The sequence below is a fragment of the Lissotriton helveticus genome, chromosome 7, assembly GCF_964261635.1.
Source record: "Lissotriton helveticus chromosome 7, aLisHel1.1, whole genome shotgun sequence".
Taxonomy (NCBI): Eukaryota; Metazoa; Chordata; class Amphibia; order Caudata; family Salamandridae; genus Lissotriton; species Lissotriton helveticus.
In genome coordinates this window covers 1816385216-1816529394 of record NC_136068.1, presented here as the reverse complement: position 1 = coordinate 1816529394, position 144179 = coordinate 1816385216, and the positions used below count along the sequence as shown (strand labels likewise).

The 144179-nt window shown below is 44.4% G+C and overlaps 1 protein-coding gene across 1 annotated transcript; it reads left to right on the top strand.

Annotated features, from left to right (window-relative positions):
- Window positions 1-27854: 27854 nt before the first annotated feature.
- On the top strand, window positions 27855-126633 carry LOC144769726 (uncharacterized). The gene is made up of 4 exons (XM_078653907.1): window positions 27855-28206; window positions 33137-33298; window positions 49837-49983; window positions 126280-126633. Exons 1-4 carry the CDS (start codon window positions 27855-27857, stop codon window positions 126414-126416), a joined length of 798 nt encoding a protein of 265 aa, XP_078510033.1. The 3' UTR covers window positions 126417-126633.
- Window positions 126634-144179: the final 17546 nt, after the last annotated feature.

Sequence of the window (144179 nt, the reverse complement as noted above, 5' to 3'; positions counted from 1 at the left end):
GGTTTTGCCCTAGGAGCCCTGCATCAGCGACAGGGGGCGCAACACAAAACTGTGAGGAACAGAGTCCTGGTAGATGTGAACTGGCGACACACGGATTGACAAGCAAAATTGAGTGGGAGCTTGAACTTCCCAGGCGCCGCTGATCGCGGCCGCGGGCGGTTGCCACAGTGGGCATGGTGTCAAAGAAAAAGCGATTCGAGGTGCTGTGCCTGGATGAGTCGGAGCAACACACTGAAGTCGAGGATGGTGAAGTTGGGAGATGGAGACTGGGCGGCCTGGGGATCCTACACTGGGAGAAATTATGCAGTCCATCATAGCTTCGAGAGAGGCACTAGAAAAGAGGATCTCACCTAACCCTGGGCGTAGTATGCGTAGTGGGGCTACGCGAAGCTATGCAAAGTGGGCAATAAACTACGCCCACCTATGCGCTTCGCGTAGCCCCACTACGCGCCGCCTGCCCCCCTCCCCTCCATACCTAATTTTTGAAAATATTGAAATAAATGTAAATAAAAAGGCACTTACCTTGTGCGCTGCGTCCCGGGGGCTCCCGCTCCCCCTTCACGCCACCGTCGCCGCCATCTTGGATACCAATGCGCATGCGCAGCCGCCCGCACATGCGCATTTCTCACGACAAAAAAGCACATGGGCGGGCTGCCGCTCATGCACATTGGTATCCAAGACGGCGGCGACGGCGGCGGGAACGAGCAGAGGGAGCCCCGTGACGCAGCGCACAAGGTAAGTGCCTTTTTATTTACTTTTATTTCAATATTTTCCAAAATGATGTATGGAGGGGAGGGCGGGAGGGAGGCGGGTGGCAGGCAACTTCGCTACGCCCACGGGGTGGGCGTAGTGTTGCCTGCTACGCCTACTTTGCAAAGGGCGAAGTAGGCAACATTACGCCCACTCCGTGGGCGTAGCGAAGTCCTTCGCCCAGGGTTAATATCACCCTACTGAAGGATGACCACCGGAAGCTCAAGGAGAGAGAAACATGTAACACATGGAGTCAAAGTGCTGGAGGTAAGAGCGGAGGACAGTGAAGGGCAATCTCCGCATAGTGGGAATCCCGGAGCGTGAGGAGGGGGCAGATGCGGTCCGGTACTTGGAAATATGGCTGAAAACAGAGGTAGCACCAGAGGGTCTCTCCCTATTTTATGCACTGGAGCGGGCACACAGGGTCCCGGCTCGCCCGTCTTAACCTGGAGCTCCACCTCGACCAATGGTGGTGAGACTGTTAAACTACCGCGACAGGGACTTTATACTTCAGAGGGCTCGAGAACAACAGGATCTGCAGATAGGGAACAGCAAGGTGCTGATATTCCCGGACTACACCAGGGAAGTCCAGTGCCAAAGGTCGTCCTTTCTAGCTGTGAAACGAAAGCTGCGTCAGCTCCGTCTCCCCTACGCTATGCAAATTCCGGCTCGTCTTTGGGTGACGGCAGAAGAGTAAACACTTCTTTCTTACACCGCAGGCAGCATGGGACTGGCTGGAGGGTCGCGGTGGTGCGGCTGCGCACACCCCTCGGATGGCCTCACCATGAGAACGGCTGAAGGGCATGCCACCGAAGCGGAGGCCCACCTCCCCAGTGGATCTGCGTCAGGAGCGAGGCAGTGCAGTCCAGGCAGTGGCGGCCATCAGCCGGGGCGTGGTTAGTCCGGCTAGTAATGATACAGATGTTGAAAAGTGCGGAACAGAGAGCCTGAGATCTGGTAGCACCCAAGGGCTCACGGACGTGGAAATGCCGGACGTCACCCCGCAGACAGCAGATGGGATGTTTGGTTGATGGGGATGCAGAGGGTACGCGGGAAAGCTGGTATGATGTCTGTTGCACTTGCTGGGCTCAGGGGCCAGTTTGAGATAAAGCAGCACGGTGGGAGATTACCCACCAAAAAAGCCTGGCTGTATATGTTCCTAAGAAGGGTGGGGTCGGGGGTGGTTCTGGGAGCATTGTGCATGAGTCACACGTTACCTCCTAGTTACGGTTATTTGTATGAATATCTTGGTTTGGATGAGGACCTGTTATTGTGTGACTGTCCTGGGGTGTGGGAGTTGGGTAAAGTTTGAAAGTTGGGTGGGATGGGGCAGGGTCATACATGTCGCTAGGGGGATTTTAGAAGAGAGCATGCACGAGTTGGATCCATGGGCACCTCCATAGGACTTAAAGTTATGTCTTGGAATGTAAGCGGGATGCACACTATGTGTCGGCGACACAAGGTACATGCCTACCTTGTACGGAGAAGAGTGCAAATTGCACTGTTACAGGAAAACTCACTTAACGAAGGCAGAGGTGATGGCATTACAGCGCCGTTAGAGGGGACAGGTGTTCTACACTACCTACTCGGCCTACGCCAGGGGGACCTTAATTTGTGTGCGGGCGGGGGTACCATTCCAATGTGTTAGTCAGGTGATTGATACAGATGGCAGATTTACGGTGGTCACGGGGCGACTTCTTTGCACAGCTATCACAGAAATTGGCGGGGGAGTTAACAGGGCCTGTACTTCTGGGGGGACTTTAATTGCGTGATCTGGACCGCTACCACCTTCGACTTCCGGACGCCCCTACTCATAGGGTTGCAGAGGCCAGACGGGACTGGCAACAACGTTGGGCACTTACAGACACCTAGAGGGCCCATCACCCTGGGGACCGAGACTACTCTTATTTTTCAGCTGTCCACGATTTCGACTGGGCGCTGTATTGTGTTCCCCCGATGTCCACGTGATGATCACGATGAGCGAGTACCTGGTTAGGACAACCTCTGATCATAACCCTCTCTTGGTGGCCCTGAATTGGGTTTGACTTAGAACAGTAATCCCTATTTGGCGTCTCCGAACGGAAGTATTGGAAGACCAGGTCTTCCGGACCACCATAAGCACTGCCATAGAGGACTATTTTCAGCAAAACATCAACACATCCTCTAGTCTGCATAATGAGTGGGACGCATTCAAGGTAGTAATACGCGGGCGGTGCATTGGGGAAGCTGTGGGAGTTCGTAGAACACTATTGAGTGAGGTACAACAGGCAGAACGGCGGCTCAGGGAGAGAGAAAGGCAGAGGCCTGGACGAGTAAATACTCAAGAAGACTTGTTGAGGGCGAAGGAAGAGTTGGCAATGCAAGTGGAGAGGCTGAGATGCTTTGATTACAGGGCATACACGATGTGAGTGCATGCAAAAAGAGACAAGTCTGGGGCGCTACTAGCTTGGTTGGCAAATCCAGCACGCAGAGGTACACCGATTCTTGAACTACGGGAAGAAGGGGGGACAATACACTTTGGCCAGCAGCCCATTAACATGCAGTTCTTGGATTACTAAACCACCTTATATTGTAGCAGGTTGGATCCCAAAGTATTGGAGGAAGAGGATTTTCTAGATATAGTTCTACCTCAGATTGAGGCGGAAGATGCGGAGAGCCTGGGCCGGCCAGTGGAATTGGTCGAGGTCAAAGGAGCTATAAAGCGCATGGCCAAGAACAAAATGCCGAGTACGGATGGGTTACCATCTGAGTTCTATGTAACATATATAGATCTACTGGCCCCACAATTGGTGACCCTCTAAAATTGGTAAAAAAAAGAATGGATATCTGCCTAGCTCGACAAGGGTGGCAGTGATCGTACCTCTCCTTAAACCGGGCAAGCCGGAGTGGGACCGCACAACGTACCGCCCACTGGCAATGTTAAACATTGACTATAAGATTTTGAGCAGTATCTTGGCCAGTCGTCTGATGGTACACAAGACAACTCTGGTACATGGGGACCAGTCTGGGTTCATTCCTACCCGGAACACGGCCATGAACATCCGGAGACTGCGTCAATTGCTGCACGAGATGACGGCAGAGGGAGACGATGCGTGTGTACTATCGATAGACATTAAAAAAGCTTTTGATAGCTTAGAGTGGTCATATCTGTTCAGGGTTCTGAGGGCCTTTGGCTTAGGTGAGGGGTTTGTGGCCTGGACAAAGATTCTGTCTACTCACTTGACGACTAGGGTTCGAACGGGGGAGGCAATTTCTGCGGCTTGTGATGTAGGCAGAGGGACGAGACAGGGCTGCCCGCTGTCTCCCCTCCTGTTCGCCCCGGCAATGGAGCCTCTGGCAGCTCGTGGATGGACGGGGAGACACTACACGGGGTTGGAGGGGATGGGCCAGATGCACTACGTTGCTCTTTATGCTGATGATTTGTTAATGTTCCTTGCCAATGCTCGGGAATTACTAGAGAGGCTGGGGCGAGTGGCAGGGCTCAAAGTCAATTGGGCTAAGACCTGTTGATTTCCGGTATGAGGAGATAGAGGTGAACGTTCTGCGGTGCTGCAGGTGCGCTGGGAAGGCAGATGCTTGCCCTATTTGGGGTCCGAATTTATCATGAAGCTGCTGATTTATTTGAGGGAAACGTAGGCCAAGCCCTGCAAACTACCAAGAGTAATCTTGATTTCTGAGGGTCTCTCCCTTTATGTCTTGCGGTACACAGTCAAAATATCGAGTTGAAAGTTTCGACCTACCAAAATATCGTGTTTAAAATTTCGAAGGTACAGAATATCGATGTCAAAAATATCGTAGGACAGAATATCGACCCTGAGGTAAGTAATATCGAATTCTTTTATATCGATGTAAGTAATATCGAAGTTAGTAACATTGATAGCATATATATCGATGTAACTAATTTCGATGTTATTAATATCGATATTTGTATTATTTTTTAGATTTTTATTATGTATGTGTTATATGTTTTTGTAAAGTATTTAAATTAATTTATATTATATGTGTATTATTTTTATATATTAATACATTTATTTTTAAGTAAATTATATGTTTTAGTACCGGAGCGGGTTGTGGGTTTATAGGGGAATAGGGTGGGAAGTAATTTAATTGTAATAATTAATTGGTAATTAATTATTTTAATTGATAAATTAATTATTTATTTGGTAATGAATGTTAATTTTTATTAAATGTTATTTTTTAGTACCAGTGCGGGTTGTGGGTTTATAGGGGAATAGGGTGGGAAGTAATTTAATTGTAATTATTAGTTGGCAATTAATTATTTTATTTGATAAATTAACTATTTAATTGATAATTAATGTTAATTTTTATTGAATGTTATGTTTCCGTACCAGAGTGGGTTGTGGGTTTATAGGGGAATAGGGTGGGAAGTAATTTAATTGTAATTAATTAATTTTTAGATTTAATTATTAATTGGCAATTCATTATTTTAATTGATAAATTAATTATTTAATTGGTAATTAATGTTAATTATTATTAAATGTTATGTTTTAGTACAAGAGTGGGTTGTGGGTTGATAGGGGAATAGGGTGGGAAGTAATTTAATAGTAATTATTAATTGGCAAATAATTATTTTATTTGATAAATTAATTATTTAATTGGCTATTAATGTTAATTTTTATTAAATGTTATGTTTTAGCACTAGAGTGGGTTGTGGGTTTATAGGGGAATAGTGTGGGAAGTAATTTAATTGTAAATAATTAATTTTTTATTTAATTCTTAATTGGCAATTAATTATTTTAATTGATAAATTATTTAATTAATTGGTAATTAATGTTAATTATTATTAAATGTTATGTTTTAGTACCAGAGTGGGTTGTGGGTTTATAGGTGAATAGGGTGGGAAGTAATTTATTTGTAAATAATTACAATTTTTTATGTGTAATATATTTTGTAAATATTTATTAATTGGCATTCCCTACTGTTGAACCCTTTGGAGTTGGAATAGTAATTTTTCTCCCTACGCTATCCAACGCTTTCCCTACTGTTGCACCCTCTGGTGTTGGAATAGTAATTTTTACCCATACGCTATCCAACGCTTTCCCTACTGTTCCACTCACTGGAGTTGGAATAGTAATTTTTACCCATACGCTATCCTACGCTTTCCCTACTGTTCCACTCATTGGAGTGGGAATAGTAATTTTTACCCACCCGTTATCCAATGTTTTCCCTAATGTTGCACTCATTGGAGTGGGAATAGTCATTTTTACATACCCGCTATCCAACGCTTTCACTACTGTTCCACTCACTGGATTTGGAATAGTAATTTTTACCCACCCGCTATCCAACGTTTTCTCTACTGTTGCACTCTCTGGAGTGGGAATAGTAATTTTTACTTTTACGCTATCCAAAGCTTTCCCTAATGTTGCACTCTCTGGAGTGGGAATAGTAATTTTTCCCCCTACGCTATCCAATGTTTTCCCTACTGTTGCACCCTCTGGAGTTGGAATAGTAATTTTCCCACCTACGCTATCCAACGCTTTCAATACTGTTGCACCCTTTGGAGTTGGAATATAATTTTTTACCCATACGCTATCTAATGCTTTCCCTACTTTTCCACTCACTGGAGTTGGAATAGTAATTTTTACCCTTACGCTATCCAACGCTTTCCCTAATGTTGCACTCTCTGGAGTGGAAATAGTAATTTTTCCCCCTACGCTATCCAATGTTTTCCCTACTGTTGCACCCTCTGGAGTTGGAATAGTAATTTTCCCACCTACGCTATCCAACGCTTTCAATACTGTTGCACCCTTTGGAGTTGGAATATTATTTTTTACCCATACGCTATCCAATGCTTTCCCTACTGTTCCACTCACTGGAGTTGGAATAGTAATTTTTACCCTTACGCTATCCAACACTTTCCCTAATGTTGCACTCATTGGATTGGGGATAGTAATTTTTCTCCCTACGCTATCCAACACTTTCCCTACTGTTGCACTCTCTGGAGTGGGAATAGTAATTTTTCCCCCTACGCTATCCAACGTTTTCCCTACTGTTGCACCCTCTGGAGTTGGAATAGTAATTAGCCAATCTACGCTATCCAACGCTTTCCATACTGTTGCACCCTTTGGAGTTGGCATAGTTATTTTTACTCTTACGCTATCCAACGTTTTCCCTAATGTTGCACTCATTGGAGTGGGAATAGTCATTTGTACATACCCGCTATCCAACGCTTTCCCTACTGTTCCACTCACTGGAGTTGGAATAGTAATTTTTACCCACCCGCTATCCAACGTTTTCCCTACTGTTGCACTCTCTGGAGTGGGAATAGTAATTTTTACTCTTACGCTATCCAACGCTTTCCCTAATGTTGCACTCATTGGAGTGGGATTAGTCATATTTACATACCCGCTATCCAATGCTTTCCCTACTGTTGCACTCTCTGGAGTGGGAATAGTAATTTTTACTCTTACGCTATCCAACCCTTTATCTACTGTTGCACCCTCTGGAGTTTGAATAGTAATTTTTACCCTTATGCTATTCAATATTATTTATATTTATTTATGTATTTAAGATGTTACATAATGTTGTATTTAGTTAATTTTAAAAATATTGAAAGTATATTTAATTGTTGTTATTTATTAAATATAATTATTTATTATTATTTATGTTATTATTTTATGAGTGTTGATGTATTTTTACATTGTAGTATTTGTTAATATTTTATAATTATTTAAAAAATAATGTATATATTATAATTATTTAAGTATATATTATATATTTAATTATTAATTTTAATTAAATGCTTAATAGTAAATATGTATCATTTATTCATTTTAAACATTATAACACATTTTAACATAAGTTTAAAATAAATATAAGTACTATTTACTTAATTTTACCTTTGTTTTAAAAAACGATATTTTTAATTACGATATTTTTAACATCGTTATTTTTGTTTCGATATTTTTGTACTTACCATGTTGTAGATAGGGTGTCGATATTCCAACGTCGATATTTTGTCTGTCGATATTTTCAGCCTCAATATTCTGTCAGAGATTCATGGCTTGCGGGACGAGTTGCATTGCTAAAAATGATAACCCTGCCTCGTCTGCTTTATTACTTTGTTACGCTACCACTTTGGATGCCTAGGAAATACTTTGCCCAACTAAACTCAATGGTCACAAGTTTTTTGTGGGGATCAGGGAGGTGTAGAGTGACTCTGAATACCATGACGCACCCTAGACAGGAAGGGGGCTTTGCAGTACCTGATTTTGAGGCTTATTATCATGTGGCCCAGTTCCAATGGTTCGCGCAGCGGATGGCAGGGAAGCTGGGAATAGAGGTGGATCAGAGAGGTAGGGACCTGAGGTTTCGCCATCTGACTAGGATTCTGCTCCAACTCCCGGTGCGTGAGAGAGAGGTGCCCAGAGATTTATGGGTTCTGCGGCAATGCTGGAATAGGGCCCTGCGACGGAATAAAGCGGGCCCTGCGTATGTGCCTGAGATTCCAGTGTGGCTCTGTGAGGAGTTGCCACACGGGGGGGATTGGCAGAGGTTGCGGGAATGGGAGGAGATGGGGATCTCCTCCATTGGGGATCTATACGAGGATGGTGCCCTCTTACCATTTCGAAAGACATGAACTGCCTGCTCAGCATTTTCTGTTACATTCGGCATTGACGGCTGATGTGCGTAAACACTGGAAAAAAGGACTGGAGTAACCACAGGTCTTCCTCCCTTGCCAATACGTGGTCATATCCACGGGTAAGATCAAGGTGGTTACGTGCCTATATAGGCGATTGACACAGGGATTGAGGACTCCCTTAGAGGGACTGCGCATTAAATGGGAAGCGGACCTGGGGACACCTATAAAGGCAAAGCCCTGGGAGATGTTGCTTGAGCGAGCATGGAAATGCGCCCGGAATGCGAGGTTCCAGCTAATACAATTCTATGTGTTTCATCGGGCGTACCTCACTCCCAGCAAAATCCACAACTTCTTTGGCTCCCACACTGCCTGCCCATGATGCAGACTGGAGAATGCAGCGTTCATGCACATGTTCTGGGATTGCCCATTGCTCTGGGGTTTCTGGGGGGAGGTCCTGACCAGGCTGAAGGAGGTGACAGAAAGGGAGCTGCAGCTCACTCCAGGTGTCTGCCTGTTACACAGGTTCCCCCAGACTGCCCGCAACAAAACCACCAGTAAATTCCTGGACTTGGGTTTGGTCCTAGCTAAAAGGGAAATTACTATCCATTGGAAGGCGGTCACAGGTCCCAACACTGCGTGATGGCTGCGGGAGTTTATAAAGTGGGCAGACTGTGAGGGGACTCTCCGGCTTCAGATGGCTCAGAGAACTGACAATGCTAGATTATGGGACAAGGCGCGAGCCTGGGTGGCGATGGTGGATCTTCTTAAAAACCCAATGGATGACGATGACTGATCTCTCCGGAGGTGGGGGACTCCCTTCACTACATGGGAACACAAAAGCAGGCAACACGGTGGGATGGTAGGTGGGGGACGACTAACGCAGGTGCATCCTCCTAGATGGGACAAGGACTACCGCCATAGGGAATCCAATGAAGCGATAGGAATGTATACTGTACAACAAGTGTGCTGTTAGGGAGAGCGACATGTCTGAGGGGAGGAGGGAGGCGGGGCTACCGGGGGGACCGGGGTAGGGGGGAATAGTTTGGGAGGGGGGAGTTGTAGTTGACTGGTAAGGCGGAGTGGTGAAGACAATGTACAAATATTCCTGGGGTAGAATGGTTCGGCCCCTCAGGACTATGGCACAAGGCGGATGGGTCATGACTCCTGCACTGATGAACAATTCTCCTTGTGTAGAAGGGTATGAAAGCATGGCCGATCTCGCTTGATGCAGGACTATGATTTGTTGTAATCCTACGGGGCTACATGATTACGCAATTATATATGTTACCTGCAAGACCATGAGATTGTTATATATGTGAGAAATGTGGAAAACTGAATAAACTTTGTTTAAAAAAAAATAATTATGATGAAGGCTTTTAAATAATTCAGTAAAGATTTTCATGTCATAAATGGACTCAATTCAATTTGCGGACACAGGATGGCACATAATTTAAACAATTATTGCTAAATTATTATCTATTCATTATTTAGAGAATAGGCAACTGTATATTATGGCAAGGGCACACAACACTCACCATAATTGGCGCCACCCATCATGTTTTCGTCTTGATAGCTCTTTTCTTTGTTTCTGTGCTGTTTGCAAATTGTTTTTTTTTTTATCCTGGCGGGCAGTGCAAGTTATGGTGTGCATTGCATGGCTAGCTTTAGTGCTGGGGGCTGGTGCCCCCCAACGATTGCCTCCACCATTGATTCCCTCACTACCACCCTTCAAGTCTCCATAATCACTCTCTCTCAAATGCATTTAATTTGTTATATTGAGACACTCATACCAGTGTAGAGTGTCAGAGCACTTTACATCAAACACACTACACAGAGACAATCAATCATATATGTGTGTAAATCAGTGTATAGGAAATGTTACATAAGACAGAGGACTTTAAGGTGTAGGAGACACATGCCATCCACACTGGTTTGTCTGTATAGTTTAATAGTGCTTGGCCTGGAGAAGTTCAAACTCAGAATTTAAAACGTAACAGCATGTTTGGAGGGGTTCTCTTTAATACTCAGAATTAATTTCTATCCAATTGAACTATTTTACCAACATTAGGATAATGAAAGACTGGGGAAACATATATATATATAATGCTCTTATCTGTATCTTGCAGTTTGCATGCTGTTCTTTTTATGGCAGTTAATAGCTCACTCTTTTATATCAGGATTTTAACTTATAAATTGAAGGTAACAAACGGATGTCAGACCAAAGAAGTAACCCACTTACCTATTTACATTATATGGAATTGTGAACTGCTTGGTACACGTTCTTTGTAGCAAGCATATTAACCTTCTGCACTACCTTACCATGAGTCAAAACTCCGCTGGACAAACCTGATCTCTCGCTAGGAAAATCATTCATCATGTCATCATATCATGACATTTTTATCGTTGCCTGAAAATTGCTGGAGGCCAGGAATGTGGTGCTTTTAGAACCATAATATACCTGCAAACATGACTTCCCCATCCGATGTCGGCGCCCAGTGCGGTTGCAGTGGTCGCACTGTCCTAGACCCTGGTGCATGAGTAACCATTACAGCTCATTTTAATAGTTTTGCACGTTCAAGCAGGATCCACAAATCAGAATTTAACTAGGATTCTTTTTTCAATGTAATTCAATGCTTTTTGATGATGTACTTACATTTAAACAACTGTGTAGGGATGTGTGTCACTACAACGCATGCTTTTACAATGCATGCCATTACGACGCAGGTTATACAATGCAAGTCGTTACAACGACTTGCAATGGGGGCGCTGGATAGTGAATAGTTTAATTTCCTATTCCAACTCCAATCCCCGTGGATAGTAGGGAATGTGTTGGATAGTAATTAAACTATTCCCTATCCTAGAACGCCCTCCAGCGCAATTCGTTGTAATAACTTGCGTTGTAAAAGTTGCGTCATAATGGTAGTGCGTTGTAAAAGTTGCGTTGTAAAGGATGTTTCCCCTGTGTAGCGGGTGGTTGGGTGCAGGGCCTTTACCTAACCTGTTCTTTCAGCCTTGTGCTTCCCAGGTTCTATATCCCTACGTGTCAGACAGTTTTGGTGTCTTTCTTGCTGGCCGTATTTCTTTTCACTGGATGAAAGGTCTGAATGATAACGGATTCACAAATTATTCCCAAAATGGTGTTTTGATCCAGAATCTAAACTTATGTCTTGCTTGTATCACAAACACTACTCAAGCGTTTTACACCAAACCAACAAAAGCATGTCTTCTGAGTAAAATTGTACTATCATGGCCTAGTTGGGTGTAGATGCGTTGAGTGGGTGGGCTGTAGGTACAAGCAACATTTCCTATCCCCGCAAAAATGCGAAAGCACATCATTTTTTTACCATTTCACCTTAGTGTTTTTGCACTGCATGGAAATGCACCAACATGGACATGGCAGCTCCTAGCTGAATGCATCAGGGAATTATAAGATTTGATGCAAGTCTGTTCACTGAGTCAAATGTTATATTCAAATCAAAATATTACTTTTCAGCTGAAAGTGTGGGTGAACCATAAATATCGACGAATAGGTAGATAAATAGACAGGCAGGCTGTCGGGCAGGCAGAAGAGACAGACAGACAGGTAAATAGATAGAGAGTGTGTCATTGTTGATGTCAAGTTGCAATTGATTGTGTACATCAACACTAATCTTATTAATCACAGTTCTGTTGATTCCCTACATGGCTACTGATAATAAAACGTACTTATAATAACAATGGCTCAATAGTAAAATTATGTATCATACAATTAATATCTGTCTGTAAGCCTTATATAATGTACCCGCACCATGTTTGAAAATCACTACAACTGCTGCTGATGTTATAAACAGTTACCTATGGTATTTTGCGTCCTTCTATTATACAGGATAAATAAATAAAGTTTGCTTTTTCCAGGATGCGCCATTGAGTGTCAAGTGTGCTATGATAGGACGAGCAAGTCCTGTTCCGGAGTCATGAAAACCTGCGACGAGGGGACCACGCATTGCCAGACGGACATCACTGAGATGATATTCTGTATGTAGCCAGGTGCTAACCTGGTGTGTCTCTCGAAAGATGCAGGAAAACACAGCCTTCAATGTTAAATCATGCTAAACCTAACTCTGCCTGGATATCCTCTCCCGTGATAAGTGTGCTATACAAATCAATATAACATAATATAACATAGCATAACCTCCGGGGTGGAGGAGCTGATCAAGAGAACCACCTTTGTTGGTTTAAAAAAAGCCTAGCAGTAGTTTGGGGCTCAATTCACAAAAATTATTCTTTGAGTCAATGTGCATTTATTGATTTCTGAACTACTCCTAACTTTCCTGGAGTAAGTCACACCTACTCACGTTCAGTGGTGGCTGGCATCTACCGGGAGGGGGCGGGGGCTTGGGCGCATGCAGGAAAAATAATATTTTTTTAAAAAACTTAACTGACACAACGTTTTTACTCTGGACCTCTTCTTTACAGAAACCGGATGCTGAAACTCCCTTTCACAATCATGGAGCTGCTCACAGGATTGGTAGGAGCTGCCTCACTTGGCGCTCCACAGCAAATTGGAGGCCTGCATTGTCTCTCAACCTAGCTGACTTAAGTCAGCTGGTTTGAGAGTTTTAAAGTGCGCATGTGTGGTTGGCCATCACAAGACGGCCAGCCCAAAAGACGTGAGCATTTAAAACAGTGCCATACCTTCTCCCTGCTGCGTGAGATACTACTGTCACTCCGCAGTGGCCCCGCCCCGTCCTGACGCTCAGGAGGGGGGTGAAAAATAAAATAGTAATTAATTACCATTTTATTTTTCATAGTTGTTTTTTTTTATGTGGGGCGTTGCGCCTCCACTCTAACGGAGGAGCTGCCCATACTCATTTGTATGAAATGAGTCTACAACCACAAGATCACACATGGCAGCAATCGAATTAACTCAGCTATATAGTAATCACAAAATCAGCACAGGATTTTTCGATGAATTGGTTGAAAGGGAGTCTAAAACTGTGGGGTGAATGGTCAGATGTATTTTATATTGCACCAAAATCGTTTTTATTATGTCCCATTGCACAACTTATTTTCAGCAGTAAATTGATTTATATATATTGAAGAGATGATCTATGATGTATTAATCAGGAATCAATAAATATAATTTCTTGCTGAATTATTGATATTTAAGCATGAGCTGTGAAATACTAACCCATATTCGAGTTATCTAGTTTACATTGAAGTGCTGTGCACGTCTCCATGAACTAATTAAAAATTGAATGAAATATTGGATGAAGTATTAAACAATATACCGCACATCCCTCCCCAAGACTCTATAGTGCCTTCTCTGTCTGCACCAAAGAGGGAAGGAAAAACTGAGGGGCATATTACCAACAACTAGCGATAATTATCGCTAGGTTGGCTTAGCGGCAATAATTTTATCGCCGTGTAGCGACGATTTTTATCGCTTAGGAGCCTTGATATTATCAAGGTTTATCTCCTAAGCGATAAAAAGCGGGCGAAATGCATGAATATCGCTGAAAAGTCAGCGATATTCATGCATTATCGAGCTAATGCGCTTAGCCATGTTATCCACCGCCCATTGGATAACATGGCTGAGAACTGCTCAGGGCAGGTGTTAGCTTTTGGAGATATTCGCGCTTAGCGCGAATATCTCCATACGTTGGTAATAGGAGATAGCGATGTTAGCGACTGTTTCCAGTCGCTAACATCTTGGCACGCCCACTTTGCATGTCATTAGTGATAAATATCACTGACATGCAAAGTGGGGCCCAAGATGGTCGCTATCTCCTACTAGCTGTCGCTAACTGGTGTTGGCGACAGCTAGGTAATAGGGAGATAATGTTATCTCCGCTTTCTTGGCTTTTAAAGCCAAAAAAGCGGAGATAAACCCCCTTGATAATATGCCCCTGAGTTTTTGAATTTCCCTCCAAGCGGAAGCAAACACCAAGTCCGCTCTCAGTGGGGGGAGCTTTAAAATGTGGCGAGCTGACTTTTTATCTCTTTCCCTGCCCGCACTGAAGTGGGCAGGGAAACAGATCAAAATATTGATCCTGCCGGTAGAGAAATGTATAATGCCCTTTTTTTTAAAGAAATGGCCCTGGAGCATGGTGTCCCCTGGGCCAAACAAGGCTCAGGGAGGGGGGCATAGAGTTGTCACCTTCGCTGTCATAAATGATGTTATAGAAAATTTCATGAGTGATGTTATATGTGAGGTTTTAAGCAGTGCATGGAGGGTCCACAGGTTATAGTTAGCACTGCAACTATAACTGCTGAAGTACTGTGTTTTCTTTAGTTTGAAATGTTAACATTGTCACCTAATCATTATGTTTTTTTAACCTTTGTTTTTTTTCTGTGACTAGATATATGTATATACGTGAAATGCAATAAACCAATAAATGGAAGAATATTGAACCATATATAATGCATTGTAACCCATTTAGAGGCTTTTCATGGTGCAACGTTGTTTCACGGGGTAACAAGGTCGAGGTGGTACATGGTGAAGGATTAAAAACCTTACGGGAAAGACATTTTGCAGAAACATTAACCGGTTTTAGGGAATGGGTGAAGAAATTAAGTCAAACAGTAATATATGAGGAAATATGTGGGGCAGTTTATCCTAGTTGTAAAATGAAGCAGCATTTTGTGATTGCGTACGAAGATGTGTCAATATTCAATATTGTATGAATTGAACAGTAAAATGGTTTCAAATACTTTATACATGGTTCAATATTCTTTCATTAATTAACTTATTATACTTCATAAATCCTGTCCTGATGTATTTTTACACCAAGCCAACCAAATCATGCATTCCGAGCCAGTTTGTACTTTCATGCCATGTTTGGTGTGGATTTGCTGAGGACTGCAGGCACAACAAATTTATTCCATGGGAGCAAATGTGAAAGCACATTCTGGCACATGAATCAAAGCTTTTTGCGATCGCAAACGGTGCGATTCGCAAAAATCGTCCGTTTGCGATCGCAAAATTAGTGTTTGCGATGCATCAATGGTCAAGGCCCTTGCAATTTGAAAATTTGCAATTAATTGTGAGTTCTCAAATTGCGATTGCATTTAAGGGATCGCATCTTGTAATTTCTGAAATGCAATGCAAGAACCACTTTAAAGTAGCGATTTCACTACTAGGGGTCACAAATTACCATGAAGTTGAACTAAATTGCATTTTTTCAAAGTTGTAGGTTACACACACACATGTCCTTGGGAAATGTGTGTGCGCAACATTTGTGCACAGGTCAATTTCAGGGGGTGCAACAGGGTGTCCTTTTGACACCTTGCACCTTGAAATTGCATGCACAGTTTGTGAGGACCTATTGCCCATAGGAATGAATGGGAAGCCATTCCTTATTTGCGAATCCAATTTGCGACTCGCAAATAAGTAATGTGTAGAAATCGCTATTTTTAAAGAGATTCCTACATGCATAGGCTTTTGCGAGTCCTTAATTGCGATTCCTTAAAAATCCTAATTAAGGACTCGCAAAATCCTAGCTTGATGCATGTGCCTGTATGTTTTTCATCACATCCACTTAACGTTTCCACCACTGCAAGGACCTGCATGAAAATTTGTTGCCCATCCCTTGGCTATAACTACCAAGGAAATTACGAGGTTTGCAGCAAATCTAACCAGGGGTCTAAAGTTCTAGGCAAATCAAAAAATTTCTTTGCAACGGAAAGTGGAACTGAACTATAAATATGTATATCTACATACATAGACATATTTAAATGTCTAATGAAATGTAATAGTATATTTAATCAAACATTCATTCATTCAAAATTTCTCATGAGTAAAATTTTAAACCGTTAGCACAGTCCTGGGTGAATAATATGGCAACAATTTAACAAAGCAATCAATACAACAGTACCAAAAACACATTTTTTGCGTGAAACATGGTTTTACAAGCAATGTATCTGTGAATTTGAGACTGATTAACCCCACAGATGCCAGTCCACGTAAAGGTCCCACCAACTATCCAGAAAAGTGTCTCTGTAACGGACTGGGGTAAAAAGTGTGTAGACAAAAATAGAAATTTTAGATGTGATCATTGAATCCACACGATAAGATAATATGGTTGTTAAAAATTTCTTTCCAGAAATTTTCTTGATATGGGCACTTGGAAACTGTTCAGACAGTTACAATACTAATATGCTTTGGCTTTGTTTGAAATTAGTTTATATAGATAACATTTAGCTATCCCTCTGATATGTGAAATATACAGTGAAGCCAAGAGAAAGTGCCTTGTCTCTGTCATTTTTAGCCTATATTGGCTTACTGATGATTAGCATGTATTATTAATTCAAACAAACATTCACCCATGCCCCTCCTTAATCTAACAAAAAAAGCATCCACACAATACACTCATATTTCTTAATGTAAGTATTAAAAATAGCATTTTTACAATGTATTCTGCCTAAAAAATTGCTTTGTGTTTCTGCATTTCTAAAACTCAGTACATCAAAATAAAGATTTAACCTTGTCAATCCCAAATGTAGATTTTGCAGAAAAAAAGCACATTTGACACCACGCAGAGAAATATCTTCTTAGATCAGAAACATAAAATATCCAAGCCAAGCACACAAAAAGGTCAGAGGTGACCACAGCCATACGACACAACAGCTTAATGTAACACGCACGTGAGAGTCCTTGTAAATCACTTCATCTTAGTTGCATGAATTTAAAAATACATTCATGGTCAACTCGATTCTTTCTAAGCTATGTGCGGGTGGGGTTGCTTGCTTTAAAAGCGGTTTAGCTGAGCCGAGTAGAACACGCAGACAGCAGAGGCGGGCCCAGTTCTTTAGTGTCCAATTCTGCGTTCCCGGAGAGAGTGCACCGGAGGTACCCCCGAGTTCTGTGTGTGCACAACAAGTACTGTGCTGTAAAAGTGTGCTCTAAACAAACACGTTTAAAGCTTAAGCATTATCTGCTAATCTATATTTCCCGTATATAAAAGTGAAAGGTTAGCAATTCTTTCGTCCAGCAGCAGGCCGTTCACGTTCAGCGCTGGTATATTAAATGGAGAATGTAAACAAGCATTTGCAATTCAATAGGTCTTGCACTTACGCAAGTTTCAGCTATTGACATTGCAAATAACAATGCCTTTTATTTTTGTTTTCGTTTTTAAAACATAAATAAAAGGCATTGTCATTTACAATGCCAATTGCTTAAACTCACGTAAATGACCTATTGCATTGCCAATGCTTGTTGTCTGTGTGTGTAAAAACTCCTGGTGAAATTAGACATACACCTCACCATAACTGACTAAAAGCACCTGCATCCAACTATGTATCCCAAAATACAACTATTATGGGGTGTAACACCCCAAACACCCCCCTGAAGCTGTCCCCCTGTAAAATATGCCAAAAATAAACAGAAATTGCAGTATTGAAATGGATTACCTTAAAGGGTTGTACAGTCATTGTATAGAAATGTATCTGTGTGTTTGCCTAGAATGTGAAAATGACATGAATAACAAACGTAGCGAACGATTTCAAAGTCAATTTTAAATTACTACCAGGTCTCAGACTTGACAAGAACCTACTCACTTAAAACTATTCCGCCAGGTCTTATCACACCTCAGCGCTTTTCTCACTCTCATCTCTTGGAAGTTTTATCTTCACTCCAAATGCCCCTGCAGTTTAGGTAAAGATCTGGGGCCTCATTTATGAGGCCTCGCGTCAGTTTTGCGCTGCTGATGCGTCACTTTTTGTGACGCATCGGCGGCGTAAAACATGCGCCTTGTTGCGCCATATTTAAAAAGTGACGCATCTAGGTAGATGCGTCACTTTTTAAACCCCTGCGCCACATTATACCTGCGTCAGGTATAATGTATGCAGAGGGGGCGTTCCCCCGTAAAAAACCTCGTCATAGTGATGCAGTGAAATCTATGAGATTTCACTGCGTCACTTTTAGGACGCTGTTGCGTCAAAATCTTGCGCCTGCCTCACAGCAGGCGTAAGACTGACGCAAGCCCTTTCGCATGGGGCTTTCCCCATGTGAAAGGAAGGATTGCTGGAGTTGCGTCACTTTTATGACACACTCCAGCAATGCGTCACTTTTGCGCCTACAGATACGTCAGAAATACTGACGTATCTGTAACTCCTTGCGACATGATGCGTCATATTATAAATATGACGCATCAATCATGTCGCAGGGAGAGCGCAGTGAAAAGTGACGCATCGCTGTTTTCACGCAGCGATGCGTCACTTTTCATAAATGAGGCCCCTGGTGCCCCAAGCTTTCTCTTACATACTTTCCCATTTCTGCACCCGGCTCTTGGGCATGTAGGCTATTTTAGCTTCCCCTCAATCACTGTCCTGCTACAACCTGTGGCTTAGGCATGTGTAAGGAAAACATGCTCTAAGGCCTCGCATGAGCACACCTGCAGAGCCCATCAATGTTATGTACAAGTAACAACAGCGCTTTTATAGACCGCTCCTGGTAGTGTCACTAGAAAACTATTTTATTCTCGCAGTTTGCAAACTCCTAACGACGTCAGAGCTCTAAAGGCCTTCTTCGCTTATATATTTTAAGCAACCTGATTACCTGGAACAAAGCTATGTATATTCATTAAAATGTCGGGTAAATGTGTTCCAGAAAGTTGCGATAAACAGATCTGCATTCTCAAAAATTGAAAAATTACAATGCAATGTGCTCTTGTATTCGATACCTGCGCACAGTGAGAACGCTTCAGTTTGTGAAACTATCAGGCGGAGAGAGAGAAAGAATGGGATAACTTCATACCATATAGATATATGCCTTTTATGGGGAAAGGGACCCTGATGCAAGCGAGGGGCGCCTCATCCTCTGGGTTGGTGTAGCGAAAGACAGTCATAATCGGTTATGAATGAAACAGCTGGTGCAGTTATCCCGGGTGCCATTTCACCTGCTGATCGAAAGACAGGCACGCCCTGCTTTGCTTACTTCAACCACTTGCAGTTGCTGCAGGTCTGAAATAAAAACAGTCCGCCTTTGCCACATAGGTAGACCCGGACTACGGAATTCCGTCTTCTGTTCTCCCCGCCACTCCACCACAGGCTGTCACACCTTGTAGAGAGCCACCAGGGCCCTCTATTACAATGTTGCAGTTTCATGCATCCACACACCTCTCGGGAGTGATCGATCCGAGGGGATAAATAAATGGCTGGAGACCAGGCCCGGACTGGCCGTTGCAGGCACCGGGCAATCCCCCGGTCGGCCGCGAGGGTGGGGGCCGGTTTTGGGCCCCACGGGGCCGGTTTTGTTACAGGGTCGTTTTTTGCAGCATAGCTGCAAAAACGGCACTGTAACAGAATCGGCCCAAAACCGGCCCTAGTAAAGAGCGCGGTCGCACCCCCCAACCCCCTGGGGGGAGGGGCGGCCGAGCACTTTGCCAGGGCCGGTTTCGGTTCCCAGTCCGGCCATGCTGGAGACCGCTCTGGGTCTTCCGGCCATGAGAAGGAAAGTGAGAATCTCATGTACATTATTTCAGCGCTGCTGCGGCTTAGTGATTTCCATTGGCGACGAGGCTGGTCGCACCCCACGCGTGTCCGCCTACTTGTCTGGCTCCTGCCGGGAGCGTGCGGTGCCCACCCGCGTTGTCCTGCGCCTTTCTACTGCTGATTGGTTTTCTTGCAGGGAGCTCACGGAGCCCACCCGCGCAGCTCCACACTGGCGGGCGTCTGCTGATCTCTGGTGCCCTGATGTCAGAGGCCTCTGCGGCCTCACCGCTTGCCCCGCTGCCAGCGCCTATCTGTTTGCATCCGCCCACGAGTTTCCCTGCCCAACGGGAGTGTGTTCAGCCGGCAGCGCTTGCTGAGAGCTGCCTACATCGTGGGGTAAGTGCCTGCTGCCCCGCCTGCACAGTGCGCACCCTGTGGACGTGTCTACTACCGCACCTGCTGCTTCAGGTACCGCGTCTCAGCCGGCTGGCCTGCCCCGATCCCTGCACCGGCTCCTCGACGACGAGGCCCCCGAGATTGGGCTGCCTCATCTACTGCCTGCTCCAGCCCCAGCACGTGTCATCCCAGACTTTTTTCCCTCAAACTGGGCTCATACAGGGAAACATTCTGTGCCACGGAGCTGTGAGGAAAGACTGTGCTGTTTGTCTGGGAGCACCTAAAGGTCAGACCACACCCCCTAGGGTCTCCTGCCTGCGGGGAGGACAGCAGGAGGAGAGGCAAATGGATAAGCAATTTAAAGGTAGGCAGTAAGAGAAAAAAGAACAAAAGGAGAAAGACAGGAAAAGGGGAGAAAATATTGTACATCAGAGCACACAGACGCCTGCCACACCCACACCTCTCTTCTACCACGGGACAGCGCCAAAGGGCAAATTGCCTCAGTGCACGCACATGTAGCCACAAGACAGTCAGTGGCACGTGGCCAAGCGCATGCACGCTCACCCAGCCACCAATTTTTGAGACCCAGGCCACACCCTCGTGTGTGTGCTCCAACGCAAGGCCACCATGAGCAACCCGCCGATAGCTGGCACTGCTGCCCAGCAGGATGGACAAATAATCCACGTGGGGGTGCCAATGCACCTTCCCCAGGGCACAGCCACACGGCGGTCGCACCTCTGCCCCCGCTCAGTGAAGCCTCAAACCCTGCCACAGCTGCGCCAAGATGGAAAACATGGGTCGGACGGCTCAACCACTACTTCAAGGGGACAAGGGAAACCGATGGCACCGTGAAACGGTCGCTCCTCATCTACTATGGAGGCGCAGAGATCTATGACCTCTTCGAGACGCTCCCCAACACGGGAAACGACGACGACTACGAGGCGGCGGTCGCCGCACTCAACAGGCACTTTGACCCCCAACTCAACCCCAATTTTGAGAAATTCAAGTTCAAAAGGGCGTGGCAGATGGACTAGGAATCTGTCGATATGTTCTATGCACGGCTACGCCGGCGAGCCGGCACGTGCCCATTCACCAACCAACAGGAGGAGATACGAGACAAAATCATCCTGGGTTGCATCTCCAAACTCCTGCGGAAGCTGATCCTTTGTCAACCGGGAATCTCGCTGGACGAGATCCTGGTCCTGGCCAGCTCCCACAAGCTGTCGGACGTCCGAGCGGAGGAAATGGAAGCTGCCCTGCACACACCAGTCGCCGCCTCACATGCGCCCAGGCACCCGCCGGTCAAAGAAGAGAGGGTGGAAGCAATCCAGAGATGCCCCACTGTGGCTCGCCAAGAGCCCAGGCGCCACCGGGTGGACTGTTTGGATACTGTGGAGAAGATCACCCTGCGATGGCTGTCTGCCGGGCTAAGGGGAAGACATGCTCCCACTGTGGCAAGCTCATTCACTATGCCAAGGTATGCCGCAGTGGGCAGTTCGGGCAAACGTCGTCAAGGCCCAGAAGCATGCCTCAAGGCATTCGCCAGATCTCTTTTGACGATCTGCCATCGACAGCGGAGGACCAGCCGCAGGAACGACGCCCGATATATGAAGATGAGGACGCGTAAGTGTGTGTGGTGTCGTACGTTAGCAGAACTGACCTATTGCCAAAGGCCACTGTAGCAGGGATTCTGCTCCTACACAGAACTGTGCATAGAGTCTTGGAACCTCAGTGAATTAGGGTGTGCCAAAACTCACCTTAGTACCCAATATCCCCTTACCAGACTAGCATCAGTATCTCATTGGTTCTTCCATACCATCAATGATTAGACAACCCAGAACATGGAACTTAAATTACCTCAGGCAATGTGGAACACATGAACACTCTTTTGTTATACTCTCATACCAGTCCAAAACAGGGAGTAAAAGAAGACACGAGCAAGTTTGAAATATTTATTTCTAATGCTGTGTTCTCATGCGCAGTATCTTAGCTAATACAAGCAGACATATTATAAGCAACACGATTATCAGCATAGTTACTATTCCATAAAATACAAGGGGAGAAAGCATGTTACAATGCTAAATGGAATTAGGTTTAAATATACCTATATTTCACCCTCCCTTGCTAGTAGGTTATTTTATACCTACAGAATGTCTCTTGAGATTACAAGGGCGGCCCCATACCTCTGGTACTTAGCAGAAATGGATCACATCAGATTCTGCACCAGCTCTCAGCATGCAAATGTTCTCCAAGTGTGTTTGATCATGCCTATGCAGTGCATTATTAAACGTGGCAAAATCAGAGGTGTCCACAGCTGCATATATATTATGTCTATAACGTGCGCTGATCAGTCCGAACAACAACCACTGTGTTGAAATAACCTTGAAGGCCTTGGCACTCACTGTTCAGACAAAGCTTACCAAGCTAGGCTGATAATATAGAAAAACATATTATTCTCATGTGAAGCAAAACACTCTTCTAGACTCTAAACATTTGATATAATGTGCCGTGTGCAAAAGGCAGCAGAAAGGAAAAATGGCGTTTAAACTTCTAATAAGCTCATGTCAACTTAACACAGTGTAAATGCAAAGCTCAGCCCCAGGACACCACCTCCCATGTGCTCTGTATCAGTCGCAGGCACCGCTGTACAAGCACTTATTGACACCGGTAAGTCTGTCAACGTGATGGACTCATAACAGTATGACCGCCTGTCACCTCGACCCCCGCTCGCACTGTCACCAGCCCGGATCTACACGTATGAAGGGACTGACCCGCTTCCTCTCCTTGGAGTCATCCAGGCCTCAGTCGAGAGTGGAAACTAGTCCACTGAGGCGAGGTTCCACATCGAGGGAAGAAAGGGGACTCTGCTCAGCTGCCACATGGCTGAGGACCTAGGACTTGTCTTCTTTGCCAACCAGATCCATGACTTCCATGCTGAAGCAATGCTGAAGGAATTCCCGGCTCTCTTTAAAGGACTGGGAAATCTCAAGGGCAAGAAATTCAAGCTTCACATTGACCCCTGGGTAAGACCAGTGGTCCTCAGGCATGGGCGGGTGCCGTTTAACCTTTGCCCGCAAGTGGAGGAGGAGCTGAAAAAGCTCAAAGATCTAGACGTGGTCAAAAAAGTCTCAGGCTCAACTCCATGGGTGTCCCAGCTGGTCGTGGCACCCAAACCCAAGCAACCTGGAGCCATCCGGCTCTGCGTCTACATGAGACTGCCTAATACTGCTGTAAAGAGAGAACGTCACATCACTCCCACAATGGACAACATTGTGGCGGTCATAAACGGAGCAAAGTGGTTGTCTAAGCTGGACCTGAATGCCGGCTACCGTCAGTTGGAACTGGAGCCCGAGAGCAGGTATATCACCACCTTCTTGACGCACGTTGGTCTCCGAGGATAGAAGAGGCTCAGCTTTGGAGTGTCGTCAGCCGCCGAAGTCTTCCAAAATGCCATCAGAATAGCAATGTCGGGGCTGCAAGGTGTGATCAACCTAGTGATGATATACTAGTTTTCTCAAACACACTGGAGGAACACCACAACCATTTCCGAGCCACTCTGAAGAGACTAGCAGACTGTGGGTTGACCCTGCACAAGTCCAAGTGCTCCTTTTATTAAGAGACAGTCGACTTCTTTGGATATACATTCACCCGAGAGGGGCTCCTAGTGGACCCCAAGAAGGCCTAGGCCATCCATGCAGCAAGCACACCAAGGAACCCCACTGAAGAGAGGAGTTTCCTCGGCAAGGCCACGTATTGTGGGCGCTTCATTACCAACCTGCTGCCATGTCAGAGCCACTCTGGGTCCTCACACGCCATGATCACAAATGGGCGTGGACGATAGCAGCCAACAAAACGTTCCAGGACATCAAAGCAGGACTGCTTAACAAGACAGTGATGGCCTAATTCCATCCAAGGCGACGCACGGAACTGGTTGTCGATGGCAGCCCAGTGGGCCTAGGAGCCTTCAGGAACACGGCCCAGAGGTCTGGAAACACGTCGCTTATGCCAGCAAGGCCCTCACTGACAAGGAGACCAGGTACGCTCAAATTGAGAGAGAGGCTTTGGCTATGAAATGGGCGTGTCAATATTTTCACCTGTATCTGTGCGGCCAGGAGTTCCACATTGTGACTGAACACAGACCGCTACTCCCATTGTTTTCAGGCTCATCCCGGCTGGCGCCCCTGAGGATCGAATGGTGGGCAGTGCAGTTACAGTCATACAACTTCAAGGTAATCTATCGTCCAGGGGCCCACAACCCAGCCGACTATCTGTCTCGTCACCCAGAGTCAATGATGCCATCAGACCCGTGGGCTGATGCCTGTAACACCAAAGCCATCCTCAATGTCGGATTTGGCCCTTCTGGCAGGTTCACCCCTGAACTTTTTGCCTTTTAATGTTACATAATTATAGTGATGTCTGGTCTTTGCGCATGTTGACACTGTGTCCCAGTGTAAAGTGCGTGTGCTCCCTGAGTGCGTGTGTAAGATTGGCCTGCCCCCCCATAGGAATGCATGGGGGATATGTGTGTCCATGATACTTCCTGATGTGTGGGGAGTGCAGGGTCGAGTTTGGTATGTGCGGACTCGTGTGATTATAAGCTGCACGATGATGTGCGTGGATTTATTGTGTCTAGTGTGGAAGTGCAACTTCTAGAAGTTGGCCTGTCTGTGCAGTGAATGTGAATTGACTGTCTGGCTTGTGATTGGCTGGAGCTGGCTGGTGTTCCTGGCTCCAGGAGTCAGGATGGGTCTGTCGCGGTGGTGAATGGAGAGATCTGCATGTTGATGGGAGGGAGGAGTGCACCTGAGACCTGAATAGGGCTGGGCCTTCCCTCCACAATGCTGGCTCCACCCCTTGTAGTGTGTCTGATGTCCCTGACCCATCCTGTGAATAGGCAGAGGGGCTGAGCTAAATAAAGTCCTCAAGAACCAGTTGCGTCTAGTTCGCCCCTTGCCTGCCCCTTTGACAACAAAGGAAATATGTGTATAAAAAGAGGCTGTGACCTCATGTAAAATGTTCTGGTTTCTAACTCGAATCTGCCAGGCGCGTGCTGCTGCTGGGGCTCAGGGAAAGGCTTGCCTCCCTGGGCCCTGCCCAGCCCCTGGATGGCCTGGAGAACTCTATGGGACCCCCTGCCTTGACTGGGATGATTGGGGTCTTTTCCTTGTCCTGGAACCTTTTTTTGACCTTCTTCCCAGCTCTCAGGACCTTTTGCAATATTGGAGCGCTGTATTTTACTTTAGCATTTCTAGCTTGGTGAGCGCTTTATGTTTCTCTCTGGGGAGCGCTGTGTCCTCTCCCTGCAGCGCTGGACTACGCACCACTGAGGGGATCCCCCTGCCTGGGGATACCCCCCTTCTCGTGCTCCTTGCGGGTGCCCACCACGCTTATTTAATTAAGTCTAGAGCGGGTGCCCACCCCGCTTATTTGTGTACCTTAGCGGGTGCCCACCCCGCTTCTACTTTTTGTTTTTACACAGAGGGAGCCTACCCCTCGCTATTGCCCCCGAAAAAGGGATCCCGGCGCCGCGGCAAAACCGGAAGTCCAGCGGCCGGGCGCCTGGAGTGGGGCGGGACTTCTGCTTGCTTCCAGGAAGTCCCGCCCACCGCCGAGCTGGGATTGGATGAAGTCCCGCGCCTAGAGAGAGGAGAGGAGAAGCTGCCCAGTGGAATGGAGGCGGCTGGTGGAGGCAACGCCTGTTCTTTGTCCCCTCCAGGGCTACCGTGGTGAAAAGGGAGCCCGGGTGCTGCAAGTGAAGCAGGGCACCGGCGAGGAGCGAAGCCGGCCCCCACCTCACTCAAGAGGAGACCCCGAGGAGAGAAGCCCCCCGATGCAGGAGCCCGGTAAGTGAGTGTTGGGCATGGGGGGGCACAGCCGCATTATTTCTTGAGCGGATCCCGCCTGATAGGGGGCCGCTCCAACAATAGGGGCATCTTCTGTATCAGGGGCCCGTGTTCCTTTAGAGCCTGTGCGTGGCTTCACCGATGGGGGCATGTCTTTCGAAAAAGGGGCCACAGTGGCCCAGGGCCGGTTCCAGGCCCCACCTGCGTGCCCCTCTGGGGCCATAATTTGTTTAAAGCCCCGTCGGCCTCCCATGTTTAACGGGGCCGAGGGGCCCATGTTTTATTGCCCCAGGCAAATTCAGTCTCCAACCTTTGGGGGCATTATGTATTTGAGGAGCCAGAGTGCTCCGGAGGGCACATGTATTGTTTTAGAGCCTAGAGGGCTCCAACGTTGGCGAAACTTGTCCTGAGGGGCTAGTGAGAGCCCCTGTCGCAGTTTTGCTGATTCCCAGCTGCCCAGCAAGTAGTGGGCAGCTGCACCATTTAGGTTTTTCTTTCTAGGGACATGTCTTTGGACTCAGGAGTGAGTCGCACTCCTTTGCCCCTACCTTGGCCTTCCACAGCTGCGCAGCACTTAGTGCCAGCTGCATCGTTTAGGCCCTGTTCTTGTCCTCAGCTTCCCAGCAAGTAGTGGGCAGCTGCAACATTTAGGTTTTGGCGCAGAGGTGCAACCTGGACCTTAATGTGATTTATGTGCTAATGCTTTGGGGTGTTAGGAAATGTACTGTTAGTAAGTTTTGCGCACCCTGTATTTGATGCCTCTAGATATGATTTCTGCATAGGTGGTTGTTTTACCTGTTTAGGTTTATGTTAGGCAGATTATACTTCCCTGTGTGATTTATGCCCCTAGAGTAAGGTTTTACTTAGGTGGTGAGGGTCTAATGTAGTTAGACTGATGGGATACTGTGTATGATGGATTTCATGGCACAGACTGTTGCAAGTGCAGTGATTATCCGTGTTTACTGACTGTATGTTCTATGACCTATTTTTACTTGGATGTTTTAGTTCACCTTTACCAAATTCACTTTATGATGATCCTGACAGTGGTCCACGTGGCCCTGTCAGGTGACCATAATCCCTTGTAAATATTGCCCGTGCCAGTTAGCACAATGTATATGGTGTGATTACTATCTGATGTGTTTTGATAATACAAAGGCTATTTTTGATATAACCTTGTGTGGAGTTCCTTTTGTGGGGGGCCTGGGATGTCGTTGCTGGTGGGTGCGTGCGCAAATGCTTTACATATTGCCTCCAGGATAAGCCTGACTGCTTGTGCCTAGCTACAAAGGGGGTGAGCAGGGGTTATCTTTGGCGTGTAACTCCCTTGCCCTGACTAGAGTGGTGGTTTCTGCCTGGCTTTGGCGCAAGCCTCAGCCAACCAGAAATCCCAGTACTAACACTTAACATGGTGTCACAAGGGGCGTGTCCCACAGACACGATGCTTGAAGAAATTGGCCGGGCCACCCAGGAAGACCACACTCTGTCCAGAGTGAGAGAAGCGCTGGAGAGCAATGGATTGGCCCACTTCATGGATGGAGCCGGCCCGAAGTCACCCACACCCGACAACAGCTCTGGCAAGTCTGCCATGAACTCAGTGTGGTGGTGCAAGGACACCTGATAGTGGTCCCGGAGAGGTTGCAGGAACGGATACTCACGCGGGCACACGTTGGCCATCAAGGAATGGCGAAGACAAAGGCCCGGTTGCGGGACAAGGTCAGTTTCCCAGTGATGGAGTCCATGATGAAGGTCCAGCACCTGCACCCGTGATCACTGAAGAACCGAGCAGGACGCCCTGGACACACATCAGCCTGGACTTTGGGAGCTTTCCAGATGGATGTCACATGCTGGTCATGGTTGACTCATTCTCAAAGTTCCCCATTGTCGAAGTAGTGTCGTCAACAGCATATCCCCAGGTGAAGAAGGTCCTGGACAAGTCTTTTGTAATGATGGGACTTCCGGAAGAGGTAAAGTCTGACAACGGACCCCCGTTCCAGGGCCGAGAGTTCCAGGAGTACCTTGAGAATAAGGCGATTCGCCATCGGAAGATTACCCCACTATGGCCACAAGTAAATGTGGAAGTGGAACGTCTGATGAGGACACTCAACCGAGGGCTGCGCATCGCTGTGGATGTAGGAGAAGATGCTGAAACAGCTCTTGACCAATTGCTTGGTGCATGTCGACAGCCCCTCACAGCACAACCAAGTGTGCTCCGGCTCTACTGTTCAAGTGGACCCCACAAGACAGTATTCCGTCGGACCCGACGTGGGTGCCCGTGGAGCGGGACGATGAAGTGGTCCAAACAAGGAGGGAGACAACAAACCGGAAGGCCAGCAAAGCCCGAAGGGCACAAGAACCTCATCTAAGAGTAGGAGACTGGGTAGTGATCAAAGACGGACACCCCAAACTGACACCCCAGGTGGGAGTTCCGGATGACTTGCGAGCAAGAAGTATGGAGCGTTCCACAATCCGTAACGAGGAATGTGTCCAGTTTCAAGAAGACGGCTGAGAGGGAGCTGGGCCAAGAAACATCCCACTACCAAGACACGCTTCCGAGCTTCTCCCCTCCTGCTTCACCCAGCATGGGGAGTACACCACCAAAGACACCCCGGCAAGTCAGCCAAGGTGGTGTTGACGCTGCCAGGTCGACTCATCAAAACACAGCAACTGAGTCATCCGAGAGTGTTCCGTCCAGTGCTCTGGCCAGTTCCAGTTCCCGAAGGCAGAAGTATGGTCTCCTGCCGAATCCTATGCCAAGTCAGAGACTGAAAGATTTTGTATATACGTCTCCACGAACTGGTCCGGAACCGAAAGAAAGGAGGGATGTTGAGAGCCACCGGGTCCCTCTATTACAATGTTGCCGTTTCATGCATCCACACACCCCTCGGGGCGGGCTTGACCCGAGGGGATAAATAAACGGCCAGAGACCGCTCGGTGTCTTCCAGCCATGAGAACAATAGTGAGTGTCTTGTGTACATTATTTCAGAGCTGCTGCGGCCTAGTGATTTCCGGGCCCCGCTGTGCTACACACCCCACCCCACCTCTGGCTCGTACCTGCAGCTCCTGGCTACTCCCACAGCCTCCGGTGGGGAGTCCGCCTCACCACCCATCACCCCCAGAGGAGGAGCTGGCTGAGGCCTCCTGTGCACACATGGCCTGTGCAGAGGCGGCCAGCTCCGGCTAGCAGCAGGACAGCTGGCCAGTGGGCAGGCCCCCTCCCCCCACAGCTTGATCACTCCTACAGCAGCAGAGCAGAGCCCGCTCCCCACCCCGGAGCTTCAGCTCGGTCTCCCTGGGTGACAGCAGTGTTTTTGCAGGCTGCTCTCAGTGAGTGCTCTTGCAGGATGGCGGAGGCTGAGCTGCACAGGGAGAGGCTGAAAGCCATCACAGTGAGTGCCTTCTTTGGTGCTGTGCCTACTGGATGCTGTGTCTTTGGGTGGGGCCGGGCATCTGGGAGTTGCCTCCTCCTGAGGGGGTGCAGGAGGCAGAAGAGCAACTGAGAAGTTTGCAGCAGCTCCTCTGCTGCTCCCTCCTGGCTGCTCCCCCTTACCAGTGGATTGAAGGGGAGGGCCAGAGCTGTTGGTATTCTGTGAGAATATGAAGGCTGTTGCATATTGCAAGCCATGCAGAAATGAAGACACATGACATCTGCTGTGGGCTGTCTGTGTTCTTTGAGGTTCCCTGTGAAAGCACGTGTCCTCTGTGCACTCCGAGCTCGAGGCAAGAGCAGCCTTTCAGAAGCAGCAGTGCAACGGTCCTTCCCACTTCTCCGCATGGTGACTGTCATCCGTGTTCACTGAAATTATAGTGCAAACCACAATAACGTTTTTATATGTTGGCCCTACTCAGTTCTGCAGGGTTTGCTCAATTCTCCGATGCATTATCAATCAAGCATGATTCTTTTTTAGTTAAGAGTAGTAAAGAAAATTGAACATGGGGAGTATAGAAAGTGCTAGCGCACTATGCGCGTGGACACTGTAATTATACTGGATGGCCAGGGAACTCTGCAGAACGCAATGCAAAGCAGCGCAATGTGCTTGTACAGCATACACGGGCATAGCTTCTGTCCGGGGGCGCATGCACATGCCCTGTCTCAGCAGGCACGACAAACGAAGACAGGGTGGGAACCAAACATGCTTCCTTCCCAAAAGAAAGCAAGGATTTAGAAGGCACACCAATAAGAAAAATGGGTGGAGCTTACACTCTCGATTCGCAAGCTAAACCGACAACAACAAATCTCGCCAGGGGCAGTCAGAGCATGCGCTGCATCGCTAGGCAAGACCTGAAAAAACAAATAGAGGTGGCAAGGTTTGGAATGCGAAGTAAAAGCTGCACAAACTAAGCTGCCAGACATGTATGAGGGTAGCAGGCACACTTTGTGAATCTTGCAGACGAATGCTGTTTTGGCCAAATAGTGGGGTGTAGAGTGTTTGGAAACATGGTGTAGTGAGGGCTGGGCCTTGTTGCGCACATTGCTATGTTAGCATAGGCTTACTAGAAGTTTAAACGCCATTTTACCTTTTTGCTGCTTTTGCACACCACACTGCATATAACTGTTGTTGTAAGTTAGGCTGTGTGAAATGCTTCACATGAGAATGGCTTGTTTTCAGCATCCCGAGGCTTACATCGTGACTCTAGTCTGCACACTGAGTGCTAAAGCCTCCATGGTTATCATAACAAGGTAGTTATTGTTCGGGCTCATCGGCTCACGTTTTAGCCATAACATACATGCAACTGCAGCCAACATGATTCTGGCACATTTAATATTGCACTGTAAGCATCATTTCAGGCACTTGGAAGAATCCCGTTTTTCCAGAGAGACAGAGAGCTTTTGCAGATCCTGATATGATCCATTCCTGCTGATCCTGGAGGTAGGGGGTCCCCCACACAAGCCTAAGAGACCTTCTATATTTTATAAAACATAGTACCTACCTAGGGAGGGTGATTTACTAGGCACTATAAGACCTGTTTTCACCATCATTGTAATATGATTTCTCCTTTTGTGTTTTATGGAATTGTAACAATGCTGATCATAATATTTCTAATCATATGTCTGCTTATGTTAGCAAAGATACTGCATCTTAGAGCATGTCGTTAAAATAAATATTTTAACCTTTCCCGTGTTTCTTTTTAATCCTGTTGTGTACTGGTATGAGAGTATAACAAAAGAGTGTTCTTGCTTCCCACCATTCCTGAGTGTAACCTAAGTCGCATGTTCTGGGTTGTCTGATCATTGGTTCATTTGCTATAGGACGAAGAGCTAATGTGACACTGATGCTAGCTGGTTAGGGTTTCTAGGTACTAAGGTGAGTTTTTTGGTACACCACAATTCACTGAGGTCCTGAGTCTCTGTGCACAGTTCTGTGTAGGAGCAGGATACCTGCAACAATGGCAGACGACCTGGGCGAGCAGTGGTGGCAGGAGGAGCAGGGGTCACTGGCGAGGAAGCATAATGTATTCAAAAAATGCTGTGGTGCGAGGCATGTGCAGTCAAGACAAAGTCGGGCTTCTCTCCCTGATGGTAATATTAGTCTGGAGATTGTGTTTACTCAATGAATGTCAGGTAAATAGATACTGCTTTCAAGAGTGCAGTAAATAGAAATAAAACAAGTAGGAGGCTAGCAACGGGAGGGGGGAACGGATGAAGCTGCAAAAAGAGCGGGTTTTGGGGGATGCAGCAGGTGCCCTCCGCATAAGTGGAAAACATATGGGGCTCCTGTGGAGTACAAGACTCCTCCAAGTCCCTATCGCAACACAATCCTGCACTCTGATGGATTCAGGGACATCATAAAGCAATACACACACAAACAGACAAACATAAACAATGACACTCACACATGCATTGGTGGAACTGATGTGCTTTTGAGGAAATATTACTGTTATCATTGCCAATGTGAAACAAGCCCAATCACCCTATAAGAAAGCCCAAAACCAAACCACTATCCTACCAAAAAAAGGACAAATGACCATCAACATTAAAAAATTGTGAAAAGAACAATAATGGTTAGAGCGGCCGCCTTTGAGGGTCGGGAATTATGTTTCAGCCTACACTACAATTCCTTTGGAGTACTGGACACAAGTAATAAAAGAAAATACAGTCGCCAAACACACAAATGGGAGGGGCAAATCCTGCATTAACAAGCAAGTACAGGCAGAAAGTTACGTAGGAAAGTAAGAAAAAAATAGTCCATCAAACAACATATCAACACTCACACCGTAATGATACCATACTTAGTCCCTGCTGCCTAGGAGGTACGGAGATGAAAATAGAGGGACAAAAAGGCAGGACTGACCAACAGCTAACAATTATTTTTAAAGGACACTAACACAAACAAATCAAAAGCAGGAAGATGGCTTTAAGCACAAAAGAGAAGTTAGAACAGGTCTCGAATGCTTGACCTAAAAACACCAAGGACTAATGAGGAGTGGGGGGAATCTTATGAGAGCGAGAGGTAGAGAGGGGGAGAGAGGGTAAGGGACAAGAAAAAAGGGGAGGATGAAGACAAAGAGAGAGAGAGAAGGAGTGAGAGACAAGAGAAGAGGCTGAGATAAAGAGACAGAAAGAGCAGGAAGAAAGATGGTGGAGAGAGAGAATGAGAGGGATGACAAAGGAGGAGAGTGAGTCAGAGAGAGACAGAAGAGGAAGGAGAGAATCGAAGAAAGAGAGAGCAATAAGACGTGGTACAGTGAGAGGGAGGCTGAGGTACCTCTGCGGGAGTGAGAGTGAGATAGAGAAGGGCAGGCAAGAGGTGCGGGTGAGAGAAAGACAAGCTGTGAGGGAGGAGAGAGTAGACAAAAAGGATTGGAGGCAGAAGAGAAGGAGTGAAGGAGGAGGAAGATGTGAGAGAATCATTGGTCCAGTTCTTTAGGGACAACAGTGGGCGCAAGCTGGTACACTCTATAACCGAGAAAGCGCCAGGGCACAATGTCAGCCACATTCTCTGCTCACTCAAAGGTCACTATGCGAGGCAACACTTTGTCCAAATTGGTTCCTTTTCAGCACATGCCCCCAAGGGCCACTCTACATGCCATGAGCCGTCTGCTGGGATGACGTAATGATGGGTAATGGACTACTAATGGTGTGTGTTGTCAGCTTCCGATTCTTATTACTCCCTTTTTTTGTATTTTCTTGAAGTTGGCCAAGAATCGATTTATAACATCTTCAAGAACTGTTCATCTACACAAGGGGAACACAAGAGCGCCGCCTACCAGTGGAGGACCCAGAATTTCACCTACCAGTTGGTTCAGAGTTTCTGCTCCTCTGATGCGTGCAACAAGAATGACTCAAACATAGAGAGTAAGTGTGAGCTTTGTGCTGACCCTTCACCCGGCCACCATCTTTGGCGCAGCCAGTATTAGTGAAACAGCTGGGATGGGCCCAGGGGCTGAGGGGCGCACTACCCACACTTATGGGTTTCTTCTCTTACCAACACAGGTAGGATCCTATTTTCCATTGCCTCATGGTCCAGGACCCCCTCTCTGTGTCATTTTCTCTCCTTACCACGGATCTTTGATTCTTGTTTGTCTGTCTGTAGTCACTGCTCTCCCTCTCTCTGGTTGTACTCCTAACCCTGTTTTAGGAAGTCTGAGGGTCTCTGTAGGTGTGCTCACAGCAAGCTGCAAGTCTCTACACATCCCTACCTGAGCACACCATGAGCACGCCTCTACACATTCCCACATGAATACGCCTGCATGCCTGTACACATCCCTGCATGAATACACAACCTGCAAGCCTCTACACATTCCTACATGAGTACACCACCTGCACACCTTTACACAGCCATACATGAGTGACCCGCCTGCATGCTTCCACACATCCCTACATGAATTCACCACCGGCATGCCTCTACACATCCCTACATAAATACACCACCTTCGCACCTCTACACATCGCTACATGAATACCACAGCACACACCTGTAGACATTCCTGCATGAGTACATCACCTGCATGCCTCTACACATCACTACATGAATACACCACCTGCATGCCTCTACACATCCCTACATCATACACCACCTGCATGCCTCTACACATCACTACATGAATACACCACCCGCACACCTATTCACATCCCTACATGAGTACACCACCTGCATGCCTGTATGCTTTCCCACATGAATACACCACCCACACGCTTTTACAAATCCCTACATGAATACACCACCTGCACGCCTCTACACATCACTACATGAATACACCACCCACACACCTATTCACATTCCTACATGAGTACACCACCTGCATGCCTTTATGCTTTCCTATGTGAATACACCACCTGCACACTGCTATACATCATCACTACATGAATACACCACCTGCCCGCCTCTACAGACCCCTAGATGAATACACCAGCACACACCTGTACACATTCCTGCATAAGTACAGCACCTGCATTCCTCTACACATCACTACATTAATGTATCACCTGCACACCGCTACACATCACTACATGAATATACCACCCACATGCCTCTCGACATGCCTACATTATTACCCCAGTACATGCCGGTATACTTTTTTTCTTGAGTACATCACCAGCATGCCTCTACACAACACTACATAAATACATCATTTGCAAGCCTCTACACAACACTACATAAATGCACCACCTGTAAGCCTTTACACACCATTACATGAACACAACACCTTCACACCTTTACACATCCCTACAGGAGTATACCACCTGCTTGCCTCTATATATCCTTAAATGAGTACACCACATCCACAGCTATATGAGTATACCCCCTGCACATCTCTACACAACCCTACATGAAAATACCACCTGCACACATCTACACATTACCACATGAATACACCACGTGAATGCCTCTACTCATTCTTGCATGAATACACTAATTCCATGCAAGCCTCTACACATCACTCCATGAATACGCAACCTGCACACCTCCACGCATCCCTCCATGAATACACCATCTGCAAGTTCCGACACATCACTACATGAATATACCACCTGCAAGTCTCCACACATCCCTGTGAGTACACAACCTGCACAACTCTACACATCCCTACATGAATACACCCCATGCACACCTCTACCTATTTCTACATGAATACATCAAGTGCGCACCTTTACACATCACTACATGAATACACCACCTGCAAATATCCACACATCTCTATGAGTACACAGCATGCACAACTCTACACATCCCTACATGAATAGACCACCTGTACACCTCTACATACGTCTATATGAATACATCAAAAACACACCTTTACGCAACCCTACATGAATCACCCATCTGTACACCTCTACTCATCCCTACATGAATACACCACCTGCGCACCTCTACTCATCCCTACATATATACTCAAGCGCACACCTGTACACTTTCCTACATGAGTACACCCTCTACACAACACTACATAAATACACCACCTGCATGTCTCTTTAGATCACTACATGAATACACCACATTCACGCCTTTATACATCCTTATATGAGTACACTGCCTGCATGGCTCCATATATCCCCATATGAGAACACCACCTCCATGCCTACATGAATACACCCCCTGCACATTTCTACACAACCCTACATGAATACACTACCTTGCCACACCTCTACACATTACCACATGAAAGCATCACTTGCATGTTTCTACTCATCCTTGCATGAATACACCAATTGCACGCTTCTACATGTCCCTACATGATGAATATACCACCTGCAGTCCTCTACACATCATTACATGAATACACCACCTGCACGCCTCCACACATCCCTAAATGAGTAAACTACCTGCATGTCTCTACATATCCCTACATGAATGTGCCATCTGCAAGCCTCTGTACATTACTGCATGAATACACCACCTGCAAGCCTCTACACATCCCTATGAGTACACAACTTGTGGAAGTGTATTATTAATAACCCACCGGTGCAGGGTCACCCTTTAGTCCACGGGTTCTTAACAAGTAAGGAGGAATCGACACTGGAGCGAAGTACAAAACATAGGTCATTTATCTAACATTCATGAATGGGGCTCCATCCAACAAGCACCACAGAGATACTCAAGGAGAGAGCGCGCCGAACGATGGTTACATGGGTTTTTATTTTAAAGACCACAAACAAGGGATGTCCAGAAGTAAATAGACCTTTAGGAAGAACATACAAATGAGGTAACAGCAAGAATTGATAGCCTTGGTGTCTTGTGCACTTGCTACGTCCTGAGGCTGAACAACAAGATATGCTATCTGAGTAAACTTAACTTGAGGATTAATCATTGTCTGAAAACCCTCGAGCAGACGCAAACTGTTCTATTACGCTGACTCTTCATGTGTACACAGCCTCCAATGCCCCAATCTAGATTCTTTACTCATGTTTATACAGATGCGATGTCAAGGATAGAGCCAGGCTGAAAGCAGGGCAAAGGTGAGAAATGGATGAGGCATAGCTTAATTAAAAATGGAGAAAATCAGATTTTAGATTTTAACAGTCCTTCTTTTTCAGCTATGCTGAATCCATTCTTAAAAAGTACATATATTGATCTTGAATGTTGATATTCATAAGTTCGTAAATTTCAGTGTGCATCGTCATTTCTCGATTCAATTCAATAACGTTAATCGGGGAGGTTTAATATGATTACATGTGGTTATGCAAGCTGTACATATTGTAGGAGCACATTGAATGAGGCAGCAGCAAGTGAGAAAGATGGCTCCCATCAATACTGTTCCCATTAATAATTTCCAACCCCAAGTGGAAATAAGTCCCGGTAACCAGGACCATGTTCCTTGGTCTTGATGTATTTCTGTAGCTATTTTATGTAATTAGAAAATGGAGTCATAGACAGAAGGGGCTTGGTCAGGCATGAACACGCAACAGCTACTACTGATGATGCGACATGCTGCACCCTGATCAGCGAGTACTACACCAAGCACCATACTGTTTTGAAGAGTTACAATCCTTGTAATTTGGAGCTCTTCTGTAATATTTCCTAGAGCCATTGCTGTCTGATTAGTCACTGCTTCTACCACTCCGGTCAGGCATCTAATCTTTCTACTATTTAGGGCAGCACTAACAAAAAAAAGTCCCAAATTAAAATCAACATAATGCTGTAATGCCGTATCAGTCTGATCTACCTCATCATTATTTCAAGTCCTTTTAAATCTATTCAAAGAAATGTCATTAAACAGTTTCTGATCTTTGTGATAAGAGGCAGGTGCTAAGGTCACAGCGGTAGGCAAAAAGGACACATAACAGATGCTGGACCAACTGACTGGTAGATGATAATAACTTTTGTTTCCACAAATGAAGTAAGTGTTATGGGGAGATAAAAAACTGCTATTGTTCGTTCCAGTGATATTCAATACTGTAGTACAGTCACTTTTTCCCATAGGAATACTGCCAATTCTGCTCACACAATGTTCTGCTCGGGCTCTGGTTACAGCGATAACAGGAGGCTCATTACACTTGGCTGTTCGAGTGTTGTGAAAAACATATCTTGTGGAGGGGAAACATCCTTTACAACGCAACCATTACATCGCACTACACTTACAATGCAGTCATTACATCGCAACATCCTTTACAATGCATGTCACTACAACGCAGGCATTACAACACATGACACTACATCGCATGACACTACATCGCATGTCACTACAATGCAGGCATTACAACGCATACCATTACAATGCATACCATTACAACGCATAGTACACCTACACTTTCCAAAACTTACCCTACTGTTGCATCCCCTGGAGTTGAAATAGTAATTTTTACCACTACACTATCAACTCTTACCCTACTGTTGCACCCCCTGGAGTTAGAATAGGAATTTTTATTCCTATACTATCCAATACTTACCTTAAAGGCAATGTAATGGTATGCGTTGTAATGGTACGCATTGTAAAGGTATAATGCAATGTAATGGAATGCGTTGTAAAGGTAGTTTCTAAAAATGCAATGTAGTGTCATGCGATGTAATGGAGTGCATTGTAAAGGATGTTGCGATGTAAAAACTGCGCTGTAAAGGCATGCGTTGTAAATGTATGCATTGTAATGTCATACATTCCTTGTGGAGGAATTCCCTCTGCAATACTCCTCCATTTCCCATACAGTTCCTTTTGCTTGTGGATCCCCTTCGTCATCGGGTAACACACCTGGTTTAGCTGGGCATTGAGTCTTCCTACATCAGCTTGAGTGATATTACTAGTTGCAAAGGCCCACAAAAGTGCAAACCAGGCTCTACAGTAGCCATTATGTGAAAATGGCAAGGGAATGAAAGGTGTTCCTCCCTTCTTCTGATGAGCTGGCATCATTCCAAATATCCAGCAGTTGGTAGTGTTTGTAGCATGATGAGTATGATGTAACATTTGGATGAAAGTGTTATTGAGGTAGAACATTGGATGTTTCTGTTTATTGTAGGGAAGAGTGAAGTAATAATGTTCCGGGACAGGACTAGTAGCGGGCAATAGGTTTCGAGCCAGAATCACTTTCTCCATTGTCCAAAAAACTGCTGCCAATATTATCAACAACATGATCAGAGTCACAATTCACAGCGTCTTGTTATTACTTCTCAACTTTGATCCCAATTTCTGCATTTCTCCTTCTTGGTATCGATACAACCACAGGTCGGAGAGAGATCCAGGCACCACTGAACAAGTATCACAATCCCCTCAGAACCTAGTTCAGCCGCTTCGGTGATCGTACTGTGTCCCAGCCGAACCGTTTCTCTAATTGAAACCAGTCCTCCGGTATGTCTATCTGCTCCTTCCCTTCCTTGGTCATAAATTGTACCTTGTTGCTGAAAGCATCGTTTGATCAGGAAATAAAGTGTCTTAGTTCAGGGCAGTACCACTTTTCTGAGTCTGTAAGATGTCTTTCAGATTGTTTTTGCCTTCTGGCTGGAGAACAGTTGCTGGGATTCACTTGCAGTGTACTGCATTTATCCAATGTTGTCTGTTGGTGACACGGACAGCAGTTCGAGTTGCAAGCAGGATCTGCTCCAAATTCTTTGAACATTGAATGATTTTTACTAAGACAAACTCTCCCGGTCGGAGACCATGAGCCGGACCCACTGACTTGTCTGGAATAGCTTCATACACCTGCTGATGAATCAGAGACAATTTTTCAGTCAAGTTTCTTAGGTAATTACACAAAACAGGGTACTGTATTTCTTTGATTACATTGGGCCTTGGGGGTCCCCATACATACATAGGCCTACCAAAGACTATCTTGAAGGGATAAAGTCCAATCTTGCTATGTGGGATGGCAAAAACAGATAACAATGCTGAGTCAAAGCATCTGAGTCAATTAAGGCCCGTTGTTGCTTCTATCTTTGGTAGTTTCAATTTTAATGTGGCATTGTATCTTTCTTTGAGACCTGCTCCCTGAGGATAATTAGCAGCATGCCATTTCTGTTTTACCCCTAAACCCTTCATTACGTACTCTATTATCTGGCCAGTGAAGTGGGGGCCGTTGTCACTCCTTAGGACTCTACAAATTCCAAAACGGGGGAAGAACTCCTTTAACAGACTTTAGCTGTTGTATTTAGTGGAATAACCTTCTACCCACTTACTAAAGGAACAAACCGCAACACATATTCCAAAATATTGCAGCACTCTAACTAAATATAATCAATTCGAAGTGCTTCAAAGGGAACCTGAGGTGGAGAAAATCCACCAGTAGGGGTTGATACTCCCTTCCGAGGATTGTGCTGTAGACAAATCATGCAATGGTTAACCAAATGTTCAGCTGTTTTCCGAATGTGCTGATTATCCCAAACCTGTTCTAGTTGGAAGATGGTGTTTTTGGCACTAACTTGAGCAGGTCCATGAGCCCTAGTCACAAAAGGTAATAAATAAGCGTAGGGCAACTTCATATCGTTTGACCTCCAACATCTCGCATCATCTAACTCTCCTTCATTTTGCCATTCTATCCTTTCTTGTTCAGTGGCTGACTGCTGTATTTCCTTAATCTCTGTATACATGGTTTCCCATCTTTCAGCTTGGGATTGTAGTACATATACTTTACTCAGGAGTGCACTTGCAGTATCTCATGTAACTTTGTGAGCAAAAGCATTTCCTTGTCCCACCTTGTCTGTAATTTTCTTGTGGGCACTACATATGATAATGGCTATACTGTTTGGCAATGTCAAGGCAATAGGAAGACTATTTACCAATTCACCATGCTGTATTTTAGAACCATGGAAGGTTAGGAATCCCTGTTCCTTCCAAAGCTTGCCAAAATTGTGTGCCACACCAAATGTATACTGACTATTCATATAAATATTTACTTATAATTCCTAACTGAGTTCGCAAGCCCTTAAAAGCGCAATGAGTTTGGCTGCTTAGGCAGATATCTGAGGAATTCAGACTGTTTCCACCACAGTTTGTAACGTGGTTATAGCATAGGATGCAGAGGTGGTGCCATCAGGTAGTTTCAAGCAGGAACCATCCACCCATAATTCTCCCTCAGGATCTGACAACAGTGTATACTTAAGATCTATTCTTCTCTTAGTTTGTGTTATTCTTTGAGGAAAATACAGTCAAGAAAATCTTCAGTTTGTTTAGCTGGCAAAGGTAACAATGTAGCTGGGTTCAATGTCAAACATCTCTTGAGTGTGATATGAGGAGCCAAGAGCATACGTTTGTATCCTGTAAGTCTAGCATTAGTCAGGTGTTGTGTCTTAGTCTGATTAAGGACTGCATCTACGGAATGTGGTACCATAACCATAAGCTTGTTACTCAACACTATCCCTTCAGATTGACATATAGAGATGGCGGTGGCAGCAACTGCCCTAAGACAACCTCGAAGTCCTCTGGCCACTGGATTTAATACAGCTTAGAAATAAGCACATGGAGGATGTTCACTACCATACGGTTGTGTCAAAACTGACAACGCACATCCTTCTCTCTCGTGTACATATAGTATGAAATGCTTAGCATAGTATGGAGTGCCTAACACTGGAGCAGAACAAAGAAATGCACAGACCTGCCGATATGCTTCATGACATTCAGATGTCCATGGTAGAAGAGAGGCAGTGTCTTTAGTAACAAGGGACAAAATAGGTTTGATGATAAGTGAGAAGTTCGGGATCCACTGTCTGCAGTAGGAAGTAATACCCTGACTTCTTTTTGAGTACTTAGAATAGAAATTCTTAGGATAGGTTGAATCCTGTCTTTAGTCTGCCTTCCTTAGACAAGAGGTGACCCAAATAAGTGACCTCACATTGACAATATTGCAACTTATTCTTAGGGACCTTATGTCCCTTAGCAGCAAGATGATGCAATAGGGAGAGAGTGGCCTATTTACATTGCTCAATGTGTCTGCGGCTAGCAAAATGTCATCAACATATTGCACAAGTATAATTCCTGTTGGCAAAAGAAGTTCATCCAACTGTTGTTTAAGTGCCTAACTGTAAATGCTAGGACTCTCTGTATAGCCTTGGGTAGCCCTACAAAATCAAAATGAGCGGCCCGTAATGAAAATCCAAATGGATCTCTGCTGTTTTCATGCATAGGAATTGAGGAAAAGGCATTTTTGAGGTCCATAATAGAAAATACAGTGGCTGTAGGTGGGATTAATGTCAAGAAGGTCGTAATATCAGAGACGCTAGGATATTGAAGAATCACTATTTTGTTGACTTCTCTTTAATCAATCACGAATCAGTAAATCTTATCCTCTGTTCCTTCACCCCGTTTTAAGGTAGGGAGGATGGGGCTATTGCTTACATTAGAGGAAACCTCCTCAACCACTCCTGTACGTATCATGTCATCAATGATAGCACATCCTCACCTTCCTTTGATATCTTATATTGCAAGGAAGCATCCTCCCGAACCTGTATATGCACTGTGGAAAATTCCATTCTTCTCACATCTGTGTCAGCAGTAGCCCAAACACATGAAGGGACAGGATAGTGGCCAATATATAGGGCCCTGACTGGTCTACAGGTATCTCAACTGGTCTGCCTTGTCCTACGCTGTCCTAGGCAAAATGTGTTCCCACAGTTTCCTCTGATTCTCAATCCTCCATAGAATATTGATTATTCCATTGATCAAAATAATTTCCTGACCTATTTCTCTCTGGAGCTTGAACCTGCTGTGACGGCTTCCGGGGAGCTGAAGTTCGCGACTACCATTCACTTGTCCCCTTCCAATCCCACCAGCAGCTAAAACAGGACATTCGGAACACCAATGTCCCTTCTCCTTACAAAAAGCACATTGATCCAGCCCTGGTGGAGTTTGTCTACACTGTGGCCCTGCTGGAGGTGGTTGTCTCAAGCTCGGACCATAATTTTGACCATGACCTCAACCTTGAGGTCCATAGGCCTGGACCATCATCACCTTAGTTTTCAATTCTTTTAGTTTTCCTTCTTTTCGTTCTTGCTCAGGGGTCACCTGATTCTGATAATACTGAGCCATATCTAATATAGCTTTCGGGGTTACTGAAGCCCATGTACTCTCAGAATGTTTTAAGCGAACAGATATTTCAGGAAGTACATTTCCTACAAATCTATCTACAAATAAATGTGCACCCGTAGGTGTAGATGTATCTTGAGCACTAAAATCATGGAACACTTCCTCAAAGTGAGTAAAGAAATCAGGGACAGCCTCTCCCTGCTTTTGTTTACAAGCAGTGAGAAGTGCCCAATCTATTTTCCTGGCCAGAACCATCATTTTTATGCAAGTAAGTATGTTACCAGGCAGATCTAGTATGAGTTGACCAGGTTTACTATCCCTGTCGGCTGCTTTGATGGCAGCCCAATCTCCTCCTAAATCAACCGCATGATCCTGTTTCCGGGTAAGTCGCCACATATCTGGTGGCAGATCATACCAACAAACCATATAAATATCTGCTAAGGTCATGATACAAGAATCAATGGCTGCCTGTGCATCATGATAAAATCCTCTAGGAATTTTCTGTATGTCTGGTAAATAGGCTTTTAAAGTAAGTACATCCGTCCTTTCCCAGGGTGTATATATCCAATAGTTCACAAATTGGGCTCTAGAATTAGGACTACTAGGGTCATCATTATCTGTATTCTCTCTTCCAGGAATGAACTGTGGCACAGCTTCCATCATAGGGTTTATATGAGGAGAGGAAGAGAGTTTATTATATCATCCAATTATCGTTGCTATGGCAGGGTTAATCCTACTTACAGGGAAGGCTCCTATCTGACATTGTTGATTAATAGTTCTTACTTCATCAGGGCAATTCTGTCCTGTTGTCATCTCCCATTAGACCATAAGTGGACGAGAAAGCTTATTTATCAGACAAAAAAATGTGCCCTCTGAAAAATCCTGTATCTGACCTATCATTTCCTCTACTTCCATTTCTAAATCACTTAACTACTTCAGTACTATGAACCTTATTGAGTCCTGATAAAACTGAAGTACAGTAGAACAAAGAATTCGAGGGGTGGAGACAAATACAGGAAGTATGAGATCATCAGTCATTTCAGGTGCAGTGGCGTGAGATGGGGGTAAGGGATATACCGGTACTGGTTGGAAAATAGGGAGCTGGACAACCGCGGGCAAAGGAGGTGGAGCCTGAGGTACAGGGGGAACAACATTTGGTGGTCTAGGGGGAAGAGGTGTTAAGGGTACGTAAGGGGGTGGGGGTGGTTAAATCAATAATCCATCATTGTCTGAGTCCACATCCTCTTGGCGGACCTGAAGTGCTACTTTTGGTCTAAATATATATTCCTTTGATTTTCATAACTCTCTTATCTAAACATTCCTTTTTCTCCTGTACTTCTTTATGCTTCAATTCCTTATACTTCTGTTACTCTGTCTTCCTTTCCTGTTTCGTTTTTATCTTCTCTGCCTTGAGCATCCGCTCCTTTACTTCTTTCCTCCACATACGCAAACTGTCAAACTTTCTTTAAAACACACAAGATGATGGACGGAATGCTGCACAACGGCAAAACATTCAACCCCAGTCACAGATCTGAGTTTAATCCATCGTTATTTTGCTCACCAAGCCACCCCAGTTCAGACATGGCCATATGCAAATCAGTCTTGACCCTGTGCCTCATGGGAACAGTCCAGCCCAAACTGCCAAGCCATGTCTTCCCTGGACCGGAATCAAGCATCCTTGGACCGGTTTTTGGCTATCAGCCATCTTCAGCCAGGATAGCTTGACTCCAGTGGCTTAGTGAGCACGGGACCCACGTCTGGGCATACCCTTCCCACATAGGGTGAACAGCAAAACACACAAGATGATGGACAGAATGCTGCACAATGGCAAAACATTCACCCCCAGTCACCGATCTGGGTTTAATCCATTGTTATTTTGCTCACCAAGCCACCCCAGTTCAGACATGGCCATATGCAAATCAGTCTTGACCCTGTGCCTCATGGGAACAGTCCAGCCCGAACTGCCAAGCCATGTCTTCCCTGGACCACAATCAAGCATCCTAGGACCGGTTTAACGTTTATATATCCTGGTAGTAAAACACGTCTTTGTTTGTCTTTCACTATTGTGAGGCCTGCGTCTCCCATATGATAACAGTAGGTGACCTAACCTCATTTAATACGTGAAAACTTTTGATTGGTAGCAGGTAGGAAAGTCATGTTGGATATCTGAGCAATTGTAATTTAAACTCTTCTTCAATAGTAAAGTCAAATTTTAAGTCCCAAGTCTGAAAATGCCACTTTTATAAAGTTCTTATTTTACTGCCCTAACCATTTGGTGCCTGCAGCCTGTTACTGGGTCACATGATTAGGTGTGAGTGGCTGTTGACAATTGTATTTTTCTCCCAGACAGTCATCGAATAGAGGGCCTAGGTGTGCATGAATATACCATTTCAGGCAGGAGGTGGGGGGAGGGGGCGCTGTGTCCTACCCCACTTGTGCTTCAAAAGACTTCACCTCACAAAGAACTTCATACTAGCCTAATGTGCCTGCAGAGAGACTGGGACCAGGGCAGGAAGGCAGAAAATTCCAGACACCTCTGAGCGGGGATGGGTCCAGACATTTCTACCACTTAACCCCTTCCATGCTCATGACGAGCTGAGCTCGTCATGAGTTGCGCCGCTCGCATGCTCATGACGAGCTCAGTTCGTCATGTAACGCGGCTTTTTGTAAATTGCCGCACAGCGTGAAAATCGCGGCCGCACGCATGCGGTTAAAGAGGGAACCAGGTATAATAACGGAACCATCAGACCCACTCTTCAGTTCACTTTCTGGATCTGCTGAAGGACTCTTAGAGGACTGTCTGTTGTTGTGAGCTGCTGTGTACTTCATATGACTCTGTACTGCACAAAGAAGGATTTCTCTGCTGCCTGATCCTGTTATGAGTCACCAGGAGCCTGCCCTGTTGCCCTGCTGATTGAGCCCTGAACTTTCTACTTAAACCATGGACTTACTGAGAGATACTAAGGGCTAATCAACTAACCTGCTAATCAGAGCCTTGGGGACAGAAGCAGCCATACAGGACTTGCACCTGGACCCTGAAGAGCAAGTCCTGACCCTCCAAGTGGTGTCCTTTCAGTTATTTACCCTTGGAAGTGGTGTTAAAGGTGTCCAGATACCCCATATAGCCCAAATCCAAAAGTGCCCTGAGAACTGAGAAGGGACCGGGCCCTACCTATTTGTCGATTCCCCCAAGGTGTACCACTTGTTGGCCTGACTTTACGCAGCTCCCACTATATTCTTCTCCACAGCAGCGAATCCTGTTCAGCTGCTCCTCTCAGAGGGGGGGGGGGGAACTGGCATTGTGGAGCCCTGATAGGCTACCGCCTGTATCTTTGTCCCACTGAAAATCAGCCCTGATGCCTCTGTAGAAGCTGAAGAACAGCATGCTCCTGCTTTTAACTTCTCAAAAAGAGACTGTCTGAACAAAGGATCCTCCTTCCAACTTTGTCAATTGGCTCCCCGACGACCATGCCTCCTCCTCAGACACAACCGGCTGCCTTCCAATACTGCATTTCACCTTCTCAGACATTTGTTTCCAAACTATTTCCTAAGTTTGAAGGTAACTGGAGACTGAGCCCATTTAGCTCCATCCAGCTTTCAACTTTGCCTGTTGTCTAAAAATTCACGGTTGGCTCTTTAATATTTTAGGAGCCTTTTTTTCACCTTAAATTAAAAGAAATTCATAATTTAGGCTTATCTGATTGGATTTCTGTTGTTTTCTATGTGAGATAAGTTTTTAAATGTACTCTATTTTTCTTGTGTTGTGTTCTCACTTCATTGCTCATTGTGTGCTGCATAAATACTTTACACATTGCTTTTCAGTTAAGCTTGACTGCTTTGTGGCTAGCTGCCAGAGGATTACCCACAGGGTAATTTAGTGACTTCTCGTGGTTTACCCTGACAAGGATTATGGATCTTGATTGAGAAAGGCTCACACCCAATCAAACAACAATGTGTTCTTCAATGTTTCATCCTCCATTTGTATACTTACTCTTTGTTTTTCTATGTTTGTTTTGTCCCTACTCACTTTATTATTTTTACTAAAGCTTCCTTTACTCATTTCTATTTCTGTATTACTTCTTTCTGTTTGCTGATCTCTGATGTGATCTTATCTTTTATGGCTAATTCCTTTAATTTGTGACAACCTGTCAAGTGGAGGACATTTTTAGTGTATTTATCTAAACAGAAAAGTGATATATTTTTTATTACAAGAGTCAAACATAGAAGCCAAGATTCTAGCTCGTATGAACAAAGGATGGGTGGAGGTATTATCTCTTTGTCTAGCCATCTATTTTCTAAGAAAATACACTTGCAGAAAATAGACAAACGATTAGATAGTGATGGTAAATATGCAGATGCTAAAGTTAAAATGGTGATTTTGTTTTGCCCTTAATCAATATCTCCGGCCCTACAAGAGATGGCCCTTCATTCTATACATCTATTACATAGAGCCTGTTAGACATAGTAATATACCTTTGTTAATTGGAGAGGATTTCAGTTTAATACACAATGTTCAATTACATAGATCATCTACTCAATAAATCTCTAATACCTGCTTGCATGTTTACATCATTTTTCAAAAACACTACGCCTATCAATTGTTACGGGCTTCATTTTCCTACACAGAAAGAGTTTTCATTATTTTCTAATTCGCATCTGTATCTGTGCCACTCCCAATTTAATTCTCTCTTTTCATTTAAAGAACTTTGTTTTCGTTCATTTCTTATCATAATGTTGGGCAAATAGATATTTCTGACCACAGTGTGATATATTTAGCTCTTAAAATTGACAAGTTTACTTCATCTTCCTCTAAATGGAGAATGAATGTTGATGTTGTTTTAAATGATACTAAGAAATTAAAGATAGTGTCTTCTATTGAAGGTTATTATATCTGTAGCAATACAAGAGCAGTATCAAAGATAATCTTGCTGGGGTGGCTTTAAAGCATAAATAAGAGGTATATTAATACCACAATATTCCATCAAATTAGTAGACCTTGAAAAAAAATCAAATGTAATTTTTCTTTTCATCTAACAACAATGTATGTAAATGGAAATTACAGAATCTTTGATATTAAATTATTTCATTTGGTTAGTAAGCATGCAGGATGCCAAATTTCTAACACAAAAGCAGAGCTTAATGTAAATTAAAGTAACGCAGGACAATTACTTGCTAATTACTTACATATACAAAATGATAAAACTTAAATACATGTCATGAAAGATAGCAATCGCAACATTATAGAAGCTGCCTTACATATTATCTATGAATTAAAAATATTCTACTCAACCCTATATATATACTGGATCTTAGTAATTCAATTGATGTTGATATGTTTCTACAAGCTTGTAATTTACCTGTTCTTCCACAATCTGGAATTACTATGGAGGAATTTAAATTGCCAGTTAAAAATGGCACCTGCTTCTAATGGAATACCTGCAGGATTTGGTCATGCTTTTTCTAGTCACTGGACACCCTACTTACTACCTCTTTTTACAGAATCTGGTGAACTTTGGTAAATATCTGGATCATTTAAAATTGTTCTGACAAATGTATTACCTACACCTCACAGAAATCCCACTATAATATATAATTATTATTCTATTACCTTATTCGATTAAGATTACAAAATGTCAGCAAACAGGATTGTTAAATTGCTCAGTGATACTATCAACGTTGAGCAGACCTCTTTTATGAAAGATATTCAGCTAATGATACCAGACTCATATGCCATGTATTACAAAATATTTCTTGGATCCTATGAGCCTCCTTGCTCCAGATGTTGAAAAGCTTTTCATAAAGTTATCTCGCAATCCTTATTTTCTGTTATGAGATGTTTCCAATTTGGTGATCATTTTAGAAAAATGATTGCTGCTTTTTAGACACAACCATCTTTTAAATAATGTTGAATGGATACTTTTCCTCCTCTTTTCAATTATATTGAGGCACCAGAAAATGTTGCCCATTATCATACTTGCTACTATTGCTAGCTATTGAACCTCTTAGTCTCATGAGAAAATCAGAAGAGAATGGAGGAATTCAAATTAGAAAAGAGACGCGTATGGTTTTTGCATATGCTGATGAATTTCTATTATTTGTAAATAGTCCTGGCAGCTCTAATCCAACTATACTAAAACTTATAAATAATTATATTGTAATATCTGATTATTCTCCTATTCTTTGTAAACTAGAAATGTTCTCATTGAATGTCTTTTGGTCACTAGATATCCTTTTAATATCTTATGGTGCAAAGACAAAACAACATATCTTGTTAATTTGTTCTCTAAATAAGTAAGAAACTGCATAATATTAAATTGTGCATTTATTATTAATGCAATCAAAGAGAAACTTAATAGATTGTCATATGGCATATGTTTACTTAGATTGATAGGGTGAGATAGGCACTATTAAAATGGTCATTGTTCCACAAATATTATATGTGCTTTAAATGCTTCCTGCACATTTTCCCATTACAGTCATCAAGACCATAGACAGAATTATCTTCAAATTTACATGAAACAAGAAATCACCTAGAATCAAATACAATAAATTACGACCATGTAAATCACATGTTGGAGTAGGCTTCTTGAATTTTCTATAAGGCCTGCAAACGGCTGGTTCTATGATTTTTAGTATTCTGAGTAGAAAGGAAATATTCGAGGCCCCTCTAATTTGCATAGAGGTGATACATTCAGGGCTGTTTGCATCTGAATAGATGTCCCTGCCCCTGAAGCTGCAGCCCCTCACTCTCCGCCACCTTCAAGCACCTCTTAACAGCTCATCACGGGCTGAAGGTGTGAGGTTTGCTTCTCTCCAGAGAGGGTTAAGACTGCCAGGGAGCTGAACAGCCGGGCAATTTCCTCCCGCTGCACCTCTGCGTGTGTGGTGGGGGTGGAGGCCTACTTGCCTGACAAACCTGAGGAATGTGTCTTCAGGCAAATGGGAATGGGGGCCTTCCTCCCAGTAGGTTCCCCTTGCTACACCATAGCAGTGAGGCCAGGGGAGTCGGGCCTCCTAAGGTGGTGCACTTGCAAGGTTGTAGCTGTAGCATTGGTGCGGGCCCCAAGTTGGAGGGCTGACTTCGGGGCCCTGGGCAGCTGCCCACACTGCCCATCCTAGCGCCGGCCTGGCCTGCAAAGCTTTCTTAATAAACAATGTACATTATGCTCCCAAGACCCCTTTAAAATTTACATAAATGGGTTCAAATCAAACAGCATATGGTAAAACCATTTCCTCTACCTATTTAGTTATCCATTTCTATTTCTAATGTATTTATTAATTACTCCCCTATCATTAAAATAACCAAACTGGTGCTTTCAGTTTTGTCAATCCTTCCTCTTTGTCATCCTGACCTGCAGCAAATTTTGCTGCACATACCCCAGTCTGGTAGAACACATGACTTTGAATGGGGAACTTCAAAAATTAACTGCTCTTTTTCTCTTTTCACAGTTCCAATCCAAGATGAAACTGAAAATGGACTATACTGCAAAGCCTGCCTTGATCTAAATAATACCAGCTGCCAGCCCTCAGGAACTGTGAAATGTACTGGGAAGTTGACAAACTGTATCTACTTTGGAGGAATTGGTCGTTTTGCTGGTAGGTTACCCTCATGTTTGTGTGACAAACACACAAGCAATGGCATAACTACACACAGACACTGACACACACTTCCGCACACACAAATGCATGAATACACACACACACATATATATGCAGGCTCATTTACATGAATACACTGACAAACACACAAACACACACCCCTTCACAGTTACGTTTGCACATACACAGGTACCCAATTACAATCACAGTTGTAAAAACACATTGACATGCCCATACGCACACACACACACATACACATACTGTTCTCACTCCATAACACTTTGATAGTAGGGTGGGTTATAAAGTAGACTGAGGCACATCTAACTTTTAGTTTTTTGAAACATTTAATTGAAAGTACCTGAATTGACTACTGGGAAAGGTCCTCACGGCGCACCAGAACTCGAAAAGATAGTGTTTGTCTAGTGCTTACAAGAATAACCCATGCTGTGATGACCGAGCTGGTCCCCACAGGTTATAGATACCCACACACTCACACACACATGCAGGAACACACACTCTAATGTAGAACAGTGCAGGAAGAATGTACAGAGGTTGATCAGATCAGCTATTGAGGGGATGAGACTTGTTATTTATGAGCTATAGTACCTCTCCAATGTTCAAATGCACATACACAAACACATGCACACACCCACACATGAACAGTTTTGACCATGAATTTGCTTTGAACTTTTGGACCTAAGTAATTCTCATATGCACCTGTAAAACAACACTCCAGGTACATGTACATGCAGATAGCCACATGTACACATATGAACAAGCATGTAATTGACCTGACTGTGTGTTTCTGAAGAGGACTCCAACCCCCAGAAAGCTCTGCCTTCGCGCCAGTAGGCGCCGACGCTGCCACTAATGATGTGCGCCCAGGGGGATTATAGGAACAACTTGCGGCACCTGCTGCGCGCGAGTGCCAGGCGAAGCCAAGGCCAAGGGCTGGCCCGTCTGCACTTCAGTGACCGGAGGAGGCTGAGCTGGGCCACCCCTCTGAGAGTCATCCCAATATCAGATTGTGCGGTAAGCCTATTGCCAGGGCTAGAGGACTACATAACTCCTGAATGTACCTTGTGAACTACCAAGCGTGAATTTTCATTTTGTTAGCTCAAATACGCTTAAAAGTCACAAAAGTATGAATAGTCATAAAGGTGCTGCTGGCACCCTGGACGATTTTTTTATTAGAGCTGAATCTCTTTTAACACATGAAATACAGATAGCAGTGAGGTAGCAGTGAGGTGCTTGCTGCTTGATCCCGCCAAGTTACCTACACATAGACAAATATGTTCCCCTAATCCCAATGTTGTACCACAGTCATTCCGACTAAGCCCCATAGTAACTGTTCATAGCGAGCCAAGGTCACCTGCCCTGCCAGTTCCACCCTTTTGTCACTCAACTGATGTGCTAGACGGCTCAAGTAAAATGGGCTTGTCAACTAGGTTGTGTGCCCCTAGGGTAACAGAGGAGCCTAAGGAGAAGGCGCAACAGGCAAAGCAGAGACAAATTACTGTTCTCAGGAAACCTAAAACAAAGAGGGGGTCTGGGCCTATGGCAAACCCAAATCCCCACATAGATGAGCAAGTTGAAATGCAGAAACAAAACAGTTAGCACACAGACAGAAGCAGATTTTGGTATGCATTCACTTCCATCAGAATAGTATTCTATACCATCTACACTAGCATCTGCACTTGGTTTAATGCTAATGCACATCAATGATCTTATGGATAAGAAATTTAGCATAATGGACACAAAGATAGAGCAGTTGAAACTTGCAATAGGACAATTGAAAAGTAGTAGGGGCACCGTCCATCCCGAACCTACCACAGGGGCGCACCAATTATTTCAAGTAGAGGGTTTGTCAACACACCAAGCCAGAATGAGAAATGTGGGTAAAGATATACCAATATCAAACCCCATGCCAAATTTGAATAATAGGGGTAGAAGTACATGGGGTAGAACACCGGACGTACATGATAACTTAGGAGGGCTACATAATAGTCACACTTCTCATGTAATCTCCAATTTACCCGAAACCCACACTGAACCGGCTCCAATATATAGCCCCAAAAGCACTGATCTTATACCAAACATTGATGTCCTAAGTGTGCCACCTGCCTTGTTTCCCTATGTGCTAATCCTAGCTGGGGTCCCCTCTCAAAAGAGAGCAGAAAGAATCACGGTCTAACCTTCGAAATGAGACGGTTGATTGGTTAAGCAAACACAAAAATTTCAACCCGTCAAATATGAAAGATATCCTTTTGATTCGCAGGGTAGGGTGGGTTGGAGAAACCCCAAAGAACATAAAAGGCGATTGTGCATTAATACATTTCTGGCGACCCCAGATGGTTCGAAACATGCTAAACACGCATGAGGAGATTTCCCCCCGAGTAGCTGTATTACTGCTCTTCCCCTAGGATATTTTTATAGATCTCCAAATGAGAAACCTGGTAATGATGACTGCATCCCTGTTGCACTCTCAAATAGGTTCCGGGAATTATCATTTCTAGAAGTCTTAGATTGACAACAAAAAGCACCACAACAGGGGAGTATCATTCCTGTGATTATCCAGTTAAACAGTAATATGGACCAAACATGTCTAACAAATGTTCAGGGCCTAGAAGAGTCGCAGTATGCCTTAAATGCTGCTGGGACACAGTAACCAAAAAAACAACTGGGGGAGGGGGATATACATACTTCTCAAGGTATCTTCCTAGAGTCCCTCCCTGGCTCTATGATCAATAGTATCATCACAAGTACATCTAACTATGATATGGGAAACAGTTTACATCCAGACGTCAGATCAAACAAATTGATGGAAGTACGACTTACTTCGTGAAACATAGCAGGGCACAATAGGAAGCTTAGAGATATGGAATGGCATTAATGCATAGAACAGAGTGTTATCTGTCTCCTGCAAGAGACCTGGGCACTAGCAACTCCCCATAGAGTAGGATTTAAGACATTCAATGTGGATGCCATTCCATCTGCAAGAGGCAGGCCTTCTGGGGGCCTTGTTATGTGGGTAAGAATCCGCCTCGAAGTTGCATTAACCCAAATATACATACCATCACAGGATATGAAAAGTGTTAAAATAACCACCCCGGATGGAAAAGAGCTATATTGAATTAACATCTACAATAAACCACGCCCAGCTACAAAGGAATCACCAGTAATAAAACAACTTGATTCTTTCCTAAATACATTAGAGTCGAAGGCAAGGGTAATTGTTGGGGGGACCTAAATTGCATTTGTGAACCAGTGGCGGGCTTCGACAACCTCTTTGAGGATGAAGATATAGCAAATAACATCCCTAGCATAGAAAGCACAATTGCACAAATTATTAAACTAACCGCAGGGCAGGGACTAAGAGCTTGTAATGGTCACTTACCTTCGGATAGACCCAGCGCATATACATTCTGTAGAGGTAATTCCCAGAGTAATATATACCATATAATGGTATTGATGGAGTTCTAATAAGACCTCTCTTATTCCGGGTGAGACTTTGACATAGATAGAACTGAAACATTATAGGGAAGGCCTAGAGGAGATTTTGATAAATGATCAGAACAGAAATATCCCATGGCTTAAGCATGTTTCTTCTTGGTTTATGAAGCTGGGTCTACCTCACTTTTGGGAGGACCCAACTCAACTGGCATTAGCTTTGTGGAAACAGCTAAAATCCACTTTTTGGGCTTACACCCAAAAACGCGTGTTGCATAGTTATACTACAGGAACACAAACAACTAGGTTCCTGCTTTTTAAAGATGTTACAAACTTTGAGCCTTTTGTGGACGAGGTGCGCCCACGATTAGCTAAACCTATATATATGAAGTTTAGATACAGTGTGCTACAAACAAATTCTAATAAATCAAGATGGATTAGCAACCCCGATGGAAAAAGCAATGAATTATGTGTATTATGCGAAAGTGAGACCAAAGAAAATTATTTGCATGTACTATTTTTCTGCCCATCGAATGACAAACCCAGTAAGAAATGGATTAAACCCATTTGTAAAACTAAGAATACCAGGTTTTACCAAGAGGCAGAAAGAATTCTGAAAACAGATACATGGCAACCAATTGTCTTTAGTGTAAGTAGACACTTATTTAATGTAAGTCTTATAAGGGCTAAAGTCGGGCTGAAGCTTTAATAGCCATTGATTATGTTTATCAAAGGTTCTGACTTTAGCAAAACTTGAATACACACTTTTTGACCCCGCACACATCACTTTATGATCTCGCACATAGCGATCTGAAGCTTATATGTGCACTTTATGATCAATTGTGGTACATGGGAACTGCGATCTTGAATTTGTTTCGAAAAGAATTTGTAGTACTCTGAAGTTATAAAGGAATCCCATGGGAAACTAAAAATAACGGAAAAAGAGGCTAAGGATTTGATATAAATGATTTTATAATTTACTTAATGCCTAATTGTTATGTATTTTTGTATAGTATATGGTTTTAATAGCAATAGTGGGGATATGTCGTACTGTTGCCATTCTTTTTAATGCCCGTATTGTGATGTTTATCACAGGTTCTGACTTTAGCAAAACTTGAATACACACTTTTTGACCCCGCACACATCACTTTATGATCTCGCACATAGCGATCTGAAGCTTATATGTGCACTTTATGATCAATTGTGGTACATGGGAACTGCGATCTTGAATTTGTTTCGAAAAGAATTTGTAGTACTCTGAAGTTATAAAGGAATCCCATGGGAAACTAAAAATAACGGAAAAAGAGGCTAAGGATTTGATATAAATGATTTTATAATTTACTTAATGCCTAATTGTTATGTATTTTTGTATAGTATATGGTTTTAATAGCAATAGTGGGGATATGTCGTACTGTTGCCATTCTTTTTAATGCCCGTATTGTGCTGTATAGCAATTGTAATTAACATCAACTGTACTCAAAAAATTGAAAAGTGATTTTACATGTATCTTTTATGGTTTTAACTGAATCGCAATAAAGAATAAACAAAAAAGAAAAAAAAGAACAAGGAACAAGCATGCATGCAGCATCCTTTTCCTGTTAGCCTGTACCTTCTTTCTGCACACATGTAAGTGTAAACATATCTATCTATCTATCTATCTTATATATATATTCACTGAAAAAACCATAGGTTTCACACCAGTTATAGTTAGGTGGAAATTTTACTCGCATAAAACCATTGAAATTCCCACGTTATAGTTAGTTGGACTCACTATAACTTGCGCGTGCAATGCACTGCTGATGACGTCACATATTACATCACTCATGACATGGTCAGTGACATCACTCATGACATCACTGATGACATCCCAAATGACATCACTGATGACAACATCCTTGTGACAAAGTGGCAGACCTCCTATCAGCATAAAATAACCTTTGACACACACATTCAAAAATAGAAACTAACATTTTCTTAAAAAAGGAGAAACCAATACCAATTACAACAACTTATTAGGTAATTCCAACATCTACATACACATCCACTCATTCACCAGCAGTTCTATATAGTCACTCATGCATGTACTTACTCATCATATGTACTCATACACCTATACATCCTGTTACACACTAATACTCATCCATATAGTTACTCACACACAAATTCACACATGCAAATAAACTATCAAAAAACCATTTACTTGATTATACTTCTATATACACACCACTACACATACTTCTACAGAAACGGAAACATATTTACTCTCTTAAACAATCAATTATAAAAACACATACTCACTAACCCACCCATACACACAATCATCCACCCATACAGTCTTGCACACATGCTGTCTTCAAAATACATACAAATAGTGAGTCACTCATTCATGCATCTGTGCTCTAAGTAATATCCCCCACCGAACTATACAGACTCTGATACTGATACTCAACAAAAAAAACTAATAACCCATATACACACTCATGTAGCTACTCACCAACCCATGCAGCCACTTATACACAAAGTGAGACACAGATACAGATATTTAAATATTTAAACATTACTCGCTAATATATGTATTCACTAAGATACATTTAATAAGTCAGTTAACCAATCAATTTTACACAAAAAAAACATCCATTTAGACATTTATTTACCCATTTATTCTTCCATCAACCTTTAGATATACATATATAAAAAATATTTATTTTTCAGAAAGATACACATTCACTGGATGATGTCATCAGTGATGTCATTTGAGATGTCATCAGTGATGTCATGAGTGATGTCACTGACATGTCATGAGTGATGTAATATGTGACGTCATCAGCAGTGCATTGCACGCGCAAGTTATAGTGAGTCCAACTAACTATAACGTGGGAATTTCAATGGTTTTATGCGAGTAAAATTTCCACCTAACTATAACTGGTGTGAAACCTATGGTTTTTTCAGTGAATTTAATAGGTTTTTTAAATGCTAATTCCTAACTATAACTGGTGTGAAACCTATGGTTTTTTCAGTGAATATATATATATATATATATATATATATATATATATATATATATATATATATATATATATATATATATATATATATATATATATATATATATATATATACAATTTCTATGGCAAAATGAAACCCCTCATTTTGTTCCTTTTCAAATTAAATGTATTAAGTGTTACCACTTTATTCCAATCAAGATGACTTCAGGTGTGCCATACTTTTGTCATAAGTAATACTGTTAGCTTTCTAGTTGTTCTTTAGAACACTCTAGGACATTCTGTCATTGGGCTATAGTTGGGCTACATCTGGCTGATATTTGGGCTACATTTGGGCTCTTTTGTCTCTAGTGGCCATCTTGGGAGACTGCATATCAGAATTTTTTTAAAGAAATATAAGAGGATTTGAGAAGTCACTCAAAATGTGCCCTAATTTTTCTTTCTTCAGCACTAATCATAATTTCTATGGCAAAATGAACCCCCTCATTGTGTTCCTTTGCAAATTAAAAGTTTTAAGTGTTAACACTTTATTCCAATCAAGATGACTTCAGGTGTGCCATACTTTTGTCATAAGTAAGACTGTTAGCGCTCTAGTTGTTCTTTAGAACACTCTGGGACATTCTGTCATTGGGCTATTGTTGGGCTACATCTGGCTGATATTTGGGCTACATTTGTTTTTTTTTGTCTCTGGTGGCCATCTTTGGGCTACATTGGGCTACATTGGGCTACATTTGAGCTCTAACATATATATAGCCCATTGTAGCCCAATATATATTTTTTCAAAGTTAATTTTCGTAAAAACCACTGGAGCATATATCTTGAGACATAGCAAAGGCACATCGGGGTACCAGTCCCTACAATTTTGCCAAGTTTGGTGGAAAACCATTCAGCCGTTCGGGCTAAAAGTGAGTCCAACCGCCCTATGGAAATTAACATGGGGAAAACACGTTTGGGACCCCCCTTTTATCTCGGCCCCTGCTTGACGGATCCCCCCGAAACTTTCAGGGAGGCAGATCCCTCATTCGGCGCCAAAGTTATTCCCAATAGAATGTTGCGGATTTCCTATGGAAAAGGATCCTAACTATAACTACCTACTGGCGACCGCCAGTATGTAATATATACATATATATATTGACTTGTGCGTGATTTAAATAAGTGCTTCCTGTCTCCCAGAAATCCCTCGCCACTGAGGAAAGGATTGTGAATGTCCTGAAACGCGTCTGGCAGATTTGACTTTGGTGTGATTTCACTGTTGCCGTGTCTGCTTGCAAGCTGCCATTAAATAATATGAGCTTCACCTAAAACCTCTTGTGGTCTCTCCGCTTTGGGCAAACCTGTGTCGTTTGGATGTTTCCGGCCGGTCCCGGTCGGGGAGATGGCCCTTCGCTGAAGTGCGAATCCTGAGCTGGTACCACAGGTGCCAGCACCAAGGAAGGAGGAGACCTGGCGCCTTGCAGGAGGGGGCCAGATCGCTTGACAATAGCGGCGAAAAAGCAGGGCAGATAATGCACAGCGTCCACACCTACCCACTTGTGAACTTATTTTGTGTAATTTGGAGGAGTCATGCAGTACGCCCACTTGGTGAACATTTTCGCGCACTACAACATCCAGAAGGCTGTGCATACAGCCACGCCCTCACAGGCAGGTGTTTTTAATTGACTTCTGCGTGATTTAAATAAGTGCTTCCTGTCTCCCAGAAATCACTCGCCACTGAGGAAAGGATTGTGAATGTCCTGAAACGCGTCTGACAGATTTGACTTTGGTGTGATTTCACTGTTGCCGTGTCTGCTTGCAAGCTGCCATTAAATAATATGAGCTTCACCTAAAACCTCTTGTGGTCTCTACGCTTTGGGCAAACCTGTGTCGTTTGGATGTTTCCGGCCGGTCCCGGTCGGGGAGATGGCCCTTCGCTGAAGTGCGAATCCTGAGCTGGTACCACAGGTGCCAGCACCAAGGAAGGAGGAGACCTGGCGCCTTGCAGGAGGGGGCCAGATCGCTTGACAATAGCAGCGAAAAAGCAGGGCTGATAATGCACAGCGTCCACACCTACCCACTTGGGAACTTATTTTGTGTAATTTGGAGGAGTCATGCAGCACGCCCACTTGGTGAACACTTTCGCGCACTACAACATCCAGAAGGCTGTGCATACAGCCACGCCCTCACAGGCAGGTGTTTTTAATTGACTTGTGCGTGATTTAAATAAGTGCTTCCTGTCTCCCAGAAATCACTCGCCACTGAGGAAAGGATTGTGAATGTCCTGAAACGCGTCTGGCAGATTTGACTTTGGTGTGATTTCACTGTTGCCGTGTCTGCTTGCAAGCTGCCATTAAATAATATGAGCTTCACCTAAAACCTCTTGTGGTCTCTCCGCTTTGGGCAAACCTGTGTCGTTTGGATATATATATATATATATATATATATATATATATATATATATATATGTATATATATATATATATATACATATATATATATATATATATATATATATATATGGCACAAACATCCCTCAATGAAGAACGCGGAGGCCAAGGATTGCAGGTCAAACAGCTCGTTTATTTCTCATTCAGCAATGGCGGCGAATGCATTTCGGCACTTGTAGCCTTCCTCAGCGCCCAACACTGCAGCATGTCCTACACCAAATGGCTCCTTCCTGCTTAAATAAATGTACCAGCACCTGGCGCTCCTCCCCCTAATATGGTCGACACATCCTGTTGAGTCCGTGATCCAATGCAGGACTACAACTCCCAGAAGGCACTGTGCCGGCACAACTGGGTCGGTGGCGTGGGGGAGTGAGGCAGACAGTAGGTCCCTGCTGGCTGACAGGTAGGTGGTAGTAGGCTCGAAGCTCCAGAACAGAAGAAAGTCAACGGCCGTTGTCCTTGGTCCCCTTAAACGGCTACAGCCAGAGTAACACAGGCAAACTGCTGGGTAGGGGTAGTCAATGCGGACTCATCACCCAATTGAAGTAAAATACCTCACTCTCCCCAACGAAGATCTGTGCGTCCTGGCGGTCATCGGAGAATATCGATCACTCGATCATGTCTTGAAGCTGCAAGCAGCTGGATGCCAGTTAAATCTCCGAGTCTCTTAGCGTAGCGGGGCCTTCCGTACTGTGTCTCTGGCAGGCACAGAATATATGGCACAAACATCCCTCAAAGAAGAACACGGAGGCCAAGGGGATTGCAGCTCAAACAGCTCGTTTATTTCTCATTCAGCAATGGCGGCGAATGCATTTCGGCACTTGTAGCCTTCCTCAGCGCCCAACACTGCAGCATGTCCTACACCAAATGGCTCCTTCCTGCTTAAATAAATTACCTACTGGCGATAGCCAGTAGGTATATATAGTTAGGATTTTTTTCCTATGGGATTTTTGAAAATTCTATGTCGAATAACTTTGGCGTTTGAGGACAGAATTGGCTGACATTTTCAGGAAAATGGAACATTTTGTTTCTGAGCAGCCCCTGAAAATTTGGGGGGGTTTCCTCAAGGGGGGGCCGAGAAAAAAGGGGGGTCCCAAAACGTGTTTTTCCCATGCAATTTTCCATAGGGCGGTTGGCCTCACTTTTAGCCTGAACGGCTGAATGGATTTACACCAAACTTGGCACAATTGTAGGGACTGGTAGCCCGATGTGCCTTTGCTATGTCTCAAGATATAGGCTCCAGTGGTTTTTACGAAAATTAACTTTGAAAAATATATATTGGGCTACATTGGGCTATATATATGTTGGAGCCCAAATGTAGCCCAATGTAGCCCAATGTAGCCCAAAGATGGCCACCAGAGACAAAAAAAAAACAAATGTAGCCTAAATATCAGCCAGATGTAGCCCAACTATAGCCCAATGACAGAATGTCCCAGAGTGTTCTAAAGAACAACTAGAGTGCTAACAGTCCTACTTATTACAAAGGTATGGCACACCTGAAGCCATCTTGATTGGAATAAAGTGGTAACTCTTAAAACATTTAATTTAAAAAGGAACAAAATGAGGGGGTTCATTTTGCCATAGAAAGTATGATTAGCGAATATATGACGAAATCCTGCATACCATCAGTCCGCAAAAAAAATCCCGCATGTACTATTAGGCCGCAAATTAAAATAACGAAAACTTTTAGAACGAATATGCCTTTAGCATACACTAAACAACTAAACTACCCTAAACCCTAAAACACTACCCCCAGCATGACCCTACACTACACAAACAGTACAACACTACCCTAAACCCTAAAACACTACCCCCAGCATGACCCTACACTACACAAACACTACAACACTACCCTAAACCCTAAAACACTACCCCCAGCATGACCCTACACTACGCAAACACTACAACACTACCCAAAACCCTAAAACACTACACCCCAGCATGACCCTACACTACGCAAACACTACAACACTACCCTAAACCCTAAAACACTACTCCCAGCATGACCCTACACTACACAAACACTACAACACAACCCTAAACTCTAAAACACTACCCCCAGCATGACCCCACACTACGCAAACACTACAACACAACCCTAAACCCTAAAACACTACCCCCAGCATGACCCTACACTACGCAAACACTACAACACTACCCTAAACCCTAAAACACAACCCCCAGCATGACCCTACACTACGCAAACACTACAACACTACCCAAAACCCTAAAACACTACACCCCAGCATGACCCTACACTACGCAAACACTACAACACTACCCTAAACCCTAAAACACTACCCCCAGCATGACCCTACACTACGCAAACACTACAACACTACCCAAAACCCTAAAACACTACACCCCAGCATGACCCTACACTACGCAAACACTACAACACTACCCTAAACCCTAAAACACTACCCCCAGCATGACCCTACACTACGCAAACACTACAAAACTACCCTAAACCCTAAAACACTACCCCCAGCATGACCCTACACTACGCAAACACTACAACACTACCCTAAACCCTAAAACACTACCCCCAGCATGACCCTACACTACGCAAACACTACAACACTACCCAAAACCCTAAAACACTACCCCCAGCATGACCCTACACTACGCAAACACTACAACACTACCCAAAACCCTAAAACACTACCCCCAGCATGACCCTACACTACGCAAACACTACAACACTACCCAACACCCTAAAACACTACCCCCCAGCATGACCCTACACTACGCAAACACTACAACACTACCCAAAACCCTAAAACACTACCCCCAGCATGACCCTACACTACGCAAACACTACAACACTACCCAAAACCCTAAAACACTACCCCCAGCATGACCCTACACTACGCAAACACTACAACACTACCCAAAACCCTAAAACACTACACCCCAGCATGACCCTACACTACGCAAACACTACAACACTACCCAAAACCCTAAAACACTACACCCCAGCATGACCCTACACTACGCAAACACTACAACACTACCCAAAACCCTAAAACACTACCCCCAGCATGACCCTACACTACGCAAACACTACAACACTACCCTAAACCCTAAAATACTACACCCCAGCATGACCCTACACTACGCAAACACTACAACACTACCCAAAACCCTAAAACACTACCCCCAGCATGACCCTACACTACGCAAACACTACAACACTATCCTAAACCCTAAAACACTACGCCCAGCATGACCCTACACTACGCAAACACTACAACACTACCCTAAACCCTAAAACACTAGCCCCAGCATGACCCTACACTACGCAAACACTACAACACAACCCTAAACCCTAAAACACTACCCCCAGCATGACCCTACACTACGCAAACACTACAACACTACCCTAAACCCTAAAACACTACCCCCAGCATGACCCTACACTACGCAAACACTACAACACAACCCTAAACCCTAAAACACTACCCCCAGCATGACCCTACACTAAACAACCACCACAACTCTACACTACACTAACACAACACTACACTACACAACACTACACTACACTACACAATCACTAACCCACGAAAAAATTAACACAAACCCACTTACCTCTCTCGTCATCGTGGTTTTCACAACGCAAATGCATTTACCATACATGCCTTTAAAACGTAATTCTTTGTAAAGGCATGCGCGATAAATGCACATGCGTTTTGAAAAAATGCGGGATAATGGTATGCGAGGTCAATGACCTTGCGGGATAATGGTATGCGGACTGAAAGTCTGCGGGATAAAAAATGCGGGAAAATGGCTGCAAACCATGATTAGCAGCAGACTTCCCTGGTGAGCACTAGCTTTACTACAGTGATCTAATGAGCAACTAGAGTGCTAACATTCAGAATTTATGGCAAATGTGTGACACATCTGAATGCCTTCTTGATAGAACCAAAGTAAACAAGCATTGAAAATGCAATAGATCTCGCCCTCGTTTAAGTTAAAGCCATTCTGTTTGTAATGAGGTGGCTTTTTAGCTTTGCTTTTATTAGTGTTTTTAAAACTTTCATGTAAATAACATGCATGTGTATGCATATATGTATATGTATGCATGCATTTATATTTATATAGATATGCAGATTATATATGTTTATATATGTATATTACCTACTGGCGATAGCCAGTGGGTATATATAGTTAGGATTTTTTCTCTATGGGATTTCTGAAAATTCTATGTCTAATAACTTTGGCGTTTGTGGACGGAATTGGCTGAAATGTTCAGGAAAATGGCACATTTTGTTACTGAGCAGCCCCTGAAAATTTGGGGGGGTTTCGTCAAGGGGGGGCCGAGAAAAACAGGGGGGGTCCCAAAACGCGTTTTTCCCATTCATTTTTCCATAGGGCGGTTGGACTCACTTTTAGCTCGAACGGCTGAATAGATTTACATGAAACTTGGCAAAATTGTAGATATGGTTTGCCCGACGTGCCTTTGCTATGTCTCAATATATGTGCTCCAGTGGATTTTGAGAAATTAACGTTTAAAAAAATATATATATCTGTGACAGCGCTCCGGTTAGCGCCCCGGTTCGCGTACCTGACGCGTAACGGAACTTCGCGAAGCGAAGCTGATTGGCTCTCCGGTGTCTGTCAACATTCTAAACAGTCCGGAGCGGCCGCCATCTTGTCTCTCGGTACGATCGAGAGACAAGATGTGGTGAAAAACGAAGGGGGAAATGAAGGAAAGGGGGCACGGTAGACCACTCCTGACCCCCTAGGTTTGATGAGGGGGATATTAAAGTGCCCCGCGGGGCAAAAAATAAAATTTTTTTTTTTTTTGCGATTTTATGCCGTAGAGGCGCGTCCCGGTACGCTCACCGGGCAGTTCACCGGGCAGCTCACCGGGCAGCTAACCGGCAGCGTAGCTGTCAACATTGTAAACAGTCCGGAGCGGCCGCCATCTTGTCTCTCGGTAGGTTCGAGAGACAAGATGTGGTGAAAAAAGAAGGGGGAAATGAAGGAAAGGGGGCAAGGTAAACCCCTCCTGACCCCCTAGGATTGATGAGGGGGATATTAAAGTCCCCCGCGATTTTTCGCGGTAGAGGCGCTTCCCGGTACGCGAACCGGGCAGCTAACCAGCAGCGTAACGGGAGTCCGCCATCTTGTGTTTTTGGAGCGTCCGGTTCGCGTACCGGGTAGCGTCCCGGTAAGCGTAACAAGGGGAAAACCAAGAGAAACAGTAAAAAAAAATGAAGGGAATAGATTTCCAGCAAACTTGGCAAAATTGTAGGGACTGTTTGTTTGATGTGCCTTTGCAAGGCCTCAAGATATGTGCACGTGTGGATTTTGTCTAATTATGGTTAAAAAAATATATATATCTGTAAGCGTGCTCCGGCACGCTTACGTTACGGGTTTTGTTTGCGCTGCAGAGCCGATACGTCACGGTTATGCGACGCGTCATGAGGCGTCTCACGTGGCTACGTGATACGTCACGTAATAAAGAATATATTTTACAGCTATAGATATTAGCTTTTAAAAAACCAATGAAATTCACTGAAAAAACCATAGGTTATAGACCATATATAGTTAGGAATTTGCATTTACAAAACCTTGAAAATTCACTGAAAAAAACATAGGTTAGAGACCATATATAGTTAGCTGGACATTTTATTGACATAAAACCAATGAAATTCCATATATAGTTAGTTGCACTAACTATATATCGCGCACCCGCAATCCACTGCTGATGATGTCACATATTACATCATTCATGACATGGTCAGTGACATCACTGATGACATCACTGATGACATCTCAAATGACATCATGACACACCAATACCAGTTACTACATACGCACTCACTGATTCCTACGTCTACACACACATTCACTCATTCACCCATACAATCACTCATACATACAGTCACTCATTATTACAACACTATCATATGCACTCATACACCTATGCAGACACTCACACACTGCCACTCATCCATGGAGTTACTCACACACCTAGTCATTCCTGTAAAGAATCAATCACACTTCCATTTCCTCATCTATACAGTTAAACACAGAACACCATACTTCAGTGACATCACTGATGACATCACTGATGACATCTCAAATGACATCACTGATGACATCTCAAATGACATCACTGATGACATCATGACACACCAATACCAGTTACTACATACGCACTCACTGATTCCTACGTCTACACACACATTCACTCATTCACCCATACAATCACTCATACATACAGTCACTCATTATTACAACACTATCATATGCACTCATACACCTAGTCAGTCCTGTGAAGAATCAATCACACTTCGATTTCCTCATCTATACAGTTAAACACAGAACACCATACTTTTCACACATATATTAACACATACTTACTCTCTTATACAATCACTGATACAAGTACACATTGATATGCACAGAGTCACACACCTCCCAGCCAGCCACACACACACTCAGTCTTCCATACATCCACTCATTCTTCAATATGTAAAACATATTTAAACTTTACAAAAACACACAGACACTAGATGATGTCATCAGTGATGTCATTTGAGATGTCATCAGTGATGTCATCAGTGATGTCATTTGAGATGTCATCAGTGATGTCATCAGTGATGTCACTGACCATGTCATGAATGATGTAATATGTGACATCATCAGCAGTGGATTGCGGGTGCGCGATATATAGTTAGTGCAACTAACTATATATGGAATTTCATTGGTTTTATGTCAATAAAATGTCCAGCTAACTATATATGGTCTCTAACCTATGGTTTTTTCAGTGAATTTTCAAGGTTTTGTAAATGCAAATTCCTAACTATATATGGTCTATAACCTATGGTTTTTTCAGTGAATATATATATATATATATATTCACTGAAAAAACCATAGGTTATAGACCATATATAGTTAGGAATTAGCATTTACAAAACCTTGAAAATTCACTGAAAAAACCATAGGTTATAGACCATATATAGTTAGGAATTAGCATTTACAAAACCTTGAAAATTCACTGAAAAAACCATAGGTTATAGACCATATATAGTTAGGAATTAGCATTTAAAAAACCTTATTTTACTCACACAAAACCATTGAAATTCCATATATAGTTAGTTGCACTAACTATATATCGCGCACCCGCAATCCACTGCTGATGATGTCACATATTACATCATTCATGACATGGTCAGTGACATCACTGATGACATCACTGATGACATCTCAAATGACATCACTGATGACATCACTGATGACATCATCCAGTGACTGTGTGTTTCTGTAAAGTTTAAATATGTTTTACATATTGAAGAATGAGTAGATGTAGAAGTGTCTGGATGAAGGATTTAGTAGGTGCGTGACTGACTGTATGAGTGAGTGATTAAATGTGTCTCACTGAGTGCATGGGTTAGTGACTAAACTGTCTTAATTTGTGCATCATTATGTCTGTTGTTCTGTAAACTGCTGCATGTGTTGATCAGTAGCTATATGAGTAACTATATGGGTTATTGATTGATTGCCCAAGTATTTGTATGGGAGACTGAGTGTGTGTGTGGCTGGCTGGGAGGTGTGTGACTCTGTGCAGATCAATGTGTACTTGTATCAATGATTGTATAAGAGAGTAATTATGTGTTAGTATATGTTTCAAAATGTAAGGTGCTCTATGTTTAACTGTATAGATTAGAAAATGGAAGTGTGATTGATTCTTTACAGGACTGACTAGGTGTGTGAGTAACTCCATGGATGAGTGACAGAGTGTGAGAGTCTGTATAGGTGTATGAGTGCATATGATAGTGTTGTAAAGATGAGTGATTGTATGTATGAATGATTGTATGGGTAAATGAGTGAATGTGTGTGTAAACATAGGAATCACTGAGTGCGTATGTAGTAACTAGTATTGGTGTGTCAATGGTTTCAAAAATTATACTCTGTATTTAACACTGGGTGTAACAGAGGTTATATTAAAGTGTGAGGAGATGCATTGTATTGTCACATGAATGATATCATCAGTGATGTGGTCATTGATGTCAAATGAGATGTCATCAGTGATGTCATCAGTGATGTCATTTGAGATGTCATCAGTGATGTCATCAGTGATGTCACTGACCATGTCATGAATGATGTAATATGTGACATCATCAGCAGTGGATTGCGGGTGCGCGATATATAGTTAGTGCAACTAACTATATATGGAATTTCAATGGTTTTGTGTGAGTAAAATAAGGTTTTTTAAATGCTAATTCCTAACTATATATGGTCTATAACCTATGGTTTTTTCAGTGAATTTTCAAGGTTTTGTAAATGCGAATTCCTAACTATATATGGTCTATAACCTATGGTTTTTTCAGTGAATTTTCAAGGTTTTGTAAATGCTAATTCCTAACTATATATGGTCTATAACCTATGGTTTTTTCAGTGAATTTCAATGGTTTTTTAATAGCAAATATCATAAGCTGTCGAATGTCAAGTACGTGGTAAGTAAAAACATTTTCGTGTTTATGCACACTGATCTGCTTTGATTGCTGCCCCCCACCCCTCATTTCTATTAGGAGTACTCTCTCTTTGCAGATAGTGAAGGGTAGTTAACGCAGCCCTTTGCCCCCTTTGTAATCCGTCGTGCCTGCTTCTCTCTCCATTTGATTGATTGTTCTCTTTGGTTCATTCTCTATTTACAAACAAGCACAGAGTCGCAATACTCTGTTTAGTCTTTGCAGATAGCGAAAAATCGTGTAAAAAAACAAAAGGAATCGAGCAAAATCAGTAGGCCACTAATGGGATCTCTTTTGACCTCGCTAAAATAGAAACATTAGGAACAACCTGTTGAAAATAGCAATGCGTATGTATATAAGCGGCGTTCATTTGTGTTCACAGTACCCCTTGTTGATTGTTTCAATTGAGCATTGAATTGTTCGAAGTTAATTCTCTTAAGGATCTTCTCTACCTGCAAACGAGGAAGAATAGGAATATTCTATCTCCCTTTGCAGATAGTGAAGGGTAGGTAACGCAAGCCTTTAACACGTCGTACCTATTTCATTCCTCATTGATTGATTGATTGTCCGAACATTGACTGTTTGGGAATTAGTTCTTTTTGGAGGTATTCCCTGTTTGCAAATAAACGTAGGAAAATCTTTGCAAGTAGTGAAAGGGTACGTAATGCGGACCGTTCTCCCCCGTTGTAATCTGTCATGCCTATCTACTCCCCACTGATTGATGCACCTTTTTCACCCGGACCATTTACTAGAGATACGTCATCTGGCCCGACCAGAGAGCACCGCTAGTGAAAAGGACATATGCAATAATAACGAAGTGATCACTGTATCCTGTTAACAGAAACTTTACCATGAAACAACCTGGAAAGAAAAAAATAGGAAAACGAAAATCAGTAGGCCACTGATGAACATGAACTTTTATTAAACAACGAACAAAGAAACGATAACATAACGTAATGATAAAACCTATTAATGTCCTAGAAACAAGAAAACGTTAAAATATGCCAGTGGTGAGAGACCAGAAAAACAGTAAGAGAAACCAAATCACCCCTCGCTGTCCCACCGCCTGCCACGCCCAAAAAATCGATAGACTAGGGAAAATGCAAGTCAGTAGAACATCCACCCCCACTCTGGAAACTTCCAAGGTGGGGCAGGGTTCCGGCTACGCCCAGCCGGGAGCAGCCCATATAAGGCAGGTCCTGCTGCCACGCCTCGGCCAGGAGATCCTAACGTAGGGTGTAGCCGAAGGAGAGGCCGAGGCCAGCGGGACCCGGCCAGGGGATTGCCTTTACAACGCTGAACAGTTGCAGGGGGGGGAATGTCTCCTCGACCCTCCCCTCTCTCTCCCAGTCCGGCCGCGGTGGCCCTTGAGAGTTGCAGGTAGTCCCGCCACATGCTCTTCCGGTCCGACCACCAACGGTTGGGGGGCCGAGGCCGACGGGATCCGGCTGCAGCCGATAAACCAAGAAACCCGTTCATGGGGCCAGAGCCAGGGGCGTCCGGCCGACATCCACCGGAAGCCCGGCCCGAAGACGGACGGGACACTTCTTTCTTTTATGATGGCTGCGACAACACTGGGGGGGGATGTCTTGCACATGCCTCCGACCCCCCCCTCGTCCTCATCGCCTGGTCCGGCCATAACAAATCTCAAGCGAGACGCCGTGGGGTGCACTGGGAGGGAGAGACGGTGCGAACAGGCCTCTCCCGCCTCCCCAGGTGGAGACTTCCCAGCTGCACCCTCAGCGCTCCAGGCGCCCGGAAAACGATTCTTCCACTGTGGCCATGCTGCAACGTCTCGCCCGGCAGGGTGGAGCCCGTCCGCTCATGTGACCCCGCGATCGCCGGTAGCTGCCGAACTCTCAAAATGGCGGTTGACCTGGCAAGAGCGGGCCCAGCATAAAGAAATGGCCCGGTCACTGGTTGACTCCACCACCGTAGTCCTCCACGACCTTGAAGATTCTAGAGGAGCCGCGGGAGTCTCCGACCCCCGATGGGGAATGACTGCCATGATCGCCTGTGGAGTGACGAAACTGTATCCGCGGGACGTCGGCGCTCCCATGCTGGCGCCAGCCTCACTTTGAATTACTAGAATCCTGCAGACCTCACTTCCGGTGAAAGCACAGTGTGACCCGGTAGGAAAAATTATTGCACCCCCTCCCCTTTTTGACTGATAGTTCAAACCACCGATCCTTTCCTTTGCCCTTTTAACGGAACTTTGGACTGCCTCCCCCTCTTTTACATTTTCTAGAGAAAACAAAACATTAACCACTACATTAGCATAGCAGTTGACACCAGAACTGTTTTCAAATTGAAAACCAACAACATCTTCAACAGAATCCTTTTTGTTTCTGCTGTGACCCTGCTACAGCACAGGCATTGTCCCCAGCAGTAATTCTGCAATGCCGGTAAGAATAGCTGTGGTGCCTACTGGACTCACTCACCCCCGCGGCGCCCCACGCCGTTTTTTGCTGGGCGGCAACTTACTAGACATCACTTTCGTGCCATCTAGATTTCAGCGCGTTCTGCTGCCTTGGAACTATTCGCACAACAGACCGCTACTGACAAGAATATTTCATTATTGGTGCTGTCAATTTCAATAAATCTATTGGATAATTAAAAAGAAATTGCCACGGTCTCTTCGTTGTTTAAATGTTTTTACTGTTTTTGTTTTGTTGTATATATTTATATGTTATTAAAGTTTTATATTCCTACTACTTTGTTGGAGTGCTATATATTTTTAATGTGACACATAATTGTAAAAACTTTGATGTACAAAGAGTCATTCCTGGAATCTTCCGCTTCAGGCTCGGTCCCCTCCCCAATCACAATACAGGATGGTTTTCAGATAGTAGGAACACGTGTGGTGTGACGGATCTCATCGAGTGTGGGCCTTGATCTACTATAACTCCTTTGAAGAGGGGTGATTCTTTACAGCTGGGGCCATAAACTACATCTGCAGGGCTAGCTGATAGCCTGGACAATCGGACACAGAGAAAGAGGAGTGTCAGAGGGTGCGGTAGTGAATAGGGCGAAAGGGAGGTGTCGGGCGGGCACAGAGTGTGATTCTCAGGGAAGAGCAGCGCAGATGGGGGGAGGTTTATTGCCCATGCATAAGACAGAGAGCGGTGGTGACCAGTGCCTAGGGAAGATGCTTGCGTGGGTGAGGAGCCATGCTACGAATCGACAGCGTGCAGAGAGTGGGTCTGGTCAAGACACCTAAAATGGCTGCCGTGCACGACAAAAGTGTGGCATTTCAAAAAAGGCAAGATGGCGCAGACAATGTTTTTCAACACTTCCTCATTTCCTTCGAATCGAACGTTAACAGACGTTGGGGCATATTACCAAAGTTAAGCGATATTTATCGCTAACGATGCTTACCAACCAATTTTTTACCACTAAGCATCGTCAGAAATTATCGAAGATAAACCTTACTATTATCAAGGTTTATCGCAAATGCGATAATAAACGGCCGCAATGCATGAATATCGCTAAAAACTCAGCGATATTCATGCATTACCGAGCTAATGCTCTTAGCCATGTTATCCACCTCCCATTGGATAACATGGCTAAGAACTGCTCAGGGCAGGTGTTACTTTTTGGAGATATTCGCGCTTAGCGCGAATATCTCCAAAAGTTGGTAATAGGAGATAGATATCTTGCATGTTGTAATGCAAGTTATTGTGGTATATGGAACTCATACCATAATCTCTCAGGAAAGCAGAAACTGATCCTTTTGGGACCGCCTAAAAAGGCCTAGGGGGTGAGGAGTACTCTACTTTGCCCCCTTTTCACGTTCCGAACTATTTTATTTTACTCTCTTCTGTAATTACACAAAATACCAGCGATAAGATGCATCGGAGACACACAGTGAGAGAAAGGAGGCCGGAGATGAAGAAGACATGTCAAATACACATTGGAGATAATATAGTGGCAGAAGGGAAGTAAATATGAGTAAACTTACCATGTAACATAAAAATGTTGCACTCTATACTATAAGTCTCATTTTATACTACAATCACTTCGCTACAACCTCATAAATTAAAAATAAAAATGAATAATGTCTCAAACAATTTTTGATTTCTAAATATAAATTTATTCTTCAGAATTTTCTAAATTTGAAAGAACTAGTAACATGTCCTCATCAGCAATGTCCTCATTAAAAGTCTCCAATGATGATTCTTGTAACTCTATGGTCTCCAAACACTCGATAAATTCGCCATCAAGAGATTGATCAAAAAAATCATTCAAGTCATCTCCTCCTTGTGACAATATTTCATTATTGGTGCTGTCAATTTCAATCAATGTAGTGGAATCATTCAAGTCATCTCCTCGTGACAATATTTCATTATTGGTGCTCTCAATTTCAATCAATGTAGTGGAATCATTCAAGTCATCTCCTCCTTGTGACAATATTTCATTATTGGTGCTGTCCATTTCAATCAATCTAATGGAATCATACAAGCCATCTCCTCCTTGTGACAATATTTCATTATTGGTGCTCTCAATTTCAATCAATGTAGTGGAATCATTCAAGTCATCTCCTTGTGACAATATTTCATTCTTGGTGCTGTCCATTTCAATCAATCTAATGGAATCATACAAGTCATGTCCTCCTTGTGACAATATTTCATTATTGGTGCTCTCAATTTCAATCAATGTGTTGGACAATTCAAAAGAAATTGCCACGGTCTCTTCATTGTGAGCCATTTTATTTTGAAATTGCTTGCTGTAAATTGCAGAAAAAAATAATCACTTTCATTTATCGTTTTTAGTAATACATAATATAAAACTAACTTTATCAAGTATTTAGTATAACAGAAGGACTGCAAATAAATAACAGAAAACATTTTTCAAATTATCTTCAAGTGTACAACATAGTTCCCCTTACAAATTAACAACTCACCTTTTTAAAAGTAGCAGAAGTGTTAGTACTGTGTAAATCAAACACCAGAAATTCACCACCAAAAATTCCTCACAAATGTACCTCAGACAGTAGTATCACAAAATGGCTGTGGTTTCCTCTCATTTGACATATATACATAACCAATTAACTTTCATCACACACAAATACAAAACCAAAGTAACATTTTAATTGGTTCTAAATTTCAACACTTTCAAATGTGTTTTCCCCATGCAATTTTCCATAGGACATTTACATACGTCTACAGCCTGAATGGCTGAACGGAATTACACCAAACTTGGCAAAATGGTACATCAAACCTAAGAGGTCAGGAAGGATCTACCATGCCCCCTTATGGTCATTTCCCCCTTCGCTTTGGCCTCCTCTTGTCTCTCAATCCTACCGAGGGACAAGATGGCGGCCGCTACGGACTGTTTGGAATGTTGACAGACGCCGGAGAACCAATCAGCTTCGCAAAGCTCCGTAACGCGAAAAGTACGCGAAGCGGAGCGCTGTTACAGATATATATCTTTTTTTGAACGTTAATTTCTCAAAATCCACTGGAGCACATATATTGAGACCTAGCAAAGGCACATGGGGCTACCAGTCCCTAATATTTTGCCAAGTTTCGTGCAAATCCATTCAGCCGTTCGATTATTATTATTTTGGTTTTTTTTTGCCCCGCGGGGCCCTTTTAAAACCTCCACATCAAACCTAGGGGGTCAGCGAGGATCTACTATGCCCCCTTATAGTTATTTCCCCCTTTGTTTTGACCTCCTCTTGTCTCTCGATCCTACCGAGAGACAAGATGGCGGCCGCTACGGACTGTTTGGAATGTTGACAGACGCCGGAGAACCAATCAGCTTCGCTTCACAAAGCTCCGTTGCGCGAAAAGTCCGCGAACCAGTGCGCTGCCCGGTCCGCTGTTACAGATATATATCTTTTTTTAAACGTTAATTTCTCAAAATCCACTGGAGCACATATATTGAGACCTACAAAAGGCACATCGGGCTACCAGTCCCTACAATTTTGCCAAGTTTCGTGCAAATCCATTCAGCCGTTCGGGCTAAAAGTGAGGCCAACCGCCCTATGGAAAACTCAATGTTAAAAACACGTTTTGGGACCCCCCTTTTTTCTCGGCCCCCCCTTGACGAACCCCCCCCAAATTTTCAAGGGCTGCTCAGAAACAAAATGTGCCATTTTCCTGAAAATTTCAGCCAATTCCGTCCACAAACGCCAAAGTTATTAGACATAGAATTTTCAAAAAACCCATAGAGAAAAAATCCTAACTATATATACCTACTGGCGACCGCCAGTAGGTAATAAAGTAGATATAGAGATATATCCCTGTCTCTTTCTCTCTCTTGCTCTCTTTTCTCTCCCTCTCTCTCTCTCTCTCTCTCACACTCTCTCTCTCTCTCTCTCTCTCTCTATATATATATGTATATATTACCTACCGGCGGTCGCCAGTAGGTATATATAGTTAGGATTTTTTCTCTATGGGATTTTTGAAAATTCTATGTCTAATAACTTTGGCGTTTGTGGACGGAATTGGCTGAAATTTTCAGGAAAATGGAACATATTGTTTCTGAGCAGCCCCTGAAAATTTGGGGGGGGTTCGTCAAGGGGGGGCCGAGAAAAAAGGGGGGTCCCAAAACGCGTTTTTCCCATGTTAATTTCCATAGGGCGGTTGGCCTCACTTTTAGTCCGAACGGCTGAATGGATTTGCACGAAACTTGGCAAAATTATAGGGACTGGTAGCCCGATGTGCCTTTGCTAGGTCTCAATATATGTGCTCCAGTGGATTTTGAGAAATTAACATTCAAAAAAAGATATATATCTGTGACAGCGTCCCGGGTAGCGCTCCGTTTCGCGAACTTTTCGCGTTACGGAGCTTTGCGAAGCGAAGCTGATTGGCTCTCCGGTGTCTGTAAACATTCCAAACAGTCCGTAGCGGCCGCCATCTTGTCTCTCGGTAGGATCGAGAGACAAGAGGAGGCCAAAGCGAAGGGGCAAATGACCATAAGGGGGCATAGTAGATCCTCCCTGACCCCCTAGGTTTGAGGTGGAGGCTTTAAAAGGGCCCCGTGGGGCAAAAATAAAAATTAAAAAAAATTCGTTTTTTTTCGTGGGGTGCGCCCGGTTCGCGAACCGGGAAGCGGTCTGGGGAGCGTACTACAAGGAAACAAGAATGATTAACTTTTAACTTATTGTATGTTTATCGACTTTTTTTGATTTTTTTTTTTTTTTCTGCCGAGTGACGTCTCGGCCTATCTCCACGGGATGCAGTCCCTACCATCTCGGCGTTTAAGCCCAGGGGGACCGGTAGTGTGGGAGAGATAACGTCTGTTAACGTTCGATTCGAAGGAAATCAGGAAGTGTTGATAAACATTGTCTGCGCCATCTTGCCTTTTTTCAAATGCCACACTTTTGTCGTGCACGGCAGCCATTTTAGATGCCTTGACCAGACCCACTCTCTGCACGCTGTCGATCCTTAGCATGGCTCCCCACCCTCGCAAGCATCTCTCCCAGGCACTGGTCACCCCCACTCTCTGTCTTATGCATGGGCAATAAACCTCCCCCCATCTGCGCTGTTCTTCCCTGAGAATCACACCCTGTGCCCGCTCGACACCTCCCTTTCGCCCTATTCACTACCGCACCCTCTGACACTCCTCTTCCTATGTGTCCGATTGTCCAGGCCGGTCCCAGGCTATCACCTAGCCCTGCAGATGTAGTTTATGGCTCCAGCTGTAAAGAATCACCCCTCTTCAAAGGAGTTACAGTAGATCAAGGCCCCCACCCGATGAGATCCGTCACACCACACGCGTTCCTACTATTTGAAAACCATCCTATATTGTGATTGGGGAGGGGACCCAGCCTGAAGCGGAAGATTCCAGGGATGCCTCTTTGTACATCAAAGTTTTTACAATTATGTGTCACATAAAAAATATATAGCACTCCAACAAAGTAGTAGGATTATAAAACTTTAATAACTTATAAATATATACAACGCAACAAAAACAGTAAATACATTTAAACATTTTATGGAAAAAAGAAGCAACAATGGTCAGTAGCTGTGTTTTGTGCGAATAGTCCCAAGGTAGCACAACGTGCTGAGTTCTGGACGGCACCCAGGTGATGTTACCTGGGTGCCGCACTGGTTTTGGGTATCCTACAATGCAGCTCCGAAAAACGGCGTGGGGCGTCCCGGGGGGTGCGGGGGGAGGCCTCGTCAGTAGCGGTCTTTTGTGCGAATAGTCCCAAGGCAGCAGAACGCGCTGAGATGTGGATGGCACCCAGGTGATGTCCAGTAAGTTGCCGCACTGGTTTTGGTATCGTACAATGCAGCTCCGAAAAACGGCTTGGGGCGTCCCGGGGGAGGCATTATCAGTAGCGGTCTGTTGAGCGAATAGTCCCAAGGCAGCAGAACGCGCTGAGATGTGGATGGCACCCAGGTGATGTCCAGTAAGTTGCCGCACTGGTTTTGGTATCCTACAATGCTGCTCTGAATAACGGCGTGGGGCGCCCCGGGGGGGGGGGGGTGAGGCGGCGTCTGCTGTAGTGGGGCGCCCCTTTACCGTTTCAGTTGCCATTCCGCCCGCTTTTGGTACACTGTGCCAAAATCCGCCATTCAGCTGCGTTGCGCCCACTCTTGCGGTGCAGCGATAAGCGGCTGCCACAGGACTCTCAAACTGGCGGCAGGCTCTTTCCTTTTTGGGCCTGGTCCACTGAAATGGCCCTGGGACACCTTGGAACTTGGACGCTTGTCTGCTAGGTCTTGGACCCCATTCTCGAAAGCGTCCCCTCAGCCTTGAAGATTCTACAAAAGTCTTGGGGGCCCGACTCCTGCAGGTTTCCGGTGGGGAGCGGCTGCCATGATTGGACTCCCAAAATGGTGGCAGGCTCTTTCCTTTTTGGGCCTGGTCCACTGAAATGGCCCTGGGACACCTTGGAACTCGGACGCTTGTCTGCTAGGTCTTGGACCCCTTTCTCGAAAGCGTCCCCTCAGCCTTGAAGATTCTACAAAAGTCTTGGGGGCCCCCGACTCCTGCAGGTTTCCGGTGGGGAGCGGCTGCCATGATTGCTCGCGGAATGACCACGACGGAGCCACGAGATGGTGGTGCTTTCATGCTGACGCCAGCTTCAGTCTGAAACATCCAGAAACAAGGTGGGGCTTTCATCGTTTGGAAAAAAAAATGTTTTAATCCAATGAAAAGTGTTATTTTAGGTCATATGATCAAGCCTTCCTCATTAGGAAACCAAAAGTAAAATGAACCAATGAAAAGTTTTATAAACAAGTCACATGACCTGTTATGCGGCATAGGGTTATAAAAAGCGTAGAAAATCCGTTGGCACGTGAGGCGGCGTCAGTGGCGGACCGATGTGCGAATAGGCCGAAGGCAGCACAACGCGCCAAGATCCGGATGGCACCGAGGTGGTGTCCAGCAAGTTGCCGCACTGGTGTGGCCATCCTACAATGCTGCGCCGAAAGTCGGCGTGGGGTACCACGTTGGCCTGTGAGGTGGCGTCAGTAGCGGACCGATGTGCGAATAGGGCCAAAGGCAGCACAACGCGCCAAGATCCGGATGGCACCGAGGTGGTGTCCAGCAAGTTGCCGCACTGGTGTGGCCATCCTACAATGCTGCGCCGAAAGTCGGCGTGGGGTACCACATTGGCCTGTGAGGTGGCGTCAGTAGCGGACCGATGTGCGAATAGGGCCAAAGGCAGCACAACGCGCCAAGATCCGGATGGCACCGAGGTGGTGTCCAGCAAGTTGCCGCACTGGTGTGGCCATCCTACAATGCTGCGCCGAAAGTCGGCGTGGGGCGCCCCGTTGGCCTGTGAGGTGGCGTCAGTAGCGGACCGATGTGTGAATAGGCCGGAACCAGCACAAGGCGCCAAGATCTGGATGGCACCGAGGTGGTGTCATAGTTGAGAGTTCTGAGAAGCGGGGGGGAGGCGGCGCAAACGAGTCTCTCCCTCCATGTGGAGGCACTTCATCTGCAGTGGGGCGCCGAGATCCGGATGGCACCGAGGTGGTGTCTAGCAAGTTGCCGCACTGGTGTGGCCATCCTACAATGCTGCGCCGAAAGACGGCGTGGGGTGCCCCGTTGGCCTGTGAGGTGGCGTCAGTAGCGGACCGATGTGCGAATAGGCCGAAGGCAGCACAAGGCGCCAAGATCCGGATGGCACCGAGGTGGTGTCATAGTTGAGAGTTCCGAGCAGCGCTTGTAACACTGTCTGAAGCTTATTTGCACCTGCTGCAGCTTCACTATTGCCCTGGTGTGGCCTAAGATCGCCCATGACATAGGCGGCCGCCTCTCGGGGTCCGGTGGAACTTTTTTCCTTTTCCTTTGTGCATCTTGTCCCACAATCCGTTTGACCTGAAGACACGACCAGGTCCATGAATGTGTGCAGGGGGACGCTATTGAATGAATCAAAATGGCGGCTTCACACAAAGCTGACTCAAGCGTTGCTGCTGATGCTATACAGACAAAAACTGGTTTTCAGTTTGTACATTCTTTAAGTTTTTTCCATCCAAGGCTGGTTGAGAGTTTGTAGAACAATGGCTTCAGATTTTCAACATACTACTCTTCAACATTCTTCCTAAATGTAACAATGTGAGACTCACTAGGAGAACGGTGTAGTGAGGGCCACAAACGGCTGTTTATCTTTCCTTTTAAAATGCTGCCAACAATATTTTCGGAATGGAAGACACCACAAGGCGCTGAGATTCGGTTGGCACCGAGGTGGTGTCCAGCAAGTTGCCGCACTGGTGTGGCCATCCTACAATGCTGCGCCGAAAGACGGCGTGGGGTGCCCGAAGGGGGAGGGGGGAGGCGGCGCAAACGAGCCTCTCCCGCCTCTCCAGGTTGACGCACTTCATCTGCAGTGGAGCGCCGTCTAGCTGAGTTTCGCCCGCTCTTGCTGCTACAGCGACAGGCGGCTGCAACAGGACTCTCAAAATGGCGGCCTGTTCTTTGGATCTGGGCCTGGTCCACTAAAATGGCCCTGGGACACCTTAGAACTCGGACGCTCAAATTTTTTTTCCTTTCCTCTACATGCAAAAAAGGTAAATGCCCGGTACGTTACCTGCCTCATCTGCCACGATGTACTCTCCAGAGGAACCGAAAAAAAATATAGTTATGGTAATTATACCATGCATCGTCATATGGAGAGGTGGCACCGATTAATTATAGTGGTGCACAAAAGAGAGATTTGGAGGACAACCCCCGACCTGCCAGTACATTCACCAAAGAAGTGGCACTGACAGCATCAGAGGCAAGGGAAACGGTCCCAAATATTCAGAAGAACTTTGGAAAGATTAAAATGACATGTTTAGATTGTGGCAAATTAATTTCATGTGGATAGATGAGTGTTACTCTCATAAATACAGCATATGAACATCATCATAGTCGATGGTTGGTGGAGACATTTTGACTATATCCTGGACCTGCCCGTCCTCGCCCAAAATGGCGCCGGAATAATTAGGACTCGTAACTCCTTGTTGTGTACTGGTTGCACAACCTTGATATCACGAGATATGTATGCAGTTTTGAAGCACATGGCGGGCGGGGACGAGAATTGATTGAATATTTCGACATCCCTATTGATATTAAGTTTTGATGTGTTATTGATTACTGTACTATTGAAAGTTCGAATTAACGTCACCCATGGTACTTGCCCGCAAATGTATATCTAGATAATTTTATTGTAACTGGCCCTGTCGTATTTTAATTATAAAATGTACGTCCACCGATTCCGCAACTGTTAGACACGTTAGTTCTTGCAACCTAATGGCCCGCCCGTTACGTTCCTCTAAAGTGTAAATGTCTCCTCATCATATACGATTACAGTTTGCTCCGTGGCCGACCCACGTGGTTATAGGCCCGTATTTGTATACTGACATTTTCACAATAAAGGTTTTTCAAAGAAAACATGGTAGTAGTATTTACATTGGTAAAGTTTTTAATAATAGTCACTGTTTTCGAATCAGTAAAAGGCAAGTGAAATAAAGCAGTCCAATTACATGAAGGGTAAAAGGTATAATACGCAGGAACGCAGTAAAGATAAATGGTCAAGGGCTGTTGTGTTTTCTACTCCTGCAACATAAAGTGATCGATAAGAATCTGATATTCAGGCGTATCGGCGACTAAGACAGCAGGCGGAGCCTCTTTTGCTCAACGGCTCCGTCATGGGACAAAGAAACGCCCTTTTTCTCGAAAAAGGAATATATTTTACTTGCAGGACAGTTGTAAATTTTCCGGGAAAGTACATTAGCCTGGAACATTATAACATATATGTTTAAGAAAAAATAATGTTCGAAAGTAATAAAAAGTGTAATTTTTAGGTCATATGACCAAGCCTTTCATCATTAGAATAAGAAAAGTAAAATGAACCAATGAAAAGTTTTATTAACAAGTCACATGACCTGTTATGCTTACGTTACGCGCTGCGCGCCGCGCCCCGGATCGCTGACAGTGATGTCATTTGAGATGTCATCAGTGATGTCATCAGTGATGTCACTGACCATGTCATGAATGATGTAATATGTGACATCATCAGCAGTGGATTGCGGGTGCGCGATATATAGTTAGTGCAACTAACTATATATGGAATTTCAATGGTTTTGTGTGAGTAAAATAAGGTTTTTTAAATGCTACTTCCTAACTATATATGGTCTATAACCTATGGTTTTTTCAGTGAATTTTCAAGGTTTCTTAAATGCTAATTCCTAACTATATATGGTCTCTAACCTATGGTTTTTTCAGTGAATATATATATATATATATATATATATATATATATATATATATATATATATATATATATATATATATATATATATATTACCTACTGGCGGTCGCCAGTAGGTATATATAGTTAGGATTTTTTCTCTATGGGATTTTTGAAAATTCTATGTCTAATAACTTTGGCGTTTGTGGACGGAATTGGCTGAAATTTTCAGGAAAATGGCACATTTTGTTTCTGAGCAGCCCTTGAAAATTGGGGGGGGGTTCGTCAAGGGGGGGCCGAGAAAAAAGGGGGGTCCCAAAACGTGTTTTTAACATTGAGTTTTCCATAGGGCGGTTGGCCTCACTTTTAGCCCGAACGGCTGAATGGATTTGCACGAAACTTGGCAAAATTGTAGGGACTGGTAGCCCGATGTGACTTTTGTAGGTCTCAATATATGTGCTCCAGTGGATTTGGAGAAATTAACATTTAAAAAAAGATATATATCTGTAACAGCGGACCGGGCAGCGCTCCAGTACGCGTACTTTTCGCGCAACGGAGCTTTGTGAAGCGAAGCTGATTGGTTCTCCGGCGTCTGTAAACATTCCAAACAGTCCGTAGCGGCCGCCATCTTGTCTCTCGGTAGGATCGAGAGACAAGAGGAGGCCAAAGCGAAGGGGCAAATGACCATAAGGGGGAATAGTAGATCCTCGCTGACCCCCTACGTTTGATGTGGAGGTTTTAAAAGGGTCCCGCGGGGCAAAAAAAAAAATAATAATAATAATCGAACGGCTGAATGGATTTGCATGAAACTTGGCAAAATATTAGGGACTGGTAGCCCGATGTGCCTTTGCTAGGTCTCAATATATGTGCTCCAGTGGATTTTGAGAAATTAACGTTCAAAAAAAGATATATATCTGTAACAGCGCTCCGCTTCGCGTACTTTTCGCGTTACGGAGCTTTGCGAAGCTGATTGGTTCTCCGGCGTCTGTCAACATTCCAAACAGTCCGTAGCGGCCGCCATCTTGTCTCTCGGTAGGATTGAGAGACAAGAGGAGGCCAAAGCGAAGGGGGAAATGACCATAAGGGGGCATAGTAGATCCTTCCTGACCTCTTAGGTTTGATGTACCATTTTGCCAAGTTTGGTGTAATTCCGTTCAGCCATTCAGGCTGTAGACGTATGTAAATGTCCTATGGAAAATTGCATGGGGAAAACACATTTGAAAGTGTTGAAATTTAGAACCAATTAAAATGTTAGTTTGGTTTTGTATTTGCGTGTGATGAAAGTTAATTGGTTATGTATATATGTCAAATGAGAGGAAACCACAGCCATTTTGTGATACTACTGTCTGAGGTACATTTGTGAGGAATTTTTGGTGGTGAATTTCTGGTGTTTGATTTACACAGTACTAACACTTCTCCTACTTTTAAAAAGGTGAGTTGTTAATTTGTAAGGGGAACTATGTTGTACACTTGAAGATAATTTGAAAAATGTTTTCTGTTATTTATTTGCAGTCCTTCTGTTATACTAAATACTTGATAAAGTTAGTTTTATATTATGTATTACTAAAAACGATAAATGAAAGTGATTATTTTTTTCTGCAATTTACAGCAAGCAATTTCAAAATAAAATGGCTCACAATGAAGAGACCGTGGCAATTTCTTTTGAATTGTCCACTACATTGATTGAAATTGAGAGCACCAATAATGAAATATTGTCACAAGGAGGAGATGCCTTGTATGATTCCATTAGATTGATTGAAATGGACAGCACCAATAATGAAATATTGTCACAAGGAGATGACTTCAATGATTCCACTACATTGATTGAAATTGAGAGCACCAATAATGAAATATTGTCACAAGGAGGAGATGACTTGTATGATTCCATTAGATTGATTGAAATGGACAGCACCAATAATGAAATATTGTCACAAGGAGGAGATGACTTGAATGATTTTTTGGATCAATCTGTTGATGGCGAATTTATCGACTGTTTGGAGACCATAGAGTTAGAAGAATCATCATTGCAGACTTTTCATGAGGAAATTGCTGATGAGGACATGTTACTAGTTCTTTCAAATTTAGAAAATTCTGAAGAATAAATTTATATTTAGAAATCAAAAATTGTTTGAGACATTATTCATTTTTATTTTTAATTTATGAGGTTGTAGCGAAGTGATTGTAGTATAAAATGAGACTTATAGTATAGAGTGCAACATTTTTATGTTACATGGTAAGTTTACTCATATTTACTTCCCTTCTGCCACTATATTATCTCCAATGTGTATTTGACATCTCTTCTTCATCTCCGGCCTCCTTTCTCTCACTGTGTGTCTCCGATGCATCTTATCGCTGCTATTTTGTGTAATTACAGAAGAGAGTAAAATAAAATAGTTCGGAACGTGAAAACGGGGAAAAGTAGAGTACTCCTCACCCCCTAGGCCTTTTTAGGCGGTCCCAAAAGGATCAGTTTCTGCTTTCCTGAGAGATTATGGTATGAGTTCCATATACCACAATAACTTGCATTACAACATGCAAGATATCTATCTCCTATTACCAACTTTTGGAGATATTCGCGCTAAGCGCGAATATCTCCAAAAAGTAACACCTGCCCTGAGCAGTTCTTAGCCATGTTATCCAATGGGAGGTGGATAACATGGCTAAGAGCATTAGCTCGGTAATGCATGAATATCGCTGAGTTTTTAGCGATATTCATGCATTGCGGCCGTTTATTATCGCATTTGCGATAAACCTTGATAATAGCAAGGTTTATCTTCGATAATTTCTGACGATGCTTAGCGGTAAAAAAATCGTTGGTAAGCATCGTTAGCGATAAATATCGCTTAACTTTGGTAATATGCCCCAACGTCTGTTAACGTTCGATTCGAAGGAAATGAGGAAGTGTTGAAAAACATTGTCTGCGCCATCTTGCCTTTTTTGAAATGCCACACTTTTGTCGTGCACGGCAGCCATTTTAGATGCCTTGACCAGACCCACTCTCTGCACGCTGTCGATTCGTAGCATGGCTCCTCACCCTCGCAAGCATCTTCCCCAGGCACTGATCACCCCCGCTCTCTGTCTTATGCATGGGCAATAAACCTCCCCCCATCTGCGCTGCTCTTCCCTGAGAATCACACTCTGTGCCCGCCCGACACCTCCCTTTCGCCCTATTCACTACCGCACCCTCTGACACTCCTCTTCCTCTGTGTCCGATTGTCCAGGCTATCACCTAGCCCTGCAGATGTAGTTTATGGCCCCAGCTGTAAAGAATCACCCCTCTTCAAAGGAGTTATAGTAGATCAAGGCCCACACCCGATGAGATCCGTCACACCACACGTGTTCCTACTATCTGAAAACCATCCTGTATTGTGATTGGGGAGGGGACCGAGCCTGAAGCGGAAGATTCCAGGAATGACTCTTTGTACATCAAAGTTTTTACAATTATGTGTCACATTAAAAATATATAGCACTCCAACAAAGTAGTAGGAATATAAAACTTTAATAACATATAAATATATACAACAAAACAAAAACAGTAAAAACATTTAAACAACGAAGAGACCGTGGCAATTTCTTTTGAATTGTCCAATAGATTTATTGAAATTGACAGCACCAATAATGAAATATTCTTGTCAGTAGCGGTCTGTTGTGCGAATAGTTCCAAGGCAGCAGAACGCGCTGAAATCTAGATGGCACGAAAGTGATGTCTAGTAAGTTGCCGCCCAGCGAATAACGGCGTGGGGCGCCGCGGGGGTGAGTGAGTCCAGTAGGCACCACAGCTATTCTTACCGGCATTGCAGAATTACTGCTGGGGACAATGCCTGTGCTGTAGCAGGGTCACAGCAGAAACAAAAAGGATTCTGTTGAAGATGTTGTTGGTTTTAAATTTGAAAACAGTTCTGGTGTCAACTGCTATGCTAATGTAGTGGTTAATGTTTTGTTTTCTCTAGAAAATGTAAAAGAGGGGGAGGCAGTCCAAAGTTCCGTTAAAAGGGCAAAGGAAAGGATCGGTGGTTTGAACTATCAGTCAAAAAGGGGAGGGGGTGCAACAATTTTTCCTACCGGGTCACACTGTGCTTTCACCGGAACTGAGGTCTGCAGGATTCTAGTAATTCAAAGTGAGGCTGGCGCCAGCATGGGAGCGCCGACGTCCCGCGGATACAGTTTCGTCACTCCACGGGCGATCATGGCAGTCATTCCCCATCGGGGGTCGGAGACTCCCGCGGCTCCTCTAGAATCTTCAAAGTCGTGGAGGACTACGGTGGTGGAGTCAACCAGTGACCGGGCCATTTCTTTATGCTGGGCCCGCTCTTGCCAGGTCGACCGCCATTTTGAGAGTTCGGTAGCTACTGGCGATCGCGGGGTCAAATGAGCGGACGGGCTCCACCCTGCCGGGCGAGACGTTGCAGCATGGCCACAGTGGAAGAACCCTTTTCCGGGTGCCTGGAGCGCTGAGGGTGCAGCTGGGAAGCCTCCACCTGGGGAGGCGGGAGAGGCCTGTTCGCACCGTCTCTCCCTCCCAGTGCACCCCACGGCGTCTCGCTTGAGATTAGTTATGGCCGGACCAGGCGATGAGGACGAGGGGGGGGGGTTGGAGGCATGTGCAAGACATCCCCCCCCAGTGTTGTCGCAGCCATTATTCATGAAAGAAGAAGTGTCCCGTCCGTTCGGGCCGGGCTTCCGGTAGATGTCGGCCGGACGCCCCTGGCTCTGGCCCCATGAACGGGTTTCTTGGTTTATCGGCTGCAGCCGGATCCCGTCGGCCTCGGCCCCCCGACCGTTGGTGGCTGGACCGGAAGAGCATGTGGCGGGAGTACCTGCAACTCTCAAGGGCCACCGCGGCCGGACTGGGAGAGAGAGGGGAGGGTCGAGGAGACATTCCCCCCCCTGCAACTGTTCAGCGTTGTAAAGGCAATCCCCTGGCCGGGTCCCGCTGGCCTCGGCCTCTCCTCCGGCTACACCCTACGTTAGGATCTCCTGGCCGAGGCGTGGCAGCAGGACCTGCCTTAAATGGGCTGCTCCCGGCTGGGCGTAGCCGCAACCCTGCCCCACCTTGGAAGTTTCCAGAGTGGGGGCGGATGTTCTACTGACTTGCATTTTCCCTAGTCTATCGATTTTTTTGGCGTGGCAGGCGGTGGGACAGCGAGGGGTGATTTGGTTTCTCTTACTGTTTTTCTGGTCTCTCACCACTGGCATATTTTAAAGTTTTCTTGTTTCTAGGACATTAATAGGTTTTATCATTACGTTATGTTATCGTTTCTTTGTTCGTTGTTTAATAAAAGTTCATGTTCATCAGTGGCCTACTGATTTTCGTTTTCCTATTCTTTTCTTTCCAGGTTGTTTCATGCTAAAGTTTCTGTTAACAGGATACAGTGATCACTTCGTTATTATTGCATATGTCCTTTTCACTAGGGGTGCTCTCTGGTCGGGCCAGATGACGTATCTCTAGTAAATGGTCCGGGTGAAACAGGTGCATCAATCAGTGGGGAGTAGATAGGCATGACAGATTACAACGGGGGAGAAAGGTCCGCATTACGTACCCTTTCACTACTTCCAAAGATTTTCCTACGTTTATTTGCAAACAGGGAATACCTCCAAAAAGAACTAATTCCCAAACAGTCAATGTTCGGACAATCAATCAATCAATGAGGAATGAAATAGGTACGACGTGTTAAAGGCTTGCGTTACCTACCCTTCACTATCTGCAAAGGGAGAGAGAATATTCCTATTCTTCCTCGTTTGCAGGCAGAGAAGATCCTTAAGAGAACCAACTTCGAACAATTCAATGCTCGATTCAAACAATCAACAAGGGGTACTGTGAACACAAATGAACGCCGCTTATGTACATACGCATTGCTATTTTCAACAGGTTGTTCCTAATGTTTCTATTTTAGCGAGGTCAAAAAGAGATCCCATTAGTGGCCTACTGATTTTGCTCGATTCCTTTTGCTTTTTTACACGATTTTTCGCTATCTGCAAAGACTAAACAGAGTATTGCGACTCTGTGCTTGTTTGTAAATAGAGAATGAACCAAAGAGAACAATCAATCAAATGGAGAGAGAAGCAGGCACGACGGATTACAAAGGGGGCAAAGGGCTGCGTTAACTACCCTTCACTATCTGCAAAGAGAGAGTACTCCTAATAGAAATGAGGGGTGGGGGGCAGCATTCAAAGCAGATCAGTGTGCATAAACACGAAAATGTTTTTACTTACCACGTACTTGACATTCGACAGCTTATGATATTTGCTATTAAAAAACCATTGAAATTCACTGAAAAAACCATAGGTTATGGACCATATATAGTTAGGAATTAGCATTTACAAAACCTTGAAAATTCACTGAAAAAACCATAGGTTATAGACCATATATAGTTAGGAATTAGCATTTACAAAACCTTGAAAATTCACTGCAAAAACCATAGGTTAGAGACCATATATAGTTAGCTGGACATTTTATTGACATAAAACCAATGAAATTCCATATATAGTTAGTTGCACTAACTATATATCGCGCACCCGCAATCCACTGCTGATGATGTCACATATTACATCATTCATGACATGGTCAGTGACATCACTGATGACATCACTGATGACATCTCAAATGACATCACTGATGACATCACTGATGACATCTCATTTGACATCAATGACCACATCACTGATGATATCATTCATGTGACAATACAATGCATCTCCTCACATTTTAATATAACCTCTGTTTCACCCAGTGTTAAAAAGAGAGTATAATTTTTGAAACCATTGACACACCAATACTAGTTACTACATACGCACTCACTGATTGCTACGTCTACACACACCTTCACTCATTCACCCATACAATCATTCATACATACAATCACTCATCTTTACAACACTATCATATGCACTCATACACCTATACAGACACTCACAGTCTGCCACTCATCCATGGAGTTACTCACACACCTAGTCAGTCCTGTAAAGAATCAATGACACTGCCATTTTCTTGTCTATACAGTTAAACATAGAGCACCTTACATTTTCAAACATATACTAACACATACTTACCTTCTTATACAATCATTGATACAAGTACAGATTGATCTGCACAGAGTCACACACCTCCCAGCTAGCCACACACACACTCAGTCTCCCATACAAATACTTGGGCAATCAATCAATAACCCATATAGTTACTCATGTAGCTACTGATCAACACATGCAGCAGTTTACAGAACAACAGACATAATGATGCACAAATTAAGACAGTTTAGTCACTAACCCATGCACTCAGTGAGACACATTTAATCACTCACTCATACAGTCAGTCATGCACCTACTAAATCCTTCGTCCAGACACTTACACATCCACTCATTCTTCAATATGTAAGACATATTTAAACTTTATAGAAACAAAAAATCACTGGATGTTGTTATCAGTGATGTCATCAGTGATGTCATTTGAGATGTCATCAGTGATGTCATCAGTGATGTCACTGACCATGTCATGAATGATGTAATATGTGACATCATCAGCAGTGGATTGCGGGTGCGCGATATATAGTTAGTGCAACTAACTATATATGGAATTTCATTGGTTTTATGTCAATAAAATGTCCAGCTAACTATATATGGTCTCTAACCTATGGTTTTTGCAGTGAATTTTCAAGGTTTTGTAAATGCTAATTCCTAACTATATATGGTCTATAACCTATGGTTTTTTCAGTGAATATATATATATATATATATATATATTTATATATATATATATATGGCGTATTTCGACTTGCCTTTATCTTTGGAGCTGTTTGACAAATCTTCACAACATTTTCCAAAAGAGTTTGCCGCTGATTCTTGATGCACATGGAAAGTTTCAGGTTGATCTGTCAAACTGAGGCCGAGAAAGTGGGGGTGGGGGGGTGGGGGAGGCGGACAAAGTGTTTTTTCCATATTCATTTCCATTGAGACATGCTTGCAGCCTGAACAGCCGGACGGAATGATACCAAATTTAGCAGGAATGTAGCTCTTGGTCCGGAAAGAATCCTTTTTTAGGTATCCTCTGAACAGCCCTTATGCTGTGCTTGTGAAATCTATTGTATTAAATATGTTGTAAAAGGGGCTTAAATCCTGCCTTTGCTTTTCATTTGTATGTGTGCCTATCACTTACCTTTCCAACGTTTCTACTGGCTGTAGCATACTGCTTGCTGTTTCTCCTTGTGTGTTTCTCTTATAATTGTCCAGTCGCTCAAGTTCTATTTCTTTCCACTTTTATTAAACTATTTTACGGTTTGCCTGCACACCACTTGTGCTGTGCTTCTTTAAATACTCTCCCCCTAATTGCACACATTTCAAGTGTGCTTGTTTTAATTAATGCCTGCACTCCATCCGAGTGTATATTTATATAAAGATGCATCCTGAAGACTCATGCCAAGCTTGTGACACTGTCAAGGTTTATGTAAATGTAAGTACGATATAACCTATAATAGTTCTGTTGTGCGTTTTCTTGTTTTTTTAACATGGCAGTGCACAGGGTTTGTAGCCTTTGCAAATCAACTGCTGTGTAAATCTGTTAGAACTGGGGGTCTCCAGTTGGCAGAGGTAGGTACCACTGTCCAAATAGGGACCCTTGCTTCTAGTCAGGGTAAGGAGGAAACCCTCTGAGATAACCACTGCTCGCCCCCTCGGTAGCTTGGCACGAGCAGTCAAGGCTTATCAAAGGCAATGTGTAAAGTATTTGTACCAAAACTCACAGTAACACAGTGAAACACCACAAACTGTCTCCACAACAGTTTAGAAAAATAAAGGTATTTAATCTAAACTACACAAAACCAAAACAACAAAAATCCAACATACACAGTTCAAGAATATGGTTGCAAAAGAGTTCTTAGGTTTAGCGATAAAATAATCCACAGTTGCGTCACGTTTTAGCCACAGTACCTTTGTTAGCGATAAAAAGTTCCAAGCACAGAAGCTGAAGTGGTGGAAAACAAGCGATGAGTTACTCCTGAGACCCTGGGGAGGCGTTAGCGACAATTCCGCTGGATGTAGCAGCGTGTAGCGACGAATCCGATCCGTATGGGGAGGAAGGCGATGACTTGTATGGATTCCGGTGCGTAGGTTCTGTAGGAAGCTTTCTCCCGCAAAGGCACAATGCGATGATTCTCGGGGCTCTGCGACGGTTCTGGCAGCGATGTGATGCGGTGATCTCACCCCACGATGACAGGGTCTGCGACGATGTTCACAGCGGCGGAAATCTTCCCGCTAACAAAGGGTGCAATGTCTTCAGGCAGCGGCGACAGGCGCTGCGACGAACTCGGTCTTCGTAGCGGAGGGAATTTTCTCGCTCAGCCGGGATTGCGATAAATGTTCTGTAGCAAAGTCTTTAAAAGCTTTGTTTCCAGCTCCCCAACACAGGTACAACCTCCAGAGGTACCACACAGGAGCCATGCACTTCAGGAAGGACAGAACTCTCTCAGTAGAGTTCAAGGAAGCTGGGGGTGAAGTCCTTTTGTTCCTGGGACTTCATAACAGGGAGCCAGCTCTCTTTAAGGCCCTTGGAGATTTCTTCAAGCAAGGGGACACAGCACAAAGCAAGGTCTTCCCCCTCTCCTTGTCAGCAAAGCAACAGCAGGTCAGTCCAGCAGAGCAACAGCAGGAGAGTCTTCCTTCTTCAGTTTCAGCTTTCTCCTTGGCAGAGGTTCCTTCTTGATTCCAGGATGATCTAATTTTCAGTTGTCAGGGGTCCTGTACTTATACCCCTAAACGTCTTTGTTCTCTTTGTGCAAGTGGGCCCTGAGCCTGGTCTGAACCAGTTCTGGGTGTTCCTTGAGCACTTTGTTTTCCTGGCTTCTCCTTTCCTTTCAGAGTGAGGGGCAGGGTCGTCAGCCGCCCAGCAGGAAGTGGAGCCAGCATTGTGGAAGGCAGGCACAGCCCTATTCAGGCCCAGGTGCTATCTCCTCCCACCACTCAAGTTGCAAATGCTGTCATGCAGCCTAGGTCTGACCCAGCGAGCCTCCTGGGGCTCCCCAGCCCCTGTCACTCTCAAACCAGACAGTCAATTCACAAACAGGCCAAGGCACACAGAAAGATCAGACAAGAGAACAGCTACTTTCTAAAAGTGCTGTTCTCAAACACAGGATTTAAAAACAACACTTCCTAAAAGATGTGTTATTAAATTCTGAGTTCAGGGATACCAGACTTATATGTCCTATCTTGTTCCTATGGGAAGATATGCTGGTAGCCACTGTAGCCAGCATCCCCCATGATAGCCTATGGAGCAAGATAGCACTACATCAGTGAAAAACGAAAATGGCTGTAATTCACTACCAGAGTATGTCACCTGCACAAGTACATGCCCTACCTTTCACATACTCTGCACCCTGCCCAAGGGGGTACCTTGGGCCTTCCATAAGGGTGACCAATGTGCACAGAAAGGGAAGGGTTAGGCCCGGTCAGTTGGGACACTGACCAGGAGGACATGACAGTTCACAGACTGCACACAGGCAATGCGGTGGCAGGCCCGAGACACCATTTTAGGGCTACTCATGTGGGTGGCACAATCAGTGCTGCAGGCCCACTAGTAGTATTTGACATTACCAGCCCTGGCGCACTCAGTGCACTTTACTAGGGACTTCTGGGTGATAAAAATATGACTATCAGGTATATCCAATTACAATACCAATTTACACAGGGAGCACTTACACTCTAACACTGATCAGCAGTGGCAGAGTGTCCAAAGCATCTAACCAGCAAAAACGAAATCCAGCACAGCATCAAAAATACAGGAGGTAGAGGCAAAAAGATAGGGGGAAACCACGCCAAGGATGCCAGGTCTAACAATCTCCATTTAAAAGTCTATTGTTTGTCGATGTCACAGCAGAGTCAGGCGCTTAATCTGTGTCTTAAAAGTAAATACTGTAGAAAGGTCCACTCTCTTTTCCTCTTTGCAGCCCCTGAAGCAGCAGCACCATGAGTGCCCCAGCTTGCTCTTGTTTGCAGTGCATTAAAGGTTTACTTTCCATCATGCATAGTAGTTATGTAAATTCCAGTGTTGATTTGTACAGCACATTTATTCGATTTATGTTGCATTAATCAATGATAGTTTCAGTAATGGGTGCAGACTTTTTGCACATGTTATGGGCTTGTAATAAATTACATGACTACTGTGAGGGAGTAGTATGACATCTTTCCACATGCACTGATAGAGAATTCCCTAATACATAAGAAGCCAGGAGTTTTTCTGAGGATTAAGAAACACAGAACCGCTACCAGATTTCTTGATTTGTTTCTAGTGGTAGCCAAGAGGCTTACCATGAGGTGCTGGAAAGCTGAGGATCCCCATACCATACAGGCTTGGTCTCCGCCCCAGCTAAACTGGGCTAAAGTGGAGGAAACTGCATTACAGAGTGATGATATCCTATGACAATGCAAATACCCAATCTCAACACTTTGGAACACAATACTAGCGGCACTCCAAACCAAAGTAGTGCCCTGGACAACCCTAATAAAAAGTCATCCCAAAATTCAGCAACAACAGCACTAACTACCATTAATTACATTCTAATATATTTGATACATCGTTTGCCGGTGTTATTCTTAATATAAAATCTTTTAGCATTTGCATTTGACTAATGCGGCACTAAATGAATGTCCCATATTTTAAACAGTTCTTTATCAACAAATACGTATAAATTGAATACTATGCATCTTTTATGATTTTATAAATCGAAATAAAGATTAAATGATGATGGTGATGATGACTTACTCCCATATAATACCCTTCACTGTACGCACACCAATCACCACCCATGATATATTGATAAAAATTCTAAAGGCATCACAGTAGGATGATAAAAACTGCCAGCGTAACAAACCAGTAGATAGCCCCTAATTACGTTTTTGTTGTTCTGTTCACTTTGTTATGATGCAGTTAATTGACCTGTGGCCATTAGATACACAATACAGTTGCAAGAGTCCACTAGAGTACCCAAATCGCACACTTGAACATTTGAGTACACGTTTCACATGTAATTTATAATATTGCATATTCACAGACATATGGGGGACTGCCATGGTGGAGTCCTTCATTTTAAAGCTAACCTGAAAGGTTGACACATGCCTGCTCATGTGATACCTGTTGATTACTAATTGTAATGTCAAGTACAAGCTGTAATTGTATAATGCAACTCTTTTCTGGAGGCTGGCAATGTTGAATATATGTAAAATCTTTTTTTTTTAAAGCCAACAAAACAGATCAAACAAAAAAATAGATGATAGTTTCAGTATAACTCCGGCATTGCTCTTACTGGTAAGGTGGCTCATGTCACTGCATCCTTACTTTTCTTTATTTTATAGTTTTATAGAGCGCGAACTAGACCCGTGAGGGAATCCGAGTGCTTTACAGGTTTAAGGTTGGTATACAAAGCGTTAGGAAGGGAGGGACCAATTGGGTAAAATAGGTGGATACATTATACAAGAAAAAGGCACGCAGTCTAAGGTCCTGGCTACAAATGGGATAAAAATGAAAACAGGTAGATACATTATAAAAGAAGACACGCAGTCTCAACACTTGGGTGGGATGCCCGGGAGTGCTGGAATAGGTATCATCCGTAGAAGCCGTGGATAATGCCGAGGTGGAGGGTGGAACATCTCGCTGAGGTGATTGTAATGTAATCATTAGACAAGGTATTTGGCCATTAAGAAGGTGATGGTACCCTTTTTAAAGTGTGACAAGGCCGGAAGTCTTCTGATGGCGGGTGGGAGAGAGTACCAAATTCTTGGAGCGGCCCCAGAGATGGCCCAATTGTAGGTTTTTTTCTTCCGGAAGGTCTCTGGCAGATCGGGAGTTTCTGGCTACTCCGGATATCACGAGTCTTTGGGCGTGAAATGCAGGGGAATTGGAATAAAGAGCTTTGTGAGTAATGCAGGCCAGTTTCATATGGATTCTGGCCTCTAGGGTAAGCCAGTTCAGAACTTTGAGGTGAGGAAAGATGTGGTCGAATTTCTTTGAGCCCGTTAGGAGTCTGGCGGCGGTGTTGAGGCAGGCTTTCAATGGGGCCAGGGAGTTCTTGGGTAGCCCTGCGAGTGTAGAGCATCCATATTCTAGTCTGGAAATGACTAGTGCCACGCTTGCCATTTTAAGGTCTGAAGCATCGAGGAAGGGTTTTAGGTTTCTTAGGTACCTAAGGTGGAATCTGGCCATTTTGCAGAGTCAACAATGGCAGGAGGGCAGTTTAGTGCTGTGATGGTCTTGATCTATTCCTGGATGTCTGGATTGGTTTTGGGTCGGAAATTAGAAGAAATTCGGTTTTATTTGCGTTAAGTTTAAGCTGGTTGGCAGTGAGCCAATGGACTGTCAGCTTCAGGGCCTCATTCAGGGAGAAAATGTCTTCAGAGGAAGAGATTCTGATGTGGATCTGTGTATAATCAACGTACATAAGGTAGAAGATATTGGCAGCATGTAACTCCTCAGTGAGTGGCTCAAGGTAAGATTGAAGAGAGTAGGAAATAGGGTTGATCCTTTGGGGACTCCAAACTTAACCGGAGAGGGAGCAGATAGACTACCGTTGATGAGGACTCTCTGTGAGCGATTTTGGAGGAAGGATCTAAACCATTCAAGGACGGTGCCATCCAAACCCATCCTGAGTTTGAGGCGTTCAAGGAGAATTATGTGGTTAACTGTATATAAGGGAGAAGATAGTTCTAGGAGGACTAGGAGACAGGTTTTGCCTTGTTCGAGGGCTTGGAGGACGTCATCCACGATGTGGAGGAGGGTGTTTTCCATGCTGTGTCCAGGTCTGAACCCGGATTGGAAGTCATATAGAAGGTGGAAGTTGGTGATGTGTAGGCTCAGCAGCTGTTGCACACATTTTCCAGAACTTTGGCTAGGAGTGTGATGTTGGATATGGGTCTATAGTTGTCAGCGTAAGCGTAAGCAGGGTCCAGCGTAGATTTTTTCTAGAATGGGGACAACGAGGCCAGCCTTGAGAGAATCAGGAATTGAGCCCTGTAGGAGGGAGGCATTGAATATTGAGGTCCAGGAAGGATGATAGCCTGAGAGGTGGCAGCTAGGCAGTTAGAAGGGAGAGGATCAAGTGATTGTTCGGGTTTGAGGAGGCAAGAATTCTCGAGATAGAGTGTTCGTCATAGATTTTAAAGTTGGACCGGTGCGCTTGGTTTTTGGGTGAGGTTAGGAAAGACAGCGTAGAGAGAAGAGGTAGAGCCGGCAGATTTCTATTTTGGTGGTGAGTTGCGGATTTAAGTTCATTTCCTAGGGCAGAGATTTTGTCACAGAAGAAGGATGAAAACTCCTTGCTTGATATTAGGGGTTTAGGTGTTTCTCAGGTTTTTGCTAGTTTGTTGGATTGGTGTTTGACCAAGTCTAGCTTCAGGCTTCTGAGAGCTACACTCCATCTTTTGATAGGTTGCAGCTGGTGGACTGGGCTGTTCCTGCCATCATTGCTTACTGGTTCAGAGACGTTTACATTGTCACGTTCACAGTTAACCCATTATGTTACTCACGCCCTTTTTCTTTTTAATATTCAAGCACCTCGATGTTTAGGCACATTGCTCAGAATCAGAAGGATGCTCTTCTTGGCTAATGTTTTTAAGGGCCCTTCACAGTTTATTTATACTTTAATCTACTATTTTGTTTACACTTCTTTGTAATCCTACTGCATTAAGGCCTGAATGCCCTGCATTTATGGAGTTTTCTGTTTCGTTAGGTGCTCAATACTCTAGTATCCCAAGTTAGGTAGTGGCAAATAACTAGTGTTATGGGCTGCCTCTGTGGTCAGTCATGATATATTATAGCTTTCTTTAAAATAATGGAGCCGGATCTTGGAAACGTACATTAGCTTTATAATAGTTAACTTATACTGTGAACATTTCCTAAAGATTATAGTTTGTTCATAAACCGTGATGTCACTGACCACGTCATGAGTGATGTAATATGTGAGATCATAAACAGTGCATTGCCGGGGCGTAAGTTACAGTTAGCTTAGGTAACTATAACTGCTTAATTTCTATGGTTTTATACGAGTGAAATCTGAGCCTACCTATAATATCCCTGTAACCTTTGTTTTTTCAGTGAATATATATATAAAACATGACATGTGTATTTGTAATATCAAAATATCAAATGGGGGAAGGGATCACTTGTCCTGAGTAACCAGGGTGTTGTTCTCTTATTCGGTTCCGGTGCCAATAAAAAACCCTAATTCACGTACCAAGTCTCGATAGGCAGTATATCTTGGTTCTCCGCCTTGTTGTTAGCGATGTGACAGCATCATCATTGGGTTTGATTGTATGCTTCCTTCACCCGGACGTGAACCACTGGTTAGTACAGTAGTGATTTAGTAATCAAAAAGAGGGGTGGGTTTATTGCAATTAAAAAAGGCTTCTATTAACCAGTGCTGATGAACTTTTATTGTTGCTGGAATCTCCGGTAAAAAACATAAACAGGGGGCGGTTTAGTAACCTCAAGTTTGGGTTAGATTCTTAGTAAAAACGCTAACTTTACTACTCCTAAATGCCTTTTGTGAATACCAAAATTCTTAAAGTTAGGATTTTGTCTCAGATTACTTTTGTGAATCAGGCCCATTTATCTCCTTTTTTTTTACTCCTAGAAGTGGACTTTTATCAGAATTCCGGCAGGTATCTTACACTGCCCACCCCAACACAACTACTCTAAGTGTCTGTTACAGTTAATTCAGCAAGTCAATTGGTCAGTTTCTGACGTGGTGTGGAAGGTGCATTATATCATCAGATGAGCTTTGGTTTGTCCTCTGCCTCCGTCACATATGAGCTGATTAGTTTATTTTCTGTGCTAGATGTGCATAGCCTGGACACTGCACTGAGGTGTCCATCTTGTGGTGCACTAGTATTTGGATTCACCAGCTGCTGGTTTGAGGCTGTGCATACGTGCGCACTACTGTCAGTGTCAATGCAGAGGCAATGCACATGAACCCCCTCCCCACAGGTTAATGAATAGCAGTAGGGGGGTTCACCACTGTTTACCTCTTTTCATTTCCCACAGAGAGCTTATTTTAATTATCTGATATTTTAAGTGCCTTCTGGTGCTTGCTTAGACTCCCCAATGATTGAGGACATGCATTTGGCATGGTCACTCTTGTGTTTTGCTACTCAGACATGCCAACTCTGCACACTCTTTTGCTCTTCTTGCCTATGCATGATTCTGGCCACTGGTTGAGTCCTGGCCAGGGCACTCATTCCCTCCCTAACACTTACACACTCCACCGTGTTGCTTTTTTTATTTGCCGCAAGGGCCTCTGATATTTCCTCGTGGTGGCCTCTTGCGATCCACTTTCATTGGCTGTCTAGCAGATGTCAGGATCAGGTCAAGTCAACTAGGTTGTCTGCTCTATGTTCTCCTGCTATTGGGTGAGTGTCAGACTCAATCCTGCCACCCCTGCCATCCTGTGGCCTCCAATCTCAGCATGAGGTTTCACTCTGAGAAGAAGTCCAAGATGCCAGCTGCCGCTCCAGGCTGATTGCATCACCTGTTTAGCTTTGCCACGGTGCAACTGTGCTACATCATAGACCTTCAAGCTCAGCCCATGCCTCCTCTGCTATGGCAGCTATTACCATGGGAGTTCCAGGATGCCTATGGTTGCCAATGATAGCCAGGACAGAAGCAGAGGCTCACGTCTGCTTCATGTCCTTGTCAGGCTATGCCTTACGATGTTTCTTATCTTTGTAGTGAGAGAAATGAAAGGTTTGCTGCCTGTGAAGAAAATGGGTTTACACCAGTGTGTTTCTTTCGATGCTAGTCAAGAAACATACTTTCCCTTCCATTATTAACTAAAGATCAACTGGAATGGAGGAGGTCCCTTGCAACAGAACACTCTAAGGGGATGCAGGGACCATTGTTAGATGAGGGTCTGTCTATTGGTAGCTAGTTAAAGGTCTGGAGTGTAGGTGGGATATGGTTTTGTATATGAAGATGTAGAAGGCATATTACTGCTTTCCTTCAGATTTAAATATTCTGAAGATTCGGGATGTATTATATGATCTGGCCGTGGAGCCTTACGTGGAATACACTTGCAAAAACTGTCTTGGGTCCAGTCAGGCTCAATTGTATCACCTTTGCCCAATACTGGCTAGCAATGATGTCGAGCAGTAAGGCTTGACAAAGGAAGTTAGTGTTAAGCATTTAACATCACCAGACAAGGAAATAAGAAAGACACACAACAAGAGTTAGTCACTACAACAATTTATAAGAATAGAGTTTTTTTTAATGTATTTTAGAGACCGTGACAATCAAAATCTACCAGAGGGTTCTAGAGATACAGATTTTTGAACTTATAAATACTTTTAAATGTAAGCACAAACAAGCTTTGGTCAACAAAAAGTTTGTACATTTTTGAAAAGTTTGATAGAGTTAGTTCGACAACTCCACTTTTGAAAAGTTTGAAAGAGTTAGTTCGACAACCTAAAAAACGGCTTGAGTGACCAACTTCTTATTGGGTGGAAGTCTAGGGCCAAAGAGGATACTTTGGCAGTTACTTGGGCTTAAATGCATTCTAAAGCAAGTTCCAAACTTTGCATGATTATTGCCATAGTCTATATTGGACTGGTTCTGATCCTGAGGATTCAGGTGTAAAGATGTTAAAGGATGCCCTGGTTAAGGTGTGGTTGACAAGTGTTTCTTTGTGGTGAGTCCTCAGTCCATGAGTAGTGTGGAGTGACTTTGGCCACATAGATCGGGATCTCTTAAAGTTCTCTTTGTTGCAATAGCTGGCCAGCCGATGCTGGGTTTCTAGTCTCCTTGCACTGTGGTTGGGGAAAAATCATTTAGTTGAGGCTGGTGTCGTTCTTGGTTGACAATCCATACTTTGACAGCATTCCTTGGTCCAGCAGACTTGACTGCAACTTTTGACATTCAAGGATTGGTCACTTTGCATGCCCAGCGGCAGGTTGCTACAAGACTTTAGCTGTGGCTACCAACTTGCAGGTTTGGGCTTCATCAGCTCTTGTGTCCCTGGAGCTGGTTCCAGGGGATCTGCTCCCTGATACTTGAACTCACTTCTTTGATCTGGAGCTGGGAATCAACTTTTCCCGGGTCAGGAGCCGCAGGCACAATGCAACCTTTACAAGCCCAAAGTTCAGCAGGTGCAGTCATGCTAATGTTGAAGCCTCTCTTTGTGCAGTTTCAAGGGCAGCAAGACAGTACTTCTTTGGTCCTTTATTAAAGTCCAATATGATCTGATGAGCAGGGTGCCAGCAGTGCCATATTTATCCCAGGAAAGTGCCTTGAAGGAACCACACAGTCACTGGCCAGTGGGCTATTGGGTCTCCTTCCTTCTTGTTATGTGTTTCTTGCAATGTGTGACATCTCTCTATTCTAGAGTGTGGACTCTTCCTTCATTGTCAGAAACTTTGTAGCCCACCCAGAGGTGCGGCTACCTGTGGGTACATGTCTATGGGAAAACTGGTCTGGGAGAGAGGTTTTCCCTCTCTGTCCCAGTCTCCAACTTGTCTACAATAACAAAAGGGTCCTGTTCAGGAGTTTTGTCACAGGCAGCCCTTAAAAGGCAGCTTTCCCTTTGAAGCTTGCTATTAGAGCTAACACCCTTCCTGGGTGAGAATGTAACACCTCACTCTGGGGTAACTGCCTTTGTTCCTTAGCCTGGGAGTCGTTCACACGTCTGTCCAGGTGGGCAGAAAGTTGTCTGTGTGCTAGGGCATTTGTGAGGCCACTCTTCTTGCTGGACACAGGGTGACAGTTTTTTAAATCTTTCTTAACTTTATTTGTGACCATAACCTCCACCTGGGCATCATTGCCATGATTAATTTGTTATTGTACAGTACCCAGTTAGGTTGTCCTATTCAAAGTAAGCCAGGCTGCAATGCCAGCTGGTAACCCTGTGTTAGCCAATAAATTGCAATATTTTCCCCAGCAAAATAAAACTTTCAAAGTGTTGCTGTTAAGACACATGGAAAATTGTATGTCTTACTAACAATATATAGCTGCCGGATCCATGGCCTTCCATACCTGAGACTTACATATAGGGTGAAGGGAGAGGTGGCTTTGCCATTGATTTTAAATTGCAAAGTCGAGCTAGAAGTGTAAACACTGGTCTTCCACCTGCGGTGGCTGGCTGGGAGCCATTTTGTCCTTTGTCCCTCTAATGGTGGCACAACCAGTGCCGCAGCCCTGGGTGGAACCTCTGCCTTACATGTACTATGTAACCTGGACACCATAGACTAGGCCAGTGATTCCCAATCTGTGGTCCAGGACCCCTGGGCATTCCCGAAGCCTCCTCAGAAGGTGTGCGACTACTCAGAAATTTAAATAATATTAACAGATTAATATAGTGTATGTAATTAATAGAAGCTAAATGTACTGTTGAAAGATGTGTAAAAAGTACTGTAAATGTGAAGGAAGTTGAAATTGGAGGCAATAAATTCAATTAGTATCCTCAAACTGATTCATGGGAGCAGTGTAAGTGCATCAAACAGAATATAGTACAGATGATAAGTGGCCTCAATTGAATTTAGAAAAGCTCAAACCTCTCTATTAAAAGTAACAATTGTTTTAAAGCATTTTATGTGTTTATTAATTAAATAAAATGTGTCATCATTTGTGTATTTGTTTGATGAATGCTTTCTTTCTACATAGTTTGTGTGTTGTTTTGTGGTTCAAATTAACAATAATTCTTAGGCCGGGGTCCCTGGCTACCAGTAAGGACTCAGCAGGGTGTCCCCAGATTCCAATAATGATTCAGGGTAATCCCACGATTCCAGTTATGATTAAGTGGGGGTCCCCACAAGTCAAAATGTTGAGAGCCACTGTGCAAGGCACTTATAAGTAAGTCTGCTCTTTCTAATTGAGAATAGCCAATTTGACATCCACCTTGTGAGGGTAAGAACACTGGCAGTGAGGTTCGGTTAGCAGGCCTCAGTGCACTCTCAGAGTCGAAAACACAGTACCATCAGAACAAAAATGTGGGGCTGAGCGTGCAAAAATAGCATTCCCATACAATTCTTGGAGTTGTTTACGTGGTATCATATAATATACTTATCTGTCCATTTAAAGGGGGCATCTTTAGCTAGTTCCGCATCACTTAACAATAAGAGTTCTAGAATGTTCTCTTGATTGATGACGTCTGCTTGGGTTTTAATAACTATTCTGATATTGTTCACTGGTCGGCCCCTTTAACTATTACTTCCCAAAAGTAAGACTACCGCCAAAGTCTCTAGCGCTATCTTCTGTAGTAACAATGGAATAACAAATACGAGCGGCATGAAATATGTCAGCTCTTATGAAGTCTCTCTACTAAAATTAAGTTGTGCTGTTGTTCAGCTGCAAAGTGCAGTTCAATTTCACCTTTACTCAGCTACAAACCCGTTAAAACATATGTAAAGAGAAGATTATCAATTATAAGGCGTCTGCCTGGGGAGGAGAGCAAGGCTCAAACCATAGAATCTTCATCTACTGACCGTAGTGACATTTGCATTTTAAACTTCAGCTACTTACCAACTAACCTTGGGTTAAGGTCATATTTTCCATACGTGACGTGGCATATTCACCAATAATTGTGACCTGCTGAGACAATATGCATTAAATGATCTCTATATGCTGCGCTTTAGTGCTATAGTTGTAATCACTTTAATAAAAGAAGGGCCTATATGTGGCTGCTGTCAACCCCTGTCCTCACTACTGGTCAATTTATTGAGGTTTGTATCCTTTGCAGGATTTTCAAGCACCTGCACAATTAGAGAGATTTACAACTTCACATATGTGAACATTATCAATCATTTTAATTACATCCACATAGGAGTGAAATTTCAATTTTGTGAATCTCAAAGTAGAATATACTTGTGTAAATGAAGCTGTTTTCATACCCAAACGTCAGCAGCATCTATGAATGGAGCTCTTGGAAGGGCAATTTTAAGAAATGCGGTTTAAGATCTGATTAAAGTGCTACTCTTAAAATCATTGCTGCGATAATATATTCCTTTCTATGCAAAAGAGTTAGATTTGTGTTGGAAGTAAGTTCGTTCCCCAAAAGTAAACTTAAATTGACTAGACATGGAAACCACATTTATTGTTAGATAAAAGATATTAAATGCTGAATCTATTGGCTTATACTCTGCATGACTTGGGCTCTGGTTCACCATTGGGCACACGACGTTCAGAACCTAGGAGCCAATGAGATCCCTACGTACCCATGGCTCCACCCTCGGGAATACCCATCCATTCCATCTAAGACTTGAAGAAGGTTTTTGAGGTTCCACAAAGGCCGGATAAAGAGCATTTTAGCTCACTGTGGACCTGTGTTTTGGGATCATTAACCCCACCCCTCAGGTGTACTGATATATGGGGTTTTGTAACTCTCAAGGCTGGGAGGGAAGATACTGATGAGGTGCAATCCTGATCATTCCCGAAAAAATAGGACTTAGCTTTAGTAATTACGGGTCTAACTTCCCTAGAAATTTCTCATTTTGTTCCAGAAATTTGCTCGGATATTTTATCTGAAATCTCTAGTTGAAAGTAAACCGATCCATGTTGTTCCAGCAGATTTCATAATTCTGTTACTGGCCCTGCGAGAATGAAGTGGCCACTCATAACAGAGGGCCTGCGATGGAGGTTGGTGGATGGGTTTCTCCATTAGAACATGACGGCTATCCTGTCTGCCTTATTACAAGTTCAGTATGGCTTATGGCACTTTCTATGAGGTTGGTGGGACATCCATCGTGTGCCGGAGTGATCTGCCCGGCAAACTCGTAATCAGGGACATACATATAATGATTCATGCAGCAAAAACTCTCTTTATTGCTCAAAAGAGCTTCAAGCAGGACTTGGAGATGCGTCCTGATTTCAGACTAGCCTCTCTTAAATGGTTGTCATTTGCACAAACCTCTCTGGCCCTTGCAATACAGAAAGACCATTCTTTCCACAAAGCCAGGGATTTAAGAAACATATTGAAATGAGCACAGAATCGTAAAAACCATAGGAGTATTCTGTTATTCTTTATAATACAGGTATGTTCAACAAAAGTCTGGAAGGGATGGATTCATACCATATTTTCAGGGTAACACTATGTTCATTAGCTTGTTGTACATTCATTATCTGTGAATGTATACTTTTGTGGATACCCTAAAAATCTGGCATGGACCAGGTCCTCCTAGACCTGCGTTCAGCATCGCTGCTTTAATGTACAATAATGTAACCTCTTCGCTTTATCACCATGGGGCAAAGCCATAACGATTTTTAATGTACAAACAAGCAACAGCAGGACTTTGGGATGCTCTCAGAGAATTTCTTGACCACAAGTCTTTCGCCAGGATGAGAAATTTCTGAGCATACAATGACCCCGATTGCACTGCTGTATTATTAATGGGTTTTGCAACTGTACACAGGCACACAAGGGTTTTTGGACCAGATTTACAATGCATTTTACTGGTCACAAACAGCCATTTGCAACTGGTAAAATGCATTGTTCAATGTAGAAACCCAATTTTGGGAGTCAGTAACCTATTACCGTTTCACCATTAGGGTTTGCGAGTTGGTATTAGGTAAGGGCATGCAAATGATATCCCTTCCTAATAGTGAGTTGCAAGGGCATGAACTATTGGTTTGCGAACTGTATATGGTCCCAAAACAATCACAGTTTCCTCCTACTTCAAGGAGGTGGTAGGTCAATCGCAAACTGGAAGAGATCTCTAGGGGACCCGTTCCCCTTTATGACTGCAGCAAAGACGTTTTTAGGAGCAAGCAGTGGTCCCACGAGAAAGAAAATTGACTGCATTTCAAAAAATAAAAGTTGCTTAATTTAAAAGCAAACTCAGACACGGTTGTCTGCTGTCCCCAGCAGGCCACTATCCCTGTGTTATTGCCCATTCCCAAAATTGCAACCTGCCTCTTGAATATTGATAAGGCAGGTCCATTGCAAACCAATTGGGAATTGTTAATGTATCTGAGACACATTAGTACATTTCCTTTTGTAAGTCTCTAACTACCAGCCACAATAATTTGTAATTAGAGACTCGCAAAATGAAGTGGTCGTATATGTGATCGTAAATCACTGACTTTTACCAAGATTGCACTGGTTACTCCAAAAATCTATGAGGCAATGCATGTGCTACAGAGGACACAGCTCGCAAACATGGCAGCCATGGCTGCTTTGTGTTTAGGATGTTGCAGGTGTCTGCAGCTCATATACTAAAACATAGTGTTTCTGAGTTAGTGTGCGCACTCCAGACAGAGAAATTCTGAAGTTGTAGAATGAAGGCGTTCTTCGTGCATGTAGGAAAACGGGTTTCTGTTGCAGTAACCCCCCACTTTTTGCCTGATGACTGATGCACTGGTCCTTGGTGTGCCCTGAGTCCCTGCTAATCAGGTACCCAGGGCCTGTGTTCCTTCCCTAAAGACTGTACTAAAACCTAAACCCAATTGGCATCTTTGGCCACATGTCAGCCCCTGGTAATTTGTACCCTAGGTACCCAGGGCATTGTGACCAGAGAAGGCCCCTAAGGGCTGCCACACTTATGGTGACACCTTAAAGGGCCCTGTACCCTGACACCCACACACTGCCTTGGCAGGCTGAGTGTTCTGGTGCAAAACAAAACGGACAGTCAGCATGGCACACATCCCTGTGTGCGATGCCCACAACACCACTGCCATGGCATACCTCAGTCACCCCTCTAGCTGGGTGCCCTTTGCCAGTGTTTCGGGCACAGGTGAATGAGCCCTGTGCCCCTACAGTGCCCAGGTCCATTCCTGGGTCCTGTAAGTGCAGTGGTGCCATTTAGAGTACATTGTGCTAGGAGGTCATCATCATAAACTCCAGAGCACCATAATGGCTGCACTGAAGACTGAGACATTTGGTATCAAATGTCTCACCACATTAAACCCATACTGATGCCAGTGTGAGATTTAATGTAAAATGCACACCAGAGGGCAACTTAGAGTTGCCCCCTGAACCTAACCTACAACCAGCATACTGACTGAGAGGCTGCCTAGGCTGCCACACATCAGACATGTTGCTGGACCCCTGGGTAGAGAGCAATCCGCTCTCCTAGGCCTGCAACAATGCACATCCTGGGATGAGGGGCTAGGTCTCCTCCTTCAGGATGGGCAGGGGGAGCTTCGAAGGCATGCCGCCTTTGTGAGCTTCTCCAGGCCACTTCCTTTACTAATTACAAAAAGGGGGTGGTGATGGACAGAGTATCTGAGTTAATCAGAACACTCCTACCCAGTCAACAGATCAGGGCTTGATCCATCACCGTTTTTTAGCTCACTGCACCATCCCAGTTCAGAACCTGGCTATATGCAAATTAGTCTGTCCCTGGCCCAGTGCATCATGGGAACAGGGCAGACCAAACTACCAAGCCAATTCTTCACTGGAATGGAAACAAGCTTCCGGGGACCGGTTTCTGGCATTACAGCCGTCTTCGGCCCGGCTTGCTTGAATCCTGATGGTGCAATGAGCAAGGGACTCATGTCTGAGCATACCCTTCCACACTCATGGTGGCCAAAATAATTACAAAAAGGGGGTGGTGATGGACAGAGTATCTGAGTTAATCAGAACACTCCTACCCAGTCAACAGATCAGGGCTTGATCCATCACCGTTTTTTAGCTCACTGCACCATCCCAGTTCAGAACCTGGCTATATGCAAATTAGTCTGTCCCTGGCCCAGTGCATCATGGGAACAGGGCAGACCAAACTACCAAGCCAATTCTTCACTGGAAAGGAAACAAGCTTCCGGGGACCGGTTTCTGGCATTACAGCCGTCTTCGGCCCGGCTTGCTTGAATCCTGATGGTGCAATGAGCAAGGGACTCATGTCTGAGCATACCCTTCCACACTCATGGTGGCCAAAATAATTACAAAAAGGGGGTGGTGATGGACAGAGTATCTGAGTTAATCAGAACACTCCTACCCAGTCAACAGATCAGGGCTTGATCCATCACCGTTTTTTAGCTCACTGCACCATCCCAGTTCAGAACCTGGCTATATGCAAATTAGTCTGTCCCTGGCCCAGTGCATCATGGGAACAGGGCAGACCAAACTACCAAGCCAATTCTTCACTGGAAAGGAAACAAGCTTCCGGGGACCGGTTTCTGGCATTACAGCCGTCTTCGGCCCGGCTTGCTTGAATCCTGATGGTGCAATGAGCAAGGGACTCATGTCTGAGCATACCCTTCCACACTCATGGTGGCCAAAATAATTACAAAAAGGGGGTGGTGATGGACAGAGTATCTGAGTTAATCAGAACACTCCTACCCAGTCAACAGATCAGGGCTTGATCCATCACCGTTTTTTAGCTCACTGCACCATCCCAGTTCAGAACCTGGCTATATGCAAATTAGTCTGTCCCTGGCCCAGTGCATCATGGGAACAGGGCAGACCAAACTACCAAGCCAATTCTTCACTGGAAAGGAAACAAGCTTCCGGGGACCGGTTTCTGGCATTACAGCCGTCTTCGGCCCGGCTTGCTTGAATCCTGATGGTGCAATGAGCAAGGGACTCATGTCTGAGCATACCCTTCCACACTCATGGTGGCCAAAATAATTACAAAAAGGGGGTGGTGATGGACAGAGTATCTGAGTTAATCAGAACACTCCTACCCAGTCAACAGATCAGGGCTTGATCCATCACCGTTTTTTAGCTCACTGCACCATCCCAGTTCAGAACCTGGCTATATGCAAATTAGTCTGTCCCTGGCCCAGTGCATCATGGGAACAGGGCAGACCAAACTACCAAGCCAATTCTTCACTGGAAAGGAAACAAGCTTCCGGGGACCGGTTTCTGGCATTACAGCCGTCTTCGGCCCGGCTTGCTTGAATCCTGATGGTGCAATGAGCAAGGGACTCATGTCTGAGCATACCCTTCCACACTCATGGTGGCCAAAATAATTACAAAAAGGGGGTGGTGATGGACAGAGTATCTGAGTTAATCAGAACACTCCTACCCAGTCAACAGATCAGGGCTTGATCCATCACCGTTTTTTAGCTCACTGCACCATCCCAGTTCAGAACCTGGCTATATGCAAATTAGTCTGTCCCTGGCCCAGTGCATCATGGGAACAGGGCAGACCAAACTACCAAGCCAATTCTTCACTGGAAAGGAAACAAGCTTCCGGGGACCGGTTTCTGGCATTACAGCCGTCTTCGGCCCGGCTTGCTTGAATCCTGATGGTGCAATGAGCAAGGGACTCATGTCTGAGCATACCCTTCCACACTCATGGTGGCCAAAATAATTACAAAAAGGGGGTGGTGATGGACAGAGTATCTGAGTTAATCAGAACACTCCTACCCAGTCAACAGATCAGGGCTTGATCCATCACCGTTTTTTAGCTCACTGCACCATCCCAGTTCAGAACCTGGCTATATGCAAATTAGTCTGTCCCTGGCCCAGTGCATCATGGGAACAGGGCAGACCAAACTACCAAGCCAATTCTTCACTGGAAAGGAAACAAGCTTCCGGGGACCGGTTTCTGGCATTACAGCCGTCTTCGGCCCGGCTTGCTTGAATCCTGATGGTGCAATGAGCAAGGGACTCATGTCTGAGCATACCCTTCCACACTCATGGTGGCCAAAATAATTACAAAAAGGGGGTGGTGATGGACAGAGTATCTGAGTTAATCAGAACACTCCTACCCAGTCAACAGATCAGGGCTTGATCCATCACCGTTTTTTAGCTCACTGCACCATCCCAGTTCAGAACCTGGCTATATGCAAATTAGTCTGTCCCTGGCCCAGTGCATCATGGGAACAGGGCAGACCAAACTACCAAGCCAATTCTTCACTGGAAAGGAAACAAGCTTCTGGGGACCGGTTTCTGGCATTACAGCCGTCTTCGGCCCGGCTTGCTTGAATCCTGATGGTGCAATGAGCAAGGGACTCATGTCTGAGCATACCCTTCCACACTCATGGTGGCCAAAATAATTACAAAAAGGGGGTGGTGATGGACAGAGTATCTGAGTTAATCAGAACACTCCTACCCAGTCAACAGATCAGGGCTTGATCCATCACCGTTTTTTAGCTCACTGCACCATCCCAGTTCAGAACCTGGCTATATGCAAATTAGTCTGTCCCTGGCCCAGTGCATCATGGGAACAGGGCAGACCAAACTACCAAGCCAATTCTTCACTGGAAAGGAAACAAGCTTCCGGGGACCGGTTTCTGGCATTACAGCCGTCTTCGGCCCGGCTTGCTTGAATCCTGATGGTGCAATGAGCAAGGGACTCATGTCTGAGCATACCCTTCCACACTCATGGTGGACAAAATAATTACAAAAAGGGGGTGGTGATGGACAGAGTATCTGAGTTAATCAGAACACTCCTACCCAGTCAACAGATCAGGGCTTGATCCATCACCGTTTTTTAGCTCACTGCACCATCCCAGTTCAGAACCTGGCTATATGCAAATTAGTCTGTCCCTGGCCCAGTGCATCATGGGAACAGGGCAGACCAAACTACCAAGCCAATTCTTCACTGGAAAGGAAACAAGCTTCCGGGGACCGGTTTCTGGCATTACAGCCGTCTTCGGCCCGGCTTGCTTGAATCCTGATGGTGCAATGAGCAAGGGACTCATGTCTGAGCATACCCTTCCACACTCATGGTGGCCAAAATAATTACAAAAAGGGGGTGGTGATGGACAGAGTATCTGAGTTAATCAGAACACTCCTACCCAGTCAACAGATCAGGGCTTGATCCATCACCGTTTTTTAGCTCACTGCACCATCCCAGTTCAGAACCTGGCTATATGCAAATTAGTCTGTCCCTGGCCCAGTGCATCATGGGAACAGGGCAGACCAAACTACCAAGCCAATTCTTCACTGGAAAGGAAACAAGCTTCCGGGGACCGGTTTCTGGCATTACAGCCGTCTTCGGCCCGGCTTGCTTGAATCCTGATGGTGCAATGAGCAAGGGACTCATGTCTGAGCATACCCTTCCACACTCATGGTGGCCAAAATAATTACAAAAAGGGGGTGGTGATGGACAGAGTATCTGAGTTAATCAGAACACTCCTACCCAGTCAACAGATCAGGGCTTGATCCATCACCGTTTTTTAGCTCACTGCACCATCCCAGTTCAGAACCTGGCTATATGCAAATTAGTCTGTCCCTGGCCCGTCTTCGGCCCGGCTTGCTTGAATCCTGATGGTGCAATGAACTCTGTCCATCACCACCCCTTGTTGTAAATAATTTTGTCCACCCTAAGCGTGGAAGGGTATACTCAGATGTGAGTCCCTTGCTCATTGCACCATCAGGATTCAAGCAAGCCGGGCCGAAGACGCCTGAAATGGCAGAAACCGGTCCCCGGAAGCTTGTTTCCTTCCCAGTGTAAGAATTGGCTTTTGTAGTCTGGTCTGCCCTGTTCCCATGATGCACTGGGCCAGGGACAGACTAATTTGCATACAGCCAGGTTCTGAAACTGGGATGGTGAAATGAGCTAAAAAACGGTGTTGGATCTAGCCCTGATCTCTTGACTGGGTGAGAGTACTCTGCTTAATTCAGAGACTCTGTCCATCACCACCCCTTGTTGTAAATAATTTTGTCCACCCTAAGCGTGGAAGGGTATACTCAGATGTGAGTCCCTTGCTCATTGCACCATCAGGATTCAAGCAAGCCGGGCCGAAGACGCCTGAAATGGCAGAAACCGGTCCCCGGAAGCTTGTTTCCTTCCCAGTGTAAGAATTGGCTTTTGTAGTCTGGTCTGCCCTCTTCCCATGATGCACTGGGCCAGGGACAGACTAATTTGCATACAGCCAGGTTCTGAAACTGGGATGGTGAAATGAGCTAAAAAACGGTGTTGGATCTAGCCCTGATCTCTTGACTGGGTGAGAGTACTCTGCTTAATTCAGAGACTCTGTCCATCACCACCCCTTGTTGTAAATAATTTTGTCCACCCTAAGCGTGGAAGGGTATACTCAGATGTGAGTCCCTTGCTCATTGCACCATCAGGATTCAAGCAAGCCGGGCCGAAGACGCCTGAAATGGCAGAAACCGGTCCCCGGAAGCTTGTTTCCTTCCCAGTGTAAGAATTGGCTTTTGTAGTCTGGTCTGCCCTGTTCCCATGATGCACTGGGCCAGGGACAGACTAATTTGCATACAGCCAGGTTCTGAAACTGGGATGGTGAAATGAGCTAAAAAACGGTGTTGGATCTAGCCCTGATCTCTTGACTGGGTGAGAGTACTCTGCTTAATTCAGAGACTCTGTCCATCACCACCCCTTGTTGTAAATAATTTTGTCCACCCTAAGCGTGGAAGGGTATACTCAGATGTGAGTCCCTTGCTCATTGCACCATCAGGATTCAAGCAAGCCGGGCCGAAGACGCCTGAAATGGCAGAAACCGGTCCCCGGAAGCTTGTTTCCTTCCCAGTGTAAGAATTGGCTTTTGTAGTCTGGTCTGCCCTGTTCCCATGATGCACTGGGCCAGGGACAGACTAATTTGCATACAGCCAGGTTCTGAAACTGGGATGGTGAAATGAGCTAAAAAACGGTGTTGGATCTAGCCCTGATCTCTTGACTGGGTGAGAGTACTCTGCTTAATTCAGAGACTCTGTCCATCACCACCCCTTGTTGTAAATAATTTTGTCCACCCTAAGCGTGGAAGGGTATACTCAGATGTGAGTCCCTTGCTCATTGCACCATCAGGATTCAAGCAAGCCGGGCCGAAGACGCCTGAAATGGCAGAAACCGGTCCCCGGAAGCTTGTTTCCTTCCCAGTGTAAGAATTGGCTTTTGTAGTCTGGTCTGCCCTGTTCCCATGATGCACTGGGCCAGGGACAGACTAATTTGCATACAGCCAGGTTCTGAAACTGGGATGGTGAAATGAGCTAAAAAACGGTGTTGGATCTAGCCCTGATCTCTTGACTGGGTGAGAGTACTCTGCTTAATTCAGAGACTCTGTCCATCACCACCCCTTGTTGTAAATAATTTTGTCCACCCTAAGCGTGGAAGGGTATACTCAGATGTGAGTCCCTTGCTCATTGCACCATCAGGATTCAAGCAAGCCGGGCCGAAGACGCCTGAAATGGCAGAAACCGGTCCCCGGAAGCTTGTTTCCTTCCCAGTGTAAGAATTGGCTTTTGTAGTCTGGTCTGCCCTGTTCCCATGATGCACTGGGCCAGGGACAGACTAATTTGCATACAGCCAGGTTCTGAAACTGGGATGGTGAAATGAGCTAAAAAACGGTGTTGGATCTAGCCCTGATCTCTTGACTGGGTGAGAGTACTCTGCTTAATTCAGAGACTCTGTCCATCACCACCCCTTGTTGTAAATAATTTTGTCCACCCTAAGCGTGGAAGGGTATACTCAGATGTGAGTCCCTTGCTCATTGCACCATCAGGATTCAAGCAAGCCGGGCCGAAGACGCCTGAAATGGCAGAAACCGGTCCCCGGAAGCTTGTTTCCTTCCCAGTGTAAGAATTGGCTTTTGTAGTCTGGTCTGCCCTGTTCCCATGATGCACTGGGCCAGGGACAGACTAATTTGCATACAGCCAGGTTCTGAAACTGGGATGGTGAAATGAGCTAAAAAACGGTGTTGGATCTAGCCCTGATCTCTTGACTGGGTGAGAGTACTCTGCTTAATTCAGAGACTCTGTCCATCACCACCCCTTGTTGTAAATAATTTTGTCCACCCTAAGCGTGGAAGGGTATACTCAGATGTGAGTCCCTTGCTCATTGCACCATCAGGATTCAAGCAAGCCGGGCCGAAGACGCCTGAAATGGCAGAAACCGGTCCCCGGAAGCTTGTTTCCTTCCCAGTGTAAGAATTGGCTTTTGTAGTCTGGTCTGCCCTGTTCCCATGATGCACTGGGCCAGGGACAGACTAATTTGCATACAGCCAGGTTCTGAAACTGGGATGGTGAAATGAGCTAAAAAACGGTGTTGGATCTAGCCCTGATCTCTTGACTGGGTGAGAGTACTCTGCTTAATTCAGAGACTCTGTCCATCACCACCCCTTGTTGTAAATAATTTTGTCCACCCTAAGCGTGGAAGGGTATACTCAGATGTGAGTCCCTTGCTCATTGCACCATCAGGATTCAAGCAAGCCGGGCCGAAGACGCCTGAAATGGCAGAAACCGGTCCCCGGAAGCTTGTTTCCTTCCCAGTGTAAGAATTGGCTTTTGTAGTCTGGTCTGCCCTTTTCCCATGATGCACTGGGCCAGGGACAGACTAATTTGCATACAGCCAGGTTCTGAAACTGGGATGGTGAAATGAGCTAAAAAACGGTGTTGGATCTAGCCCTGATCTCTTGACTGGGTGAGAGTACTCTGCTTAATTCAGAGACTCTGTCCATCACCACCCCTTGTTGTAAATAATTTTGTCCACCCTAAGCGTGGAAGGGTATACTCAGATGTGAGTCCCTTGCTCATTGCACCATCAGGATTCAAGCAAGCCGGGCCGAAGACGCCTGAAATGGCAGAAACCGGTCCCCGGAAGCTTGTTTCCTTCCCAGTGTAAGAATTGGCTTTTGTAGTCTGGTCTGCCCTGTTCCCATGATGCACTGGGCCAGGGACAGACTAATTTGCATACAGCCAGGTTCTGAAACTGGGATGGTGAAATGAGCTAAAAAACGTTGTTGGATCTAGCCCTGATCTCTTGACTGGGTGAGAGTACTCTGCTTAATTCAGAGACTCTGTCCATCACCACCCCTTGTTGTAAATAATTTTGTCCACCCTAAGCGTGGAAGGGTATACTCAGATGTGAGTCCCTTGCTCATTGCACCATCAGGATTCAAGCAAGCCGGGCCGAAGACGCCTGAAATGGCAGAAACCGGTCCCCGGAAGCTTGTTTCCTTCCCAGTGTAAGAATTGGCTTTTGTAGTCTGGTCTGCCCTGTTCCCATGATGCACTGGGCCAGGGACAGACTAATTTGCATACAGCCAGGTTCTGAAACTGGGATGGTGAAATGAGCTAAAAAACGGTGTTGGATCTAGCCCTGATCTCTTGACTGGGTGAGAGTACTCTGCTTAATTCAGAGACTCTGTCCATCACCACCCCTTGTTGTAAATAATTTTGTCCACCCTAAGCGTGGAAGGGTATACTCAGATGCGAGTCCCTTGCTCATTGCACCATCAGGATTCAAGCAAGCCGGGCCGAAGACGCCTGAAATGGCAGAAACCGGTCCCCGGAAGCTTGTTTCCTTCCCAGTGTAAGAATTGGCTTTTGTAGTCTGGTCTGCCCTGTTCCCATGATGCACTGGGCCAGGGACAGACTAATTTGCATACAGCCAGGTTCTGAAACTGGGATGGTGAAATGAGCTAAAAAACGGTGTTGGATCTAGCCCTGATCTCTTGACTGGGTGAGAGTACTCTGCTTAATTCAGAGACTCTGTCCATCACCACCCCTTGTTGTAAATAATTTTGTCCACCCTAAGCGTGGAAGGGTATACTCAGATGTGAGTCCCTTGCTCATTGCACCATCAGGATTCAAGCAAGCCGGGCCGAAGACGCCTGAAATGGCAGAAACCGGTCCCCGGAAGCTTGTTTCCTTCCCAGTGTAAGAATTGGCTTTTGTAGTCTGGTCTGCCCTGTTCCCATGATGCACTGGGCCAGGGACAGACTAATTTGCATACAGCCAGGTTCTGAAACTGGGATGGTGAAATGAGCTAAAAAACGGTGTTGGATCTAGCCCTGATCTCTTGACTGGGTGAGAGTACTCTGCTTAATTCAGAGACTCTGTCCATCACCACCCCTTGTTGTAAACACTTCCTTTACTAGGCAACTGGCCCCCACCGGTTCTGACCCCCACTCTGGCGGGAAGACAGGCGGGAAAAACAAAGGAAGGAAAGGGGGTGTGCCAGCCTCTGCCAACCCCACCCCTCAGGTGGGGGAGGCGAGGTAAAGCACAACTCCGGGCCCTCGCCATTTTGAGAATGATGAGGGAAATTGAATTTTGCCCTGTCATGTGTCCCTACGTGTTCCCCATTATATGTTATATGTGCATGATCGATATGCATATGTTCCCCCTTGACCGAATGAAGACGCAATTATAGTTGTGTCCAACGTTAGTATGCCAGTTATCCAGTCTCCCTGAAAGCAACGAGTATTAGGCCTATGTTGCCAACGTTTCATATTATGCACGTTAATTCCCCGTTTCTAGGCCTCATAGGGCCCGGACACCAGATTCAAGCTCCAGTCTCCTGAAACCACTCCGAGGAACGATGCAGCCCCTCCCGTATTCCTGACCCTTCACTTACATCCTGCCAAGCAGCGCGGTGCCCGGCATGGCCTGCCTGCCTGTCTGCCAAGAATATGTTATGCTTCTAGTTATCAGTTCAGCTCCCCGGCTTCACATTCCTAAGCTAACGAACCGTATAAACATCTTCATCTATAGTCTAGTCTTCCTGTCTCCATGCAAGAGAATTACTGAATTAGTATCCATAGAAGATTCATAGCACACGCAATACACTAGGAAATATATGCATGCACTAGCCTTAGTGTCAAGTAGCCTTTACCCTGATGACATTTAGATTCTATCAACATGTACTCCAAACACCAGATATCAGATATGCTATAGGTACATGTCGTCCTGACATCCCAGACTTTAGTCTCCTCTTCTAGTGCCAGAAGTCAGAGCCCCCAGCTCTCCCCAGTTACACGTCATGGCCCGTTTGCGCGCACCAGTAGGTTAAAGGTTCCAGCTGCCCAGGTAGCCCCCTCCATGTATCCACCCATTTATGACACTTCTGTGACGTTTTCATCACATGTCTTTGTGCACGCCCTGTGCACGCCTTCTTTGTACGCCCATATGTTCTTATCTTACGTTTGTCACTTGTTACGCCTACTGTAGGCAATACAATTGTACTGTTTTACTATATATACTATGTAATATTAAATGAGAGGGGGCAGCTGCCATTCCATTCCATTGCATGCCACATCATGGTCTTTAGGCTCGAGCCATCCGATTAAAGCCATTCTGACTCAGATATCACGGATCCTGCCTCTTATTTATTGAGCTATCTGTTATAGTTAATGTATAGAAAAATAGTATCGGTAATGAATTATTTATTTACCACATAAAATGGCGCCCGAACAGGGACGAGCCCCTTCCCCACGCGCCGGCGATGTAACGCAGGCCCCTGACCCTTCTACAGCCGTGACGGACCCCTACTGTGCACGTGCAGATATTTCTGCTTCAAGTCTCCCTCAGGCCCACGGAGGAGACGGAGACTGCGGTCCGGCATCCAGACGAGGCGGTGAGGAAGGCGGGTCATCCCGACCAGAGCCCAAGCTGAGAGAGCAAGGTCCGAGGTATCCGGAGGCCCACCTGTTTCCGAAGCCCGAAGCCCGAGGCGCATGCGTAGTGCGTAGCAGTAACCAGACGTCGTAGCAGTCCAGTCCAGTCCGAGGCCTTCAGTTTGCTTCCCGGTGAGTACCGTTGCTGGGGGTATCTAGACGGGTTCATTAATTTGTGCCCGGTCCGACGGGTTTGGGTACACAGATCCGGTCCGACGTGTTCACCTAGGTGGATACGGTATGACGTGTCTCTTTAGGAGACCGGTATGTTCTGTACTGTTTTAGCAGTGCATCCAGTAATTCTAGTAAGTCTGTTCTCGAGAAATTCAAGCATTATGTTTTCAATGTATTAGGTAGTATTCTGTTCGAACTGTTATTAATGTGTTCTTGATGTCGTGGTATGAGTGATTGTTTTGCTATTTCATTACTGTGTTCATTGTGTATTGTGTTCAAGTTCAAGTACGGTTCAAATATGCCGCTGTTTTTGAAATTACGTCAGATAAAAACCAGAAAAGGGTTACTCGAAGAATCGGTTCCTGTCCCTCCCAGGGACAGTCCTGGACATTTCATGTATCATAAACATGGCTTGGATGCCATACTGTATCTAGATTTATGGGTTGACTACACCAAACATCTTGAAGAGAAATATAGATGGCCTGTTTCAGGAACATGGGATGCCGAGTGCATCATGAGAGTAGAAGAAGCATTATGGAAAAAGAAAGCCAGACAATCCCAGAAAGATGCCATAGAATTATGGCGTAAAGAATCGCATAAAAGAACAGAGAAGGAATTCAGAAAAGCAGAATCAAGTAGGGAATCTTCAGGAAAAGCCCAAGAAAGGGAATTACTAGAAGAAGGTGAACGAGTTAGAGCAGAACAATCAGACAGACAGAGAAATGCCCTTCTTAAAGGTATGTATCCTCTTCTCGCCGAGGGTTTGCCTAAAGCGACCCCGGAAACATCCTGTAATTTCCCGCCACCATTGGTCCCGACTAAGCTACGTCATAAACCGACTGCAGCTGAAATTTTCCTTTCTTCCTATTTAGACGACACTGTTCCCGAATATGCTAATACGAATCCTCCGCCAGTTCAACTTCCACCTCCTGTTAATAATGTAATTACTGTGCCTCCAGTCGTTGGTCCTGTTAATGTGCCAGTACCCCAGGACCAACCTGCATTACGTACCCCTACTTTGCCAGTCACGTTACCAGTAGCCGCCCATTCAGTATTAATTGACGATTCCAGTTCAGGAGGGGCAGGGGGAGGTATTCCTATCACCCCGCCTCAAACAAAGCGCCTGACGCTGAGAGATGCAGCGTTACAACGTACGCCGAAAGTGACTACGTACGAAGCCCTCAGAAAGTATTTCAATGAGTGCGGATCTGATTGTAGATATGATCCAGTACCAGGTGAAGATAGTATGATAATATATTCCATACGCTTACGACGAGTTGCAAGCTTCTTGGTTACCATATCAAATATGAAAGAACATCTAGACAGAATATATCATTTCATCCGAACAGGGGAGAAACCAGAAAGTATTCACGAAGCTATGGTACACAGAAAAGTCGAGATTCAAGGCATGATTTTGCAATTTTTAATAAATTGTTTAATAGAAGAACAGGATCATCCTGATAAAAATCCAGAAGAGATGAGAGTCCTGACCAGATGGAGTGACAATATAGCAGAAGGAAAACACAAGACACAGAATAGTATAGAAACCATGTACAGAAAGATTCGTAAAGAAATTATAGGCATACACGAGAGGGAGAAAGCAAGAATAGTAGCCGAGAAAGAGAATGACTCTTCAGACGAAGAGGTAGACAACGAGAATCCCTCCAGAATAGCGTATGTAGGTAGAACGAGACCTTCTGATAGACACACACGCCTAGACTACAAGAAAGCTTTTCCTCCTCCCGTACCAGAACAGTGTTCTCTTGAACAAGTATTCCAGGCTACCGACAAAGTTCTGAAACTACGAATAGGTTACAGTGAGCTTAGTACCATGCATGAACAAGAACTCGCCCGATCAGCAGTCCGATGGACTAATGATTCTACCACGTTTCCAGACGAAGTAGTGGCTCAAATGTTTCTGAAATTACCGCCAGCCGAGCAGCGACTGGTGGGTATGTACATGATCCAGCACCTTATTACACTGTACGAGAATCAGCACTCTGATCCAGGTCCCGTATATAATGTACTGAACGAGTTACTCCTAAACAGATGTAAAGGTCTAGGTACCGATTTAATTAGTGTCATTTTAGAACAACGCCACAAATACAGAACGTTCCTGACTCCACATTTTGTTCCTGTTTCACCCCCATTCTACATAGACAGACAGAATCCGTTGCGAGAAGTGCATCCTGTTAAAGGAACGGGGGGTGAGCTCGAACGAGTATTTGTTTACACCCCTATAACGAAAATAGAACTACTCGAAATGAAAAAGTTAGTGCCCTGTCACGATAAAGATCCAGCAGGGTTCCACCGAGAGTTAAAAGACATGCTCCGTATGGGAGAATACACGTATCCTGATATCATCAAAATATTAAAGGTCCTGTTGCCTGCGGGCATATATGAAAAACTTAAGGAAAAAGGATGGGAGGTGGGAGAGAAAAAGATTGACTGGACAGCGTTAGAGAACGAAGATAATACACGAGTCCCAGGTACTGGTCTTGGGGATAAAGCCAAAGAATTGCCCGAACTGTTAATACAAGTCTTGCCAAGATTACTAGCCACGAAAAAGGAAGACTGGGACGCAATCTCAGCCTGTAAACAGAAACAGGACGAAGACACTAGTGATTTTTATTCCAGATTCGAGAAATGTTTCATTATTAATAGCGGTCTGAAAACAAGTAGTGAGTCGTATCCACATCTTTTTGTTACCAAACTAGTTGATAATTCTTTACCACAAGTTAAAAATCGAGTATTGAAAGTCGAGAGTACATGGCAAGCTAATACCCCGTCCCAAATGCTACAGATGTTACAATATCACCAGAACAGAATCAGGGAAGAGCAAGAACACGAAAGAAGACGTATGAAAGACACGAAAATGAAAGTACTAGTTGCACAGTCTGTTCAACCAGATAGTCAGAAGAAGGGTCCGAATCAGACTAGTCATTCTGCAGCTCCTGTTAAAGGGACATGCAATTACTGTAAACAGCCAGGTCATTATATAAACGAATGTGCAGTTCTGAAACACAACATAGCTACAGGTAAGACGAAAGAGAGACCACGTCCTCCTAGACAAGAACATGTTCCGCAGAATGCCCAGCCACCGCAGAACGCACAGCAGACAGTTACAGTACCGCAGCCTATAGCTGCCACACAACACGTTACACAACAGATGTACCAGTACGCACAGTCAGATTATCCAGAATATCAGCAGTATTCATGAAACAGCCTAGAGAGGGAAGTTGGCTTGCCTCTCATCGAGATTCCTGTAGACCAAGAGGGTCCCTATGTACACAGTCAAGTATTAGGGAAAGACAGAAAGTTTCTGATTGATACAGGGGCAAGTAGGACTACCATCAGTCATGACGAGGTTCCAGGGGCTCCACTCTCAGGCTCAAGAAATGTTTCCCTGGGATTTTCAGGAAAGCCGATTGTTAATGAAATATCGAAACCAGTTTCTCTAGAAGTTGGTCCATTGTCCCGAACTACAGACTTGTTACTTACTAAATCCTGTCCTGAAAATTTACTTGGTATTAAAACATTGAAGGAATTAGGAGCAGTAATATGCTGCTCTCCAGAAGGAGTGAGATTGTTTTTACGTGATTTTAAAGGTCATTTTGTGTTACGTGATTTTGATCCAAGATTACTGAATGTACCACAGCATTTATGGGCGCAAGGTCCAACTGATGTAGGTTGTATGCATATTACACCATATCGTGTCACTCTGAAACAAGGTGTTGTATTACCACGAATCCGACAGTACAAGTTACCCCCTGAGGCTGTAGCAGCCTTATCGAAAATAATTGACGAGCTCATTGCTCAAGGAGCAGTTGTAGAAACTGACTCCAATGTATGCAATTGCCCTATCATTCCGATTCTTAAACGTACTGATCCAAATGCACCTCCAGTTTATCGATTAGTGATTGACCTTCGAGAACTTAATAAGTGTATCATACCCCAGTACCCTGTGGTTCCAGATATCTCTTCCCTATTAACTGCCATTGATTCTGAAGCTACGTTCTTTACTGTTATTGATCTCAAGAACGCATTCTTTAGTGTCCCCATTCATCCAGACAGCCAGTTTCTTTTCGGATTCTGTTTAAATGGAAGAAGCTATAAATTCACACGAGCACCTCAAGGTTTCACAGAAAGTCCTAGTATTTACAGTCAAGCACTTAAAAGACAACTAGACAGTATTCACATGCCAACTGACACTGCCCTGCTCCAGTATGTCGATGCTCTATTGATCACAGCCCGTACAGAACGTGACTGCGAACGTGCGTCACTGACAGTCTTGTATTTCCTGGCAGACATGGGCACAAGGTGTCCCCTTCCAAACTGTAATTCTGTGTCCAGCAAGTGGTATACCTTGGACACTTACTGTCCAAGAGGGGTAGACAGTTGACACCAGACCGTATCCAGTTAATAGCACATCTTCCACAGCCCAAGACACAGAAGGAGGTACGAGCTTTCATCGGCCTCACTTCTTACTGCAGACAATGGATTCCTCAGTACGCATATCTAGCCAAACCACTGATACAGTTAACGACACAGGAGGCAGCCACATCGACTGCCCTCCCTTGGACCCAGGAACATACACTTGTTTTTAATGAGTTAAAGAAAGCTTTATGTAATGCACCTGTGTTAACGACACCAAACTACAGTAAGCCTTTTACACTTTTTGTCACTGAACGTGATGGTACAGCATTGTCTGTTCTCACACAAGATCAAGCAGGACAACACAAGCCTTGTGCTTATTTTTCTAGCACATTAGATCCAGTAGCCCAGGCTCTGCCTGCGTGCCTCAAGTCAGTTGCCGCCACAGCTCTAGCTATCAGACAAAGTGATTCCATAGTGTTAGGACACTCCCTGACAGTACAAGTTCCGCACTCCGTGGAAGTTCTTTTAAACCGAACACAGACTCAGCACTTGACAATTGCACGTTTAACAGGATATGAATTGACACTATTTCAGCCACACATAGAAATCAGACGCTGCAACGTATTAAATCCTGCTACACTGTTACCCTCGATTACATCGAATCCTGCCACACATGACTGCGTGGAAGTTATTAACATCATGACCAAGCCAAGACAAGACTTGACTGACATTGCATTACCTGATCCCGACCTGACACTTTATGTGGATGGTTCATGTATGAGAACAAGTACAGGAGAACTAGTAGCCGCGTATGCAGTGACTACTGAAACTGAAGTTATAGAAACACATCGTATTGACACCCTGTCTGCTCAAGCAGCAGAGCTTATTGCTCTGACCCAAGCCTGCATACGAGCCAAGAACCTGAAAGTAAACATATATACAGATTCACGTTATGCATTCGGAGTCGTTCACGACTTTGGAGTACTCTGGCAAGAAAGAGGTTTCATGACCTCTCATGGAGCCAAGATTCAGCATGGCCCCCTCATTCAAGCTCTGTTAGAAGCAATACATTTACCGAAAGCCATTGCCATTATGAAGTGCAAAGCACATACGAAAGCCACTGACACCATTTCCCAAGGCAACGATCTAGCAGATCGAACAGCCAAGCTTACAGCTCAGACTCCAGTCATTCCAGTTAACATGACAAAGACAGATGTTCCAGACCAGACCACTTGTATGACAGTTAAGGACCCTACACAAGATGTACTAGACCTACAGTCACATGCTACCCCAGACGAAATCAAGAAATGGTCCGAACAAGGAGGGGTCCAGACAGATCAGGGATGGTTGACGAAGGGAAAAGCCACATGGTTTCTCCCCGACTCTATGGTTCAAGTCATTATTAATACCGCACATAGTCCAGCACACTTAGGAGAAAAAGCCATGTTAGACAGCATCCAGAATATTTGGTTTAACAAGCATTTACGAGCAGCAGCCAAGCAGAAAGTGCGTACCTGCATGATCTGTTGTCAGTTCAATCCAGGTAAAGGTGTTCCGGTGGAACAAGGTGGATTCCATCCTCCTGACCACCCTTTTGAAGTCCTCCAGATGGATTATATTCAGATGGATCGATGTCGAGGTTTCAAGTACGTCCTCGTAGTAGTATGCGCTTTGTCCAGATGGACCGAAGCTTATCCAGTCCCAGATTACACTGCCGCGACCACTGCCAGGCAGTTGGTTCGTGAGTTTTTCCCACGCTATGGTTTGCCCAGGGTCGTGTATTCAGACAACGGACAGCCATTCTCATCCGAACTCATGAAACAAGTATCTCTTCTGTTAGGGTACCAGTGGAAGTTCCACTGTGTACGACATCCCGAGGCAGCTGGCCTCGTCGAGAGACATAATCAGACTCTGAAAATCCGCATTGCAAAGGTCTGTGCCGAGAAAGGCGTAGATTGGATGGTAGCTCTGCCAGTCGCCCTTTTTTACATGAGAATGGTCGCTCACTCCCGTTCAGGTCTGTCCTCTTTCGAGGTTGTATTCGGTCGTCCCCCGAACATGTGGGGTACACCTATGCCACGTAAAATAACTGATGTTGACAGTAATATGCTGACAGATTACCTGGCTTCCTTGATGTCTGCACTACTCTCTTGTCGTTCACAGGTCGCGGCTGCCTTTCCAGACAACACCCAGGTGAAACCGCACAAGGTCGTTCCAGGTGATCTGGTTTTGATCCGGAATTTCGATCGTTCAAGTCCACTGGAGCCCCGCTGGAAAGAGCCGAAACTCGTACTGATGACCACAAGGACCGCCGTCAAAGTGGAGGGCCGCAAGGGATGGCTCCACTCCAGTCACGTTAAACGTTTTCATGGACTCCGTCCAAAGACTTTTCTCAAGGACTGCCCCGATACTGACTCTAAACTTCCCCTGTTAGAGAAAACTCCGCAGCAGGAGTATAAAATGAAATTGAGGTCTAGCAAGTCAGACAGTTTAATTGTTTAAGTCCCTCTCGGGTGAAGCGGTTAGACAGGTTCCTGACATGTATGAGATAGACCCCCATAGTGAGAGAGTTAGACGAAACTCCAAGAAAACACGTTATTGTAAAAATCTGCGAAGCAGATGTATTATTATGTTATTGTTTATGTTATTTCTGAGTCTTACGATCACATGTATAAGTTACGTTTTACATGTATTCTTTCCCCCTATTGATTCACATGTACATCTTTCTTCTAATGATACAGTAGAGCACACTTTTAGTGAACTACCTCCTCACGAGTTATCCTACAGACTTGCCATGCGCAACAATACTTTCATACGAATGTTACACTATTCACACCAGACTAGCAATGCCACTAATTGTTGGGGGTGTGGTCGACTCCCCCCTTTCCAGACACCGAAGGGAGTTCTGCCACTCTTTCCCTATCCGTTTTCACACAATGGATCGTGTGGAGCATGGTTTACGTTAACATCATCCTTAGACGATAAGTCCCTTCTGAATAGAACATGTTTCCCAGACAAGGAAGGTCTTTCCCAGAGGACAGGGTTAGATCTAGAAAATGAAGTATATGATCTAGGTAATTTCTCCTCGAATTTCATGGTTTTGAATGTTCAGTCCGAGACTACTCCAGATTTGCCTGCTATTACAGTCCTACCAGTGAAAGGCGAATTATGTGTCCGAAAGAATGGTTCAGTACATCTAGGACACAGTGATTGTACTACTGTGGTCAAGTACAGTGACAGTGGGAAATCTAATTTCAAAGCCTCACGTCATTCGTATTTTGTATGTGGTCAGACCGCATATGCACGTCTGCCCCTAGATTGGGATGGAACATGTTACATTGCCTTCCTACTGCCACCAGTTTTCCTAGCCCCATCCGATTACCACCGAAATACACATCTAGTACACATCAGACATAGAAGGGAGATCGAGTCCCCAATTGTCGATCAGACTGAAACTGCATTAGAACAGTATACAGACTTCAATAAAGGTTTCTTTTTCTTCATAGGACCTATCCAGAATAGTAGGCTAATACGTAGGTTAACCAGAACCCTTGAAGCAGTAGTGAATGAGACTACTTCCGCTCTAGGTAACTTAACAGAGGAGCAATCTGCTATGAGATTTGTTGTTCTTCAGAACCGCCTTGTTCTTGACGTCATACTGGCCGATAGGGGCGGAGCTTGTAGAGTTATCGGATCTAGTTGTTGCATTTTCATTCCTAATAACGCCGTCTGTTTATTCAGCTATAACCAGACTTCACAAGATAGCCCATCAGTTGCACCAGAATCCAGGCACCTGGACATGGTCCGGTTGGCTCTGGAGTATAATATCTGCTTGGGGATGGAAAGTATTGTCATTCCTAGGAATAGTAGTAATGATCATATTCAGTTGTTGCCTATGTTTACAATGTGGTCCTGCGATTTGCGGCTTGTGCGCTACCTCTTGTATTCCAAGTCCTAAGTCCCGTTCCAAGAAGATTCGAGACGAGCAAATGATGCTCTATGAACAGATAGATGGTCTTATGAATATTGATGTTTCCTGAAGGAAACGTAGGGAACAAGGAGGGAATGAGGAAAATTGAATTTTGCCCTGTCATGTGTCCCTACGTGTTCCCCATTATATGTTATATGTGCATGATCGATATGCATATGTTCCCCCTTGACCGAATGAAGACGCAATTATAGTTGTGTCCAACGTTAGTATGCCAGTTATCCAGTCTCCCTGAAAGCAACGAGTATTAGGCCTATGTTGCCAACGTTTTATATTATGCACGTTAATTCCCCGTTTCTAGGCCTCATAGGGCCCGGACACCAGATTCAAGCTCCAGTCTCCTGAAACCACTCCGAGGAACGATGCAGCCCCTCCCGTATTCCTGACCCTTCACTTACATCCTGCCAAGCAGCGCGGTGCCCGGCATGGCCTGCCTGCCTGTCTGCCAAGAATATGTTATGCTTCTAGTTATCAGTTCAGCTCCCCGGCTTCACATTCCTAAGCTAACGAACTGTATAAACATCTTCATCTATAGTCTAGTCTTCCTGTCTCCATGCAAGAGAATTACTGAATTAGTATCCATAGAAGATTCATAGCACACGCAATACACTAGGAAATATATGCATGCACTAGCCTTAGTGTCAAGTAGCCTTTACCCTGATGACATTTAGATTCTATCAACATGTACTCCAAACACCAGATATCAGATATGCTATAGGTACATGTCGTCCTGACATCCCAGACTTTAGTCTCCTCTTCTAGTGCCAGAAGTCAGAGCCCCCAGCTCTCCCCAGTTACACGTCATGGCCCGTTTGCGCGCACCAGTAGGTTAAAGGTTCCAGCTGCCCAGGTAGCCCCCTCCATGTATCCACCCATTTATGACACTTCTGTGACGTTTTCATCACATGTCTTTGTGCACGCCCTGTGCACGCCTTCTTTGTACGCCCATATTTTCTTATCTTACGTTTGTCACTTGTTACGCCTACTGTATGCAATACAATTGTACTGTTTTACTATATATACTATGTAATATTAAATGAGAGGGGGCAGCTGCCATTCCATTCCATTGCATGCCACATCATGGTCTTTAGGCTCGAGCCATCCGATTAAAGCCATTCTGACTCAGATATCACGGATCCTGCCTCTTATTTATTGAGCTATCTGTTATAGTTAATGTATAGAAAAATAGTATCGGTAATTAATTATTTATTTACCACAATGGGGAGCCCCACCCAATCAGAGCCAGGGTCCTGCCCCCCTCCCACAGGAGAGTGGCAGGATAGGGGATATACTACCCAGGACAGGGACCCATTGGTCCCTGCCCTTGCCCTACCTGTAACGCCACTAAAATTTGTATTTAGGGGTACCCTGAACCTTCCTTCTTCAGATCCCGTTTCCAAAACAAGAAAGAAGAACAAGAAGAAGACCTGCCATGCAGCTGCTAACATGAGGACAACACCAATGACTTGGCCCCAGCCCTACCGGCCTGTTGATCCTTGAACCTGCTCCTGCTTAATCCCGGCATCTCCTGTGGTCAGCAACCTCGAAAACCCTGAAGGACCTGACTGCACTGCTCATCTGAAGACTGGGACTCCCATGAGCACTGGTTCTGCTCAAACAGCAACAACCCCTGGTGCCAGCCAGGAACCGTGAATCCAGCACACTCTGCACCCGCCGAGCCCAGCATGAGTGAACAAAGACCACGAGGATGTCCCCCCGGCTATTGAGACCTGTGATAAAGTGCCCAAGGACCCTCCTCGACTTTCCTGATGACGCCTGCAGCCTCACAACAAGGGACCCCTCCAACCACGACCAGCTGAGGGTAAGATTTCCCGACACACAAAGACATCCCTGCCCCACGGACCCCTGTGCCAAACTCCTGGGTGGCTGCCTAACCTACTGCTTCCCAACTTACCTCTCAAAGAGGTGGTTGTACCTGAAGAAACTTCGTCCCCGAGTCTGCAGCCTTTGTTCAACATCCCACTTTCCTATTGAAATACATTGTGTGCCCGAAGGCCCAAAAGCACCCTGCACCCAGCTGCCCGTGTGCCACTGGGAGTGCAGCACCTATCCTATCCTACTTCCCCACTTGCCCTGTGTAAGTGACCAGGCGCTCAGCTCCCAAAGCCACGTGGCCTGCCTGCTAGCAGCCACCAACCAAAGGCCCCCTAACCTCCATAGGATAACATTGGGCCTACTCTGCACCCGGCTGCCCCTGTGCTGCTGAGGTTGTAACAACTGTACTTAACTGACCCTGGGAGACCACTGAGTCTACCCCCAGAACCTTAACTCTGTCAGCCGAGTACTTACTCAAAGACTGATAACTTGATTTTCTCCATAGGGTAACATTGGCTGGGTTTCTCACAGAATTTCTTCTGTGTCGAGTTTTGCAACTTTGAAATATTCCTTAAAAATCGTCCGAACAGCAAAAACAAAATTACTCACCTGTCATTAGGAGAGATCACTGTGCTGTATATTTGAGCCCAGCACTGAACCTGAAAAGTAATTATAACCGTGATTTACTGTAAACCCAATTTTCCCCCATAGGAATACATTGCCTGGTTTTTGGCAGAATTTCTTCTAAGTATCGATTTTCAGAACATACAATTATTCCTTAAAAATTGCCTGTGTAACAAAAATTATTTCTCTCAACTATTTACAGGAAATGCACCAGGGCTGAATTCAGGATCCAGCTTTGATTAAGAAAAACATTTGTAAAGTAATTGTATTGCATTTACTTAAAACTTCCCATTGAGCTCAATGTTATTTTGTGTTTAACTTGTGTTGCATATTGCAATAACTGTAACTATTGCATTTAAAAGGCAACTAACTGCTATTTGAAAGTATTCAATTGCAACATCTCATTCTGAGAAAGTATGTATGATACCTACTTGTGGTTCTAAAATAAACAACAATATTTTTTTATATACAAAACAATTGGCCTAGAGTTCAGTTCTTGAGTGTGTGACAACATTTGCTGACTGAGTGTGTACAACAAATGCTTTATACTGTCCTCTGATACTGCCTTACTGCTCGACTAAGCTACTGCTTTTGAGAGTAAGGTTATATCTAACTTTAGCCTCTGCCATACCACTGGGGACTGTGGACTCTGTGCACACTGTACCTTACTTTGGTACAGTGTATAGAGAGCCACTTTCTTACATTGCACCTCAGATCTTTAGTAAGATTGTTTTCGCAACCTGTGCAAAACGCACTTTTTTCTTTCCCCACAACTTCATTCCAGATTTGCATTGCAAAGTTTTACTTCTATGCCTAGGACTCCTGCACCATCACAAGACGGACACTTCAGTCCTTATTGTCACTTCCTACCCTCTAAGGAAGTGAGGAAATGACCACACAAGATTGAAGATGCCGCCTAAAAATTACAGTTTCACTCATGCATAAAGCAAGTCTTTGTTATTGTTAGAAATCATAATAATGGTGAATTGTATTCGTTCCTCATTCTACCCTTGACCTTCAGGCATGCACGAGGCACATTAGAGTGAAACCCCCACCCACTCACCTAATGAGTTGTCTATGGTTTCTTCACAGTGGATCCCGTGGCAATCTCCTACCGGGGCTGTATTACCATCGAGCGCACCCAGGATTTCCCTCCATTTCCCATGGGCACCCTGGAGAGACTTGACCACCTGGAATTCATCAAGGCTTCCCCGATTGTGCAGACATAAAGAGGGCACCTGCACCGCCTCGGCTGTGTCACTCCCTGAAGCGTCTCTGCCTGCAGAGGCCAGCAGTCATGGCCAAATTGATCATTCGACGACATGGAAAACATGTGATGCCCAAACATCATGTTGACTGTTTTGTTTGCTGAGATGTTTGTGACTGTTTTTACCATTAACACTCTCCCATGTGAAACTGAAGCAGAAATAAAGCTTTTGCTAATAATGGTGTCTAGTCTGCCTTGGGAGAGGAGCAGGCTGAGGTTCTAGGCAATAAGAGCTTCCTTGCTCTCCGTTTGATGATGGATGAGTATGCTAGTGATATTGTCCAAGTTATGCTGAATTATAACATTTGTTATTACATGCTGTGCCCTGGGTTGTTTGACAGAATGCTGCATGCATTTACTCTACATGCCTTTACAACACAGTCAGTCACCCGCCTGCGACATTACCACATGTTACTTTAGCAGGCAAGTCACTACAACCACTTGGGTCAGGGCGTGCTGGACTTTGGAATAGTATAAATTACTAATCCAACACCAGTCCGAAAATACGTTCCCTACAGCAAGTCGTTGTAATGATTTGCGTGGTAAAGTAATGCGTGGTAACATTACAGGTGCAGTAGAGACTTAGTTGTATATGCTGGTTGTTTTTAGGACCGCTGGGTAAAGGATGTTTCCTCTGCCCTGCCATGTAAGGTTCTGTATCTCGTGGAGTGATCAACATTCCCCAGAAAAAAAGTTGTAAACCTGTAATAGTTATAGAACCCTGCAGGATATATATGAATGATCAATTTGCTTAAAATGTATCCAGCTTGGTGCAACCCTTAGAGCACCAAGGGACGCATAGTTGTACGCATAGTTGTAAGTACGTACCTCCACTCAGCAGTTCATGGCAGGAAGATTACCTTCCATGCAAACCTCTCAGCGCAGGTCTAGAACACAAAGGGCTTGCAAGAAGGACTCCTCACCCACATGCATATGGACAACTCATCTGGATTCACTATAGGGCCTTATTACAGCATTAAAGTGAGGAAGGTGTGATAACAACCAGCAGCATTGTTTTTATTTATTATTTCATGTACTTCTGTCATTGTGTTGCGCAGTGCTGATATTTTTGTGACTGCTTTAACCATTAAAACGCACCCTTGTGAAACTGAAGCAGAAATAATGCTTTTGCTCAAGATAGTGTCTAGTCTGCTTTCGGCGAGGAGGAGGCTGAGGTCCTTGGCAGTACGAGCTTCCTTGCTCTCCGTTTGGGGATGGATGATTAAGCTAGTGTTATTGTTAATGTAATGTTGAATTATAACATGTGTTATTACATGCTGTGCCCAGGTCAGCACAATAGAACGTAGCATGCATTTACTAAGCATGCCTTACAACGCAGTCAGTTTTACAACTCCAATCTACGTAACAGTAGGGAAGTTGTTGGACCTCAAAATCCAACACCCGTCCAAAAACTTGCTCCCGCAGCAAGTTGTTTTAATGACCTGTGTGGTAAAGTAATGTGTGGTAACATCACAGGTGCAGTAGTGACGTCGTTGTAAATGCTAGTTGTTGTAAAGACCGTGGGATAAAGGATGTTTCCCTGTGCCCTGCCCAGTCAGGTTCTGGATCTTATGGGGCGTTAAAAATTCCCCAGAAAAGAAGTTGTAAATTTGTAATAGTCACAGACCCTGCAGGATATATCTGATACATGAATTTACTTAAAATGTACCCCGCTTTGTGCAACCCTTTGAGCTCCAAGGGACACAGAGTTGTAAGTAAATACCTCCGGCCAGCGGTTCATGGCAGGAAGATTACCTTCCAGGTCAACATCTCTCAGCTCAGGCCAAAACCAAAATAACTAGCAACAAGGACTCCTCACCCACATGCATATGTACAACCCACCTAGATCCAATGTAGGTGTTTATCGATGCCTGAAAGTGAGGAAGGTGTAAGAAAAACCAGCAGAATTATTTTTATTAATTATTTCATGTGCTTCTGTCATTGTGTTGTTCAGTGCTGGTGTTCAACCCACTCCTGGTATGGGATGTAGCTTAACGAAGTGGGATTTAATACTGGACCTGAACTGGGTAATGTCTAGAGAAGACGAAACCAGAAAAACAGCACCTATACAATACATTGAAAAATAGGTTGGCAGTAGCAAGGTAATAAACAAAAGAATTATAGACTAATTATGACAGCGTGCATGCTCCAGGGCAAATGACCTGTTTGTAAATGAGAAGAAATCAAAATAATGAAAGGACAGTTGTTCTCACAAGGTTGTGGTTGACACCCACCAGCTATTATAGGAGAAGTGTCCTAATGGAATCCTTGAGCATGAGGTAAGAGCCCGAAGTACTTACTGGAACTGGTTGCCATATAGCCATTTTTTCTGAATCGCTATTTGGTAATTGCTATTACTAATGTTCAAAGGGTATTTAACCCCTATTCCTTAAATAGCGATTCGTAGTGGGTCGCTAATAGACCTACTTCATATTAATGAGAAAGGCTGTAATTTGTGAACAACTACAATTCGCTGCCGTCACGGGGATGGTGGCTTGCTGGAGTCAACAGACCACATGTTTGTGATTGCTTTTAAATAAAGCAATCATTTCATTTTTATGAAACACATCCCATTTGCCTGCTCTTATAATATATGAATTCAACCATTCGCAAAGGGGAAGAATTCCCAAGTGGACCTCTTCCCAATAGGGAATAGGTTACCATCAACTTTAAGTTGGCGATAAAGTGTGAATCGTAAGCTACCCCTGCTGCCTGAAGGTCACTCCTGCAGATCGTTGCTTCCTCCTGGTTTAACTGCACCTAATGCAGTTCCCGGTAGAGGATGGGCTAAAGATAATGACATGTTTTCAAAGACAATAATGAGCTCCCTATCTGCAAGAGTGCAGGCGTGGCCAGTGCAGGTGAGAGCGGTGGGTGGGGGGATATTCGACACACGACACAAGGGAACCTTAAATTAAAAAAAGGAAAACATGTTCTTTTTAAATTTAAGTTTCCCTCGTCGTCGTATGTTAAATCCCCCCCCTCCCATCCCACCCCCACACTTCCCTGCACGGGCCGCGTATACAAGAGTAACCTTCAGGCACCAGGGGTAGTTTATCATGTTGTCAATAAAGCTGCTAACTGTTATTGACTGAAGAAACATGGGACAGATTTAATAAAGTCAGCCAATACAGAAGAACTTTGGGCAGATTTAATAATATATAGTGCAATGCAGCAATACGTTACAATAACCAAAGCTGCTCTGCTGTGTTATGTAATGGGAAGAGAGGAGTGCATTCGCTTTTACTAAATGTAGTACAATGCGGTATAACAACCAGACTTGCTGAGCTGTGTTGTGCAATGGGAAGAGAGCAGTGCAGTCACAGTTACTAAATGTAGTGTAAGGCAGTATAACAACCAAAGTTACACAGCTTGTATATTTGTAGTGAAGAGAAAGCACAGGGTCATATGACTGATTTTAGCAGTTGCAAACAGAGACTTGGGCTGTTTGCGACCACTGAAAAAATTGCAGCATGTAGTAACCCTATTTTGCGAGTTGGTAACCTATTTCTGACTTGCAAAATAGGGCTTGCGAGCAGCTATTAGAAGGGGCATTCCAAGGGCGTTCCTTCCTAATAGTGAGTCACAAGGCCATTTAGTTAACGGAATGCAGTTGCAAAACAATCACATTTTACTGCCTACTTCAAGTAGGTGGTAAGCCAGTCACAAAAGGAAAGGGGTCACTGACCCTTCCCCTTTGGGATTAGGAGCGAAAAAGTTTTTTAAAAGCATGCAGTGGACCCACGGACCACTGCCTACTCTTAAAAATATGGAACTGAAAAGTTTCATTTTTGTGTTTGAAGCGCATCCCGTTTGCCTCAGAGGACAGACAGGATGGGAAAAGGCAGCATTATCAGATCACAGAGAGCAGCACGGAGGGGTTCAGGGGCAACACATTTACCAAAGATGGTGGGCCAGCGGACCACAGGACCAGGAGTTCAGGGGTCCAGGGGCACATAGCTGACCTCAGAGAGGAGCTGAGAGGTGAGTGGGTAGAATAGCAGACTACAAAGGGCAGACAGGAAGGGGCAGGGGCACCACCTGCATTAAGAAGGGCAGACCGAGGGGCCAAGAACTGAAGACTCAGCTCAAAGGGAAGCGAGAAGCGAAAGAGGAGCAACACTTACCATGGAGTGCAGGTGGAAGTGTCAGGGAGTTGACAATGGAGAGTGGATGGGAAGGTAGGGGATTCATGATGGCAATGGATTGCAGATGGAAAGGCTGATGCAACAGAACCCATGGCCAATCAGAACTGCACAGGACATATGCCGCTTATAGTGGGGCTTTACCGCTTTCAGTGGTTTGAGTGCTGTGCTAACACTCAAATTTACCCTAATGAAGGCCATGCATGGGGGCTGCCTGAAGGGGTGTTGGATGCAGAGCCTGCACCCAACCCCCACAGTGCATGGCCGAAGGCACTGAGCAGGATATAGGCCAAGTGCAGTGGGTGTTGGTTGCAGGGTCAATGCATGTATGCACACTGGTGAAGGCCATGGATTTAGATGCACATGGGGAATGGTTGGACACTGGACCAGCACACAAACCTTGCTGCACACAGCCAAAGACTATGTACATTGAGGGATGCAGCCTGCAGGGCATTGGCTGGGCCAATATCTGGCTGTACATGGCTTCAGTCCATGCACAATGGGGATGTTGGGTGCATATAAGAACAATCACAGAAATTAGCATACACTATTAGAAAAGTGCTTACAATCATACTGCAACCTAAAACACCTGTGAGTCATTAGTACATTATACATTCTTCAGCAACGCATAATGTATTGAAATTGTCACAGAACTTCAAGAAATAAATATGTGCACCTTATAAATCTCCAGTTTATATAGAAAGTATCTATAGTGCTACACAACAACTCATAAAGATCAGCATGCATAGAGAAATCTACAGGCCAATAATGTACTCTAAGGAGAAACTCACAAAATATGGTGACTATCCTGCACTTACACAAGTGCACTGCACACACACAGGCACACAGCTCATATCTGGTGCATCGGTCCACTAGTGAAATTCAAAGCTCTTGAAGTAAGATACACTGAACCATGGTTGTTTACTAAGGTTATCTAATATCTTGTGAGAAATTGGGTTGTTGATTGATTGAGGTGTGAGCCCTGGTCAAGCAACAGCCACAATCCCTGGCAGGGTGAATCACTAAAAAAATCACTAAATTAATGTGTGATTAACCCTGGGTAGCTTGGCACAAAAAAACTGTCAATCAGGCTTAACTCAGAGGCAATGTGTAAAGTATTTATGCAGCACACAAACAGTAATAAAGTGAAAACACAACACAAGAAAAGTCCCACACCATTATAGAAGAACAGAGCAAATTGTACTACATTACTTGACACCAACATGGCAAAAATCCAACTAGTAGTATAGGAGTTATGAATTTTTAATGTTTTTACAAAAAACTATCGCTTGAGAGAACAAAGCCCAACCTCCGACATCTAGTCGTACAAGACCAGATCAAAGTCGCTAAATATGGTCGACCACAATTGAGCGGATTGGGCCTGGTCAGCGCTTACCTTTAGACTTAGAAGACATTTTGAAGAAAAAGTACTGAGCAGTTAAAGATTCAGTGAGGCAAGGCTACTGGCAATGTCCAAAGAAGACGCATCGTTGATGGAGAATGGCTGGATGGAGTCCCACTGAAGATTCAGGGCCTTATTTATGGGCTTTTGCTGTAGGGCAGAGCCGCAGGCCTCCCTGCTGCGCTGCCCTATGGCAAAGGGAAAGGGCGGGAATGTGCTGTTTCTATATGATCCGGAGCATTCTTGTCCTTTTCCCCTGCGCAGGCGCACAAAGGGCTGCCGTGCACCAGTGCAGGTACTTTTACACCATGGTGCAATGGTACCTGCGTTGCGGGGATGATTTATTTTGTGCAGGAAGGCACGCTTCCTACACAAAATCTATCCAGTCAGAAGTTTTCTTTTTTCTATTGTGTGCTGCAGAATGCAGCACACATAGAAAAATTTAAAGCACAAGTAGAAATGTTTTCATTTCTCCTCATTTCTCCTCCCTAATGCCACCCCTGCAGTGGTGTTAGGTTCTGAAACATTGCTAGGTTTACGGTGCCTGGTAAATCTAGGAATGTGTCAGGTTCTATGGGTGTTGCATGGGAACACCCACAGCAACACCCATGGAACGACCCTTTCACGCAGTTTTCTACATTAAAGGGGCACATATTTATAAGGCCATGAAAGGGCATGTAAAGTGGCTTTATGTGGCCTTATAAATATGTGGTGGCACATTGCGCCACCGTAACGCCAAAAAAGTGACGTTCTGGAGGAGCAAAACTGGAATTTAAGGCTTGGTAAGAGCGTTATATTACCAAGTCTAATTGTCAGATTAAAACTGCATTTAGGTTGTAATGGCAGACCTGGGACACATGTTAGGGTTACTTAAGTGGGTGCACAATATGTGCTGCAGGTTCACTAGTAGCATTTAATTGACAGAACCTGGGTTTGAGGTATTGCACTCTACGAGAATGTTTTAACTACATTAAATATGCCAATTAGGTGTAAGTGAAGTTTATCATATTTATGGGAGTGAGGACAAGCACATTAGCACTGGTTAGCATTATTAAAGGGCACAGATTACTAAGACCAACAAATTGAACTTCAGCAGGAAAATGGAGGTAAGTAGGCAAAAGGTTTGGGGGAAGACCACTCTAAGTCAGGTCGATCATCATCTATAAGCCACACTTCGACCAATACTGCAGACTATGCATGTCTGATCTTTGTGGACCTTTGCGGGGAAGAGTATTGGCCTAAAAAAAGTCGCACTAGCCTTTTAAAAAATAGGGATGTGGTTTCCTTTGTGGTGCAAGCATGAGCTAAACAAATAAATGAAGGAATAAAGAAATACAACAGAAACATTACGACACCTAAATGTGGTGGGCATGTGCTTCAATAAAAAATTAAAAAGTAAAGCTCAGTATGGCATTCCAAGATGGTATGCCATCTAGGAATAGTAAAAAATGATAAAGTATGCAGAATACTGTTTCAAGATTGTAGCCCGGTTTTGAATCTTGCAGCAGTGATGCCTGGCACTCTTCATAAAAAATGTGTGGTCCTGTATCAATGGCAGAAAAGCTGCTGCTACTCTCATTACTCAATTAGCACTAGTCTGCATTTGCAGATGAGCTATTGAGGGACTAAATAAATTATGTCTCTGAGGTCAGACTTCTCTGACTGTGGATTAACACAAAGTAAGCAAGCAAAATACTGTCACCCAGACTACCTGACGTCCTAAAGACCAGGCAGAGCCACTCATTGACCACAAAGCCAATTGCTGAAGAGGGCTGACCCACTACCCAACTGTTTATATACTGATCTGAATGGCTGAATTAATATGCAAATGACACTCTGTCTGATGAATAACTGAAGTGGGCTTACTGAAAGACTATTTTCTCTAGGTAAGATTATGTATCATTTTGAAAAAAAAGCTACAATGGTCTTTTGGTCAGACCCAAGACACACCGGAATAGATAGAGCACACTGACTAGAAGCTCAGTGGGCCCTTGGCTTGTGTGTTTAAGACATGCAGCACTAGTCAACAGCATCACAATCTTCCCTGAAATACATGGAACAAATGTTGTACCGGAAGACCAGTGCAAGCTTTCTACAAAGACATGGAACAAGTATGGTAGTCAGGGCCAGTGCAAGCTTCATTCCAAGACAAGGGACAAGTGTGGTACTGAAGGGCCACTGCAAGCTTACTTCAGAGATATGGAACAATTGTGGCACTGAGCAGCACTATTTAACACCGCCATTAGATATAACGAACAAGAAGCATTTCAGATTTAGTTCAAGTGTAAGGAACAGCACTGGGGTGTGTGAGTGCAAGGTTGACTCACATGCATAGCAAGATTTCCACATACAAAACAGGTAGAATACCAGGAAGGGGTACATACTTCCCTTACACCCATAGGACACACCATGATCTGGTCAGAAACAATGCAAGACCCCCTTGCATGCACAAAGCATGGATACAATCTGCATCAACAGTCCAAGCCTGTGTGTAAAAACACCCACCCACATCCATTGTGCAGTATTTGGTAGCAGTGGAAGGTCTCCTCAAATGAAGCACATACATAGGATAGTCATCAACAGTGCAAGATAATATACAAAACAGGTATCACACTAGCCACACAACATCTAAGCGTGATTCAGGCATAAAACACCCATAGTAAAGTATAGAGGTGGGTGAGCCAGATGCTAGGCTCTGGTTCAGTCCAAGGTCCTCTTGAGCCCTCAAACCCAAAATTCTTGTGTCTTCTGCCTGCCACCCACTCTCTAACCTAATGCACCAAGAACACAAGACAAAGCATTAAACTTTTATGTCAAACTGAAGCAACAAAGAGATTACAATTTAGTGGATGAATTACACAACGTGAGACCAGAAAACCTGGGATCAATGTCAGCTTGTCCACTTGAATAAATTGTGTGATTCTAGTAATTAATTTTATCATGACTCCTGTTTTATATTATTGCATATGAGAAAACCTTAAAATATGTGAGGATGAATGCTGTTCAAAACTCTAATGTGTTTTACTTAATACACTATATTGTGAAGGGATGGTCTCAAAAGGGGCGGAAACATGGTGGCAGCTAGTTGAGCCGCCGCTGCGCTCCAATTCAGGGCTCACGTAATGCTTTCCCTTTTTCTCTCTAGTAGATGCCGGAAAATACATTTTTTTAAGCGAATTGCTGCTACTTATGGGGATACTTTGCTGCAACATTGAGAACTGAAAAAAAAGGAATACATCTCTTACTTCATCAGTGTCCCGGCCCATCTCCTTGCTTACGGTTGCTCGCTGCCTATGTGTTTTGCCACCGCAGCCCTTCCAGCTCTCCCTGCGCCTGGCCTATTGCAGTGGAGGTCGGCCGCGCTGGAGCTTCGCAGAGGCCGCAGGATTCGGTGCCTTCTCCAGGGCGCTCAGGGCAGCGGCAGCACTGGTGCTTCCGGGTCCCCTGGGAGTGGAGGTGTGCCGGACAAGACGAGGGGGAGTCCAGGAGCTCCGTAGAGGGTAAGGAGCGGTTGGGAGAGCCAAGCCGAAACCAGGTGAGCGAGGAGTTATTGATAGATTCCATAGTTAGTATGCCACCTGTGCAAGACAAAGTTGTTGTTTCAGGGTCTGGCGCCACGAATAAAGTAAAAGGCAAAAAGCGTGGATCTAAAACAAAAAATAATAAGAGAGAGGTGTGGGGAGAAGAGGACCTTTTGCCGGAGATAAACAAGGGTACAAAAAGCCAGAATCTAACGCACGGTCTCATTGGCAATAGTAACAAAAATATTATCTCTACCTTTTTGTGTGCAGAAGTTAAGGCTAAGCGCGCTATAGGGCGTAGAGCAGCTAAGGCTGTTAAATCTGCTGTGGCCCCTGGTGGTACAAGATTGACGCCATCCTTGAGATCATACTTTAAAGTTGTACCACACGTTTTTGACTTAGCGAAAAAGGGAGCCTCCTGCAGAGTGCCCCCTGGGCTAATCCCCTTTCCTCTCTGAACCCTGGATATGGCAGGACCCCTAGTAGGGGTTAACAACCATGATATCAACTCTGAGGTCCTGGGCGCAGCAGGGGGTTTAGAAGGTGCCATCGTGGGGATGGGGGATGTGGATGTGACAAAGGAGCTGGCGCCGGAGCTACAGCAGATAATAGAGACTTTGGAACAAGATGTGGCGCAGCAGGAGGTCTCTGCCTCAATGATAAGCAGCTTACAGGTTGAGGGAGGATTGGCAGCGGCCTCCTTGGAATCTATGTTTTCATCTCTGTCGCTGGATATAAAAAAGGGATTTGAAGTGTCTACTGCTAATCTGACTGAAATTAGAAGCTTCTGTGAATCCTTGGAGAGCAACATAGATGGTCTCAATGCTAGGACGGTGGCTCTAGAGGATACTGTGGCAGGCCTTTCTTTTCATCTGGATAAGGCCAAGACTGACATTATTAACCTCGAAAAAGAAGATCTCGCCCTTAGTGACAGAATGGAGGTTTTGGACGCAATAACCTCCGAATCCTTAATGTTCCTGAAGGGAGTGAGGGTACTGATATTAAACAATATGTCACCACACTTTTAAAGGATTCTTTAGGGCTCGAGCAGTCAGTAGAAGATTTAGGCACTGACATACAAAGAATTCATAGGCACCTTTTTAGGAGGAATCCACAGAGGTCTAAGCCTAGGAAGATCCTAGTTAATTTCCACACTTGCTCTCTTAAAGAGTTGATTCTTAATAAAGCTCTAAAACAGAAATCTCTGAGTGGCAAGGGATTTACTTTTCAAATAAGGTCAGATTTGTCCAGGGTGACCCTGGACAAGCAATGGGAGCTAGGGAAGAGGTTAGAGGCCTCCAGGAAGTTAGGGGCAGTAGCACAACTTAAGTTCCCAGCCGCACTAAAGATTATGTACAATAATAAAATGCACAACATTAGTTCAGTACAGGCCGCAGATGAATTGCTACTGGACTTGAGTAAAGATGAAGGCCCATCAGGTTAGTTTGAGACCGTCCTGGTTTTCAGTAGTTTTTTTTCCATTTCTCTAGCTTCGCATTCTTAGAGTAATTTATATATTTTACATATACTCTAAACTGAGCATTTGGATAAGGTTTGGACAGGTCTTATCTGTATCGTTCTTCTATCTTTTTGCAGGGAAATTCAGTTTTGCGGGAGTCCTGTGGGGCGCTACTTTCTGGACTTACCGCTATATGTATCAACAAACCATTTTGCATTTCCTAAATAGCGAATTTTAAGGAATCGCTATTTAGGAAATGCAAAACGGTATGTATGTACAAAATCGCTTTCCAATAGCGATTCCTTAGCATTCCTAATTTGAGATTAGCAAATTGTCATTCGCAAATTACCCCTTCATTTCCATGGGCCAGGAGGCCCATAGGAATGAAAGTGCAATTTGCAATTAGCAATTAGCAATTTGCTGATCGCAAATTAGGGATTTTTCCAAGGGTGCAGGGGTGTCTCAAGAACACCCTGCTGCACCCCTGAAAATGACATTTGGGGGCATATGGCGCACATACATGCCCTAAGGGCATGTATGGGCGTTATATGGCACCTTTGGTTTTTTTCAAAAAAGCTTTTTGATAAGAATTCGCAAATTACCACCAACTAGAAGTTGGTGGTAATTTGCTAATCCTTAATGGCATTTTTTCCATAATATTTGTTTGATACATTGCATTTAAGGAATCGCAAAATTTGCAATTCCTTAAGTGCAATCGCAAAATAAGGATTAGCAAATTTTGCTAATCCTTATTTTGCATCAAACTTGTTTGATACATTCCATTTGTCTATTTAGCATTCGCAAAGGCCGAAATTCGCAGAATTTCGGCCTTTGCGAATGCTAAATAGCTTGATACATATAGCGGTTAGTCCAGATAGATAGGGCAAGGGTTTCCCATGGTAGAGGGGGGTATAGGGCACGGGGGTAGTGGGTGGGTGTCGCAAGGTAAAACATTAAAAAAATGTCCTTATTCTTTTCTCTGTAGTGCTCTTTTTTATAGAGCGATTTCTGTTGCAATTATGGTGGCCTTAGATAGGGCTAGGGGGTTCTTGTGGAAATTCGATCAAATGGTAGGGGGAGGCAACGTTATTTATCAATAGTTTACCCATTCTCTCCTGGAATATTAATGGCCTCGCACCAGACCTAGAAGAGACAAGATCTTGCAATATCTCTGTGATTCTGATGTGCAGGTCATTGTTCTTCAGGAGACTCATTTGTTAGAACCAGAGATGCTTTCCCTAGTTAAAGAGAATAGATGGATTGATTTTGCAATTTCTATAACTCAGACTATGAATATTAGGGGGGTCACAATACTTTTCAAGAAATCAGTAAAGGTGCGTCTTATATCTAAGTTGGTAGATCTAGGTGGCAGATGGGTCATTGTAACAGTAAATATTTCGGGTACACAAATTACAATTGTTGGTTATTATGGCCCGAATCATGATGACCCCTCTGTTCTTAAATCCATTTTTCTCACCTATTATTGTATCCAGAACCTACTGTTTTGGCCGGAGACTTTAATATAGTTTTAGACCGCCTCCTTGATAAATCACCAAATAGCCGGGCCTCAGTCCCTTCTAAAACCAGGGCCTTTTTATTTGATGTTATTAAGCAATACGCCTACCTAGATATATGTAGGCTATGGTCAGGGCAACAGCCAGGCGCATCCTTTCGTAACTATAAATATTGTCATCAATCAAGGATTGATTTTATCTTGATCAGTAAGACTCTGAAGAGTGCAGTAAAGAACATCTCCTACCTCCCCTCACACCTGTCAGACAATTCAGCAGTATGGTTGGAAATGGAAGGTATTGCTCAAGCTTCCCCCAGAATTTGGTTGTTTGATCGCTCGCTTCTCTTTGAAGATGAGGAGATCTCCTCTTTGGTGAGTGCGACTGAGTGGTTCATGAAAGTGAACATTGTGGAGAAGTGTGGCTCACTGGTTAGAGGAGGCAGACCCTGAAGCAGAGGTCAGACCCGGGACCAGGGTTCAATTCCCGACGCGGCAGGGTCTTGAGCCCAAATATCCACGGACTCGATAATTCTCGTTTCGGTGCCTACTCGAATCACGGGTTCACACTCTGCAGCTCTGGGCATTAGCCTGCTTAATCTCCACTATGGCCCCCCCGCGGCGGGATGCCTGGCTTTCACCTTGGGGAAGCCAGGACGGGTTCCCAAGGCAAGCGCCGAGATGCCTACGGGTAATCGAGCGCTATATAAGAATGCATAATAATAATAATGCATAATAATTGGCTCAGCCTTATTAGGTTGTGTTTGGGACTCCTACAAGGCCTTTTTAAGGGGCCAAATAACTAGTAGAGTTACCTATAGCAGGACACTCTATAGAGAGGAGGTAGCCTCTATTCACTACAAGGTGAAATAGATTTACACTTAGATGCTACGGCCGATACTTTACAAGAGCTTCAGAACAAGTTTATGCGAGTGAAGGGACAGTTGAATTCAGTGTTGAATACTCGAGTACTTCACAGTTGGGAAGCGTGCAAAATTGCTAATTTTGAATATGGGGAGGGAGCGGGTAAACTTTTATTTTGGAAAACTAAAACTGATCAGGTTCGTAACAATATTGGCTTAATCACTCAGGATAATGTGGTATATACATCAGATGAGGATATTCGGAGGATTTTTAGGTTGTTTTTTCAGGATATTTATAAAGAAGATAAATGTATTGAGTAGGACAGTATTGAGGACTGGCTGAGTGAGATAATACTGCCCTCATTGACCTTGGAACAACGTGCTTGTCTGGATCGGGTGATCTCGCAGGATGAGGTTAATGAAGCCATCATGAGTAGTAAGAAGGGGAAGGCGGCAGGCCCTGATGGCCTTCGTGAGGAAATCTATAGGGTCTTGGTGAAAGCTATTGTTCCATTCTTAACTATCTTATTCAACCAGATCCTCCAGGAAGGAGTATCTCCTCCAGCCTCGTGGGATAATGCATTTATAACCCTTATCTTAAAACCTGGTAAATCTGCATCAAATTGTGGGTCCTAAAGGCCGATTTCTATCCTTAACGTCGACTATAAAATCTTTACCTCCATTATGGCCTGGTAGCAGGTGATATCCTGCACCATGATCAGAGGGGCTTCGTTAAGGGTCGTCAGCTTTTTGAACTGACCTATGATTTGATAGGGGCTATAGATATTGCATCCACTGATTCCCTTCCTTTGGCAGTCCTTACGCTCGACGCTACTAAGGCCTTCGACAGGGTCAATTGGTCATATCTGTCGGGGGTCTTAGGTAAGTTTAACATCGGAGAAAAATGTTGTCGAGCTGTGAGATTGCTCTACCAGAATCCCTCGGCTTGCCTTTTGGTGAATGGATCTTTGTCGGACTCTTTTAACATCACAAGGGGAACACGTCAGGGCTGCCCACTCTCCCCTCTCCTCTTCAACCTATATATTGAACCTTTTGCCCAATGGCTGAGGGATGAGCTTAACATCAATACTTCTAGGTACAGGGAGTGGGAGAAGAAGGTGGCCCTATGCGCGGACGACATTTTGATCTTTTCATCAGAATTACATACAGCCCTTCCGTCGGTGATTAAACTGGCTCAGGATTTTGGTACAATTTCCGGTTATGAAATTAATGCCTCTAAAACAGAGATCATGGCTTGGAACATTGAGGAGTCTTTGGTAGGGGTGCAGCTCAGTTAAAAAATGAGGTATCTTGGTATCAATATCATCCAAGATGTCAGTAAAATCGCCGACTTCAATCTGTCCGTAGTAGCGAAGTAAAGTAGAAAACCTATGAGATCATGGTCTTCATTACCGTTGTCTATTTTAGGAAGGGCTAATCAAATAAAAATGTCTATTTTAGCTAGAATTACTTTTCTTTTGAATACTATTCCTCTTTTTCTTTAATCTTCTTATTTATCTAAGTTGCAGAGTGATATCAATTCATTTATTTGGGCTTACCCTATACCCAGGATTGCCTGGAAAAAATTTAGGCACCGAAGAGAAAAGGGAGGTCTAGCCGCTCCGGATCTTCAGCTGTATGCATGGGCATTCCAGCTTACCCATTCTCGCATGTTACTAAAGATGCCTACAAACATAGGAGTTGGCTGTATATTCAGGGCTATGCTTAGTGGGGTACATTTTTCACAGGAGGGTTTCTTGTTTATATTTGGTGATCCCAAATAAAAAAAAAAAAAAAAACTAAAGGTTTTACAGGGCATAGCTAGAACATGGGCCAAGTTGCGCTGCTCTGTAATGCTGGGGTATTTTTCTAGTATGGCACCTCTGTGGGATTCGCCTGGTGGCTCAAGGATAGACTGGTATTGCCCTTGAGAGAGGCAGGTGTGGAGTTTGGGGTGATTTGTTTGTAGATGGGGCTCTGGTTCCATGGGAATCCCTCAGGGACAGGGTTGGTCCAAACCTCTCTAGGTTTAAATACCTTCAGATGGCTAGCTGGGCCCAGTCACAGACTACAATTAAACTTAGTTTCCCAGTAGGGGGAAGCAACCATCTGGAGTTCCAGCTCACTAATAAGACCCCTGCAAAAAAGGAAATCTCTTTTTGGTACCACACTATTCTAGAAGAAATTTATGGTGAATTTCAGCTGGCCGATAAGCTCTGGGTGAGTTAATTTTTGGACCGAAATGTAGGGAGTCTTTGGCTAGACTCTTTTAAGACACTGTGGGAAATTGTCAAACCAGCGTGGCTTAGAAGGAATCACCTCTTTACCCTACATAGGGCCTACTATTCACCCCAGAGGCTCTCAAAATTCTCAAAAGACTTGCCTGTATCATGTATGAGATGTGTGACAATAGCTGCTTTGGATCTGCATATGTTCTTTGACTGTCCATCTTTGTCTCCCTTCTGGGATTCTATAATCAGACTATTGTCGGACTCGCTTGGCCGACCCATTATAATTAATCCCGCATTGGTAATATTTGGTGTGATGGATGGTGTTACAGGCCCTGCTAAGTACATTCTTTTCTATACCATCCTCAATGCTAGGAGAGAAATTTGTAAAAAATGGAAGGACTCTACATCACCCTCCTTTCTCGACTGGCAGGCATCAGTATTACAGGTCTCCAGACTAGACTTAATGAGACCAGGCAATAAAAACAAAAGAGCTTTTTGGAATCTTTTAAAGTGAAGGCAGCAGTGAGACGGTGGATGTTTTTTTTTCTCTCCTCCTGTCCAATGATTACCCTTCCTTTCCTTTTTTTCTTTCCAGGCATATCCTGACATATCAGGTTGCGCCCTGTGGTGTTTGTTGGGACATATGCTCAGTAAGGCGGCCCCATAAAGGTCTCCGAGTAAAAGTTCCCAGAGGCTCTGATATCACTGATAGGCAAAGGTCATCTTTCTATATGCCTATTTATCCAGTGTACTGAGGCAGTGTATCGCTCTTTCTGGGACTTAATCGGGTGACAGGGGTGGAGAATGAGGACAGAAAAAAAGAAATACACTATAATGTTGCTCCGTATAAAATAAGAATATAGGCCACATATAGGATGCACATGACTACTAACTTTCCTCAGAGGGCCAGCTGTACTGGATTCTCAGAATCAGGTCCTTTACGACTGCCAAAAAGCTGTGTACAATGTACAAAAGGCAAATTGCAATTCAGTAACTTGTTACTGAACCACAATTTGCATTTGCTACCAAATACCGATTCTGTATTTGGAAGGGGCATTCTTTTCAAATCTTGAATAAAAATAATACTGAATACAAATGGTATGTATTAATCTTAAGTGACCAGATTCCAGTTACAAAACAGTTTAAAACTGGAGAACCCATTCAAAACAAGCATTTGCAATGCAATAGGTCTCGCATTTGTCAGAGTTGGAGCTATTGGCTTTGTAACTTCAATGTGTTTTATGTATTTTTTTTTTGTTTGGAGTGTAGTGGGTGTATGAACAGAGACACAGCTGCAGCACTGTTTGAAGGATTTAGAATGGGGTATTTACTGACTGGACCAGAGAAGCAGCTAACACCACTGCCTAGAGGACCAAGAATGAGGAATTGCCATTCGGAACCGTGACACAGCTGCAGCACTGCCAAGAGGACTTAGAATGTAGCAATTTACGATGGGACCAGAGTAGCAGCCGCAGCACTATCTGGAAGACTTAGATGGAGGAATTACCAGCTTGTCCATAGTAGCAGAGTGCAGCACTGTGTAGAAGACCTAGAATGAGGAATTACTAACAGGACCAGAGAAGCGGCTAAAGCACTGACTATAGGACTTACAATGAAGACACAACTGAGACCAGAATCGACACTGTAGCACTGCCTAAAATACTTAGAATGAGGTAAAATCACTGGAATTAGAGAAGCAGCTGCAGCAATGTCTAGAGGACTAAAAATTAGGAACAACTACTGTGACCAGAGAAGCAGCACATTCTAGAGGGCCAACAATGAGGAATTACCATCGGGAATAGTAACACAGCTGCACTACTGCCTACAGGACTGAGAATGTGGAATTACCACTGGTAACAGAGACACAGGTACGACACTGCATAGAGGATTTAGAATGAGGAATTACTGATGGGACCAGAGAAGCAGATAGGAGCACTGCCTAGAGGACTAACAATGAGGAATTACCACTGGTACGAGAGAAGCAGCTGCAGAACTAACTAGATAGAGGACTGAGAGGATTGCAAATGAGGAATTACAACTGGGAACAGAGACACAGCTGCAACACTGCCTAGAGGGCTAAGAATGAGAAATTACTACTCGGTCTAGAGAAGCAGCTAGCAGCACTGCATAGAGGACTATGAATGAGGAATCACCATTGGGAACAGAAAAGCGGCTAATAGCACTGGCTTGAGGACCATGAATGAGGAATTACAACTGAGACCGACACACAGCTGCAGCACTGCCTAAAGAATTTAGAATGTAGGAATTCACAAAGGGACCAGAGTAGAAGCTGCAGCACTGCCTTGAGGACTTAGAATAAAGAGTTACATCTGGACCTAGAATCACTGCAGCAGTACTACCTAGAGGTCTTAGAATGAGGAAAAAACACTGAAACAAGAGTAGCAGCTGCAGCAACGTTCTAGAGGACTAAAACTGGGGAATTACCACTGGAACCAGAGAAGCAGCACTGGCTATAGGACCAAGAATGAGGAATTACTACTGGGACTAGAGAAGCAGCTCCAACACTGGGTAGAAGACTGATAATCATGAATTACCACTGGGACCATATTAGCATCAAGCAGCACTGCCTAGAG

What these genes read in the sequence shown, in the direction of transcription:
- LOC144769726 (XM_078653907.1), top strand. Translation starts at nt 27,855, where the DNA reads ATGGTTGACTCATTCTCAAAGTTCCCCATTGTCGAAGTAGTGTCGTCA. An exon ending in GCCCCTCACAGCACAACCAA is followed by an intron (nt 28,207 to 33,136) that starts GTGTGCTCCGGC and finishes ATTTTCTTGAAG; the next exon opens with TTGGCCAAGAATCGATTTAT. An exon ending in AGGAATTGGTCGTTTTGCTG is followed by an intron (nt 49,984 to 126,279) that starts GTAGGTTACCCT and finishes GTTTCTTCACAG; the next exon opens with TGGATCCCGTGGCAATCTCC.